This window comes from Myodes glareolus, chromosome 6 (genome assembly GCF_982192425.1).
Source record: "Myodes glareolus chromosome 6, mMyoGla1.1, whole genome shotgun sequence".
NCBI lineage: Eukaryota > Metazoa > Chordata > Mammalia > Rodentia > Cricetidae > Myodes > Myodes glareolus.
In genome coordinates this window covers 8945925-9062082 of record NC_142031.1, presented here as the reverse complement: position 1 = coordinate 9062082, position 116158 = coordinate 8945925, and the positions used below count along the sequence as shown (strand labels likewise).

The 116158-nt window shown below is 50.2% G+C and overlaps 4 protein-coding genes across 8 annotated transcripts; 1 reads left to right on the top strand and 3 right to left on the bottom strand.

Moving 5' to 3' along the window:
- Positions 1 to 14477: 14477 nt before the first annotated feature.
- Positions 14478 to 23167, bottom strand: Miip (migration and invasion inhibitory protein). 3 transcript variants are annotated; one of them, XM_085690300.2, is made up of 12 exons: positions 23025 to 23167; positions 22284 to 22440; positions 21837 to 21862; positions 21067 to 21266; positions 20461 to 20808; positions 19982 to 20066; positions 17870 to 17978; positions 17736 to 17788; positions 17271 to 17400; positions 17058 to 17154; positions 16278 to 16412; positions 14478 to 16038 (listed from the first exon to the last, which is right to left on the bottom strand). In XM_085690300.2, exons 4-12 carry the CDS (start codon positions 21187 to 21189, stop codon positions 15967 to 15969), a joined length of 1152 nt encoding a protein of 383 aa, XP_085546426.2. In that variant the 5' UTR covers positions 21190 to 21266; positions 21837 to 21862; positions 22284 to 22440; positions 23025 to 23167; the 3' UTR covers positions 14478 to 15966. The 3 variants fall into 3 exon arrangements, with proteins under 3 accessions (XP_085546426.2, XP_048317262.3, XP_048317270.3); XM_048461305.3 differs by lacking the exon at positions 21837 to 21862; XM_048461313.3 differs by lacking the exons at positions 21837 to 21862; positions 22284 to 22440 and having other exon boundaries at positions 23025 to 23162.
- Positions 23168 to 30230: 7063 nt separating this feature from the next.
- Positions 30231 to 58639, bottom strand: Mfn2 (mitofusin 2). Of its 3 annotated transcripts, XM_048461345.3 has the most exons (20): positions 58423 to 58639; positions 57111 to 57250; positions 56662 to 56739; positions 51986 to 52164; positions 47864 to 47999; positions 44316 to 44478; positions 43261 to 43385; positions 41730 to 41838; positions 41522 to 41629; positions 40545 to 40698; positions 39810 to 39877; positions 39554 to 39675; positions 38632 to 38758; positions 38212 to 38316; positions 38010 to 38112; positions 37216 to 37436; positions 35953 to 36108; positions 34659 to 34855; positions 33410 to 33544; positions 30231 to 32072 (listed from the first exon to the last, which is right to left on the bottom strand). In XM_048461345.3, the coding sequence occupies exons 4-20, from the start codon at positions 52158 to 52160 to the stop codon at positions 32003 to 32005; spliced, it is 2274 nt and encodes a 757-aa protein (XP_048317302.1). In that variant the 5' UTR covers positions 52161 to 52164; positions 56662 to 56739; positions 57111 to 57250; positions 58423 to 58639; the 3' UTR covers positions 30231 to 32002. The 3 variants fall into 3 exon arrangements, with proteins under 3 accessions (XP_048317302.1, XP_048317293.1, XP_048317312.1); XM_048461336.3 differs by lacking the exon at positions 56662 to 56739; XM_048461355.3 differs by lacking the exons at positions 56662 to 56739; positions 58423 to 58639 and adding an exon at positions 57379 to 57515.
- A 3712-nt stretch (positions 58640 to 62351) lies between these two features.
- On the bottom strand, positions 62352 to 96522 carry Plod1 (procollagen-lysine,2-oxoglutarate 5-dioxygenase 1). The gene is made up of 19 exons (XM_087906893.1): positions 96364 to 96522; positions 90104 to 90195; positions 89043 to 89176; positions 88407 to 88570; positions 86789 to 86895; positions 85630 to 85693; positions 84199 to 84296; positions 83158 to 83259; positions 82496 to 82627; positions 79372 to 79493; positions 77090 to 77194; positions 76706 to 76831; positions 75879 to 76020; positions 74248 to 74361; positions 73567 to 73632; positions 72892 to 72996; positions 71419 to 71565; positions 68785 to 68910; positions 62352 to 63177 (listed from the first exon to the last, which is right to left on the bottom strand). Exons 1-19 carry the CDS (start codon positions 96437 to 96439, stop codon positions 63022 to 63024), a joined length of 2178 nt encoding a protein of 725 aa, XP_087763019.1. The 5' UTR covers positions 96440 to 96522; the 3' UTR covers positions 62352 to 63021.
- A 4766-nt stretch (positions 96523 to 101288) lies between these two features.
- On the top strand, positions 101289 to 107562 carry Kiaa2013 (KIAA2013 ortholog). The gene is made up of 3 exons (XM_048417795.3): positions 101289 to 102448; positions 105164 to 106017; positions 107313 to 107562. Exons 1-3 carry the CDS (start codon positions 101416 to 101418, stop codon positions 107328 to 107330), a joined length of 1905 nt encoding a protein of 634 aa, XP_048273752.2. The 5' UTR covers positions 101289 to 101415; the 3' UTR covers positions 107331 to 107562.
- Positions 107563 to 116158: the final 8596 nt, after the last annotated feature.

Here is a 116158-nt window from a genome sequence, read left to right as displayed (position 1 = left end):
AAATAATCACACAGAAACTATATTATTTAAATCATTGCTTGGCCAATCACTTAAGCATATTATTAGCTAGCTCTTATATCTTTGGTTAACCCATTTCTGTTAATCTGTGAATCGCCACGTGGCTGTGACTTACTGGCAAGGTTTCGGCATGTCAGTCTCCAGCAGCAGCTACATGGCTTCTCACTGACTCTGCCTACTCTCTCTATGTAGACATCTTTTCCAGCCTGGCTACATTCTGTTAAACCACTGGCCAAAAGCAGCCTCTTTCTTAACCAATAAAAGCAACACATATACAGAAGGACTTTCCACACCAAGGATCTCTTGAGGGTTTCAGGAATTGACTCAAGTCCTCAGGCTTCATGACAAGTGCCTTCACCTGGTGAGCCATCTGTGTGTCCCTCAGACTTGTATACTGTAAGTAGGTCAATGATGGATGTGATGCAGCAAGTCTGTAATCCTTGTATTTAGAAGGCTCAGGCGGGAGGATTGCTTTGAGTTTAAAGCCAACTTGAGCTACATAATATATTCTAGTCTAACCTGGCCACAGTGTAAGACCCTCTCTCAAAAATACAAGCAAACAAGCAAACAAGCAAACAAAACCAGGTGGTGTAGCAGCATACTACCTTTAACCACAGCACTGGGAGGCAGAGGCAGACAGATCTCTGGGTTCGAGCCCAGCCTGGTCTACAGAGCAAGTTTCAGGACAGCAGGGACTACACAGAGAAATCCTGTCTCTAAAAACAGAAAAAAGAAAGATGGAGGGGCTGGAGAGATGGCTCAGTGGTTAAGAGCACTGCCTGCTCTTCCAGAGGTCTTGAGTTCAATTCCCAGCAACCACATGGTGACTCACAATATCTGTAATGAGATCTGGTGCCCTCTTCTGGTCTGGTGGCATACATGCAGATAGAACACTGTATACATAATAAATAAATAAATCTTTTAAAAAAATAAAAAAAAAGAAAGATGGAAACAGGAGGATCAAAAATACTGAAGCTGGGGCTGGAGAGAAGGCTCAGAGGTTAAGAGCACTGGTTACTTTTCCAGAAGTCCTGAGTTCAATTCCCAGCACCCACATGGTGGCTCACAACCATCTGTAATGAGGTCTGGTCCCCTTTTCTACACGTGCCGGCAGATATGCTGGCAGAATACTATATACATAATAAATAAATCTTTAAAAACAAACAAAAAAACTGAGACTGGTGGTTGGAGAAATGGCTCAGCAGTTAAGAACACTTGTTTCTATTGCAGAGGACCTAGGTTGGTTCCAAGCACCTACACAGTGGCTCACAACCATCCATAACTCCAGTCCCAGGGGATCTGACATTCTTTTCTGACTTCTGTGGGCACCAGGCACACCCATGGTACACGTACTTGTGAGTAGGCAAAACACTCATACACATAAAATAAAATAAATAAATCTATTTTGTGGGGGAGAAAGGGACAGGCTTTCTCTGTGTAGCTTTGGAGCCTGTCCTGGAACTAGCTCTTGTAGACCAGACTGACCTCGAACTCACAGAGATCCGCCTGCCTCTGCCTCCTGAGTGCTAGGATTAAAGGTGTGTACTACTACAACCTGGCTTATTATTTTTAATTATCCCTGCTACATGACTTAAATTCACTCATTCAAAACTGTAAGTATGGCCAGTGTAAATCATACTTGTGACTGTAGATGTAAACAGGTGGCCCTAACTGTGACCAAGGACAGGTGCCCTAGGAAGCTTGATAGAAGGATGTGAGATCTGCTATTGGGAATCCCTGGAGGGGGGCTGCTGAGCAGACCAGGGAGGACCCAAACTGCTCAAAGAGTAAAACCCAGAGGGAGCTAAGACGAGTCTGACCCTCGGAGCCATCACCCTTGCTGTTACTGCCCCAGGCGGGAGGTACTCAGAGAGGAAAGACCCGTCCACCCATGAGTGATTCTGTCAGAAAATTTCTTGGAGATTTCCCCAGTCAATACCAATAAACAGCCAAGCCTGCCTCCTTTACAAACAGAAGGACCACTCTAGCCTGAGGCTCCTAGCCACAAAATCCTGGAGATCTGGGGAAACCGGGGTGTTAACCCACTCAGGCGTCCACTGGATCTGAATCTCGTGACATCACCTCTAGGGACAAGAACAGCTGAGAAAAACCCATCAGTCATAACTCCCAACAACTCATTGTGTTTTGGGTTGGCATCAGAAGGCATCTCAGGGCCCCCCAGGAAGCAGAGATGGGAGACTCCATTCTATAAACTTTCCCCCACCTGACTGACCCAGATCCTGAGGGACAGCAGCAGCCCCTCGGCCACCAGCAGCTTCTCCCGAAGACCACCATCAGGGAACAAGAACCTGAGGCCAGAGATTCAGGCTCTACTAAGGAAAGAGGCACCAGCAGCCCCAGGGCCCACCCAGCGGCGGTTGCGACCTACTGGGGTCCCTCGTCTCTCAACTGGGGTCCCTCGTCTCTCAGTACTCATCATCCAGATGCCAGAGGCAGAGACTAGGGATGGAGTCCAGTTGGTAAAGGTGGGAAGTCCCAGGTTGCCCCTAGGTGGGTCATCACAGCTTTGGGGAGAAAGAGCTGGAGGTAGGTCCTCTACAACTACAAAGGAAGTTCAAGACTGGACAAGAATACATAAGGTCCTGTGTCAAAGCAAAACCAAAAGCCTGGTGCAGCTTCTCTGCCCTTGACAGGGACACAGTGTGTCCAAGGAGCCATGGTAAAAAGAATTTTAAAAAATGGTGGCATGTGCCAGAGCAAAGGGGCACACGGGTATGAGGTGGTCAGAACACTAGGGGAACAAATGAGGTAGGGAATGTCCTAGAGTGGGTGAAGTCCAGGGCTTGATGGCTTTATCACATCACGTGATCAGAAAGACTTCCCTGAGAAAGTGGCTTCTCGAAGTAGGAGAGAGAAGGAGCCCTGCAGACAGAGATGGCCAGATGCAGCCAGTGCAAAGGCCCTGAGGTAGGAGGGGGTTACCCCTGAGACTAGGGGGGTGAGGGACGGGAGAAGAGGAGAGGTCTGATAAGGGGCAGAGGGTGGATGGGATTCTATACCTGCTGAGAGGCCACTATGGTGTGTGTCTCTCCCCAGGCAGGCACTTGAGGTCTGCTGTTGGGGAAGGGCACATAGGAGCTCTCTACTTCATCAAGGTAAAGGAAATGGAGGCTCCCACCAGGCAGGAGCAGTGAGGAGAGAAGGAACCAAATTCTAGACCAAGTTTGGGGTAAAACTGAGGCAGTTTGCTGATGACTGGATATGAGCAAGAAGCAAGAAGGAAGGCAGTGAGCAGAGGCTGGACCAGTATGCCTTAGAGCTGGGAAAAGGTGACAGTCCTGAAAGTGGCCAGTTCTGACTATGGGGTCACTCAGTGATCAGGGACAGCTTCTCCTAAGAGAGAACTCTTCCTGAGACCTAAATAAAGGAAGAGGAAGAAAGGGATGTTGGGCAGATCTTAAGAAGGCTTTAGGGGGACTTCCAACAGCCCCAGGAGACCCCAGTGTTGAAGACAAAGGGAGTGAGCCCCAGAGGAGGTCAGAAGTGGGCAAAGCCAGTCCAGGCTGCTGACTCAGCTCTGAGAAGGGAAGGGGCTCGGACCGCGAGCAACCCAATCAGATCGAGAACTGCTGGGTGAGAAATAGCGCCAGCTGAGTCATCTCAAGCCTGCTGCTTCAAGCCTGCCTCGCAGCTCACTGGGCCTTCATGCTACTACCTAGGAGAGGGCCCCTCATCTCCAAATGACCAGGTCAGCCCCTTGGGGCCCCTGTGTGGGGAGTGCCCCACTCCTCGGGTTCAGGTTGTGGGACAGCTTTTCTTTGCCTCAGCTGGTCCCCATGGCCTTCCCCGGGACTCAGATGAAAACAAACAGCAACAGAGACTCAGTTTGTGTCATAAAAGTCGATATGTGATTGGAAGTGTCCAGGCGTGTGAAAGAGAAAAGGGAACAGCTCTCGTGGTCCAAGCTGCTGAAGGAGCTGTTTGTGATGCTTCTCTACCGTGCTGGAAAACCTGCATTCACAACCCCTGCATTGCATAGAACCCAGGGAGGCAGCATAAACCTATAATCCTAACATTTATGGAAGTAGAGTCAGGAAGATCAGAAGTTCAAGGTTATCCCCAGTTAGACAGCAAGTGTGAAGTCAGCCTGGGCTACTTGAGAAGTCATAGAAAAAATGGGAGTAGGCAAGCATGGTGTTGGTGGACATCTTTAATCCCAGCTCTGGGAGGTAGAGGCAGGTAGACCCCTGTGAGTTCAAGGTCAGACTGGTATATATAGGGAGTTCCAGGACAGCCAAGGCTAAACAATGAGACCCTGTTTCAAAATAAAAAAATAAAAATAAATAAATAAATAAAAGCCATGCCTGCAATCCCAGGTCTGGGGTGGAAGAGGGACATTATCCCAGAACTTCATTTGTAGACCAGACTGGCCTTGAATTTACAGAAATCCCCTTTCCTCTGCCTCTGCTGGGTTAGAGGTGTGCATCACTGTGCCAAGTTTGTTCTCCCCAGTGATTTTCTGTGAGAGCTCTTTGAGCCTGCACAGAACTTAACCCTGGGGATGCTGGATGGATACCCAAGGCGGGAGCCCCTAGTCACACGGGGGTCCACTGGCAAGCCTACCCAGTCACTGCACCATTGCTCCCTGACTGGCTTCCAACATGCTACGTCGGAAGAGGAGAACCTTGAACTTCTGACCGCCACCTCCTAAAAGCTGAGATCACAGTTTAGATTACACAGTGCCACGGCCAGAATGTGCTAGGCAGGCCCTTTGCCGACTGAGCCACATCTCACTGCCTTGGGACAGCAACCCTCAGAGGCAGGGAAGGTCTTCCTGTGCTGGGCAGTGTATAGATGAGGATGGATCTCTGGGTCCCAGGGCCGTTTCCCGGACAGACAATAATAATTAATTTACTTGTTAATTTACTGAGTAGTTGTTATGTGCGTACCAGCCACTGTAGCGAAAGCTGACCCACCACTCCCAATCTGAAAATTCAAACTCCAGAACATCCCCAAATTCAAAATTCTTCAAGTGCCGATATTATGCTATAAGGTGGAAAATTCTGTCCCTGGCCTTATGCAATGCTTGGTCTTCACTGTCATCTGGACTGGGTTCAGAGTCACCTGGAAAATACACCACTGGATGTGTCTGTGAGGATGTTTCCTCAGAACCTTAGCTGAGGAAGGAAGACACACCCTGAATGTGGGCGACACCATTCTATGGGCTGGGATCCTTGACTCAATCAAAAGACGTGAGCATCCATCTCTGCTTCTGCACTGCAGACACAATGTGACCGTCCACTTCATGTTCCCGTCACCAGGCCTTCCTCGTGTGGAGCTGTGTCCCTCTGAAGCCAGGAGCTCAAAACAAAGCCTTCCTTCCTTAAGCTGCGTTGGTCAGGTTTGTTCTAATTTATTTGGGTGTATGAGTGTATGGGCCCAAGTGTGGAGGTAACCTCGGTACTCGCTCTCTCCTTCCGCGGTGCCATGGGTCAGAGCTCAAGTCATCGGACTCGTGCGGCAAGCGCATTTACCCAAAGAGCCATCTCGCTGGCTTTTGTGTCAGGCATTTTTGTTTTTTCATAGCTGCATGCATGAACTGTGTGTGTGGATTTGTGCCTCACACACAAGATGTTTCATACAATATGTATATTGCATACATATTGTATGCAAATATTTAAAAATCCTGAAATCTAAACTAGTTCTAGCTTCAAGCATTCCAGATCGGGGACGGTGGACCTGAAATAGCTTCCACTGGTTTGTCAGGGCTAGGACAAAACACCAGAGACCAGAACACTCACTCAACAGAAAGCTAACCGCTCCTAGTCCTAGGGGCTGAAGGCCAAGGTCAGGCCTTGGTGGTCTGGCTTTCCTGAGGGTTTCTGACCTTGACTTGTGGACAGCTACCCTCTCACACAGGTTCCTCCACAGCCTCTTTGTGCATGCCCCTTGCTGAAGTCCCTGTTTTAAACGGCAGCCATCCTTCTGAAGTGGGGCCCCACCTTACCTTGCTCACCTTCCTAAAGGCTTTCCCTCCAGATAAAGTCATGTGATGAGGTGTCTAGAGCTTGAACCCACAAGTTGGGGTTTCGGGGCACACTTTCGTCCATGCTCACTTCTCTGCTCCACACCACACAAAGTGGGCATTACAGAAGGTGTTTTGTAGATCAGGTGCTGAGTTAAGGAGGCTGGAGAGATGGCTCCGTGGTAAAGAGCACTTGTTGCTCTCCAAAGGACCTGAATTTGATTCTCAGCACTCACATTGGGCAGTTCACAACTGCCTGTAAGTCCAACTAGCCACAGAGGGAACCTATACACACACATCACACACACTACATATACCTACATAGACATATACACATAAATAAAAATTTAAAAATGTTTTTAAAAAGATACTGAGTTGAGGCAGGCATGACGATGTACATTTTTAATTCCAGTGCTCAGGAGATGGAGGCTTGAGGATCTCTGCAAGTTTGAGGCCAGCCAGAGCTACACAGTTAGAACCTATCTCAAAAGAAAAAAAAATACCGAGTTTAGAGGTGACTTGCTCAAAGTCATATCAGAAAAAAGACAACCTAGGGGTGTAATCCAGGGGTAGAGTGCTTGCCTAGCACATATGAGGCCCTGAGTTCAATTCCCAGCAATGGAAGGAGGAGAGAAAGGGAAACAGAAGAACGGCAAAGATGAGGAAGAGAAGGATGGGGAAGGAAATAGGTCAACTGGTTCCAAGCATCCCACACAGCTGCAGGAAGAGTGTGTAAGCACCAACAGGAAGAGCCCCAAATCTGATGGTGGGGGATGGAGTGTGCAGGTGGCAATAGCCCTGGGGACCCCCAAACAACCCACCAGTGTTCCCAGCTAGCTCATACCATAACTCTGAGCCAGCTCTTCTCGGATGTCCCTCAGCAGGCCAAGATGAGGAGATTTGAATGACATACTTAACGGGGTCTGTCCCCACACCCCTCCCTCATGACATCATTTCTGGTCTTCCTGTCTCCTTCCTCTCTACCTTCCAACTCTCAAACTGCTGGGCTGGCCAGCAGGGAAGTCCTGGGCCTCTCCCAGCCCTAATGGACTCAGCGAAGAAGCAGGTGATGGCCTGACAGCTTGGGGTTTGAGCACCAGCCACGGATCTGTCAAAACCACATCAGAGAGACCGAAAACGGCCCCCTGCAGTCAGAATGAAAAGTGAGACCAAGAGAAACCGAGTTCGAGGCCTCAGCTACGGAGAAGCCCAACGATGGCTTCTGTGAACGACACGCAGCCCCAAGGCTGTTAAATGACTCAGCTCTGGGGCCGTGGCGATGAGCGTGGTGCCTCCTGCAGCACGTGTGTGCGCGCGCCTGCTTGTGTACGTGTGCTGGGGCATGTGTGGGTACGGGAATAGGAGGGAGGGTGCATGTAATTAAAAAAAAAAACCCACAGCGCTCTTCTTCTTGGGAATTAGAGAAAGTTTATTCTGGAGCCATTTCAAGTGGTCACGGCTTGGGAACACAGACTTAGGTGACCCTAATTCCACATTCCAAAGTGAAAGCAGTCTCATGAAGCTTTTTATAGCTTCACAGAACAAAGAAAGTCATAAATCAAGGCAAGTCTAAAATACACTGGTGAGTATTTACACTGTGGGGGGAGGGTTCAGTGAGATGGGGAAAGCTTTCCCATAGGTCCAAGATACTAGCTGAGCTTTTGGGTTGGTGGAAGCTAGTTGTCTGCTAAATTGATAGATTCTAAAAGATTTTTATCTACCAGGCACAGGATGCTGCGTGGGCACGGAATGACTGTACCAGAGGGCTAGAACTAGTCCAGGATAAACTAGCCTTTGGCCTTGCATTGTTCCACAGAACTGCAGGTCTAATCAATGGGTCTCTGCAGACACGGCTTCTTCCCAGTTTTCACCCACATAAGGGTGTTGTGGGAAGCCGAGATTACAGGTATATATATGCCACCATTTGTAGTGCCTGTCACTCAAAGGGACATCCAGGGTTAGATGTGAGCCCTCCCTAATAGGACTAGCTTGTCTTTTCTGTTGCTTTGTTTTTTGAGACAGGGTTTCTCTGTGTCGCTTTGGTGCCTTTCCTGGAACTAGCTCTTGTAGACCAGGTTGGCCTCGAACTCACAGAGATCCACCTGCCTCTGCTTCCTGAGTGCTGGGATTAAAGGTATGCACCACCACCACCTGACCAGGACTATCTTATCTTAAGACACCTGCAGCAGACCCAGGAAGATTTGTCTTCCACACAGGGTCACATTCTGAGGTCCCAGGTGGACATACATTTTGGGGGCCACTACTGAGCCTCCTTCAGAGACTCAGAATGTGGTGAACTCTCCCTGTGTCAATGACCATGAGACCTTTGAGAAGTAGAGGCTGGGGACAGTCCACACCCGGAGACCCCACCCTAGGAGTCTTAGCCCAGCAGGGCAGGAAGACCTAGTGAGCCCACCCAGCCTGGGTCAGGAGACCGTGGAGAAAAGACCAATGTGGTGACCCAAAGGCTATCAGGAGTCCATATGGCCAGGCAGGGACCTTAAACGCCTGCATCTCACCAGCCACATCCTCCGTCCTCCAAACATCCCATGCAGGTAGCACTGGAACCCCACTGGGCAGACAAGGAAGCAGTGTCTTGGCTTTTTTACCACCCAATGGTAAGGGTGGACACTGAGCCCCAGAGCCCCACCACCCATAGCTAGCCCTCAGGCTCAGGGTTAGAGAGAGTCCTGACTTGCTCAAGGGTGAGGGTGGACACTGAGCTCCAGATAGAGCTCTACCACCCACAGCTACCCATGAGCCCATGAGAACAGAAGGCTTGGGACCTGCTTCCTCTCTCTCTGTGGTGGACTGAAACCTCCCAGGAGGTGGAGTTGGCAAGTGTCGCCAGTAATACTGATGGCACAGACACATGGATAAACACAGGAAAAACTCATCGAAAGAGAAACATGAGCTGGAAGTGCCCCAGGGCTAGCCTGAAGTCCTCCTCCAGAGTTTGAGCCGGGATCCCTGGGTCTTTTTTATGGGACATTTGCATGGTATGCATAGACATATGTTCTTGACACTTAGCCAGCAGCCGGAAGGCTCCCAAACCTGCAGGCCAACAGCCTCTCAGGTGTCAATCTTCAGACTTTTCCTCAGCTAGACTATTCCCTGTTCACCTAACTCAACAGTGAGGACCCCACAGACACACCAGATCTTAGACCTGGAAAATCCTTCAGGTCTTTGCTTATTTTCCTCCACAGGCTGAGATTCTGATAGCTCCCCAACCCGGCCCAGCAGACACAAGGATTCTCAACATGGGAGCAGGTGCCTGTCCCAACAGTAGGTGCTGGCAAAACCATGCAGTTTCTGCGTGCGGTCTCCGGGGCTACTGGGTCTGGGAAGAAGAGCCTGTCACTGACAGTACCAGACCAGAAGGGGCCTGAAACTCCGTGGTCGGGAAGGACTGAGATCTGTGCCACGATGGGATGTTTATATCTGACTGCCGATCAGAAGGTCTTAGGTTCAGTTCTCGGCTGGCTCACCAACACTTTTACAGAAATTAACGGGGCCAAAGCCTGGACCAGGCAGCCCTAATAAGTCAGATTTGGTCACCTTTTCTCAGTAGTTGATTTTAAAACATAATGAAAAGCAGAAAAAGGGAAATTTATTCCATGTGATCACACTGGGAAGAACATAGAAATTCAGTGACACCTCCCCAACCCCAAGTTCATCTTCTGGGTCCTGACATGAGGTTTAGGATCAAAGCAGGAGGCGCGAGCTGTGTAGGCCTAGGCCGTCCTGGCCAGGGTGTAGTCTCACCAGCACTGTCCCGTTTCTCTTCTTCCTCTTCCTCCTCTCTCTTCTTCTTCCTCCTTCTTCCTCTTTTTTGATTTTTGCTCTATTTTGGAGACGGGGTTTCTCTGTGTAGTCCTTGCTGTCCTGGAACTAGCTCTGTAGACCAGGCTGGCCTCGAACTCAGTGGTCTGCCGGCCTCTGCCTCCCAGAGCTGGAATGAAAGGTGTGTGCCACCACGCCCAGCTGAACTGGCCTGTCCTTTTGAATCCTATCTTTCCTTCAGGGTGGTCTGACAAGTCAGAACTGTGTGATTAGGCTTTCAGCTCTCAGGAGGAGCAGCCTTTCCTTCCCCCGGCATGAGATTCCTGGGCAATCCCAGTTTCTTGAGCCTTTTGCTTTAACAGTGTGAAAGTCAAAGAATAGCCTTGTTCCTGCCGGGCTGGCTCCATCTCAACCTAAACCACTGCAGGAACCCTGCCACTGTGGACCCAACCTCGAGCCACTCTCATTGGCCACATGAGTCTGGATTTCACCTTTTGGTTTTCTGCGCACCTCAGCTGTCCTAGACAGTCACCCTCAGTCCTCAGGTGCTAGTCACAGGGAAAGCCCTGGCCACACAGAGCCCTTCTTCCTCTCTGTGGACAGAGCTCGGAGTCCAAAAGTGGTAAGGAATGAAAAAAAAAAATCGATGGTGCATGCCTTAATCCCAGCACTCAGGAAGCAGAAGCAAGGGGATCTCTGTGAGTTCAAGGCCAGCCTGGTCTACAAAGCGAGATCCAGGACAGCTAGGACTGTTACAGAGAAACCCTGTCTCAAAAAAAACCAAACAAACAAACAAAAAGTTAAAAAAGAGAGAAAGAAAAGGCCATGTGAAGAAATGCAGGGGAGAGGGGGAAGCAGGTGCAGCAGCCAAGAGGCCAAAAGTACAAAAGGGGTGGTCACCAAAATGTCAGGGTACAGGCAGGTGTGCCAGCCATACCCTATAACAGGTTGGGACTGAGGGATGCTGGGAGAACCTGGTAGCCAGATTCACTTTGATGAGTTAAACAGGCACCTTAGCTGTTTGTCCTGACTTTGAGACCAAGGGTAAGAAGGTGCATCCCTGTGTGTTCTTAGATCCCTGTGTGTTCTTCATCCCCAGGGCTGAGGATCAGGAGAGCTGATTCGGATGATACTGATGTAACAACAGGCTGGAGCGGAGAGCAGCAAGGCTGAGGAGAGCCTTAATGTCTTCCTAGGTGCAAACACCCCCTACCTACCACAGACCAACTTACAACCTTCCATGTGACCACAGTGCTTTCACAGGAATACCGCAGAAGTCATCCACACCTTGATCATGTCTTGACTCTTCCGTGCACTGGTGCTACATGGCCAGATCTTCTTTCTTGATGCTGGAGGGAGACCCCAGCTCAGATCCTAGCCATGAGACCATGAGGGTGAACCATCTAGACACCACATGGGGTAATATCTGCAGCACCCTGGATGGCTGTATTGTCCCCTTCGTCACACTTTTATAAGCGATGAAAGCCAGCTCAAGAGGTCACACAATATACATAAGGTCGCGATACTGGGAGGTGGTGTTTCTGAAGCCATACTCCACTCTCCCCATTTGGGCTGAAATGCTCAGAGCAAGCCAAGAGCAAGGCCAAGGAAGACCTTGGGCTGGACCAAAATGTGAATTTCAAGATCAGAACAGCATAGAATATTTGTTTTAGAAGTAAATAATCTTGTATTTCACACTACATACACACTCAGAAGGGACAGGGGTAAAAACTGAAGAAATCTGGTGAAATCTGCTGTAATCCCAGCACTGGATAGGTAGAGGAAGGAGGATTGGGACCCCCAGGCCAATGCTGGGGGCTGGAGAGATGGCTCAGAGGTTAAGAGCACTGGGTGCTCTTTTCAGAGGACCCTGGTTCAATTCCCAGCACCCACATAGCAGTTCACAGCTGCCTGTAACTTCAGTTCCAAGGGATCGGATATCCTCACACAGACATACACGCAGGTAAAACACCAATGCACATAAAAAATAAAGAATCAAAGCCAGTGCTTGGTTTATCAAAAAAAGAAAAAAATGGTTAAACAAAATGTGGAAAGGCCACATAATGGAATAGTATTCAATCTTCAAAAATGAAAGACATTCTGAAGGCAAAAGAAAAGCATGTTATGGGCTCCCTACTATATTACCCAGCCTACCACCCGTGGTGGTACACTTAATAAACGTACTTTCTTCCAACAAAATAAAATTACTGAGGCAATTCTGACACATTACAACATGGAAGACACTTAAAGACATTACACACAGTGGCATAAACCAGGCAACAAGGGCAGCTGTTGGTTGGTTCCGGTGATCTGAAGTCTCTAGACTAGTCAAAGTCAAAGATTCAGGAAGAATGATGGCCGCCAGCAGCAAGAGGAGACAGACATTAGGAGCTCCAGTTTAGAGGGGAGTTTCCCAAAGGAGGTGAGGGAAGTTGAGCAAGGATTCTTACGCTCACAAGACGGCCAGAGCAAGCCTGGTGACCTGAGCTTCATCCCCAGGGCTGAGGATCAGGAGAGCTGACTCCCTGGAGTCTTCTCTGGGCTCCACTCAGGCACTTTAGCATGTGCATGCCTCACGATAACAGATCCCTCCAGGGGACAGCTTGTCCTTTCAGGGTCTAAGCAGACCACCCCCCCCCATGGGTTTTACCTGTCCTAAACAACCTGTCTACAATGTAAGTCATCATTTATTTTTTTTCTACTGTGAAAGTTAATAATGAGAAGACATATTATGTGAAAAAAAACATTTTAATATCCCTTTATCTTTATTTCACATGTTTGAGGGTTTTGCCTCCATGTTTGTGTGCTCACTGGACGAATAGGCCAGAAGAGGGCGCTGGATTCCCCAGCACCAGAATTAGGAGTGGTTGTGAGTCACATGTCGGTGCTGGGCCTGAACTCAGTTCCTCTGCAAGAGCTGCCAGCACTCTTAACCACTGAGCTCTCTCCAGCGTCTTAAGTAACAGGTATGGCATTGTATACAAATAAATAAAAAAAATTAAAAAATAAATGAAATAAACCTTTACGTTAAATCAGGGAGTTGGGGCATTAACTTGTTACTGCAGCATGACCTGACCCACCCTGACTAACACATGAGACAGGAAAAACATTTTCACAGCTTCACAAACACGAGTCACAGAACAACACAATCCTCTGAGAAACTTAAAAAAAAAAAAACAAAAAACTCCACATGCTTAGAAAGGCAAGATGGTACACACCTGCATTCTTAGACCCAGGAGCTAAGGCCTGAGGATTGCTTGACTTTGAATATAGTGATATTTCATTTGTATTTTAATAAATAAAGCTTTCCTGAAGATCTGAGAGTAAAACAGCTGCACTTATCAGTTACACAGACCAGGCAGTGGTGACTCACACCTTTAATCCCAGTAGCCACATTAGTTTGCCATAGAAACCAGACAGTAGCGGTGCATGCCTTTAATCCCAATACTAGAGAGGAATATAAAACAGGAGGAGACAGCTCTCAGACACAGTCTCATTCTGAGATTCCTGGAGGCAGGATCGTCATTTTGGACTGAGGTAGAAGTAAGAGCCAATGGCTGGCTGCATTGCTTTTCTGGTCTTCAGGTTGAACCCCAATTTCTGTCTCTGGGTTTTTATTAATTGTGCTACATTTGAAGCCATTCAGGCTGTCTTGATCTCAAAATACACACACAGACACACACATGCCTCTGAATGGTTCAAGTTCCCATTTGCTTAGTTTTGTTCTATAAATCTGGCATAAAAAAAAAAAAGGTTTCTTACAAGTACGGGCGTTTGGCCTGCAAGTACATCCGTGTTCCACGTGCATGCCTGATGCCTGCAAAGGCCAGAAGTCATCGGGTTTCCTAGAACTGACGTTTCAGAAAGTTTTAAGACACCATGTGGGTGCTGGGAATTGAACCTGGGACCTCCCATACTAACTGCTGAGCCATTTCCCCAGACTGAAACTGGAACTAAAAAAAAAAAAAAAAAAAAAAAAAAAAAAAAAAAAAAGATTACGTGTGTGTGCTCACATGTGCAAAAGTATCTACAGAGGCTAGAGAGGGGTGTTGGGTCTCCTGCAGCTGGAGTCACAGGAACCAGAGTGCCATCCAATGCCAGTCCTCTGATAGAGCAGTGTGTTAGTTACTGTTTCACTGGTTCGGTAAAACACCACGACCAAGACAACTTACAGAGGAAGGGTTTATTTGGGCTTATGGTTAGAGTTCATAGTGACGGAGATAGTACGGTAACATGACAGTTGGAGATAGAAGCTGAGAGCTGAAGGCTTGTATCTAGAACCACGAACAGGACACACGGAGAACACACTCAGAACAGTGAGTCTTTAAACTCCCGAGCCCACCTCCAGTGAGATACTTCCTCCAACAAAGCCACACCCCCTAAGCCTATGGAAATCCGACCACCAGTACAGAGCAAACATTCACATGCCAGAGAATCATCTCATTCAAAAACAAATACTATGTGCTTTTTTTTTTAAATATTTATTCATTTATTATGCATTCAATATCTGCCTACATGTGTGCCTGCAGGCCAGAGAGGGCACCAGATCTCATTACAGATGGTTGTCAGCCACCATATGGTTGCTGGGAATTGAACTCAAGACCTTTAGAAGAGCAGGCAATGCTCTTAACCACTGAGCCATCTCTCCAGCCCCCATACTATGTGCTTTCAAGTGGAAACCATCACTCAGTTCCAAAGCTGAAAATTTTTATTTTAAAGATTTTATTTATTCTGTATACAGTGTTCTGTCTGCACATATGCCTGAGCACCAGAAGAGGGCACCACATCTTATTATAGATGGCTGTGTGCCACCACGTGGTTGTTGGGAATTGAACTCAGGATCTATTGACCTCTGAGCTAACTCTCCAGCCCACAAGGCTGAAATGTAATATTACACAACCCAAAGCACACAAGGGATGGGAGAAACAGGATCCCATTCCCTAACACCTCCCAACTCTATTCTGATGTGCTGCCTGATAAACTATCAGTTTCTCAATTTATCCTTCCTAGGTCGTTTCTAGAACTGGGCCCAGAAAAGGGCATGGAGATGCCAGGGACCTCAAGAGAGCCCTTCTGCTCAGATCAAGGACAGAGCTCATGTATTCGATATGAGACACATTTTTAGTGAGTCTGTGTGTGTGTGTGTGAATGTGTGTGTGTGTGTATGTATGTGTGTGTGTATGTGTGTGTGTGTGTGTATGTGTGTGTGTATGCGTGTGTGTGTGTGTGTGTGTGTGTGTGGATGCAGGTGTACACATGCCATGGTGTGCATAAAAAAGTCAGAAGACCACACTGGGTGTTATCTATACCTTCCATCGTGAGGTAGGGAGTTTCTTTGTTGCTTTTCCAATGTGTATGCCAGGCTAGCTGGCCCATGAGCCTCAGGAATTCCTCTCTCTTCACCTCTCATCCCCCCATAGGATTACAGACACTCAGTACATATCTGACTTTCACATGGGTCCTGGGGATTTGAACTCAGGTCCTCAAATTTATATAACAAGAATTCTTACCCACTGAGCCATCTCCCCAGGCCTGAGGTACTGTAACACTGACCTTGGTTCTAGCCTGCCTTGGGGAACCACCCCATTTATCTGGTAGGCGGCCTCTATCAAAAGCTAGAAGCCCGAGTAGGGCCCAGTGGCACATGCCTATAATCCTAATACTCAGGAGTTGGAGGTAGGAGGATTGGAGCCGTTCAAGGTAATCCTTGGATTGTGAGTTCCAGGCCAGCCTAGGCAATGTGAGACTCTATGGCAAAAAATATACAAAAAAGAAGCCACACTCCAAGTAATGGGTGCTCACTGGGTGCTCGCCTCCAGGTAGCCAAAGTCTCCCTTAGGCAAAGTGAAGCCAGTTGTGACCAAGACACCTGGACATCAAGGGGACCAGCAGGAAAGACAGCTATGTGGGGACGGGAAGTATAGGGCCCTGAGTTTTATTTGCATACTACCGACAGAGTCTCCGCCCCCTCCACCCTTGAGTTCCTACCCCAGGAGGAGGGAGGATGGGCCAGCACCAGGCCTGGACCCTCCCATCTCAACAGCACAACCACTTCCGGCTTGTCAGGTTTCAGCCTCATTGTAGGGGCGTCCATCCATCTCTCAGGTGCTGCCTCCTCAGGGGAGGTTGATGGCACTGGTAGAATACTGTTCCCTTCCAGTGGTCAGTCTGCAGGGCTTCTAGTGGGCGGGACGGAGCTGGGAAACCTGAGGCTCTGACCAGACTGGTGGTGGGACCTGCACTGGCAAGGCCTGGAAGGTGAACGGGGAGGTGTTAGCAGGGGTCACCGGGGATAGGTCGGGCCCAGGCTTAGCCTCAATTCCTCCTGCACCTTGGAGTGAGGGCCACCTTCCTGAGTAGACTCGGGCAGGTGGGAAAGAGTGCCAAAGTTGAGGGGGGCAAAGTTTTCAGGGTCCGAGCCCCCACCTTGATAGGATCTGTACTACCTGGACCCCCCTCACCCCAGGTCGGGACACACCCTGGACCCTACCAGGCGGGATGGGCTGGTGGCTGACAGATGTCGGCCCTGCGCTCCACAGGAGACAGAGGACCAGAGGTCAAGACTCTTGGGGACACAGCTTTTCTCAGGCTTTGGAGGGAGGATATCCCAGCCCAGCAGACAGTGCTGTGGAGAGAAAAGGTTAAAGGCATCTGCCGTCCACAACCATGAGAAAGACCCCTGAGGACCCAGGTATATTTACCCATTGGTTACCAGTCCCTATTGACCTGGCCACTGTCCACCCCAATCCTCCCCAAGATGGACAGGTGGATGTGGGTATTAATGGAGTCCTTTCCACACTGGCCCTGAACATCTAAGCTGCATGACTTCACTAAACCATCCTCATGACCCCAACATCAAAGATGTTCCCTTTCTACCAGTTTGTAGGGGAGCCAAAGGGTCTTTCCCCTCTTCTCTTCCCCCAATCACAGCTACCCTGTCCTTCGCCCAGTGTGAGCAGGACGCCCTTTGACTTCCATCCTGACTAGGAAATGGGATATATGATAGAAACACAAAGGTCTGGGCTCAAACCCATCTCCCCAGCCAGCTCCACTCTGCCTCTGTGACCTACGTGGGGGTGGGGTAAGACAGTGAATAGTGCCCCTGTAGACACCCATCTTAGACACCATGTGGGGGACAGGTGACACACCAGCCCAGGTGAAGCCAGAGACCCGCTACCATGCAAGAGCCTTGGAGCAAGCTCTCTTCAGGGCTAGTTCAGGATCCTGCCCACATATGCCCGCCTCTAGGATCTTCGGGCAGGCGGCTTACCCGAGGCAGAGCCAGGGTGTCAGAGGCATCAAAGCTTTTCCGTCTATGAATTCGGTAGCGGTGTGGAGGGTCCAGGATGGACAAGGGGATGCTCACCCTGTGCAAGAGGCACAGCATCAAGATCAGCAGAAGCCACGTTCGGTACCCTACCCTGGTTTGGTACCCTACTGTCCAGTGGGACCTCCAGGGAATTTCAGTGCTCTCAACACTCACCTGACTTGCGCAGGCTCCACCAGACTCTCAGGTCCCTGTTGGTCCCGGGGTATCCCACATAGGCGGCAAGGGGTACCTGGGTCCACTGGCACAGGGAACAGGCGCCGGTTGACACGGTAACAGTACACACCTGCGAGACCCATGATAAACCACAATTGCCCCTAAGCCGGGGAATTTGGCGAGGGCCTCTGGCTGTTCCTCGACACACAAACCATACCATCCACTGAGGAGTCGTTCTATGCCACTTTTTCCCCAGCCCCTTTCCTCCCGAAGTCTTGGGTCCACACTCAGGGGACTCGAGAGCTGTACCCTGCTATCTGAAAGCTGCCGGAGGGAGGCGGTTACAAAGGGCAGGACCTAAGCCAGTCAAAGTCCCAGGCCAGAATGGATCCCACACTGCTCAGACACCAGGCTGCCCTCCCCGAGTGGCCAGCTCAGAGTACCCCGGTGGAAGTGCTCACTCACACTGGTGGCTCTCTTCCACACCACTGCTCTCCTGCAGGCCTGGGAACACAGCCCTGGCGGGGAGAAGAGAAGATGAGTGACCAAGTCCCCTAACTACCCTCCACCCTCCACCCTCGTCACACACCCCCGCTTACTCAGGGGAGTCGCAGACACAATCCTCTCTGTTGGCTTCTCGGAACCTCTGAAGCATGGAGAAGAAGGCCTCAGGTTCGCTGGTGACCGGAGAACTAGTGTCCAGGGACCCTGGGGTGGACAAGGCACCGGTGAGGGAGGCAGGGCTAATGGGCTGGGGCCCCACCTCGCCCCTAGGACTCTCCACTCACTGTGACGGCCAGCTCTGTTTGAGCACCCGTCTGCCCTGACATAGTCAGCCACCCACAGACAACTCTCTCACAGAGTCCTTAACAGAAGCCACACACCTATTTTAGTCTAGAGACAGGAACTGTGGAGCCCTGGCTGGCCTGGAACTTCATATATAGACCAGGCTGGTCTTGAACTCAGAGAGTGGACTGCCTCCGCCTCTTGAGTGTTAGGATTAAAAATGTACTCCTCCATGTCCTGCATACTGTTACTTTAGAGACAAGATCTCATGTAGCCCAGGCTGGCCTTCAACTCAACACTTTTGCCTCCACCTCCCAGTGCAGAGATTACAGGCATGCACCTGGCTGACATTTTTTTCCTTTTTTAAGATTTATTTATTATGTATACAGTGTTCTGCCTGCATGTTTGTCTGCACAACAGAGGAAGGCACCAGATCCCATTATAGTAGGTTGTGAGCCACCATGTGGTTGCTGGGAATTGAACTCAGGACCTCTGGAAGAGCAGAGGTCTTCTTAACCTCTGAACCATCTCTCCAGCCCCTGCTTACATTCTTATTACATTCTTATTAGCTGGGAAGAACAGGAAGCTAGACAAGGTTCCCACTCTGAGGAGGTGATATTCTAAAGGGACAAAGGACTAATTAGTCACCAAGGAACTCAGAGAAGTGATAATGAATGTTGCCGGGAATTTGGAGGCCAGAGCCAGGCGGTTGAGCACCACAGGACAGGAGGCTGCAAGCGAGGTCTGAGAAGGTGACCAGAGCAGAGGCCAAGGAGGTCACACGGGCCAATCAAAAGGATAGCCCAGTCAGTGAAGAACACAGGTGCTTGGCGTGTGTGAGGAACTCAGGAGGGACAGGACAATGGAGGGAGAGGAGGGAGGGGTAAAGACGGGAGTCTGAGATGCTTTGGGAACAAGGAGCATCAAAATCCAGTCAGCCATGTTTTTATAGGACACAGGAAAGCAGGGGCCATTAAAAGGAGGCCGTGGGTTCGAGAAACGTCCTAAGGAAGAGACTGTATTAATGGTCAGGACATGAAACATGTAATGGGAGGCAGGTTGAGGCTGGGCCCGAGGTCACAGTCTGACTTCTTAGGTTCACCGAGCTGCCACTTACAGAGATGGGAGGGAGAACCGCTGCCTTCATCCTCAGGTGGCAGAGACCGAGGGATCTCTGTGAGTTCAAGGACAACCTGTTCTATATAGATAGCTAGTTCCAGGACTACCAGGACTATGTAGAGACCCTATCTTCAAAAAAAAAAAGTGTGTGTGTGTGTGTGTGTGTGTGTGTATGCGTGTATGTGTGTATGTATGTGTGTACTTAAGATAGGGCTGGAGAGATGGTTCGACAGTGAAGAGCACTGGCTGTGCCAGGCGGTGGTGGCGCACTACTTTGATCCCAGGTCACCCTGGTCTACAGAGTTTTAGGACAGCCAAGACTACACAGAGAAACGCTGTCTTGGAAAACAAACAAAATACAGCAAACAAATGAGCACTGGCTGCTCTTGCAGGGATTCAGTTCCCACCTCCCACACTGTGGCTCACAACCATCTATAGCTCCAATTCCAGGTTCTGATGTCCGCTTCTGGCCTCTACAGGTACCAGGCATGCACATGATACACATACATACATACATACAGGCAAACACACACACAAATTAATAGTTAAAATTAAAAACAAAAAGCTAAAATGGCAAAATTTATGTGGCATGCATTTTAGCGCTCAGCTGACATCAATGAGGCGGAAGAGGCTGGAGGGGGGACAGGAGCCCCGAGTGCCAGGAGAGGAGCAGTAGAGAGATGTTTCCACTAGGGTTGGGCAGGGGGCTGACCTCTATAAATGCTCAAACATCGAGCAGCCCTGATTCACTCATTCATTCAGCTCATGGGTATCCAGACTACGATTAGCCCAACCCCGCCCCTCACCTGCAATCCAATCATAGCCCAGGTATGGCCGAAAGCGCCAGCTGCTCTCAGGCATTGCAGACTCTTGGGAGAAGGTCACTTTGGGCTGAAGAAGTAGACAAGAAGGGCACGGGCTAGATCGGTAGGCCTGGCCCAGAGGAGGCCCTGTTTGGGGAACAATGCACTGGGTCTTGACTTAGACTCCAGGTTGGCGCCAACCTCAGCTGGGGAGCTCAGAAACGAGAAGGTAAGTTTGGTCCCACTTTGGGTGTGGCTTTGAACAAGCCTGGACTCCAAGCCTCAGTCCTCCCACCTGTCCAATGGGGTTGCCTCCTTCTTCCAAAAGGGCAAAGAAGTACTGGCAATAACTGGACACACCTTACTGGGTCTCCTAGAGGCCTCACCCCCTACCGGGGAGGCTTGTCCAGGAACAATCTGTCAGACAGGAAGGGAAACCGAGCCTCAAAGCTCCCCAAGATTTCCACGCACTCCTGAGTTACCTTAGATGGCTTGCTTGGTCGTGACAGCATGGACTGTGGAACCTGTGTCTTGCGAGGTCCCAGACCTTTTGGTGGCCCCTTCAGACCTTCAGTGGCTAGCAAGGGTACTGAGGGGGGCCGCCGTTTATCCTGGGGCTCCCGGTGTTGGCATGTGGCAGATGGTAAAGAGTCCACCCTGTAGCTGTCCTTGCCATGCCAGGACATATCAGATGTGCCTCCTCGATGACTGTCCAGTGGGTCCCACTCCTGTCTTTTGTCCTGCGAGCTTGGGGCCACCGAGGAGCTGGAGGAACTCTCTTGGGATTGTGGCATCTCTAAGTTGCCGCTGCTGCTATAGTCCAGGTTTGACTGCAAGAAACAGGTCAGGTTACCCAAGTAGCAGTCTGGCCAGTGCCCAGCCACTCAGCTTCACTCTGGACTCATAAGGCTTCATTCTGCTGTGGCCTCTGGGTGTCCCAGCCCAGTCCCTTCCTCCCAAGGCCTCAGTTTTGCAACATCAGTGAAATGGGTGCATTGGATAAGGCTGACCCCGGAAGCTTGGGCATAGTCACAGGGGGTAGGCAGTCTTTTCCTCACCACCTGGGCATTACCAAGGGGATCACCCACCTCTGACGCTGCTCTGGCCACTGACCGACACATGGCATCGTGCCCAGCCCACAGCTGCTTCAGCAGCTCCAGGCTGAGCAGCCGAAGCTGAATGGAGTCTTTAGTCTCTGCCATCTGGGACATGGGTCTCAGTTTTTCACAGCTTGTCACTGGCTCTGGGCTGGACGATACTCACAGGAGGGGCTCAGGCTAGGTTCTACCTGAAGTCAAAGCACCAATGACAAAAGATGAGGAAGGGAACCTGCCACACAGGCCTGAATTCAAACCATCACTAGGACTCTCCCTTACTCTGCAGCCTCACCCTGGTTACTTAATCTCTCTGTGCCTCTTGTCCTAACCTGATAAACATGGCAGCATAGAGTTACCCTACCATGCCGTCACTAGGGCTACACAGGACAGTGCATGTTAAATGCTCAGTACAGTACTCAGTAAATGTCCAGCAGTACTAAACCAGCCAGAATGACTGGCAGGTCTCCAGCATTCTTAATTCCCACCTGCTTTGCGTGCCAACTGTGCTATTTCTTCCCCCCAAAGACCACATCTCAGAGTGCTATGAAAGGCTCTTTTTGAACGATTATGGACAACAGGAAAATGCTCGCCTGCTAAGAGACTAAAACTCCCATTGGGCCTTCCTTAGTTATCTGATCCCTGGGCCTGAGAGATGGCTCAGTGGGTAAGGGTTGCTTATGGCCAAGCTTGACAACCTGGGTTCAGTTTTCAGGGTGTACACGGTGGAAGGAGAGAGCTGACTCCATGAGTTGGCTTCTTACCTCCATATATGTATCATGGCATGCGCCTGCCCATATAAACAAAAAAAAAAATGGTTTTAAAATTAATCTCATTCCTAGCCGGGCAGTTGTGGCGCACGCCTTTAATCCCAGCACTCGGGAGGCAGGGGCAGGCGGATCTCTGTGAGTTCGAGGCTGGCCTGGGCTACAAGAGCGAGTTCTAGGACAGGCTCCAAAGCCACAGAGAAACCCTGTCTCAAAAAAACAAACAAACAAAAAATTAACTCATTCCTTTATCATACAGAAAGAGACTAGTACAGAGTGCTAATTCAAAGCTTAAGAACTTATGATATCAGGGGCTGGCACTGAGCCCAGGACCTGCAGCATTAAGCTTGTTCTCTGACACAAAGCTGCCCCCAGTCATTTTTCTCTTTTTGCTCGTGTACCCCAAGGTCACTTAGCTAGTGTCAAAGCAGGGTTTGAACTAACCTGTAGGTTCCGGGTTGTTGTGTAGCAGCTACTCCCCCTAACATCCATGCATCTCCCTCTTGGTGGGAGGTGAGAGTCTCCTCAGAAAGTTGCAAGATTTTAAGGTTGCTTTAAACAGTGGCTAGGGACAGATACCCGGACTGGAGCCACCTGCAAGCTGTACGGGGTGAATCAGAACCCACGATGGGTGTGTTTGTCAGCGGTGCAGCTGCCTGTCTTTGGGTCCATAAGTTCCCGAAGTGACCCCAATACACTCATTGGTTCACCCATGAGTGAACCAGCTACACCTGGATGGAATCATTTCTTTGCTCTCTTGGCTGTGTTCTGGAGCAAACAGACCTCTGTTGACTCGCGACTAAGGGTCTGCGCTTGGGGAAGCCTGGCCCTGACAGGGTTGGTAGGTTCCTGGGAAACCTCCCCCCTTCTCCAGCCAGCTTTGGTCCTTCAGAGGTCCAGCTCAGGAACACCTCCTTTGCTTCTGGAAGGGATGTCTGCGATGTAGGGATGGGCTTCCCACTTTTAGAACCACAGGTCCAGACTCCTTCACCAGCACCAGAACTTTTACTCCGGGTTGGGTCAGAATCCCTGCTCTGTCCCAGCCCTGCCGCCCCCACACACTCCTGGGGACTCGGGTCTCCATGCAGTCTGCAGTGGGGAGCAGAGCAGACCCCAGCCTCTCGCTCCCGCTCACCCAGGCAGTGTGCACATCGGACCTGGAAAAGGCGCTTGCCCCTTCTCTACCTGGTCTGGCCGGGTGTAGGCACATCTCTCTGGTCCCAAGATCAGGGGCCGCTAAGGACAAAAGTACTCGGACGCCCTCCACGGGGAAGCCGACGTCCCTAGCAGCCCGGGGCTCCGCCTCCTCTGGGTGGGGCCTCCGATGGTTGCCCTAATTGGGTAAAGCTGGGGCGGGGCCTCCGCCAGCTGTTCTCATTGGCCAATTGGTGGGGCAGACGTCAGACAAACGTTAGTTCGCATCCGGAAGCGGCAGTTTCAATTTGGGGGTGGGGCTAAATGCCCCTCATTGCTGATTTGTTGGCTGAAAATGTCAAGTCTGCCAACTTTAATTTTACTGAATGGAAATTACCGGAACTACAGGTTCCGATTGGTCAGTGTGGCCCGGCTACGTGATTTCCGGATGATTGTGGAGCTGTAACTGACTGCGGATGGGCGGGACGAGTGGCGAGGGCAACGCATTCCATCTTTCAAGCTTTTTTTTTTTTTTTTTTTTTTTCTCTCAAGAGAAAGTCTTTTGAAGCCTAGGCTTGCTTCGGACTAAGGGCTCCTCTCGGTTGGTGGGGGAGGGTGGATTTACAGGCGTGCTCTATTAGGCCTGCTTTCTTAAACACTTCAAGTCTCTGTGAGGTGCCTACTTTGTGTCTGAGGCCCTGGAAGGCAAAGATTTCAGAGTAGGGACAGAGGGAGAGAAGTCACTGGCAAAATTATAATATAGATACCAAAAATCTGGTCTTGTAAAATATGACCCAAAACTCCCAGAACTCGGGAGGCAGAGGCAGGCGGATCTCTGAGTTTGCGGTGAGGCAAGTTCCAGGACAGCCAGAGATACCCAGAGAAACCCTATCTCAAAAGAAAAGAAAGAAAGACTTAAGACAAAATTTAATGTAGCTCAGACTGGCCTCGAACTCGCTATGTCATGAGGATGGTCTTAGGTTGACTCCTTTCTACTTCTTGAGCCTCTACCTCCTCTAATACTGGAATTACAGCCTATTCCAGCATACAGAGTGTGGGACTGAACCCAGAGCTCTACGTACGGAAGTGTGCCTTACTGTTTTTAATAGCACTGTGTTTTAAACGCCCCTGGCTGTTAGCCATTCTCCTTTCTCCCTGTCACAGAGTCAGAAGGCCAGCCTGCCCCAGGAAAAGGTCTAGACTGGAGGGCACTTGAAATAAGCATCCTGGAGGCTGGTAGTGGTGGCACACATGCCACCTTTAATCCCAGCACTTGGGAGGCAGAGGCAGGTGAATCTCTGTGAGTTCCAGGACAGGACATGCTCCAAAGCTACATAGAGAAACTCTGCCTCGAAAAACCTAAATAAATAAATAAATAGAAAAAGAAAAAAAAGGAAGCATCCTGGAATTTAGCGTAAGGGGCCTGCTTTGCTCTCACTGTCTTCATTCAATAGCACAATTTACTGGTATTGCAAGTGCCTGACAATTCTGTGCTAGCTCTTGGCGGGGAGAGAGGGTGCATGTAGCAGAGATAATGTGCCCTGCAAGAGCATTGCAACCAACACGATGCCATGGCTGTGCTGGTGCACACCTTCAATCCCAGCACTCAGCAGGCAAGGACTCAAGACCAGCCCGGTCTACATAATGAGCTCCGGGGCTGCATAGTGAGATCCTGTCTCAAAACAAAGACAGAATTTGTCATGTTAAAGGCCAACCTGGTCTACAGAGAGAGTTCCAGGACAGCCAGGGCTACACAGAGAGACCCTGTCTTGAAAAATAAAAAAATAAAATAAAAAAGGTTTTCTCTTTTGACCAGGTAGGATCTGGGGTTCAAACGCAGCTCATTAGGCTTGGAGGCAAATGCCTTCACCTGCTGAGCTATCTCTAGCCCCTACATCCAGAATTTTTAAGCGTTTCGACACTTAAAACTGATAAAACAACAGATATTTCATTAAAAAAAAAAAAGATGAACTCGTAAAAAGGAAGGGGAAAGGAGAGAAAAATAAAGCTCTGAAGGGTAAGTTTGGAGTCCCCTAGGCTGGAGAAACCCGGGTCACTCTCTGGGGATCCATGGACAGAGGACTGACAGGTGGGGCAGTGGCTGGTCTTACGGAGAGCCGCCCTCGATGTGAGCGGTACCTTTTCAACTGGCGACCAAGACAAGTCAAAGGGGAAAACTGCTTTGCCACCGTTGCCTGCCTTCTCCGATCTCTTTGACCTTTCAATGTGGACGTCACACCGACAATTCCCTAGGGTGCTTTTAGAACACACACACACCTTCTCTGTGTACAGAACCTAACACTGGGAGCCACGGCTGCTCAGTTGCATGACATAGCAGAAACAGAGTTAGGTAGAAATTAAGCAGTAGCCAAGCGCTGATGGTTTGACTCCTACGGCCCCTACAGCAGTGGCCTCCACCTGTGAATAGCAAGACACCGACTGATTAAGGAGTTTATATCAGAAGGATTCCCTGCATGCCTGGGGACCTAGAAGACAGAAATGATTTTTGCTTTCTCACTTTCTCTCTCTCTGTTTCTCTCTCTTCCTTTTAACCTAAATTCTAGACCAGGGATGGGTTACCTTCCTGGGAGGTCCCTGAAGCCCCACAAACTATAAAGATGATTGCCACTGGTCAGTTGCATGCTGGAACTAGATTGTAAGATCCTATTACTGAAGACATCACATGCTTTGCACTAGGACATAAAAGAGTCAAGCTGAGACTAAGCTGAAAACCCCTCCCTGCTGGCTACTGTGGGAAGGAAAATTGCCCATACCTCTACTCAGCCATGGACCCTACGTGTTCACGTCATCAGCACTGCAGGCAGCCAGCCGTGCCTGCTTGTGTAACTGTGGCCTGAGAGGTGACTCTGCAACCAGCTGTCTTCCAATTGGATTTAAGGCCTGCTCCATGGGGGAGGGACCGATATTTGGCACTGGAAGCCAGCAATGAAAAACAACACAAATCAACTAGCCAACCCTGTGGCTGGGAAGATCACAGATCCCAGCAGGGAAGTACTGCTCTTAAGTGGCATGATGTACCTATCCGATGCCTTCTTAATGTTCATACTTACACAGTAGATTATTGCTGCTGTCAGCCTTGCTGAGGGGAGCTTCCTTTTCGCTGCTGAGGAAACCAGTAACTGATCAAAATGCTGAGAATTCAGTGACTGTTGCTATGTTGTAGTGGCCCAATGCTCAGGCTTAAATGGAAGAACATCAGATATCTTATCACCCACTCCAGCGCTCAGGGAACATTGCAGAAGAGGGAGCCGAAGGAACGTAAGAGCTGGAAGGAGGGTAAAGGATTATGGAATTTGTATGACATGGCTGTTGCCATCTTGAAAGCAGAATCGCTGATTGCTTGTGTGGCACCTTTACAAGAGGTGGAGCCCACTAATATTCCCTCACAGAAGGGGAAGGCATGTGAGGCAGCTGAACTGCAGGGGACCGGGAGACTTCAGTGGCATAGCTTCCTACAAGATATTCATGTTCCTGTAAGCCCAGTTAAACTCACTGCTTCACCAAGCTGGACTCAAGAGGAATGGTCTCGCTGGTCCATCTGAGACCAGTGCTTTCTCCTGTCTGAAAAGACTTCCCGGAAAACGGCATGCTATTGTTATTGGCTTTTTCTAGAAAGTAAGCATGATGTAAGGACGTTGGATGTCAAGTTAGTAAGTAGTGGGCCTGTGATGATTGGAACCGGTTGTCACCTTGACTGAATAAGGGGACACCCAGGATTGGAGATGTTTTCGGAGAGGACTGACATGGAGGGCCCCACCCTCGTGGTGGGCAGCACCTTCCAAACTGCAGCCTAGATGGAAAACATTGTGCGAGAAACAGTACCAGGAAAAACTGTTCCGAGTGCTTCTGTTGTCACTGCTGCCACCACCTGCTTCCATGGTGGCTACGGATATCATCCTCTGGCTTTGTGGGCCTTTCAACATGGATCTGATACCAGACACTGTACAGGAAGCTTCCAGGCTATCAGGACTGGTTCAGACTGCTGCGCTTCCTTCCTTGGAGCAGCTACCAGATTCTCAGCCTCTCCAGCATACACATGACCACTTTGGGCCATCCAGCTCCATTGTATAAGCCAGGCTAATCAATCCCCTCTTATAACACATGTGCACATTCTGTTGCTTCTGTCCCTCTAGAGAACCCTAATACAAATGCTCAACGTAACACTATCACTGAGGCCTGCCAAACCTGCCATGCACACCCCTGTCCATCACGGGCACTTCTAGCACCAGCTCCCATCCGAGTGTGGCTTCTTCTCTTTGCCTGGGATCCACTCACGAGACACATATAGACTAAAATCACAAGATATCAACACATATACATTCAGCCAGGCAGTGGCGGTGCACACCTTTAATCCTAGCACTTGGGAGGCATAGGCAGGTGGATCTCTGTGAGTTTGAGGCCATCCTAGTCTACAGAGTGAATTCTAGGATAGCCTCCAAAGCTACAGAGAAACCCTGTCTCAAACAAACAAACAAACAAACAAACAAAAAAGGACTTGTTGGACTGCAGAAAGTCAATAATCCTAGCACTAGAGTGGCTGAGGCAGAATTTTAAGGTTGAGAAGAACTTGTGCTACACAGAGACCTTGTCTCAAAAATCTGGTGGGGCCTGGGAGATGGCGCAGCAGGCAAACCTCTTTAGCTGTGAAACACGCGGACTCTGGGCCCAATCAGTAGAAGCCATATAAAAGCCAGATGTGGCACACCTCTGAAACCCTAGCACCCTTATGGTAAGTAAGATTGGGGGAGGGGAGTAGGTGGAGACAGAAAGGCCTGTAAGCCCTCTGACCAGCCTTCATGTTTGGAAGCAAACAAGAGACATCCTGTCTCAAGGTGGGAGGGTAAGAACAGACTTGGAACGCTGTCCTGTGACCTCCTTATGCATGGTATGGCGCATCAATGTGTGGGCACGCATAGTTTCAAGAGAGGTGTGTGTGCTGTGGATGTAGATGGCAGAGTGCTTGTCTATAGTGTGCAGATCCCTGGGCTTGATCCCCAGCATGCACAAACAGAGCCTGGAAGAACACCTTTAATCCTAGCACTCAGAAGGCAGAGGCAGGAGGATCTCTGTGGGTTCAAGGGTGGCTTGTCTTCATAGTGAACTCCAGGCTAACAAGGCCACATAATGAGAAAGAAAAAAACAAAACAAAACAAAACAAAAGGGGTGGAGAGATGGCTCAGCATTGACAACTTTGCTGTACAATCATGACAGCTGGTTTTTGTATCCCAGAATCTACACAGCAACCCTAACACACACACACCAGCTTTAGAAGTAAATTTAAAAAATACGCATGTACAGGTGGTAGTGTTTCCAAGTCTGCCCCTTCCTGCCACTCCCGTTCTAAGCACCCTAGTTGAGGGTACTTTCATGCCCTCCCAGCATACTACTGTCATTGCCTCGCTGGTCTCTTTGCTTCCATCCCCAGCCACGTCTGACTGACTCCACAGGGTCCATCAAAGGCCCCTACTGAGATGTAGTCAGCTCTGACTACTAGTCCTTTCTTGCCTCAGGAAAACAAAGCAGCCCATTCTGCCCCGGATCCCGCTTTCTTTCCTCTCTCCCTTAGAGCCTACCCGGATCTCCCAGGACTCCGTTCCCCAGACTGTGCCCAGGTGTTACCTCAGTTAAGTCTCCTCCAACCACATCATCCTTATACCCTTGCACACCTTCCTCACACACTTACCTTCTGACCTCTTGTCTTCTAAGTGATCTTGGCTCTTATCCAGACATGCTCTGTAAAGGTACGAGTTCTGGGAATCAAACCTAGAGCCTCCTGCATGCTGGGCAAGTCAATGGCAGGTCCACCCCTACACACACCCCCAGGATTTCTGTGTAGCCCTGGTTACAAGCTGTCTTGGAACTTGCTCTGTAGGCCAAGCTGGCCTAGAACTCACAGAGATCCACCTGCCCCAGTGCTGGGATTAAAGGCGTGCACCACCACTACCCAGCTTTCTTTGTCATTTAAGACAGAGTCTCTGTACAGCGTGGCTGGCCTGAAACTTTGCTCTCTGGGAGAGGGGTTAGTCTCTCCAGCACCCTGTCACTGGGCAGATGAAGCAGGGATGAGTCTGGCCTCACCTGAGAATAACTGAGTCAGGTCTAGAAAACCATTCCTTGTGAGCTACCACCCAACGGGTCAGCAGCAGCAGCTTGCTAATGACAGAACCCTCCCCCCAAACCCACACATGCACACTTGGTCAACGCTTTGTTTCATATACATGTGTACTAGATCATGGTGTTTCTAGAGGGAGGGGAGAGTAAAGGGCACACTGGAAAGCTGATAGGCTTGGGGAAAATAAGTGTTGGGCTCAAAAGTCAGCTTCCCCCTCCCCTCCCTCCCCTCCCCCATCAGTCCGAGCCACTAGGACATCCTCACTAGTCTTATTTCTCTGAACTTCAGTTTCCACAAAGGGGCTGCACAAGCCGGATTCTCAGCATTCACATTATGTCCTAGAACTGCGGCCGCCCACAGGCTTCCAGGAGCTTTTGAGCTCCCCAGAGTCCTGGACGGCTATTGTGTGAACACTAGAGCAGCCCCTGAGATGACTATTCTAGAACACATGCATATCCTGTGATACACACCAGGTAAACTGCAGCTCAGGAAGAACAGCAGTGCTTGGACACAAGGGGGTGGGGGGGATGGGTCTGAAGAACCAGGCAAGAACTTGGGCCTCCATCCTGGAGGGGTTCTGGATGCCTGGGGTGTGGCACACGCTCAACTCCAAGTGCAAAGGTCATAAGGGTAGGAGAGGGGCTGGGGGGCATTAATCTGTCGCTGTGGTGAGGTCAGGGTCTCAGAGATTCAGACAGAAAGTGACGGATTGGTTACAGTATGGTGTCATGGACTCGATGACCCCTCGAGTTTGTGGTCTGAGAATCTGGAAGGTTGTAGTTACCATCAGCTGAGCTCAAGAGTTTTTGAGACAGACAAGTGGGTGGGTAGGGGTGGGACCTCAGTCAAGAGGACACATGTAGACGGGTAAGGAGAAGCCACCAATGGCCTTTTCCACTCCCAAGGGCCCTTCTAACAAGAAAGGTCACAGCCAAGTTCTCAGAAGGCAGACTGGGGTGGCCCGCTGAGTCACTGATGTTTTACATGAAGCCTGAGTGTGTGGTGTTACAGAGAATTGAGTACAGGAATCGCTCTGGATCTGCTGGCCCTCAGAGGCTGGCGTGTCCCTTCCTCTCAGACCAGCCCACAGACTTTGCGGGCCACTGCCAGGCAGAGAGTTCACACAGGGTCACAACTGGGGCTTTATTTTAGTTTCCAATACATCAACAGAGATACAGGTAACTCAGGCAGGTGCATCACCTCGAATATACCAGAAGCAAACTCACTGTGTCAGGAGCCTGTCGCGCCCCAGCAAAGATTACACAACAGTTAGCAGCAAGAAATTAAAGTGCTCTGCTAAACGTCTCAGGTGCAGTCTCTCCCTGATGGTATAGTGGAATTTTTACTTATGTAAGTTCAAAATTTCATTCAGTACTCAGGGGCTACACTGAAAAAGAGTTTATTCTATTTCCCCCCCAAAAAAAGAATACAATATTTGTTGGGATCATGTGACACTGATTTGTCCTGACCCACTGTGAGGTGACCCCATCTGTCCAGCCTGGTAATACACTCACTTCTTCCCATTACATGCTGACCTGGATCAAGACCATCACTATCCCAGCAAACAGGGTAGGCTGAGGGGCAAGTGAGCACATGGCCATGGGCAGCCAACCAGCAGGACCTTGTCCCCAGGGGAGCTCCTGGCTGTGGGCTTCTGGGAGGGGATGCAGCCCAATGGTTTATCTCTAAGACATTCTCTACCTGGTCTACAAGGCTTTATTAACCCGAAACTGTTTTTTTCAGACAATCCACCTGGGTGACTGGAATCTTCCCCACTTTGACCAGTAACAGTTTCACCCCTCAACAATGGGAAGCTCAGAGTCAACAGGAGGCTAAGCAAGCAGCAGGGGGTTCAGGAGTAGAACAGGAGGCTTGAGGGTCAGGGCAGTAGGAAAATGGCAGCCTGGCTTCTCATGCTGTTTTGTGGCCAGCTGCAGGCATTGGCACAGGGTACAGTCTAGAGAATGGTGGCCACGGGAGCTCGCAGCAAGGCAGAGATGAGCTGAAATTAGGGAGGTGGGCTCACAGACTTGTGCGCCCCTCAGTGCTAGGTCAGGTCGAGAGGGATCTCTCCTGTACCTACCTTCTCCAGCCACCCCAGGGAGCCCCACATCCACCATTCCTCCTACTACATCCTTTAACCACCTGGACCACACTAGCTCTCACTAATAAACCAGGACCAATGGGCCAAGAGCTGACATCAGAGCAAGGGCCTCAATGGCAAGAAGAGAGGCAAGCCCATCTCATCCTGTCGGACATCAGCACCACATCTGATACCCTAATCCACACGCCTTCTCCCGAGCACTCCCTCTGCTCTGCCTGGCAGAGGTCCCCAGCCTCCCATACGAGCTGCCTGAGTCTAAAGCCCAGGGTGTGCTGAGTCTGGCCATCAAGCACAACTGAGAGACTGCAAGTGGGGAAAAGCGCTAAAGCTGAGACCAAACACAGGATACAAGTCCTTCTGGGACAAACGTGGCCCTTCCAGAACTGCCCTGAATTCTTTCGGGGAGTCCGGTCACCCCCACGTTGTCTTTCTCTAGGTGTGCTTGCTTGGGCTGGAGCAGGTAGGAGTGTCTGCCTGATGCCTGTGAGGGCTCCCCTCAGTATTCTGCAGGGTGCTACCCTGAGGAAGACCTTCTCAAATGCAGCGAACGTCAACCAGGTGAACATGCTGAGCAGACACGGACACACGTGACTCCCCGTGCCGAGCTGTCCCATCCTTGTCAGTCTCCTTTAGGGTGTGCACCGGGGTCTCCTGCAGGGGTCGGGTAACTGGTGTGGAGGCTCAAACAGTACAGGACAGTGGGTTCTTTCCTTCTCTCTGCAGTGGCCAAGGACTGGAGCCCATGGGAGGTGCGGCCCTGCCTCTCTCTGCGCAGGCCGCCCCCGCTGTCCACTATCTGCTCGGCTGCAGGTACTGGTGTGTGAACATGTTGAGTTCACTGTCCAACCAGCCAGCTTTATTCCTGTGAAGACAAGACTGCTTTGTACAGACAGCAGACTGAACCGGTCACACTAGCCTGTCTGAACCGTCACTTAATCCTTCAATAGCACAGTTTCCCACTTTGTAGATGAGGAAAAGGACAGAGTCCGGCTTTTAAGAAAGAGGTGAACTGAGAATCTCTTAAGCCGCCCAGGCTGGCCTGAACTCAGTCTCAGCTGTGAACTCCTCCTGCCTCAGCCTCCCATGTGCTCTGATTATAGGAGTCAATCACCACGGCTGGTTTGGGGTTTTGCTGCAACCCAGATTCCCCAAACCTCTGCAGGTCAGCTTTCCTGATTGGCAGTTGAAGGTTTGGGTGCTAGCTCAGCCTATCTTTGCGGCCACCAGCAGCAGTAGACATTGTCCCGAGAGCCAGAGCGGGTGAGTGGTGTGTCCCTGGTGGTGGGCAGGTGCACAGGCCAGACACTGACCTGCTGGGGCTAGAGCTGAATGAAACCTTCTGAGTACCTCTCTGTCCTCTTTGGGCCTGACATCAGAGGTGGGGGCAGGATATGCAAGTCCCCATGTGCTAATGTTATCACAGCCTGAGCAGGCCAAGGACCACAGTACTTCTACCTTTAGATGTGGCTGTCATGAAATTATAGTCTCATCTCACAGATGAAAGCCACAAGACAGAGGAAAGCTGAGGAGGGAGTGCAGGGCCAGCACCCAGAACCTGGCTCCTCCAACTGATCCTTCTCCCAGCAAATGTCACAGTTCTACAGAGGCCACCAGTCCTGTTCCTGTGCAGAGACCTGGTGCTAGGCACTCCTGCTCCTGGGCTCAGAGAGGAACTAAGTATGACAGACATGGTAGCAGACCTCACAGGGCAAGAAGAATCAAAGTGCAGCCCACCTGCACCCCAACCTTCCATGGGCACCAACTTTCCTATTAGGAAGTGGAACTGAGGTGGGCATGGGGGCACACATCTTTAATCCCAGCACTAGGGAGGCAGAGGTAGGTGGATCTCAGTGAATTTGAGACCAGCCTCATTTACTGTCAAGTTCCAGGCCAGCCAGGCTACAAAAACTGTCTGAGACAGTCTGTGCCAAGCACTGAGACCCTGCAGTTCAGATGAGGGCGACCCATGAGTTGCAACATCACAGCACTGTCTTGTTTCCTGGGTCACTACCCCATCTGCAAACACCTTGAGGACAGTGACACTGTGTGTTAAGCCTCCAGCACCAGTGCCATCTTGTACTCAGAGCCTGGCAAACATCTCACGAGAGCTAACTCCCCGAGGAGCACCTGGGGTCCATACTGGAGACAGCAGATGCAGACAAGCCCCAACTCCCCCAGCATGGCCACTAGGCCACTCACCTGAGCAGTTTGGCTTTGCTCTGAAGTGATTCCAGAGCCTCGACTTTCTTGTTCATGGCAGCAATTTCCTGCTCCAGATTATCCCGGGTGATGTCAACTTGCTGGCACAGATGAGCAAAGGTCCCAGACAGTTCCCTGAGGGGACAGAGATGGGATCAACTGGGAAGATGGCTTGGACAGGATTCTACTGGTGGCCAAATCCACCCAGAACAGAGCAGCTGAGTCCACCCACACCCGCTCTGGCCTGAAGTCCTGCTTTTGGGATCCTTCCCAGCTCTGCCGTAACAGCTCCCGATACCCACGTCAAAGACAGTGGGCATCACCTCAGGAACACATCAGTTCAGGGGTGAAGCTAAGGGGACACAAGAGGCCAGGGTTCTCACTCTGATGCTCATCACCAAGTCTCAGCATCCTCTCGTTCATGTACGTGTGTGAAATGGTAGGGATGAAAGCCAGGCTTTCATGCATGCAAGGCAAACTCTCTACCAACAAAGCTATATCCCTAGCCCTATCAGTTCACACCAATAAAACATCTAGCTCACAGCTACAAAGCCAGTGCAAAAAGAGTCTGCATGCCACAGTTTGAGGGCAATCAAAGCATGGTGGCTCAAGTCTGCAATCCCAGGACTCAGAAGGTTGAAGCCAGAAGATTACCCAGAGTTTGGGATTAGGCAGTGCAGGGTAGTAAACTGCCTTCTCCATGCTTATGACCTACTGAGGCACTGCAACCAGGCTTTGATTTAGGATCCCACAGCCCATGCCCTTCAAGGTAACCTTTAATATTTATTTATTTACTTAAGAGAAAGGGTATTATGTAGTCCAAGATGGCCTCAAACTCTCCCCCTATAGCCAAGGATGAGCCTCCTGCCTCCAGCTCCTGAGTGCTGGGATTATAGGTGTAAGACATCATGCCTGGTCTATATGTCACTGGGGATCAAGCCCAGGGCTTCATGCATGCTAGGCAAGCACTCTGCCAACTGAGCTCCATCTCCAGTCCCACACTGACCTTTAAAACCTATGAAGCCTGTCACTGGTTCCTTCATTTTTCCATTCCTTCCCCTCTTGGGGCACTGGAGGCCGACTGACCTCAGCCTTGGACCCCTCTGTCATCGCTGGACACAAAGCCAGCACTATACAAAGTCCTGGGGCCCATGATGCTGAGACCCAGGGGCTCTTGGGTCAAGCTCAAAGAGAGGTGGGGAGAGCCCGCTAATTAGGGTGTCCTTCCTCAGGTCCCTGGGTTACTCACTGCTGGACTTGGTGGCTGCAGTTAGAGCCAGTATAACTGATAATGAGCTGCAGCTTTTCACTGGCGTACTCCACAAACTGGCGCTTGAAGGCCCTCTCCTTAGCTTTGGTGGTCCAGGTTAGCCGCTCATAGACATAGAGGAGGCCGTACAGTCCAAAGGAGAGAGCAATGAGTCTCCAGCCCACTGCCTTCCACACCTGTAGGGATGCATCATGGTCAATCTGGAGTGAGGTCTCTGCGGCTCTACTGGGGCTAAGAAACCAAGCACTGTCTCCAGCTGAAGTCGGGACTGGCGTGGCCATGGGTGATAACTTAGGGTGAGAGTCACTGTCCTGATCTAGTGAGGAATTGCTTTAAGTTCTGGGGATGGAATGTAGGGCCTGGCACACGGTGGACAAGCTTCTCTCCTGCTGCGCTTCAGCCCCAAACCTGAGAAACAGGCTTTGTAAGAGAAACATGGGTAATCCAGAGCAACAGCTTGTTCTGGGGGCAACAAGAGGCAGAGTCTGGAGTCGCTCCTCACAGCCCTCTGAAGAGAGTGGACTTTCATCCTGGCTACATGAACTTGGGCCAGTTTACTGACAAGCTTTTTCATTGACTAAGGAGGTATGTGAAGTAAATTTAACCCACAGATTGTATAGCTAGGCAAACAAAATGCTGTAAGATCTATAAAAGGTCTGTAAAGGGTCAGAGCTGTAGGTCATGACCCTCTCCTAGGCCACTATCTATGGAAAGAGCCACAGGATGCAACTCTTAGTCTGAGGGGAGGCCCTCAGCTGATCTGCCTTCTACTACGTGTTGGAAAAGCAACTCCGGACAGTGTCTGTGACAGTCACCCTTTGCCACCACTCTGCCTCTTCACAGTCTACAAGGGCATGAGAGCTTTCCAATACCCCCAAGGAGATCTCAGATGTGAGGGACGGTGGCTGAAAAGGGTCTTGAGGCAGAACAAGGTGAGCCCCACAGAAACAGAGGGGCTGCCCTCAGGGCTTGAGTCAGACAGAGTCACATATCCAGAAGCAAGAGATGAAGGTCAAGGACCAGGTAGGCCTCCTGCTTAACCTTTAATTGTTCTCTATTCTCTACTTGTTATGGAAGAAGAGGCCTGTGTCAGATGGGGAGGCTTCAAACTAGCAGTGGATTTCTGCAAGCTACAGAACATCCTGTGGGAAGACCCTGTTAGCTGTGTGATGTCTCTGAGGGACAACTGTATGTGAAAGCCCCCCCTCCAGGGTAGAAAACACTCACTGAGCCCCAGCCTCCTCCCCTCCCCTTCAAGCCAAGTGTCACTGACCACTCCTCCAACCACGAGAATGCCCATGGAGGTTCTGGATGTCAGAGAGGCCAGGCCGGTAACCATGGAGACCATAAGCTCCTCCTGCGTGAGGGAGCCCTGCGGCAAGGGGGGCATACTGGGGTTGGCAGGTGTTAGAGGGATAGGCCGCTGAACCTGATGAGAGACGACAAAGGATGAGAAGGATGTTGCAAATCTGTCGTTCAAGCACACCCTCCATGACCCTCAAGACTAGATGAGGTAGGGTAGAGACCGAGCAGCTCTTCGACTCCCAAGAGGCTGAAGAGGGAAAATGAGCTTTGTATGCACCACAGTAGGATATCTGCTTCCTAAGAGCCCTGCTAGCCCAAGGCGAGCACCGTGGCATGCCACAGGATGCAAGCCCTGGCCACTGAGCTTCTGCCAGCACAGAATTAAAACATTTGTGTGAGTGTGTGCATGCGTGTGAGTGTGCGTATGTGTACACACATGCATGTGCATCTGAGTGTGTGGGTTTGTGTCAAACGTCCTCCTCCGGGGCTTTCTGCCTTTAGACTGTTCTCTCAGTGACTGGACGCTTCCTGTTTCAGTCAAGCTGAGATGCCAGCTTTGGAGGAAGAGTAAGTGCTTGCATCCAATGAGCCTTCTCCTCAGTGCCTAATGCACTTCTTATTCTAAAATTTAAAGTCGTGATGTGTATTTTTTTATTAAAAACTTTATTTAACTGTATGTGTATGAATGTTTTGTTTGCATGTATGTCTGTGCACTACACGTGTGTCTGGTGTGCATGGAGGTCAAGGGCACTGGATGCCTTGGAACTAGAGTTAGAGGTGGTTGTGAACCATCATTAGGTGCAGGGAAGAGAACCTGCATCCTCTGCAAGAGCAGCTAGCACTCTAAACTGCTGAGCCACCTCTCTAGTTCCTAATGTATTTTTATTCTAAAATATTTCTAATTGTTCTTATAAATTTTAAGGTGGTGGTTTACAGGTAAGAATTAAAATTCTTTCCCCTCTGTGGTGTCAAGGATCAAATGCAAAGCTTCCTGTACGCATACAAGGCACACATTTCCCCACCGAGCTATGTCCCCAGCCTCCAAGTTTTGAAGAGCACACACTAAGACATGCACTAGAAACCCCCTGCATTTGTAATCAGGACAGACCAAGTTGACAACAGTAGCAATGCTGACCAGTGACTGAATGGCACACAGTCATGGCTGTCTGCCTTAGGGACCCCTGGTGGCAGGGTGATTTCCCATGATGCCCTGGGGAAGGCAGCTTCTTGCCTGATCACTGTAGCCCATCAAGGCCCGGCGGCTGTTCTTAGGGCCCAGGAACCTGTTCACCAGCATTGTCCATCCAAGGGAGAAGTGGAACTCGATGTCCTCCTGAAAGTCAGCACACAGCTTGTCACAGTTCAGGTCATAGCTGAGGGAGAAGCACTGGCGAGGGACCAGCATGTCTATCTGATTCCGTGCAGACACAGGCAGAAGGGGCTTCAAGCCATCTGTCAGGGATGCAAGCAGAGAGAGTTTGCATCAGTGCAGGCCTGTGCCACACCAGGGCCCAACTTCAGGCACAGAGTCCACACCAGCTGCTAGGGTTGCTGCAGCTCTGCAGAAACTACACCCAGGTGGTCAGCTGATGGGACTGGCTGACAGGTCACCTTCCCAAACCTGCCAGCAGTCAAGCCAAAGTTTCAGCTTGTGTATTGTCCCATACGGCAATCCAAGTTCACAGAGAATGAATTTAGGACACCACAGGTAGTGGGTTAAATCACCACCAAAGATAACCGATAAGGAAAGGCCATCCTAGTTGACTGATTATTTTGATTATGTGTATGTATTTGCGTGTCTGTGAGACTATATGCTCATGGGTACAGGTGCATATGGAGGTCAGGGGCACAGGACCTGGGAAGATCTGAAGTTCAGGCGGTTGTGGTCCTCCTGACATGGGTTCTGGGAAACAAACTCAGGTCCTCTGCCAGAGCTGTACACACTTTGAACACACCGAGCTATCTCTCCAGCTTCATCTTTGATACAGCAGCTCCACTGACCCCAAGGTCCCCTGTGACACTAACCTATCATGTCTTGCTGCATAGTCTGTAGGGAGCTGGTGATGGCCGTGGAGCAGCGGTCAGACAAGTTCCGGCCCAGGCCTTCCTCTATATGGCGGTGCAGTTCCTGCCTCCAGAAAAGAGAGGGTGAGAAGAAGCACGACCAAGACCGGCAGCTAACTGTCGCTCCCACTCAGGGACCCTCAGACGGACCAGCTTCACTCACATTCTTATAAACCTTGAGGACAACTGGGGATGGGTGGAAGTCCATCTGGTACTCATCAACCAGCACGGAGAGGCGTCTGATTTCTTCAGCCATGGCTGTGGACACCTGCAGCCAAGAGAGGGTGCTGTTAGCATCAAGAGGACTGCGCTTTGCTTTGGTGGGAGGGGCTGCAGTGGACTGCACGCCTGTCCCCACACCAAGCAGCTTCCTCATCTCCTCTTGATTTGAAGTTTCAGAGGTGGAAGAAAATGGGCAACCAAAATGGCCCTGGACGGAGGCCCAGGGGAAATTGTTCTTCAGTCAGGGCCACAGAAAGCCGAGGAAGCCCCTGGGATGAGATATCCTCGGCATTTGCTGCCACGGAACTTGACTTTGACTCGGAGCCCCAATCTCCATTCAGAACTTTCTCTTCCTTCTCACCTGCCTTTCTACTTCCTCGGTAATCTGCTTAATTCTCAGTTTATAGTCTTGAGCCAGGAGCTCCAGTTGCTTGTCGATGAATCTCAGCCGGTCTTGCCGCTCTTCTCGCATCTCCAGACAGTAAATCCTGAAAGCAAAGAGCACTTCTCAGAAACCTATGTCCCCACATGACAAAGCAGGGACGCCAAGGGAAGCTGGGAAGCTTACGGCAGCCACATCTCTCCTGCCTGGCCAGGGTGTCTGAGGCAGGCAGAAGACAGCCCCTCATCCCTCAGGCTTCCTTTAGGGAGAGAGGTGGTGACAGAGGAGAGAGGTGGCTAAAGAGGGGAGGGTAAGAAACAGTTCTGCTAACTAATAAGGGAGGGGGTAATGTGTGGCAAGTCAGCAAGATGGCTTTGTGGATTAAATGTTTGCTATGCAAGCCAGACGACTTGAATTCACTCCCTAGAATCCAGATAAGGTGCAAGGAGAGATATGATTCCACAAAGTTGTCCTCTGACTTCTACATGTGAGCTGTTACATAGACACACACTCTATAACAACAGTATGAAAAAATTTTTTTTTCTGAGACAGCCCTGGCTGTCATGGAACTTACTTTTGGCCTCAAATTCACAGAGATTGGCTTGCCTCTGCCTTTTGAGTGCTGGGATTAAAGGCATGCGTCACCACTGCCCAGCTCTATTTAACTTTTTTTTTTTTTTTAAATTTTTCAAAACAGGGTTTCTCTATAGCTTTGGGAGTTTGTCCCGGAACCAGCTCTTGTAGACCAGTCTATTTAACTTTTAATGTGGTCTGGGTGTGAGCCCATGGACTCAGCTCAACATTAACACTCTGATCTTAGATGTATCTTTTAGCTGCCCAAAGCAAAATACACAGAAGCGTAATTTCCCAGCACTCCCTCTGCTTAGAATTGGGCTCTCACCGCTGCTCCTGGGCGGCAATGTGCAGGGAATCCATGATGAGACGAACGGCCTCTGCAATCTGCTTAGCCCGCACTGTGTGTTGCTCAAATTTGGTCTTTACTGCAGACTGGGAAATGCATTCCTGGAACAGACAGAGGCACTGAGGGAGGTGGTGCCAACACCTCCAAGGACTAGGCTGTGGCTTTCATAGCCAGGGACAGGGCTAGAGAGAACCTGGAAGGACAGAATCACTATATACCAGAATCAGAGACGTACCTCAAATCGCCTCTCAAAATTCTGAAATTCAAACATCCTCACTTGAAATCCTTCTGCAAGAGCGCCCCCTAGGAGAATGGCAGTGTTAGTGAGGAAACGGGAGAAATCCCTTCTCTAGGTTACTTTCTTTTTAAAATTTTAACTTTATTTTACGTGCACTGGTATGAAGGTGTCAGATCTCCTGGAACTGGGGTTACAGACAATTGTGAGCTGCCATGTGGGTGCTGAGAATTGAACCCATCCTCAGGAAGAGCAGCCAGTACTTCTTAACCATTAAGCCATCTCTCCAACCCCTCTAGGTTACTTTTCTAACCCTGTGGCCAAAATCACTTGACAAAAAGCAACTTAAGGGAGGAAAGCAAGCTTCCCCTGGCTCCCAGTCTGCGGGGAAACAATCGAACATGGCAGCAGCAACTTGAGGTTGCCTGCCCAGACCTCACAGGGCAAAGAAACAAGGAATGCTGGTGCTTTCTCCTTTACACTCAGTCTGGGACCCAGCCCATGGGATGCTGCAGCTCACATTAAGGGTGAGTCATTCCCCTCAGGGACTCCTCTTTGGAAATGCCCTCAAAGACAGGCCCAGGGGCGTCTCCTAGTTGATTCTAAGGAACAAGGACCTCCCTCCAGGCTCTGCGCACCACCTCGCTGCCAGACCAAGTGCCACCAACAGACCCAGTAAGAGACTCAACATTTCAAATATCCATAAAAAAGGAGGCCGTCGGCTCTCATGGTTACCTCCTTCTGGCATGCCCTGGGCTTTCTGGACCCTGGCACTGAGCACCTCCTTGGCAGATACGAAGAAGATCCTGTCCCCAGCCTGAGCTCGATCCACCACGCCCAGCTCGTCCACCAGAAAGCTGGTGCAGCGTTCCATGTGCTGCCGCCGCACCTGGGTCACACAGACAGCTGTGTGTGAGCAGGGCAGGAGTGGGGAACCCGATCCACACGGCTCAACAAGCAAAAGGGATGTCACCCACCACCTCTGCTCTAGAACTATGAGCCTCCCTAGTTCCTCTCTGGGTGCTTGAGACACAGAACAGGTCCTAGAGTACCTCAGGTCAAAGTCTGCCTAACGCTTTTCTTTGGTGTCCCAGAAAGAAAGGAGACTAAACCTGGCTCTATACGGACAAGTCAAGTGTTCCAGGACCTTGACTTATCAAACAACAAGCACCCCTAGAGAGTCTCAGTTCCCAGGCAGAACTTAAAGGGGTTAAGAACCTCCACAGACTCCCAGCAAGCGTCCCACTCCCTCAGGTGTGGAGACAGAACCACAACGAAAGCTCTGTGACGAGCCTCGGCAGCATCTGGACTCACAAATCCCTTTTATTTCACACAAAATCAGAGTTGGGGGCTGTCCTAGAAAACACCTATTTTCATTCTCTTTAAGCTTCTTTCCCAAATGCCTTCCTAAAGTCTCTTTCTACATGTACTGAGCTTTTCTTGAACCAAACAGGTACTGGCCCAAATGAAAAGAAAAACAAAAATGAAAATGAACATGGCAGGGATGCTCTTTCACCCCAAGAGAAATCAAGGAAAAGAGAGAAAGTGAACGGATAGGAGAAGGGAATGACTACCGCCACCAGTGACTACATGGGTGATCTTGGGCAATGACTTGATAACGAGATCTGAGGCTGCCTGGGGGACATAAGCAGATCGCAGTGGCTAGTGTTCACGGCTCACGGCAGTCTCTAAACCGCCAGAGAGACACCCACCTCCTCCATGTACTCAGGCTCCGAGGCAGAGGCGTCCCAGCGGTTGTTCAGGATGAAGATGTTGGGCCGGGAGAGACGCTCGCTCACTTTGTGGAAGAACTGTTTCTCCTAAACAAGGGAGGACCTTGGTGGAGGAGGGGTCCTGCCAGTCAAGGCCCCACTAGCTGTCCTGCCCAGCAGGCCCAGGGACAAGGTGGAAAAGAGTTACCGTCTGCATCAGCGTGGACTCTGAGTTGGCCACCAGCACAAACACATCAGCATCCAGGCAAAACTTATCAATCCAGCTGTCCAGCTCCGTAGTGACATCGATCCCAGGGCTGGTGGGGACAGGTGTAAATCAGTATGGTCAGGAGCAGGGCCTGGGTCCAGTGTGAACAGCCCTGGGACTGACAAGGCAGTCGGGCGAAGGAGAGGAAAGAGGGAGGCAAGTCCACCCTCTCCAGGGAGCTTTACTTCCCTTTCCCTGACCTTCTGGATCACTGAGGAATTTGCAGTTCGTTGTTTTTTGTTGTTGTTGTTATTGTTGTTGTTTTGGTTTTTTTTTGGTTTTTCGAGACAGGGTTTCTCTGTGGCTTTGAAGCCTGTCCTGGAACTAGCTCTTGTAGACCAGGCTGGCCTCGAACTCAGAGATCCGCCTGCCTCTGCCTCCCGAGTGCTGGGATGAAAGGCTTGCGCTACCACCTCCCCCTCCCGGCATCACAGTTTTTTAGCACCTATCCTCCCCCACCTTTTTGTTTGTTTGTTCTTGGTTTTGTTTTTTGAGACAGGGTTTCTCCGTGTAGTCCTGGCTGCCCTGGAACTTGCTCTGCAGAGTGCTGGGATTAAAGGCATGTGCTATTACCACCAGACAGCACCTGTTACTTTTATAAAAACATAAGAACTTGTAGTTTTTAGTTCTCTAACTGAAACCAAATTCAAGTTTTGAATTTTCCTTTTTAAAATTGAGATAGGCATGTAGCAGAGACTGACCTTGAACTCCTGGTCCTCCTGCCTTCATCTCTCTAGATATGTGATTAAAGGCATGCACTACCATGCCCAACTTCCAAGTTTGCATTTGAGTCCAGGTCAAGGCCATACAAAGTATTGTATTTTTTGGTGTAGGAGTAACGTGTCCAAAATGCAGGGCGAAGTATTCCTTCAAAAGGAATAAAATGACCATATATGCTACCCAACACACACACTAACTGTTCTGGAATCACCAGCCTTCCCAAAGCCAATGTCCTGAGGATTGCTAAAGACCCACTCTGCCAATGGCATTTTAGACAGAGGCAAGTGAAATGATTAAACAGGTCCTAAGTTGTACCAGGCTACAGTCTATAGAATTGTGTTTTGGTGTTCCAGAAGGAAAGGAACTAAGGGAGCAAGGAGCCTATTTAAATCTGTTGCACAAATCTTCCAAGGACTGTTTTATAGAGCAAGCGCCTCTGAAGCCAGAACCAGCTTGAACTGGCAGAACCCAAACAGTGACTGGCATGTAGAGCCTCCCCCGTTTTTCAGCGCCACTATCTCTCCAACAGCCCACTCCTAGGACATCTGCAGGGCACTGATGCCAGTGAGCATGATAACCAACCAGGCCCTGGAAGAAATCCAAGGGGCAGAAAGATTTGGCTGAGCTCTCTGAAAGGCTCCAGTACTTAAAACAGAGCAAAGAGAGGGCATAGGGACCTTCAACATGAATCACGCAGAAATGAAGAGCTGGTACCCTCAGACTGGGCTGCTAGGAGTCTCTCCCCTCTCACCTGTCCATCAGCACGAGGTCATCCTTCAGAAGTGGACACTTGGAGTTGGGCCACATCACACTCACCAGGCTGCCTGCATGCAGCTGCTCGTCCTGATGGAGGGCATGTGCCAGCTGGTTCACAGTCTGACAGTGGAGGAAGGAAATAAATATCAGGTCAAGAAGTATCAGCTGGGAGATCTGTGCCACCTACTACAACACAGCAGTCTGGGATGGCTGACCTACTGGCTAGCCCCTTTCCTTTAAAAAAAAAAAAAAGATTCAAGCGTACTGGTTGTTCTTCCAGAGAACCTGGGTTCATTTCCCAGCACCTACATGGCAGTTCAGAACTGTACCCAGTTTCCAGTTTCAGGGGATCTGAAGCCCTCCTAGATAGACTGCGTGCACCAGACACCTCTGTGGTACACAGACATACGAGTAGGCAGACACTTATACACATAAAATAAGGAAATGTTTAAAAGGTTCATTAATTTTTATCTATGTGCATGTACGTAGGTGTCCACAAAGGCCAGAAAAGGGCGTTGGATGCCCTGGAGCTGGAGTTACAGGATAATGTGTGAGGCACCTGACAGTGCTGGGAAGTGAACTCGTGTCCTCTGAAAGAGCAGCAAGCACTCTTCACAGGGACCGTCTCTCAAATATCACCCTGAAGCTCAATTTATTCTGCAAGGATTAATCCCCTATGAATCAAAATGCATACCTGGCTCCAAGCAGAGCACAGATGCCTCTCAGAAAGTGAGAACACAGCGGCTGCTGGCTGGGCATGAGAATCCCAGAGCACACTCAGGAACCACACCCTGCTGGCAAGCCCAGGAGGAACATATGTGCTCTCCTCCCTGCTCAGTGCACAGCCAGCCGGCTCAGCCTCTCACCCTCAACAAGCCGGGCCTTGTTCCTGGTGCCCCACTTTCCCGACCTCCCAAACACTCTCACAATCCCCCACAAAGCTCACGAGCATGGAGGTGGGTGAGCCCTGCGACACTGATGTGCTAGCTGCTCTGTGTCCGCACTGCACCCACCGGCACCCACAGCAGAGAGCTGGCTGGCCAGACCCACCTTGACGCTCTTCTTCTCTTCCGAGCCCTCAGTGAGGAGGAAGGCCTCGTGGCCATCTGTGCCCTCCACCCGCAGGAAGCAATTGGTGGTGTGGCCAATCCCAGATGGCAGAACTTTGTCCCAGAGCATGGCATTGATCACAGTGCTCTTCCCATTGCTCGTCCTAGGAGAAACAACAGTGAGGCCATGAACAATACAGTCTGGGCTGTCACACTGTAGTGCCCAGCCTGGGCTGAAGAGTCTTCTTATTCTCTGCCATGTCAACGGCACCCAGGTAGCACTGAAAGGAGGGCTCCGTGTCTGTTAAAATGGCAGGCAAACATCCCTCAGCCTGAACCTGTTATGTGCTCAGCACTTCAGAGCAGCTTGCAGGCAGCTGGTGCAGCAGGGCCTGGTACAGACGTGTGACGTCTCACAGTCCAGCACCACTCAATAAGTAAGCACTGATGGAAACTGTCTTCAAAGTAAATCATGCTCTCCCCTAAACCGTGGGTCCTGTCCCCAGGGTTGTCATCCTGTCCAAATGATCCCATGTCCTTGCTTCCCAACACTGGACCTGCTGTGTGGCTATTTTCCTATCATGCTTCTCCTCCCACATGAAGCTCCACTTCTCAGGCCCAGCAGTGCCAGGCAAAAGGGAGGATTCCTTTAGTGTTCTATTTAGCACGCCCCTTTCTACATTCTGCTTCTTGTAAACAGCTCCATTTGCACACTTGCCTACTCCAGAATTTAGTGGGGAACACTCTCTCTCATTCTGCATGGCAATCCCCAGCAGCGCACAGCTTCCAAGGCCACCATCTCCATGTGCCCAGTGACACAGACAGACACGAGCACCCAGGTGAGGGCCAGGCCACACCTTCCAGGAAAGGATGAAGAAACAACAGGCCCGAGAAGCTGAGGGCACACTTGAGATCACAAGTAATCAAGGACAGAACTTGAGACACAGTGTTCACTCTACACTACCATTGTGTGCCAAGCACCAGTTAGTTTATCTAGGACCTTTAACCTAAGTAGAACTGTAGTTCTGTTTTTGACAGACTGGCGTCAAACTCCAAATGAAGGATGACCTTGAATCCATCCCATCCCCTCCACTCCAGAGTGCTGGTATTGTAGGTGTGAGTGCCATCATGCTGGGCCCCAGGGCTTCACATACATAGCAGGCAAGCACTTAGCAAACGAGACACACCTGTCTCAGGTGTCAATTGTTTTTAGTGCCTGATCCTCCTTATTATACTTGAAACTCTAAAAACAAAGGGGAAAGCTTCACAGCACAGCGGTGACTAGGTTATGACCCCATGGACAGGAAAAAGCCTATGTAGTCGATTAGACTACGCCAAATAAAGGACTGGACACCAAAGGATATAACTGTCAGAGTGAAAAGGTGCCCTGCAGAATGACTAAGATCTACAAATATACAGAATGTATTTAAAGGGCTGGAGAAATGGCTCTGTGCAGTGGCTCTCAACCTTCCTAACTGTGACCCCTTTAATACAGTTAGTTCCTCATGTTGTAGTCACCCCCAACCATAAAGTATTTTTGTTGCTACTTCATAACTGCAATTTTCTAGTTATTAATCATAACATAAATATGGGTTGTCTGACCCTTAAAAGGGTCACAACCCACAGATTGAGAACCACTGGCTCAGTGGTTAAGTGTGAGCACTTCTCTTGCAGAGGACCTGGGGTCAGTTCTCAGCAACTCTCAACCGTCTACTCCAGCTCCAGTGGGATCTAGTGCCACTGACTGGCACTGAGACCGGTACCAAGTGAACATACCCATGAGCATAACAGAAAATAAACGAGTCTTTAAAGTATTTAAAAGCTCCTACAACGCAGCAATAACCGAAAGAACAACCTAACTAAGGAATAGATATAGATACCTAAAAGGCCAATCAGCACAGGAAAAGCAGCTCAGCACCACTAACATTAAGGAAATACAAATCAAACCACACTGAGAGCCCAATATGAAGGGTCCAGCACTGAGGCTGGGGTAGGATCACCTGAGCCCAGAAGTTAAAAACCAGTTTGGACATCACAGTAAGGCCCCTATCTCCAAAAACCAAACCAAACAAAAATAAATAAAAACAAAGAACCCCACATCAGACTGTTACTCCCCACTCAGAGGCATGGCCGCTATCAAAACACAGAACACTGTTGACAAGGGTGTGCAGAACTACCCGTGTGCACTGCTGGGGGACTATACAATCAATGTATAGCTGCTGAAGAAAACACTAGTGAGAGCTAGCGAGCTTCAGAGCAGAATGACAGGATTCACCAGCAATTCCACTTCTGTGGACAAACCCAAAGAACCAGAAGGGACCAGAAATGACATCTACACACATGTGCACACAGTGACATTATCTAACAGTCAAAAAGCCAAAACAACCCAAACGTTCATAGAGATGAACAAATAAAATGTCACATGCACATGAAATGGAATATTCAGCCTTATATGGAAAGGAGCTGGGCTGGGGACATTCCCAGAACCCATGTAGAAGCCAGGGAGGTGTGGCAGCAATCCCAGCTCTCTAATCCCTGGGGCAAGCTGGTTACCTTGACAAGCTTAGAAGTGGTCAACTTCGGTTTTAGTGAGAACCTGGCTCAATAAAGTAGAGTGACTGAGAAAAACACACAATCTCCAACACCCTCACACACACATACACGCACGCACGCACGCACACCTGCACACAGAACAAGTCCTGATGCATGCTACGACATGGACAACGGTGAGGACGCTGTGCTGAGATAAGTCAGTCACTGAATGACAAACACTGCTGCACGTGGTGGCGCCACAGCAGGGCTATATGGACAAACCCTATCTCAAACAAACAACCTCTGAAAACTCCCGTGTGATTCCATGTATATGGTGTCTAGAGCAGTAACTTCATCAATTCCAAGCTTCCTGGCTAGGATTAAGTATAGTCAAATCCCAGCACTGGGAGGCTCAGGCAGGATGAGGCCAGAATAATGGCTGCCAAGGGCTGGGGAGTGTGGGGATCAGGAAGTCACTATTTACTAGGAGCGACTTTCGCTCTACCAGATGAAAAGCTCTGGGGACTAGCTGTAGAGCATCGTTGCCATCTTCCCAGGGACACACTCTCTGATGGCTCACCCAGGAGCTGGGCACAGCTCAGTGACAGACACAGCTCAGCATGTGTGAGGCCCTAGTTCCATCTCCATCCATAAAGATTTTTGTTAAGAATCACAATTTAAAAATTAAGAAGGGTTGGTGAGATGGCTCAGTGGGGAAAGATGCTTACTGCTAGTCCAGCAGCTTGAGTTTGATCCCCAGGATTCATAAGACAGAAGGAGAGAACTGAGTCCCATAAGCTATCTTGACCTTCTTCATATATGCAGTTTTGTGCACATCCCCCATCAAATAAATAAAATTGTAATAAAAAAAAATAAAAGCAGTGTTCCCTTAAAAAACAATCATAAAGAGCATATGAACTCAGGGCACACCACTGCTCCCCAGTGGAGAGGACCTCTCCCTCACCTGTATCCATCCCCACCCCAACCACCGGCCAGGGAGGGCTTCGAAGTACTCACCGGCCGAAAAAAGCCACCTTCATGTGCCGCCTGGCCAGTACCTCGCTGATACCCCTGACTTTGGACAGATACCCTTTGACGTCCAGGACCTGCTCTTCTGTAGTAACTGGGTCCAGTTCTGCATTCCTGTGGGTGTCTGGAGGGAGGATGACAGTGGGTCAGTGTGTGGTCAGATCTCCAGAGTGATGGCCTCCCTCATGCTGAGGCCTCGCTCTCCAACACAAGATCACCTCTGTTGACTCTCGGCTCTGCCACCACATGAAAGTTCCAGACTCCCTACTATAGTCCTACTGTGTGGCAGCTATGAACAGACTGGGGAGGAAGACTGACAAGGCTCCTCCATGCTGTTTGTGCTCCAACTAATAAAGCTTGCCTGAAGATCAGAGTACGGCGCTAGCCACACTAGTTAGCCATAGAGGCCAGGCAGTGGTGGTGCACACCTTTAATGCCAGCACTGGGGAGACAGTTCAAGACCACTTGGGCAACACAAAATTGATCCTGTCTAAAAAAGAAACAGAACCAAGCGGTGGTGGCTCACACCTTTAATCCCAGCTCTAGGGAGGTGGAATAGGGAAGTGATCTGGTTGAGCAGAGAGAGGAATATACGGCAGAAGGAGACAGGAGCTTAGGAATCAATCTCAAGTTTTGTAGAGAAAGCATTCAGTCTGAGGACTTGTAGGGACAGGACACCCCATTCAATCTGAGGAGTTCACAGAGGTAAGAATTAGTGGCTGGCTCCTCTGCTTCTCTGATCTTTCAGCTTTTACCCCCTAATATCTGACTCTGAGTTTTTATTATTAAGACCAATTAGAATTCATGCTTCAATAAGAACAGCAGCATCTTCTTCCCTAAGGGTCTAAAAATGAAATGAATTCAATGCGAAGTGCTGGGTGAGTACCTGAACACTTGACTCTTTACTTGTACATGATGGAAGGGGTTTTATGCGTCACAAGTACATGTGAGGTCAGAGGACAACTTTTCGGAATCAGTTCTCTCCTTCACCTCCACCTAGGTTCCGAGATCCTAATCCTAGGCTTGCTCGGCAAGTGCCTTTACCTGCTGAGCCATCTCTCCAGCCCCATCAGTCATAGTACTCCTTGACAAATGCTTACAGAATCCTCACATGCCAGGCACTGTTAGAGTCACTTTTTTAAAAGTTAACTTTCATTTTTTAGCATGAGTGGCGCCCATGTGCCACAATGTGCATGTGGAGCTCTGAGGACAACTCACAGGACTCTTTTCTCTTCCACCACGTAGGTCCCAGGGATAGATTTCAGGTGGTCAGGGAGGAGACAAGAACCTCTACTCACCAAGCCATCCCGCCAGCCCTCTAGTCAGTTTTCAAATATGGTCTCATTTAATCTCTGTTATGCACACAATACACCATTTGAAGCAAGCAATCTGGCTCTGGAGTATAGGACCTCTCCACTCCATGTCACATTGAGAGGTCCTTCCTGACCTGGGCCTAACTGGCCACACAGCCTCTTGTGCTGCCAGCCCCCACTTTGTGTGTGTGTGTGTGTGTGTGTGTGTGTGTGTGTGTGTGGTTTTTTTGAGATAGGGTTTCTCTGAGTAACACAGTCCTGACTGTCCTAACATCTGCTCTGTAGACCAGACTGGTCTTGAACTCAGAGGTCCACCTGCCTCTGCTGGGATTAAAGGCATGTGCCACCACACCTGGCCTTGCCAGTCCCTACTTTTAACTTCACCACACCACCTCCCCAAACTCACCAGACTCTTCTCCCTCTAGGCTTGGCTTGCTGCTACCCACCCTAATTCAACTGATGTTCTGAAGAACAGCACCCTGTTATGAAGTAATGTGGCTCATGTCCACTTGGTCTCAGGTCTAGCATGGACAGTACAGGCCCAGGAAGCCTTCCCAGGCACACTGCCACCTGAGCAGATCCCTGTCTATGCATTCACAGCAAGCTGTACTTCTTCTCCCTGACGTAACTGGCTAGCTCAGCTGTCTGCATTATCTACCATGTGATGGCTGGACCAGCAGGTGCACCATCACTCGCTGAGTAAATGAATGCCTAGAGGATTGTGTTGCTTCCCCCAGAGCCCTTGACAGGCAGGTGGATTAAAAATAAAAATCACTACAGAAAATGGAACTGAGCAAGAACCAGCCTCACCCATCCACCGCAAAGTGCTTCAGCTATCTGGCAAGAAGGGTGTTTGGGCCTGCAGCAAATTACCAGCCTGGCAGGTCCCAGTCCCAAGAACACTCCCCAAAGCATCTGGAGTATGAAAAGTGGCACATCAGAGACTACCTAGTGAGTTTTCCCTCTGATTAGTGCCATGAAAGGAAGTGACCCAGCCAACATGCCACCTCTGTTCCAGCAGTCACCCCACCCCAGATGCAGCAACATTCCTCCCTTATATGGGCACATGGGCATGACCTTTGCAAAGCCTCATAGGAGGAAGCTGGCTCTCAGGCACACGGCCTCATTGAACAAGCGTCTGCAGGCTGACTAGCTCTAACTGTTTGCCTGGGTGAAGCCTCCTCCCCCTAACCAGAACAATCCCAAACACAGCTCCAGCACTCGCCTCTTTCCTTCTATGTGATCAACAAACAAGGGCCTGAGAGTCTCACTAAAAGACACAGCAAACAGCTGTGAAAGGACACCTTCCCGAAACACCTGCCTGTCCACGACATCACGTGAGACAATGACTCAGGGCACAGAGGGCAGTGGGCTCTGGGAAGGCAGCAGCCTGGCCACCACCTCTGCATACCTAGGCTCAGGGAAGGCAGAGCAGAGCTACTAATAAATAAACAGGTCGTATTTTGCAATCATTTCAGCCTCAATTCAGAGTCAAACCTGACGATTCAGGGTACCCAGGGAACATTCCTTCCTTAAGCCCCATGCACAGGGCAGGGCACGGAGAGGTTAACAAAACTGGACATGGTCCTTTTCTTTAATGGGGGCTTGCCCGTGTGAGACAATGAGCAGGCTGGAGAGACAGTCTACCTGAACTGAGGTGCACCCCTACACCACTGGACCTGAGCTAGGGGTGCACTCCTGCACCACTGGACCCGAACTAGGGGTGCAGCCCTGCACCACTGGGTCTGCTAGGTTCTGCAGGTAAACCTGAAGATTCTTAGTCTCACATGAATCCCTCTTTCACACACAAGGAAACCAAGGACAGAGAAGACTCAGGACCTGAGTCTCCACAAACAAGCTCCAGACCTGTAGCTGGGCACCCTTTAGAGGGAGCCTGATATATAGTGGCTGGAACTGCCCGCACAGAGAAGGGCACAGGGAAGCAGCCCTCCGCTGACAGAGGCTCTGCTCAAATTAGTAACTGGAGAAAAGACGCAGTGACATGAGTTTCCTACTTGTACTTCTATTGCCAATCTAAAAATATCAACTAGGGCACCCTGTCCGGAATAATCAACACACAACAGTGTTTGGTGCTATGGCAGCCAGACAGGCCAAATAAAACACATGGGTTGTGGCATGAGAGACACCTGGGTAAAGCTAGCTCAGTCACTCTAAAGTGTCAACGCTCAAACCTTAATCTACTTGCCTTTTGGTTTTTCTGTTTGGTGGGTTTAGTAGACAAGGTTTCACAAAGCTAAAGCTGACCTCAAACTCACCAGCAGCTAAGACCTTAAACTCTCACTCCTCCCACTGAGGTCTTCCAGATTATAGGCACGCACCATACACCTATGCATGTGCTGGAGATGCCAGCCAGGCTCTACCAACAGAGCAATCACCACACCACACCTCCCACCTGCTTGCCTTTTTGATCGGGATAAGATTCACCTTGGGAGTGCGTGGTGGCACATGCTTTTAGTCCTAGCACTTGAGAGGCAGAGACAGGTGGATTTCTGAGTTTAAGGCCAACCTAGTCTACAGAGTTCCAAGACAGCCAGGGCTAGAGAAACTGTCACCAAAACAAACAAACAAACTCCTTCAAATGAAACGTGTAATTCCGAACTCAATAGTTCATACCTAATGTTCCTGACACTCATGATCCATAGGAATCCAAGCGGAGCACAGGTAAGGGCAATGATACATTTGGGCTTAAGTTTCCCTAAAGTAGGCCTGTTTGGAACCCCCAAATCCTGCTACTCAAATTTCTCACAGAGCCTGGCTGAGCAGGGGCCCAGCTCACCTTCAAGGAAGCTGGCACTCTCTTGGATGTAGGCCCCCAGCTGCTCAAAAATGCCATTGATCTTTTTCTTGGCAGTAACGAAGTGCTTGAGCGGGGAAGCATTCACCTCAGCCATGTGTCGCTTATCCTTCTTGACCGTGACAATGGAGTTGCATCGAGAGAAGAGCAGGGACATCTCGCTGAAAGAGAGCCAAGACTGTATGAGTATAATGTTAGGCCATGCTGTTGGGGAGCAGGGGTGGGAGGAGAACTGAGACCACCAAGAATATGGATGCTCTGTACTCACTCAAGGGAAGCAAGGTCCCAACATCTTAAAGAGGATGGGAATTCTCAGTTCACTTGGGCCCATGTCCGTCACACTGTGTAGGTTCACAAATGCCTGGTTGCAGAGCCCTGAGTTCAGGCTTGACTCTGGCAATCCCTGCCTTGCCTGTTCAACACTGACTAGTACCTCAGAGAGAGGGGAGGGATCTTGGGGTCACACAATCTCACATACAGGAATCCTCAGAAGGAGAAGTGGTAGGAACTGGACCTATCTCCTCAACACCATCAATCTAAAAGTGCATCAGACAGTGAGAGCAAAGTGCAATCAAGGTCAGGGTCAGCCACCCCTTCCATGGCCACTTTGTGGTCCAGGAACAGTGGTCCTCACTCCTAGCGTGGTTTGTTAGTCTGCTTGCTTTTGAAGTAGAGACAAAGACCAGTGAACCTCAAGAGGGAAAAATCTACTTCTAAGACTAAAAAAACAAAAGAAAAAGGCATGTCCTGGGGCAGGCATGGAAGCACAGGCCTGTGGCTCCAGCGGTTGGGAGTTTAAGGCCAAGTATGACCACACACTGAGTTTCAGGTCAGCTGGCCTACAGGAGACCCTGTCTCAATAAACAAGCAATGACAACAAAAGACTATCACTTTCTCCTTTGGTTGTATATTTACAGAAGCCTATCTGGAAAAGAAAGGTAAAAGCCTACACTGTCGTGTGCCAGCACCGGGCATTCTGTTCTCTGCTAGTCTAGCTTGTCTTTTCTCGGTTCCACAGAAGCCATGGTACTGCACAACAAAGTCCTATTGGGTTTTGGTCAAAAAAAAAACAAAAAAACCCAAAAACATATACTAGTGTCTCCAGGTGTGGCTGGCCCCCAAGTGGAATCCTGGAAGGTCCTACTTGAAGAGTTCCAACCGTGGAGAGAACTATGTCCCCAGCAGAGTCCACAGATCCCGGGGCATGAAAAGAAAAAGGCCCTCTCAGGCTGAGGGGACCATGTGCAGCTCTGTGGGTCTAGTCCCCATCATTCTGGGCATGGTCATCTACCCGTGGTGCCTGCCACCAAGCCTCCACCCCATCAGCACTTGCTCATGAGTGAGTACACAAGATAACCCAACAATGGGTCCAAAGCTGCAACACGAGGTCCTGAGCAGGAAGAGCAGCCAGAAAAAGCACAAAAGTCTAAATGCTAAAACTGGGTCTTTGAAAAAGGCCACCCTGATGGCTGGCAACAACAACAACAACAAAAAAAAACAGGTACAGAGATGGGGACGAACCTATGCTGCCCAATCAACAAACCACTGGGCATGTTACAGATTCTGTAAGACGCAGGGGAAGTGAGCACACTGTTGTTTCCCCCTTTCCCCTTCTTCCTTCACGTGGTAGGGTGTGTATGGTGTGTGGTGATGGTGTCTGTATGTATGGTGTGTGGTAGGGGTGTGTGTATGGTGTATGGTGTGTGATGGTGGTGGTCTGTGTGTATTGTATGTGGTGTGTGTGTGTATGGCGTGTGGTGGTGTCTGTGTGTATGGTGTGTGGTGGGGTGGGGTGTGTATGGTGTGTGTGGGGGTGTGTGTATGGTGTGTGGTGGGGGTGGGATGTGTATGGTGTGTGTGGGGGTGTGTGTATGGTGTGTGGTGGTGTCTGTGTGTATGGTGTGTGGTGGGGTGGGGTGTGTATGGTGTGTGGTGGTGGTGGGGTGTGTATGGTGTGTGGTGGTGGTGGGGTGTGTATGGTGTGTGGTGGTGGTGGGGTGTGTATGGTGTGTGGTGGTAGTGGTGGGGAGATAGGGTCTCATGGAGATCTTGAACTTCTCATCTTTCTGTTCTCTCTCAAGTACTACAATTATGGGCATGTACCACCACACCCAGCTTCTGAGACATTCTTTCTCAACTAGAAAAGACAACAAAGCTCAGAGAATGGGCACTGGAAATAAAATAATTCAACAATGCAAAGGAAGAGTGCCCTGAAGTCGGGTGGGGTGGGCAAAAGGAGAGCAAGGAAGGGAAGAGTGTAGGATGGGGTGAGGTTGCCCATGACAGAGATTCTGAAATCCACAACATAAAAGGCCCTGTGTTCTTCCTGCATAGATCCAAGCCAGTCATTTCTCTCTGGGTCCCTGGTTTCTTCACATCCCACAATAAGATATGGTGTAAGTTGTAAGACGACTAAAGATGATGGCACAAGCAACCTGTCCAGCACAGTCGGGGCTAAAGGTAGTATGTCTACAGCCAGATCACAAGACTCGCCCCATGGCCACCAGCAATCCAGCCTAGGATGCTGGGAGCAAAGCGGGTGAGTAACCCTACCAGCACATCCTGTACTCCCCCACCCGCTACCATGGAAATGGAGTAAACAGGTCAGCTGGAAGAGATAAGTAGTGCCCAGCCCACGAGTGACTTGCTTGAAGGAAGAAAGTTGTTTGATAACAGCTGGGCTTTTAGAAGTGGGTGCTTTCAAGATGCTGGTCATTGTCTTTAAGCTCAAAGAATATAAACCAAGAGCTGTTAGTGTTCAGTAAATGCAAGACTCAAGGGCATGCACACTAGTAAAGCCAAAGGCTGGGTGTTCAGCTGGCCAGGAGCTGCTCTGACCTCACACCTGCAGCTATGCACTGTAGTCCTGCAGAAACCTACCGCAGCTGGAGCCAAGCTCGAATTTCTCTGGCTCTGCTAATTTCCATGTGGAGTGTCTGCATCTGACCTTGCTTTCTCTAGAAACCACTCTCTCCTATTCATTTGCATACTCTTACTTTCCTCCTAGACATAACTCTAAGTCACCCACACGCAGAGGACACAACCTTACTAGATTTTCAGTTTGAATTGTTCTTACAATCATGCTGTGTCTCTACCTAGGTGCTGAGCTTCTACAAAGCCAGTCTTTGACAGCATAGCACCCTCCCCATTTCCACCTCCCTCATCCACAACTGTGAGAGGCACAGGCTGCATTAGTAACAGCACTGAGGGAAACAAGCTAAAACCTTCCATCCCTAAACAGCCAAATCCACTTTTTCCTGAAAAGCAGTTTCTAGCTAAGTTTGGAGCTCTGCCCATCAAGAGAGACAAATGAATTATTTCCGATTCTGAAATTTAATCCAAAGAGCAGACTGCACATATCCATGTGCTCAAAAGGACTAAATTTGTGAAATAAACACACAAAGCCCCCAAAGAACCCTGATTATCTGGGGCTCTGCCTTCAGTGAGGTGGTGGGAGGAGGCTGAGTTCCTGTCTCTCTTCTGGAAAGTCCTGATAGGCCTCACCTTATCACAGGGTTCGCTGTAGGCATGTGGGGCTTGTCCCCAACGTACAACTGAGCCAGAGGGTCCAGTTCCAACATAAGTTACACTAAATATGCTAAATGGCACACTCTGAGCTTTTGTGACAACCTCAAAGTGCTTCCAGTTTTGGAGTACTTAAAGCAGCATTTCCCAAAGAGTGATCCCTAGAACTCTAGTTGTACCCATGGTCCATGCAAAAAAAAGTTCCACATGGACATCAATGTGTAAAACACTATCCAGTCAAACCATTTCTGTGCACATGAATGTGGCAAAGACCTGGGAAGGAAGGCAGACTTCAATATAGTGTCACTGCAATTAATTGGCATCAAGCAATTTAAGCAATTTATTCAACGAAGACACTGTTTGTTTGTTTTCTCTGTGTAACAGGCCTGGCTGTCCTGGAACTCACTTTGTAGTTGCAGACCAGGCTGGCCTTGAACTCACTAAGATCCACCTGCCCCCCCCCCTGCCTCCAGAGGGCTGGGATTAAGGGTGTGCGCAGCCACCCAGCAAAACAAAGACAGAGGTATTCCTAGCACGTGGGAGGTGGAGGCAGGAGAAATCACACCAGTTCAACACTGGCGTGAAGAGACAAAAGTTCTTGCTGCCACACCTAACAACCTAAATCCAATCCTCTGAGCCTACACGGTAGGAAGAACAAATTCCCACAAGTTGTTCTCTGACCTCCACATGTGCACTGGGATGCACAAGCACACAAAATAAATAAATCTGGAAAAAAGAAAAAAACAACTTAAGGTCATCCTCAGTTAATCAGGGTATGCAAGGTAGTCTGTTCACTTGAGCCTGCCTTTCTCAAAAGAAAGGAGGGGGTGGGGCAAGAAGAAACTTCTAACAGGCTTTAAAATTCGAAGGCTCACACTTCAGGGAAAGGCTCATTCTGACAGACTTCTCCTACCCCAGAAGTTGCAAGAGCACAGTAATAACATACTAACTTAAGATCAGAAACAAACCCGATTCTAAACAGAAGTCAGTATTAGCACTTGAAGGCCATCAGAAGCTTTGCCTCGACCCAGGCTATTAGTGGAGGAGTATTAGGTGTTCGCACAGAAGCAGCAAAATTCAGTGCAAGGTGTGTGGATCCCAGGTGTGGTCCTGAATCCACATCACCTCCTTACCCAGTTTTATGTGCAGCAACTCCTAGTAGAGAAAATAAAATGGTCCAGAGATGGTCTGCTGGCACAACACAGGAGAAGCTGAGAAATTGAAACAAAAGAGTACCCAGGGTAAAAAAGACAGAGCAGACTCCCAGAGCCATGATTAGGAGCCAGCCTCTGCCAAGCAGAGACAGAGAAGAGCCAGCACCAGGACAGACAAACAAGGGAAAGAGACTAATTCTTCAGGGACCTCAGGAGAGATAGGTCCTGGCCATGTTTTGAACTGTCAACTAGTGAAATCCCATGGAAGCAGAAAGGAGAAACAGTAGTTTCTTCCAACAGAAGTCGGAAGCCACCAACTCTGTGCTCCAGGATTCCACCCAAGAGACCTGCCACCCGAGAGCCAGGGGAACACACTCTTTTGCTCTCAATCCAGATCCACAGTGCCCAGAACCACAGCCTACACTTACTTTTTAGCTGGTAAGAGACCTTTACAGGGTGGACATCGTGGACATGGCTGGAGTCAAGAAGATGAAAAGAACTTGAGGTCTCCTCTGTGTTGATTCAGGTCCAGGTTGGCTACTGATGGTGTTGACTCCACCTGTCCCAGCTTTTGGAAAGGAAAAAAGAGAGGTCAATAGGCAACCGGGAAGGAAAAAAAACCCCACCTGATGTGCAAAACACATCTGATCAGGAGTCAAAGCCAAACTAACTCATCCCTGAGGGAAGCTTACTCACTGAGGTACTTCAGAAGCAGGTGAGGAAGTGTGGAGGGGAAGGGGGAAGATGACGGCAAGAGACACAAAGCACAGGCATGCACAAACACAGTCCTAGCACGTGCTAGTGCTAATGCACAAACACATTCTTAGCCGTGCTAGTGCGAGGTGCCAATGAAGTCCCCGCAAAGGCACATCCAGAGGAGGGTGGAGGGAGGAGGGAGCTAAACCAGGACAAGGCCTGGCCTTGAGGACTGCAAAACTGTGGAAGGGGAGAGGAAAGGAGGAGGAGACCCGACTAAAAGCCAGTGTACCCCAGCTGCTGTAAAGTAACCCCTTCCATCCTCAAGTCTATGGAATAAACTTGGGCTTAGAGTACTGGGAAGATGTATACAATCAAAGAGTGGTCAAGCTAGAGACCAAGATACACTAACTGTGACTTCAAAGCTTGTTTTCCAACACAAGAAAAGAAGGGGACCATCAAGAGTCCTTTTCTGGAAGGAGGGAGAGAAGATTGGAAACAGGGTAGGGAGTATTACAAGAGATGGAGACCGGCAGCTTTGCCTTTCTACATCCACACAGCTATCTTTTTCAGTATTCTCTGAGGCCTTCAGTGTGCTAGGTGCTAGGGTCAGGGACGGATAAGAATAGCTCCAATCCTCGAGGGTCTTAACGGGGCAATGAGAAGTCATACAAGTAAAAGGACCTCCACCATAAATGGCGTAGGCAGTGAACTGGGTCCTAGAAAAAAAAATGCTCGCAAAAAGAAAACAGAAAAGTATTGGATGAAAACTGGAAAAGGAATGTGACCACAGGGCTGGGAAGACCAGGGTGCCGGGAGCTTCGAGGAGCCCACCTCCCAGCCCTGGGTCCTGCGGCCCGCCCCCTCCTCAGAGCCGAGGAGGGCTCGACGGCGAGGCCGCAGCAGGGGAACGCCCGTGTGACCCGAGCCTGAGTCTGAGCCCAAGCCCGAGTCCCAGGGCCCCAGCGTCCTAAACTGGGCCGCTCAGGACTCTCCCGGCGGGGGACCTGCCGTTCCACCACCCCGGCGCGCTCGCCCTCTCACCTTCACCTTCCCGGCCTCGCGGCGGCCATCACACCCACGACGTCACTAGCCGGTGCCACACCGAGAGAAGAGGAAGGGGAGGGGGCTGCGCTCGTCACTCGCTCCGACGCAGCCCAGATGAGCCGATGGCCTAGGAGCTCAGTCACTCCATCCCTACCACTCCTATGCGACAGCGTTCAGAGACTCCGAGCTTCAAAAGGAGCCTCCGCGTGCCTGGTAACCGTCCCGCGTCCTATGCAGATGACGTAATTTTGGGTGGGGCTCCCCATGCATCATGGGAATTGTAGTTCGGATCAACGCCGGGCGGGGCGGGGTAGGGCGGAGCCTCGAACTGTCAAGCGTGAGGGTGGGGGTAGCGGGGACGACGACGACGACGACGACGACAAGGGTGTGTATTAGAGGTTTGTGTGTGTTGTCATTCGTTGCTCCAGAACTTGACCCTGCCAGCTTTGAAATCCAGACTTGCATTTCACAATCTGAGAGAAGCGTCTTCAAAGGGAACAGACCGTTAGGGTGAAGTAATTGTCCTTCAGTCGCCTTTGAGGCAGTCAAAACAGCAGCCACCGCGCAGGCACCTACTAGGCGCGGGTCACTGAGCTGGGTATCTAATATACATTTTTTAAATTTTCACAGTAGTTCCTTGACACTCAGGGCATGATTATCCATCCTCACTGGGCCAGTATTTTGTGCTAGGAACTAGAATACAGCAGACGACTGCAAGCTGGAAGGGCTCCAAGCCTGGGTTTTGTAACATCACCTACAAGTGCTACCAAGGCCCTGAAACGCAGCTACTGCAAACTGAGGGATGCCACGATGCTAAATATGAAAAAAAAATGCAAGCTACCTCATATTTTTATATTGATAACATGGTAAAGCTTTGGAGAAACTGGACTAAATGAAATACATTATTCTAATTAAATTCACTTCTCTTTTTACTTCTAGAAGTACAGCTGATAGTGGAGGTCACAAAATGACTCCGTGGGGTAAAGTTGGCTGCTACCTTCACACAAGCACCACACATGATAATTAAGTATGGCCAGAGCCTAGAGAGATAGCTCTTACAGAGGGCCAGACTCTCATGTCAGCTCACAACCATCTGTGACTACAATTCAGGGATCCAATGTCCTCTTTTGTCCTCCATGGGCAACAGGCACATGTGTGACATACTTTCATACAGTTTCCTGCAGGCAGGAACTCATACACATTAACTAAAATTGACAAACAAAATCTTTAAAAGCGTGTAAGACGGCTAATTGAATATTTTGAATTACCCAAGTGGCCTGTACTCGCAGTGGGTACTTTACTTGTTTGTTTTGAAGCAGGGTTCCCACTCTGTGGTCCTAACTAGCCTTGATTGGATGACCGTCCTGCTCCACTTCCCTAGGGCTAAGGCTGTAGTCATTCACCACCACACCTAGCTCTCATGGTATGTTTTCTACAGATTGGCACTGCCCTACAGCCAGGGTAGTCATGCCACAAACAGCTTTAGAGGTAAGTCAGCACTGCAGTTATGAGTCTCCAGAGAGGTGAGTCAGGGGAAGCTATAAGTCACTGCCCACAGGGCAGCCTCCTGTCTGTGAAGTCTGAATCTGGACTAGACAGTCACACACAGTCCTTGCCTTAGGGCACAGTGCACACTGAGGTCCCAGCTGTGCTGAGTTGTCTCCTGTGGAGGGCCGCAACCACATTCTCCATTGCTTCAAGGGACAAAGGTAGAGATTGACCTCTGTGACCTCAAGGTGTGGTGGTACACGCCTTTAGTCCTGATGCCTGGGAGGCAGAGGCAGATTGACCTCTGTGACCTCAAGGTGTGGTAGTACACGCCTTTGGTCCCAATGCCTGGGAGGCAGAGACAGGCAGATCTCTGTGAGTTCAAGGTGTTGTAGCACACGCCTTTAATCCCAGCACATGTGCTTGGTAACTTACTACTGCTGCGTCCCTGCCTACTTCTGAGGCATCATCTGGGATAATGGGCAGCGGACCAATCCAAGAGTGACACGTCAGAAGCGAGGACTGTTTCCTTTATAAGGGCTGGGTTCCCCTCATTCTGGGTCTCCGCCATGTAAGTTTATGCTCTCCCTCTCAAGTCGCATTAAAGCTTTGCTGCAGAAGGATCCTAAGTGCCCCGCGTCGTTCTTGCTAGCGAGACGGTAGCGCGGGACAGTCTCCCACACCGTCCCCAGCCTCCCTAGGGAATTCTCTGAGCACAGAGCTGTGAACTCCATTTCCTTTCCTTTTGGCAGAATCTTAACTGGACAGAGGCCAGAAAGACCTCGCCTAATATCTCTCCTGTCCTGTAATCCCCCTGCAAGCATTGGCCTAGGCCCTAATCCCATCCTAGACCACAGAAAGAACTTTTGAGCCCATTCCCAGGCTTCTAATTTTCACCTGAGCTTCTCTGAACCAGAACTCCAAGCCATGAGGCCTTCCTTCAGCCCCTCAAAGTTCTTCCAGTACTGCTGCCTGCTACCAGATAGGGGTTCGGGGAGAGCTGGTGCTCGGGGAGAGCTGGGGCTCAACTGTAGGAAGCCTTTCTTATGTCATTTTTTACTATTTTGATTTTTTCCATGGCGCATGTGAATTACATTTGTGACCAGAAAAATGGTCACTGTTAGTTAAAAACAGCCCTAGAAAGGACATGGTGATTCATGTCTGTTATCCCAGCACTCCAGATGCCGAGGTAAGATTATACGTATTGGGAAGCTCCGCCCAGCCCCATTCCTCCTATTTCAGACCCTGCCCCTTATACTTTGAGTCTGTCTGTGGGAGTCAGATTGTGAACTTGACCCAAGCTAGAATCACCTGAGCAGAGGAAATCTCAGGTGAGAAAGTACCTAAGACTGGTCAGTAGGACCAGTAAGCAGCACTCCTCCGTAGCCTCTGCCTTAATCCTTGCCTCCAGGCTCCTGCCCTGACTTCCTTCAGTGATGGAGTGTGACTTGAAAATTACAAGCTGAAACAAACCCTTTCCGCTCCAAGCTGCCTTTCACAACTGTTTTTATTACAGCAACAGAAACGTAAGACACTGTGCATGGCCTTCACTTGTTGCAAACCTCATTCTGAGAAAGTTCCATTCGTGGCATTTGGGGGTATGGCTGCTGGGGACTCATCAGGATTAGATGAGATCATGAGGGTGCATGGCCTGAGTGGAAGGGAAATCCGAAGTAGCCTCACCCTCTGTCTGGTCGTGTGATGTTCCACCAGGGCTCAACTCGCTGAAGTGCAGAACATGTAAACTTCTGCACTTTGGTTTAGTTACTGTTTTGTTACTGTTCGTTTGTTTGTTTTGTTTGAGATGGGGTCTCTATGTAGCCCAGGCTAGCTTGAAACTTTCCATCCTCCTACCTCTGCCTCCCAGTGCTGGGATTCTATATGTGCACCATTATACCCAATGTGAGATTTGCGGGGAGGGAAGTTGGAGACAGGGTTTCTCTGTGTAACAGTCCTGGCTGTCCTGAAACTTGCTTTGTAGACCAGGCTAACTTCGAACTCATGGAGGTCCACCTGCCTCTGCCTCCAGAGTGCTGAGATTAAAGGCATGCACCACCATCACCCGGCTAGACGTTAGATCTTATTAGCAAATGCCCTAAAGCCAGACCAGTGTGCCCAGGGTGTGGTTGGGGCCGCCCAAAGTTCTGTTCTTGATTTCATAATCACAGCTGCAGAAGGGCTGGCAAAAACCACAGTGGCACTGACAGGTAATGCAGCCCTTGACAATGAGACAGTATGTGCCAGCCAGTACCCAGTTCCTAGTAGAAACTTTCAGAATACATAGATGCACCCTGGAGGCCACGCGGCACTGGGTTTGGGGAACAGGAGTCACACGGTCTGCTAGAAGCCCGACCCACTGCCAGGGGCTCTTCCAACCCTCCCTGCAGATGTCTGCCAGTCACATTCACACTGGCCCACCCCACACATCGCTCATACAATGGTTTCAACAACATTTAATAGAACTCTCATCTCTGTCCCTGTCTCCAGAGGCATCAGGACAGGGTGACCTGGTACAGTGTGGACATATCACGCCTCTCCCGCAAGCACGGTCAGTAGAGAACCACGTTGTGGCACAGATGTCTTTCCTGTCCCTCTGGGAGGATTTCTGAGTCACAGTCTCAAAAGAGACAACTGTTGGCTCTGCTGATCCAAACCTGGAAGGGAGGGCTTCAACGGTCTTAGGTCCAGGGGTAGAGTTGGGGGTAGGTATTCCCAGATCTTGGTGGTACTGAAACCTGAAACAGAATCCTAGCGGGTAGATCTTGCAGAGGTATTCTGGGCACAGCTTTTGACTCAATAGTTTCTCAGGCAGCTCCAGCAGAAGTCTGACTCCAGAGAGTTAGAGGAAGGAGGAAGGCTGGGAACTCCAGGAAGATGAACATTACCACCGTCTCCTGGGACTGGTGGGAGCACCATGGGCAGCCCCAGTCTTGGAGGGGCGCCCCATCTCTGGTCTGCGCCCGATCTTTCTGACTGGCAGCTTCAAGAGCAATAGGAATTCAGGAATCGGAGATTGGACTGGGCTCCTTGGGACCCAGAGGTCCCGAGGGCTGCTGGGCAGTGGTTGTCAATGAAGAGAAAGGTCTAACAGAAGCAGGTCCTGGTCAGTTAAGGATCAACAAAGGACACAGCAATATAGCGAGTGCCCTTGGTGGTGGGAAGCCCTTCGTGGTAGTGTGTGAGCCGCCCAGGGTGCATGAGGGCCCAGCCCTTCCTTGGGGCTCTCACAGAGCAGTTGTAGCGCAGAAATCGGCAGCCTCCACCCTGAAAGAGAGAAAGCATCAGTGAGTTGTTTCTGCATTCTCAACCCGTTTCCCCATAGCTCCCTGTCCTCTCTTCTATCCCAGCCAAGGAGCCTGCCAGCACGGTCTGGGATGCCTTGTGGAGTGACAGTCATCAGCTGTCTGAGAAAGGCACTAGAAGCAGAGGCCGACCTCGGAGTCTGGCCACCCTGGGCAAAGGTCACCTCCTTTCTTCACCCTTTACCAAGCTTATGATTCCCCTAAGCGTCAAGATCCGCTTCTATAGAGAGCTGACAGGAATAAATAAAAGTATACACAGAGAGTTTGGTTTAGCCAGATGTGGTAGGGCCTGGAATCCCAGCGCTCAAAAGATGGAGGCGGCAGAATCAGGAATTCAGGGCCTGCCTTAGCCAATCGGGGATACGTGAGACCTTGTCTAAAATAAAAACCAAACATAACATGTACATACATGCATTCATACATATAGTTTAGTACTGCTTGGGGGTATGGCTTAGCAGGAGAGCACTTGCCTAGGATACAAGACCCCCTGGGTGCCTTTGGCTCATGGCCAAATTGCTCATTCCTAGAACTACAGATGCCTTGTAGCCCTTGACTGTCCTGGGTAATCCTGGCCTCTAGTCATATCAGACATCAGTAACAACCTCAGGGTCTGACACTTCACAATGTCTTCAGGCACTGCTAATGCTCCCCAGGGGTCAAAACCGCCCCTCATTGAGAACTCACGGCTCAGGGCTATATTGCTTCACTGTTAACTTGTTTGGTTTGTCTTTTTAGAAGCCGAGGTCTCTCTATATAGGCCTGGCTGTCCTGGAGCTCACTGTATAGACCAGGTTGTATAGTCTGCCTCCCAAGTGCTGCTACGCCACACATAACGTCCCACTGGCCAGTGTTTGAAAACCAGTGTGACAGAGCAAACTGATGCAGAGGTTCTGTGAGGCCCTGACCTTGCAAACTCCATTTTAAAGAAGGGGCTTCATCTTGAGCCACATAATGAGCTGGGAGGGGGGAGGGGGAGAGCAGATCTCAGCTCCAGAAATGCACTGTGAAAGTAGAAATCTGAACAGATGCCCTAAAAATGGCCAATTAAGAAGATAGGGAGCAGGGCCATAAAATTTAATGAGGTCCAGATGTTCCTAGGGGGCATCCTGTCCTTGAAGACATCTTGTCAATTATTAATGGACCTTTTTTAGGGTTTTCGCACCCCAAAACTGGCCAATGGGTTCAGAAACTACCTTATCCGATGTACTCCTCTGGTGCGGGAGAATTATCTGTATTCTGTCAATCATATTTTAATAAAACGCTGATTGGCCAGGCAGGCAGTATAGGCGGGAAAGCCAGACAGGAAGTAGGGGTGGAGCAAAGAGACTGGGAGTATTCTGAAAACAGAAGCTCTCTCTCAGCTACTCCTGCACAGACCACCGAAGAGGCAACATGTAAGCTGTCACACTGAGAAAGGTACTGAGCCCATGTGGCTAACATAGATCAGAATAATGGGTTAAGATAATTTATAAGAGTTAACAAGAAGCCTGACCTAATGAGCCAATCAGCTTTATAACTTATAGAGATCTCTGTGTGGTTGATTTTCCTTGGGGTATGCCAGCTCTGGGGTACCGGGCGGGACGGAAACCCCAACAAGCTGGCCCTCATGTTACATATGGCGCCCAGACGTGGATAGGTGAGTCCACGGAAGGCCTGGGAGAGTTTGGGAAAGAGTAGAGTGGGGTATGTTTTCTTGGTGGCAGCAGTTTTTCGGTTCTGCTCTGCTTGCTAGAGGCGGGCAAGTGCTCTCATCTAGGAGAGGCTTCTTGACTCAGCCTTGGCTGCAAAACCTTGCAGCTCATTGGGAGGTCCTGCCACGAAACACTTGGATGCTGTTGGTGGAGAGCTGAGCGCATGCTTTTCGGTCGTAGCAGGAAAAAAGCCGTGCTGTTTTGAAGTGCCGGCTTTCTGGGCTGTCCTGCCAGGGCAAACTCTGACTCTTTCAGGCAGGCAGTCCAACTGAGTGTGGTCTGTGAGCAGGATGATGCTGCTTGCTTGCTAGCAAAAACCTTGAAACGCCATAGAGTTGTGGCAGTGAACACAGCTCTGGCTGGTATCTCAGCCAGGGGGCTGAAAGCTAAGAAATGGGATGGATCTAGCTGTCAAAGCCATGGCTCTCCGTATTGCTTAGTAAATTAAAGGCTCATGTAGTCAGAAAAAGAGAGATACAGTAAAGAGAGATTCAAAGAGGAAGAAAACCTCTAAATGGTTTACAATGTGTATATGCAGGCTAAAAGTTAAAGTTCTTAAAGTTAAAAGGAAAGAAAGAGAGTAGTTGGGTGTGGTGGTACACACCTTTAATCCCAATGCCTGGGAGGCAGAGACAGATCTCTGTGAGTTCAAGGTGTGGTAGCATACACCTTTAATCCCAGCACTGGGGAGGCAGAGACAGGAGGATCTCTGTGAGTTCAAAGACAGCCTGGTCTACAGTGTTATTCCAGGACAAAGATATACAAAGATCCTGTCTCAAAAAGTAAAAGTAAAAATAAAAGAAATAGAGGTTAAAATAAAGCCACATAAAGATGGAAAATGCACAGAGTATCTTCATACTGTATGCTATTATGCTCTCTTTAAATTGTTTGATTGCTGAGGAAGGAGCAACAACTGCTAAAAGACTATTGTTTATAAATACTGCTGAACTAACCCAAGGTAGGTATTTTGAAAATACTTTGGCTTCAAAACTGAAGTCAAAAGGTATGTTACTTTGGAGAAGAGATTTTGCTTTTGTTTCCACAGAAAACGAGAGACTCTGGATTTATTCAGAGTTAAGAATAATCACCTTTGACCAAGGGAGGCCACCTGAAAAATCTCCGATAGGAACAGATGGCCCAGATGACAGAGTTCTACATCCAAAACTGATCCAAGACTACTGCCTGAGATGATCGAGACTCACAGGATACTCCAGTCATGACTTGATTATAACTCTAAATTTTCTTTAGGTCCCCTTAAGACTATCAGCGCCCCCAACCAGCAGGAAGTAGCCTGAAATACTACGCCCACATTCCCAACAAATGGATTATGGGTATTTTCCTTTGTTTAAAAAAAAAAAGAGGGAAATGGTGCGGGAGAATTATCTGTATTCTGTCAATCATATTTTAATAAAACGCTGATTGGCCAGGCAGGCAGTATAGGCGGGAAAGCCAGACAGGAAGTAGGGGTGGAGCAAAGAGACTGGGAGTATTCTGAAAACAGAAGCTCTCTCTCAGCTACTCCTGCACAGACCACCGAAGAGGCAACATGTAAGCTGTCACACTGAGAAAGGTACTGAGCCCATGTGGCTAACATAGATCAGAATAATGGGTTAAGATAATTTATAAGAGTTAACAAGAAGCCTGACCTAATGAGCCAATCAGCTTTATAACTTATAGAGATCTCTGTGTGGTTGATTTTCCTTGGGGTATGCCAGCTCTGGGGTACCGGGCGGGACGGAAACCCCAACAAGCTGGCCCTCATGTTACACTCCTCACCCAATCCCGAGACAACAGGACTCCAACCCCACTGATTACAGCATTTCCCCTTTAAAAGTTTGCCCCTTCCCTGGGTTCGGGCTGCACTTTCCTCACCCACTGCATTGGCATGGTGGAGGTGGAGTACACACTTGAGTATGAATATGAATATTATTAAAAACCTTCATGTGCTTTGCATCAGAAATCCAGCTCCGTGAATTCATTTGGGGACCAGAAACTTGGGCATAACAGTTCCTCCATCTTAAATTCTCACTGAGGTCATTCCAGGTTTAACTAGGATGTGATCCCCTTGGAGAATCCCATGGAAAATTACTCAACTCTCAAACTGCTTAGTGTGTGAAGTTTCCTGTAGCTGCCACGAGAGATGGCAGGATGCGGCTTCTGAAGCCTTAAAACAAACAAAAAACAACCAAGTTCTCATACTGGGCATGGTGTCATATGGAAGACAGAGACAGGAGGATCTCTGAGTTTAAGGCCAGAATGGTCTACAGAGTTAGTTCCAGGACAGCCAGGACTACACAGGGAAACTCTGTCTTGGGAAAAAAACAAAACAAAACAAAAAAATAAACAAACAAACAAAAAAAAACAGGTGGCTGGAGAGATGGTTCAGTGGTTAAGAGCATTGCCTGCTCTTCCAAAGGTCCTGAGTTCAATTCTCAGCAACCACATGGTGGTGCTCAGCCATCTGTAATGAGGTCTGGTGCCCTCTTCTGGCCTGCAGGCATACATCCAGACAGAATATTGTATACATAATAAATAAATAAGTAGATTTTTTAAAATATTTATTTATTTATTATGTATACAATATTTTGTCTGTGTGTCTGTCTGCAGGCCAGAAGAGGGCATCAGATATCAGTTCAGATGGTTGTGAGCCACCATGTGGTTGCTGGGAATTGAACTCAGGACCCTTGGAAGAGCAGGCAATGCTCTTAACCTCTGAGCCATCTCTCCAGCCCCCAAATAAGTAGATTTTAAAAGAAAAGAAAAAAAAAAACAAATCAAACCAAACCAAAACACAGCCATGTTCTGGACACTCAGAGCTACTACAACACTGTGTAGTCCCAGTCAGCTGAAATAAAGACTCCCAGTTAGCTACAAACTGTCTGATTGGTCACCTCTGGTGAGCTCCCTGTAATGACAGCTGTTTTGGTTTTGAAGACAAGAGTTTCATGTAGCCCAGGTTGACCTCAAATTTGCTTTGTAGCTGAGAACACCCTTGAATTTCGATCCTGCTGCCTCCATCTCCTAAGTGCTGAGACAACAGGTGTGACCGCCACATCTGGTTTTATGCAGTTTGGGGGTGAACCCAGAGATTTGTACATGGTAGGCAATCACTCTATGCACAGACCCACAGCTCCAGTCCCAACACAGCTGTTTTCATGGGTGCCCTTCACAGTGCCCCATCCAAAAGAACTAAAAACACGGTTGTAGCTGGGCTTGACAGTGCACACCACTCAGTAACCAGCACTGAGGAGGCAGAGTCTGCAAGTTTAAGTCCAGCCAAAGCTATGAAGTAAGACCCTCTTGCAAAACTTTTTTTTTTTAATTGCATAAGGAATGGACAGAGGCCTAAGCTAGCTCACGAACTGGCCCTATGCGGAGGCCTAACTGAGGCCCTCAGAATGGCCTTCCTTGATCTCAATGCCTTCTTGGTTTCCACAGCTTTCTTTCAGCCACAGGTTTGTGCCCCACACCAAGGTTAATAGTCCCCACACCCCCCAGAGAAGCCTTCTTCCTTCTCAAAGAGAACCCCAGACTCCTTGACCAATTTCTGTCACTCACTGAGTATTTATCGGGGTTTCTTATAAGCCCATTACCGGGGTCCCCTCTCTTGTTCTCACACCTCATATGAAAACAGAAGGAAACAGGGAAGTCAAGAAACCTGTTACAGGACACAGGGATAAGTGAGGGAGAAGGAGGGGTGCAGAACCACCCCCAGACCCTCTGGAGCTTGTGTTCCGGCCCTGCTGAGCTGTGCCTTGATCCCACTCTTCCAGGAAGCCCTCCCCACATACCTGGACCATTTTCCTCTCATCCCCTGGACTCTTTGCTCGCCTGGCCCCTCCCTCTGCCTGCCTCTGAGCCCCGAGGCCCTGGCTTACCTCATAATCTTCCCCAACCCTGTTCAGGGCTATATTGACGGTGAAGGTAGAGGCATCGTGGTGAGGCATCAAGGAAGGTTGCTCATCGGGCTTATAGCGGACAACGAAGGCTAGATCAAACTGGGCCTGTGACAGGGCAGGGGCCAGGAAAACCTGGATCAGTCAAGAGAGGCTGTGGAGGACCAGGGAGAGGCAGAACGGGTGCAGCGAGTGTCCACATAATCTGCTACGCTGTTCGCTCTCAGAACGTAGGGCTACTTAATACCAGTCCTCCAGTGCCCGCAACAGCAGCTGGCACGTAAGAGTCTCAGGAAGAATGGACGGAAAGACGGAGGGAGGGAGGGGTAGGGATGGGAAGAGAGGAAGAAAAGGAAGGCAGATGAGAACAGGAACGAATCCAATCCTGTTTTCCCTTTCTGGCCACTACAGAGATTGATGCTTCCTGAGAATAAGCCCAGCTACATGAGAGAAGGTGTGCTCTTCCAGAGGGCCCAGGTTACATTCCCAGTACCCACATACTGACTCACAACCATGAGTGATTCAGTAACTCCAGCCCAGTCCCAGGGAACCTGACAACCTCCTCTCCCTGATGTGGGAGAATTGTCTGTATTCTGTCAATCATATTTTAATAAAACGCTGATTGGCCAGGCAGGCAGTATAGGCAGGAAAACCAGACAGTAAGTAGAGGTGATACAATGAGAACAGGAGAATTCTGGGAAGCAGGGAGATTCCTCTGCCACTCCTGCGCAGACCACTGGAGAGGAAACATGTAAGCTGCCCAGCTGGAAAAGGTACTGAGCCATTATGGCTAACATAGATAATGATAATGGAGTAATGTAAGTTATAAGAACTAATAAGTAGCCTGACCTAATGGGCCAATCAGCTTTATAACTTATAGAGATCTCTGTGTGATTGATTTTCTTTGGGACTTGCCAGCTGTGGGGTACCGGGTGGGACAGATACCCCAACAAGCCGGCCCCTCATACTACATCTCCCCTCCTCAGGGCACTGCACACTGTGGTGAGCAGACACATGGGTGAGCACCACACTCATACATATAAAGTTAAAAGGAAAAGAAAAAAAAAAGAAAGAAAATTAAAAAAATGCAAGCATGCCTATATGAGGCAGGATAATTGCTTCAAATTCGAGGTCAGCCTGGGTTCTACGTAGCAAATTCTAGCCAAGCCTAGGCTATACAGAAAGACCCTACCTTGAAAGGTCAAAAAAAGAGGGGGCGTAGGGTATAGCTCAGTTGGTGGAGGGCTTGGTGACATGTATGAAGACAGACTTATAAATGATGCCACTAGAGAGACAGCAGGGGATGGAATGGGCTTGCAGCCAGCTGAACGGTTTCTCTGCTGAACTACTGGGAGGACGAAGGCAAGGTTTAAATATACAGAGAGCAGGGCTGGAGACACGGCTCAGGGGTTAAGAGCACTTGCAGAGAATCCAGGATCAGTTCCCAGCACCCACATGGTGGCTCACAGCGATCTATAACTCCAGTTCCAGAGGACCCAACACCTTCTTTTGGCCCCTTCGAGTACCCACATGCAAATACACACAGCTACATATACTTAAAAATAAATTTTAACAGCACTCGGGAGGCAGAGACAGGCGGATCTCTGAGATGGAGGCCAGCCTGGTCTACAGAGCAAGTTCCAGAACAGGCTCCAAAGCTACAGAGAAACCCTGTCTCGAAAAACCAATAATAATGATGATGATGATGATGATAATAATAATAATAATAATAACAGATTTAAAAAGCAAAAAGTTGAATAAATCTACATACAAGCAAATACAGGTGTAGAATGCTGAACCAGGTGGTGCATGTCTACAATTCAAGTTACTTGGGAAGCTGAGGCAGGAGACTCCAAAGTCCTAGCCCTGTCTGGGCTACAAAGTGAGTTCAAGGTTATCTTGAGCAAGTTAGTGGGACCTTGTCTCCAATTAAAGAGGAAAAAGGAGAACCAGAGTTTAGGCCTGGTGGTTCACATCTGTAATCCAGGCTCTTGGGATCCAAACAAGGTGATCATCTACAATTTCAAGGCCAGCCTGCTCTGCCTAGAGACCCTGTCTCAAAAGACCTATTTCGGGGCTGGAGAGATGGCTCAGTAGTTAAGAGCACCGACTGCTCTTCCAGAGTATCTGGGTTCAATTCCCAGCACCCACATGGCAGCTCACAGCTGTCTGAAGATCCAGTTTCAAGGGATCTGACACCTTCATACCAACGCACATAAAATAAAAAAAAAAATTTAAATAAACCATAAAAAATAATTTTTAAAAAAGACCTATTTCTCGATAAGAAAACAGCAACAAAAATAGAGAGTTGGTGATAAAATGACTGTCTAGCCATGTCAAGTCCCATGTTCAACCTCCAGTACCAATAAATAAATGACATAGCAAGGAGTCACAAGAGGCGGTCAGAGCCTAGGGCAGCATGCTGGACCATAGGTGCCTCTCATGGCCCTACCCAGGCTAAGGGTTCCCCCACACACCACATCCCCCTCCATACCTCACCGAATGATGTGGAGATATTACTCTTTCCTGGGAACCAAAACGTCTAGCCGCTCCCTAAGGCTGGAACTGTGCCCAGCATCCCCCATCCTGCCCACCCCCCCCCCCCGGCAGACCCACCCTGGTGTAGTAGCCAGGGTAGAGCTTCTCCGTCATGGGCGCGATGTACTCCACCAGGAACTTGTGCCACTCCCGCTCGAAGGTGATCTGGTTCATGTGGATGTCGATAGTGGGGACGTTTTCATAGCCGCCCTGGATGCGGTTGTCCTGGAAACGACCACGGAGAGTGAACCCAAGATGGCACCCGGACTCCCATGCTCAGATACCCTGGCTCTGACTCATTTCTCCCCTTGACTTTGGCACAAGATGGGTCAAAGGGGAGGGGTTGCAGATGCTACTCAAGTCCCAATCTGTTGACTTTGGGTTCATCAACAGGGAGGTCATCCTGGTTGGTCAGATCTAAGCCGTGAGCTTTTTAAAGGAGATTCCTGGGCAGACAAGTCATGGTGCCTGCTGGCCTTGGAGAGCCCAGCGGTTCCAACGTCTCCAGCTTTAGGGAACTGGCGAGCTCCAACAACACCATGAGCTGATAATGAGAAGCCAATCCAGAGATAAAGAACAGCTCCAGCAGACCCCTAGTCTGCAGGTTTGTGAGACCCCCAGCAAAGGACTGGATAAGGCACACCTGGATCCTGACCCTCGGAAACCAGGAGACAACGAATGAGTGGTTGGGGGCTTTGTCTTGGTGCTGAGAACTGAACCCAGAATCTTGCAACACTGGGGAGGTGTTCTGCTATTGAACTACACGGTGTTTTAAGTCTCTTAGAAATGGCATAGAAACTGGAGGGGGGAGACGATGTGGGAGTGTAGGTGGGGGGAACAGGATGGGGGACGGGAACCATTCACTGAAGCTCTGGGGTCCATGGACTGTGCCTGTTTTCCCAGACACCAAAATACTTAGGTTAGGCAGGTAACCAGAAGCACAGTAGGGTCAGAGATCAGTAAGAGGCACACAGTAGGGTCAGAGATTAGTCAATTGGATGCACACAGTAGGGTCAGAGATCAGTCAATTGGAGGCACACAGTAGGGTCAGAGATCAGTCAATTGGAGGCACACAGTAGGGTCAGAGATCAGTCAATTGGAAGCACGGATATAGGAACTCATGTATCTTTAAAGGTAATACCGAAAGGTCCCAAGTTCTGTAGGCCAGGGACTCCTGAGAACAAATGTTCACCACGCCACTTGCATCAGGTGTCTAATGAACTTGGACCTGGTACCCAGTGCCCTTCGTCCCTGTTGGCTCATTTCTCCCCATTTCACATGCTTGCCTGGGGCAGGAAGCTGAAGCATTACAAATAACAAGGCAGGAAATAAAAACCCTGAACCTCACTTTAAGGCAACTCAAAGCCACACAACTGGCACTGTTTGCTTGGGGACCAACACTCCAAGTTTCTAACTCATGTGTTCTTGCCTGCTTGCACCCTGAAAGTAAAGAGCCCTGGGCAGACCGGCTAGGTAACCAGAAGAAGCGCCCAGAAGGGCATCCTGGGTGAAGGCAGGCTCCCACAGCCTCGCAGGTGTCCACGGCACTACCTTGTTATCGCCCAGAGACCACTGGCCATAGTGCTCCATCTCCTCCACCAGCTCATCACAGGCCGCCTCCGTGAAGATGGGGAACCAGTAGACATCCGGACAAGGCTAGAAAGAGGGGGGACTCTATCACAGGCGTCCAGAGTGACAGCGCCTCCTCAAACTGTGGGATACCCCGTGGAGTCCTGGTCAGTCTCCCGCAGCCCACTCTGAGTGTCCCCAAGGAGTGAGGGCTCGGTGGATGCTGGTTAGACCGATCAAGGGAGATCAGACGAGACTTTCCAGACGAGGTTACAGCCACAGCTACCATCAGCATGGGAGAATGCACACCGAGGGCAGAGACTACAGACGTGAGAGGACGGAGCCCCCATCCCTCATTCTAGGCTCAGAGGCAGATTTGGGGCTGATCCCTCCTCCACTTCCTTGAGCGCCTGATCCTGCCTCCATCTCCTGAATTCTGATATCACAGGCCTAGACTACCATACCCAGCAGTTCCGTCCTTCTTGTCAAAGCGTCTACAGACCCCAGCTGCCAAGTGCTGCTGGGGAAAGAGGCCAACCCATCGCAGGCATTGCCGGCATGGCAGACCGAAAGGTGCCCCTCTTCCCTCTCCGCCCCCATTCAAGCTCCACCCCCGTGTACTCCCAGAGCAGCAAGTGTGGGATGTGAGCCCCTTACCGTCTCCACCAGCTTCCCCGCCAGAGCCTTGGTGTAATTCTCATGGATGTACTTCTCTTTCCAATCCTGTGGAAAATGGAGAATGCAACAAGGAGCGGGGGTCCCACGCCTGGCCCGAGTCAGCTGTGGTCACGTTAAGCTTAAGCATGTGACATTCCCCCGACAGTCTTCAGCCTTCAGGACCCTCAAAACCTGATTAGGTACGAACTCAAGAGAGGCAGGTGGGTTATCACTGGTGCCTGCTGGGTGTGGGCGTGAGGTCTGGATATACAGGATCTCACATTTGCACCGATATGCACATTTGTGGGTCTGGATGTGTCTGTGTACAGGCGTGTACAAATGCCCTTGTGAGTGACAAACCCCGTCATTTAGGTATACTGTCACATGCTGTCACAACTGCTAATTCCTCTGATCATTGAGGCAGCCTCAGGGGTAAGCCAAACAAGGGAAGACCAATGTTAGAAACCAGATAAGTGAGGCCCAAAGGTTAAAAAGCCTCAAATAAGTCACAACTCTCTGCTCCACTAGATGGCGCTGTGTCTAAGGTTCCCGCTATACTAGAGACCTGGAGGTGAACGGGGGACATGTGGAAAACAGGTCATGCAGGGGTCTCTGGCCACCAGATTAATGAAATGGAGTCTCTCTGACTTCCAGCCCAAGTCCCACCCACCCAGGTCTCACCTCAGGGTTGCTGAAAACCTCCCAGAGATCATTATGCAGGTGGGTGGTCTGGTAGTTATCCAGAGACAGCAGATGGCCAAAGGTATGGCGGTTGGTCAGGAACATGAACACCTCCTACGGAGAGCAGACAGCTGGAAAAGCCTTTCCACCCTGCACACCCTGCACACCCCAGGGAGGGGCAGTGAGCGCTCCACCACCAGGTTCAGGCAGAACAGTGAGTCTCCCAGCACCCAGCACAGCCCCGCCCCCGGGGGGCAATCAGAGAAGGCTTCCTGGAGGACTGAATATAAAAGAAAAGGATTCGCTTGTCCTTTCTTGTTTGCAGCACTGGGGACCTAGAGCCTCAAGCCTGCAGTGCAAGAGCACTGCCAAGGGCTGTGATCCTGACAGGTTGGTCACAGGGAAAAACCTAACCAGGCTGTCACATTAAAACAAATGCATCAGGCCTGGAGAGATGACTCAGTGGATAAAAGCCTGACAGCCCGAGTATGATCCCTGGGACCCGTGTAAAGGTGGAGAGAAAAAACTGACTCCATGAAGATTCCTCATCGTCACATGCATACTGTGGGACATATGTGTACACATGTGTGCATGCGCATGTACACACACACACACACACACACACACACACACACACAAAACAATGGGAAAAAGTTCCACCTTACTAAGTGAGACACTCAGTTTGATCCCAACATTAGAAAATAAATTTACCGTGGGAATCAGGTGTCACGACACACGCTTATCCCAGCACTTAGGGAACAGAAGCAGGAGGATCAGGAGTTCAAAGCCAGTATGATCCTATTTCAAAACAATATACAAAGCCAGGTGGTGGTAGCGCACGCCTTTAATCCCAGCATTCGGGAGACAGAGGCAGGCAGATCTCTGAGTTTGAGGCCAGCCTGGTCTACAGAGAGAGTTCCAGAATAGCCAGGACTACACAGAGAAACCCTGTCTTGAAAATCAAAAAACAAGGGCTGGAGAGATGGCTCAGAGGGTAAGAGCATTGCTTGCTCTTCCAAGTTCCTGAGTTCAATTCCCAGCAACCATATAGTGGCTCACAACCATCTGTAATGAGGTCTGGTGCCCTCTTCTGGCCTGCAGGCATACATGAAAGGAATGCTGTATACATAATAAATAAATAAATATTTTAAAAAAAAAGAAAAAAGAAAATCAAAAAACAAAACAAAACAACAACAACAGAAAAAAAATACACACACCAAAACCATGAAAATGATGTGACAGTCTCTTGGACAAACTTCTCAGGCTACACTGAGGCACGGAGTTTAGTCTACTTTAGGCTGTATCAAAATTATATATAAACTGGATATGGCGGCACACATCTGTAATCCCAGAATTTGGGAGACTGAGGCAGGAGGATCAGGAGTTCAGGTCTATTACAGGTTAAAGGTTCTATCTTGAAACATCAACAAAACAAACAAAAGAGACACGGACAGTGCAACAACCGGCCCCTGATCCCTGCAGACTTGAGGGACAGCCTCACACCCAGTGCCCAGAGGGCCCTGCTGGCCCCTCAGTAGCTCCTGGGCCTACGGTGATGAGCCAGCCCAGTGTGCTGGTCAAGGCTGGAGGACACACCCCTGGAACCAGGACCTCCCAAGAGCCCCACTGACCTGCTGCCGGACGTTGGCACAAAAACTCATGTCGGCATCCAGCTTGCTGTAGTGGAACAGGTCTGCGTGCTTCAGCTCGGCCCGCAGGGCACTGCCCTTGATCAGGTAGACGTTTGAGATGTAAGGCACGTTCCAGACACCGCTGCAGGAGAGAAGAAATGACAGGGTCACAGTCTAGCAGGAAGGCTCACAGCCTGGGAGCCTGGAGCCCGGAAGAAAAGGTTCTATCAAAAATATAAATAACCTGGTGTGGACACACACATCTATACTCCCAGAACTTGTGGCCGGGGGCGGGCGTTCATCTGAGGGTGCTAATCTGGATTTTTCTGTTTTTATTTTATTTCACATACATGCATATGTGTGTGTATGTGTGTGTGTGTGTGTGTGTGTGTGTGTGTGTGTGTTTGAGTTACAGGGCATGAGAGGAGATCAGAGAACAACTTTTGGGAGCTAATTCTCTTCTTCCACCATGTGTGTCTCTGGGACCAAACTCAGGTTGTCAAACTTGGCAACAGGTGCTCTTACTCACTGAGCCATCTTGCCAGAGCTAATCTGTCTTTTTCACTTTGTTTTGTTTCAGTGCTGGGGACCAAACCCAGGGTCTTGCAAACTTTCTACTCCTGAGTCAAATCCTAAACTCAACAGCGCTAATCTCCTCTTCCCATCCTGGGTATGGGAGCCTACAATAACGTTTAGGACTTCTGTGTGTCTGACTCTGGCCCTCTTTGCTTGAGGTTCAGTAGCGACTTGAGGGCAACCACAACAGGAATGCAGGGGGAGGAGGCACCACAAACCCAGGAGAAGAGATGAAGGTAACGGGTACTCACACACGCCGCCCCTGCACAATGTCCACGTAGTCCTCAGAGCGGGCGTAGTAGCCATCTGCACTCAGTGCCCCCCAGAAATTAGACCAGAGCCTCCCATGGCGGGTCATGAGCGGCGCGAGGACATTCCTGAGTAGGGGACAGACCATACTAAGGATGGGGAAGGGGAGGGTCCAGCAACCTGGGATTTGCATCCTGGGATCTCTAGACTTGTCACTGGGACAAGGCAGGCCCGGCTCATCAGAAACCTCATTCCTCCTATGCTAGGGACAGATTCAGGAAGGAGCCATTCTATCAGCCTTGGAGTTGTCAGGCTGGGAGGCCCAGGAAGATGGGAAGAAAGCCAAGGGTCTGCCACTTTGCTCGGGGGTCCACCCACAGTCTTACTTGTTTTGCTCAATCAGGAGCCGCAGGGTGTCCGGCTCAGTCAGGGCCACATCAGCATCCACGCTGAAGTAGTAGGTGCAAGTCTGGTCCTGGCGGCACAGGTCTCTGTGAGAGGAAAAGGGGTGAAGGCGAGAGGAAGGGAGAGGTCATCACGACATCTCAGGCTGGTCCCAGAGCTTCCCCAGAAGATACCACATCTGTCATTATAGTTTGGCAAAGGACCTTAGATATTTTAACTCATGCAAACACAGATGCTGCCTGAGACCTCAAAGGTCCCCCACAACTTCAATACCCAAATCCCAGGCTTCTTAGCTCTCGGATCAATGACTTGGCCGTGGCAAAGGTTTGATCTGGGGGAAGCGCAGCTCACCAGATGGGGCTCAACCAACCCTGCCTGTCTTGAGAACAGCTGGGCAACTAGTACCGATGGAAGCTGGGGGAATTCATCAGTGGCAGAGTGCTTGCTGGCACAGATGAGGTCCTGGGTTTATTGACAGCACCCCACAAATAATAAGCTGGGTGGTGGTGGTGCACACCTTTAATTCCAGCACTCAGGAGGCAGAAGCAGGCGGATCTCTGAGTATGAGGCCAACCTGGTCTATAGAGTGAGTTCCAGGGCAGCCAGGGCTACACTGAGAAATCCTTTCTTGTATACTCACTCCAAATAATATAATAATAATAATTTTTTAAAAACACGCAGCTGGGTGTGAAATGCACACCTGTATCACAGCACTGGGACAAGAGAGTCTGAAGTTTAAGGTCAGCTTTGTATACACAGTGAGCTCAAGGCCAGAATGGGCTACGTGGGGTCCTGCCTCAAAATGTCAAAAACCTCCTAAAAATGTACCTTTTGTGTCAGGCGTGGTAGTGCATGCCTTTAATCTCAGCACTCAGGAGGGAGGCAGAAGCAGGCACATCTCTGTGAGTTCAAAGCCAGCCTGGTCTACAAAGTGAGTTCCAGGACAGCCAGAGATATACAGAGAAACCCTGTCTCGAAAAAACAAAAACAAAAAAAAAGTCCCTTTTGTTCAACTAGTCAGAAAATGACAGTTCCTGACCCGAAGCTCCCCGCTGCCAGTTTTGTTCCACACAGAAGCTAAGAATTGCCCTCTGTTCTTAAATCACTAGGAAAGGGGGAAAAAAAAAACATCAAAAGAAAATTATGCTTTCCTGTGAGGAAGCCAAACTTCAGTATCCCAAAATAAAATCTTTCTGGAACACAATCTCACTCATTCATTATACATGAGTGGCCATCTTTATGTTACAAGGGCAGACAGCTCAGCAAGGGCGATGGAGCCCACCTACCTGACTGGCAGAGCTGAGAGCTATCCAGTTATTTTAGGGATGTCTGCCAGCCACAGATTAAGACAGAGGAATTCTTTTTTTGTTTGTTCGTTTTTTGGTTTTCGAGACAGAGTTTCTCTGTGTAGCCCTGGCTGTCCTGGAACTCACTCTATAAACCATGCTAGCCTCAAATTTAGAGTTCCACCTGCCTCTGCTGGTATTAAAGGTGTGCACAACCAACACCCAGCGAGACGGGGGAAGTTTTAATCTTTGGAAACAGCCACGTAGCCCAAGATGGCCTTAGGCCATCTATGTAACAAAGAGACAACCTTGAACTCTTGACCCTCTGGCCTGAGATTTCAGGTGTGTGCTACAAGGGTCAGTTTATGTGGAGCTGAGGACCAAACACGTGCTAGGCAATCACTCTACCAATTGAGCTCCATCCCCATCCCTCGACATGGCTTCTTGTATCTTTGTTTGGGGGCTGGTTTATTATTAGCGTGTGAGTACACCACAGCATGCATGCAAGGGTCAGAGGGTGACTCTGAGTCGGATCTATCCTCCCGCAGTCTGGTGGTTGGCCTCTGAAGAGTCGTGTTTTTTTATTTGCTTGTTTTTGAGACCAGGTTTCCCTCTATGTATCCCTGGAGCTTGCACTGTAGGCCAGACTGGCCTCAAACTCAAGAGCTCCACCTGCCTCTGCCTCCTGAGTACTGGAGTCATTGTATTTCTAATGTCTCGGCCAGCCCTGATCTGCTTCTAGCCCTCCAGTCTTTCTCCTTTCCCTAATTTGCGTCCTAAGTCCACATGACACTGTCCAGGAGCCCCCAAGTTGTCCTGACAGAGTCTAGTTCATTTCACAGGAAAGCCCTGGAACCCAGACAGGAACAGAACTATGCTGGAGACCACAGAGCCTTCTGAATATCCATCCCGCTGCTCCCAATGCCACGGCCCATCCGCCACCACCATCCACGAAGAGACTCCTATGCCTGACTCACGCGCCCATGTTCCTGGCGTCGGCGTTGGCCATGCGCATCTCAGGACCCACCAGCTTCACGGACTGGTACTCACTGCCATGCTCCGCCAGGAACCTCTCTACCTCGAGCTTGTGGTGCTGTTCCTGAAGGTGGGAAGGCGAGGAGCAGATGAGGGTCAGGTCCCGGGAAACAGCAGCCCGGTCGCTCGCCGGAGCGAGCTCTGGCACAGATGCTGTCTCTGGCACACTCCTGCCACCTGCATCTCTGAAGGGACTCTAGCCAGCCCAAGCATGACAAACACGACTCTGGCAGGCTTTGACCTTCTCCCCAGTTCTCTCTGCCTTGCTAAAAACCCTTAGATTACATTCCTAAACCTATTCCCTTATCTGGCCACTTCCTCCTCCTGAGTCTGACTGCCAATATCCAGCTACCAAGGTATTGAAGTGCAGCAATCAAAAGCCCCTTTGGCTCACCTAATTAACATGCCCATTAAAATGAAACACCTCATCATAACACAGGGCTTCCCCCTTTACCTTTATAAGCTGTCACTGGCCTATGAGCCACATCTGTCTCCTCTCTATCCAGAGGCAGTCCTTTGTCCCCCTCCAAGACAAACACCCAGTCCTTTTTCCCTTGTTCACTTTCCCCTTCTCCCTCATCCTGTATCTCTGTCTTTGTCCCTTATCCCCGCCTTCTGTCCCTCTGGGGCAAATAAATCTCCTTTGTGCTAAGAACTTGCTCTTGGGGTGTCCTGAGCCAGTTCCATTCCCTTCAATCTGTCAGGTGCCCTTTTCTGGTGATCCCTTCACGCTCATCTTCCCTGGCCAGGCCTCGCCCCACAGGTCTCTTTCCAGCTCTGTCATCATGATAGCTCCTCCTCCCAAGGACCCTACATCCAGAAGATGTTTGGGATGTGGTGTTAACTCATGTACCGGGAGATGGGAATGCATATACAACAGTCTGCATCTGCCCCACCTGTCCCCACCCCCTGGACATGGAAAGAACAGGATTTTTAGTTCTAAACCTAAGAGGGACGCCCCAGCTACTGACACTGTGGTGCCACATCATCATCTACAAATGGCATCCAGGGATGCATGTGGCCTGATCTATCACAGGTTAGAGTCAACCGGTAGACCAACATCAGCTCTGCTCTGAAGAGCTTATGACCGACAACAGGGCCCTGCTTCTGTCTCTGCTTTAGGGAAAGCTGTCTCCTCCCTCAGGTCACTGGGATCAGGCAGTAAGTCAGAGCCAGCACACAGCAGGTCCTCATGTGTGTGACTATTCTCTTTCTACCCACAGTGGCAGTTCACGTTCACGCAGGGAAGCTGTGAGCCACATGAGGGCAGATCCCACTGCCTAAATGTCTGTAGGGCCTGCTGTGCACAGGAGGTGAATGTGAGGAAGCCAGGCAGGGAGCCAAGCTGAGTGGGAGACTGTGGGTCCCTGGGATGGGACATCTTGTTGCAGCTGGACAGTATACAGGGGAGACACAGACAAGACAGCCAAGTGGGACTCAGAGCCGACAAAGGGCCCCATAGACTGGGTAAGATCTGGCCAAAGACACAGCAAAGCAGAGGAGGCCAGGTTTTTCCTAGCCAGGAGAGTGCTGAACCACCAGGCCTGCTTCCCACAGAGCTCAGGGCTCAGGGCTTGTACCCATTTTCCCTGAAGGAGCTAAAGCAATAGAAACCAACTTGACTTTCACCAGATCAAACCTGCAAGCATTAAGGAGACAGGAGACAAAAATGACAAAAGTCAAGGTGTGGTGGGTTGAACAAGAATGGCCCCTACAGGCTCAGATGCTTGAATACTTGGCCCTGGTTGGTGGAACTGTTTGGGAAGGATCAGGAGGTGTGGCTTTGTTGGAGGAGGTGTGTCACTGGGGGTGGGCTTTGAGGTTTCAAAAGCTTTCTGCCATCCCTAATGCGCTCTCTCTCTCTCTCTCTCTCTCTCTCTCTCTCTCTCTCTCTCTCCTTCCTGCTCATGATTCTAGATGTGAGCTCTTGACTGTTCCTGCCACCACGCCTTTGATCCACTATCGTGGATGCTAATCTTCTGGAACCATAAGCCCAATCACAGTTTCTTTTATAAATTGCTTTGATCATGGTTTTTGTCAAGCAGATAGGTAATTAAGACACAAGGGTGTCACTGTGTGCTGCTTGTGAGAGGGGCAGCCCTTTTCCTGACTGGTATGGATAAAACCTAGGGATTTGGGATTGGAGAGACTGACTGTTCAGTCACTAAGAGTGCTTTCTGAGTCTGAGCATGGTGGTGCACACCTTTAATCCCAGCATGGGGGAGGCAGAGGCAGATAGATCTCTGAGTTCGAGGCCAGGCTGATCTACACAGTAAGTTCCAAGACAGCCATGGCTGCACAGAGAGCCCCTGCCTCAAAAAAAAAAAAACAAAACAAAAACAAAAAACAAAAAAAAACAAAAACAAAAACAAAAAAAAACCCACCAAAATAGGTAGATAGACAGACAGACAGACAGACAAATAGTGAGTGCTTGCTGCTCTTCCAGAAGACCTGAGCTTGGGTCCCAGCACCCACGTCAGACAGCTCACAGCCATCTGCAATCCAGCTTCAGGGAATCCAACACCCTCATCTGGCCTCCATGGGTACCTACACTGATGTGAACACGCACACATAATTTTAAAAATTAAAATATTTGGAACCCAGAGTCCACACACACACTGGGCAAGTATACGATAGCTAAGTTACACCCTTAACACTTTATGAAATTTTGTTATGGGAGAGGGACAGGCTGGCCTCTAACTGCAAACCTCACACCTCGGCCTCCTCAGTAGCTAGGCAGTTCCTCCCACCCCTTACTCTTCTATGCACTCCACAGGTCAACTTGTTTAACCCCTGCAACAGTTCAGTGCGATTACCTCAATTCCAACCTCGATCTCACAAGTAAGGAAAGAGGAGCAGAGAGTTTAAGGCTGGTGCCCCAGTCACACAGCCAAGGACCACTGCTGGGATTTAAGCACAGGTCTGACCCAGGCAGCCTAGTGATCTGGGGACACAGCCCACTGGCCACTTCCATTCAGTCCAGACTCGGTGGGATCCTCAGAAGTCTTAGGCCAGCTCACAAGGCTGGGCCCTTGAGTCAAGCCCCACACACCACCTTCGACTCACGTGGTTGTGAATGAAGAGTCGAATCTGTTTCTGGGGGTATCGCAAGCGCAGCAGCCGCAAGAAAAACAGGGACAGGAATGGCGTGGGCTGCTCAATGAACACACCGACCAGGACAGTGGGCAGAGCTTCATCCTGCAGAGGGAAGGACGGAAGAGGAGTCAAGAAGGGTCTCGCCACTGTCTGCCACCAAGTCCTGACTGCAGCCCAAGGAAACCTGAGGTGGAGGCCCATGGCCTCAGTAAGCTAGATGCTTGAGTTGCACAGCATCAATGCAGGCCATGCAGGTGTGGGGCTGGCAGGACACATGGTGAGGCCTGCCTAGAGCCAGTTCCCAGGCTCTAACAAGGACCAGTGGAGAGCATGATACCAGATCCTGGCTGGTGTGGTGCTCAAGCTAAGCCATAAAGGGCGACAAATGCTCACAGCATAGGAAGAGGCTAGGGGAGGATAAGGGGCTAGCGAGAAGAAAACAGACTCGGACATCCGGAAGGAAGCTGGAGCCTGCGTGGTCTGGAGGAGCTTCCTGGAGGAGGCACTTGGGTGGCCCCAGAGACAGAGAATAACCTCTTTACCTCTCGCCAATGCGCCACTCCGCTTGGGGTCACCTCCCCTTCTCCCCACCTCGTGGGACTGTTCTCAACTCAACCCAGGCCTGGACTCACCCTAATGCCCTTGAGGCTACGTAGGCCCTCATCGCACACGGTGCAGCCTGTCTCGAAGGTCCAGAATCGAGGAATGTAGTTGCCCAGGTAGTTCAGCTGCAGCTGGTGGAAGTCAAATGCAGTAGTGAGGGCCCAGTCAGCCACACCCCCAAACTAGCCAATTCCCTCTCCTCTCTGTCTGCCATCTTTCAGGGTCTTGGGGTGGGGGGTGCTCCATCACCCAGAAGAGCACCTGGCTGCTGGAGCTTACAGAAACGCAGATTCCTAGGGACTGGGCCTCACAGGATTTCAGGTTGGGCAGAACCAAGACAAGCTTTTTTTTTTTAACTTGGTGGGGGGCAGGGGTGGGCAGAGTCTCAGGTAGTACAGGCTGGCCTTGAACTCACCAGGTAGCCAAGAATAATTTTAAATTCCTGATCCTCCTGCCTCTACCTCCTAAATTCAGAGATTATAGGTGTGCACTACCATGCCTGCCTTATGTGGTCCCTGGTGACCAATTCCAGATCCTCAGGCAGGCTAGGGGCAAGCCCTCTACCAGCTGAGTAACACCTCCAGCCCAAGATCTGCATTTTCCCTCGGGGTCTCTTTCCTCTCCCGCCCACAGGCTTCTAAGGCTGGTGACTGACCACCAGTCCTCCAGGACCACTTAACTAAGGTCTGCTGTCCCCAGCCACCATCTGCCCCAACCTCTTCCACAATGCCACGAATGCAGCAACTCTATTTGTGGCAGACTGGTCTCCAGTGCAGGTATCCAATACATGTTCATTCAGTGAATAAGTGACTGCCATATTGGACCAGCATAAGATGATTCTGGAACCTTCCTCAAGACCTAGATGGGGACAGCGGCCTCTTACGGATCCTATGATTCAGCAGGGATGGACAAGTCACCATGGTCACCACAGTGGAGAAACAGAACACCAGGCCAAGCTTGTATCAGAGGACCCCAAACAGTGGCACTAGCCCCAGGGCGCAGTCACAAGAGAAGCAGAATTGGGACTCTGGCTTCCTCCCACGCCCCCCCACGGTTGGACCCCTCCCTACCTTGGTGGGCCCATTGCCATGGATAACCACCGGAAGTGTGTCATAGGCCAGATTCCGAGCTCGCACGTGGCCCATTTCAAACTTGAGTACGACTTCATCTGGGGATTAGAAAACAGACCCACACAGTGGCAGAGGGGCCAGGGCTGGGGACTCACAGGCTGTGGCTCTGCGAAGTCACGTCACCCGTTTTTCGGGACAGGGGACAGGGTTTCTCTTTGTAGCTCTGGCTGTCCTGGAATTAGCTCTGTAGACCAGGCTGTAGACCAGGCCTCAACCTCACAGAGATCCACCTGCCTCTGCCTCACGAGTGCTGGGATTAAAGGTGTACACCATCAGTCTCCCCATTTTAAATTCCTTCTTTTTGAAGATTTCTTTTTATTTGCGTGTGTGTGTGTGTGTGTGTGTGTGTGTGTGTGTGTGATGCCCAAGGAGGCCAGACAGCCAGCGCTACAGGTGGTTGTGAGCCTGACATGGGTACTGGGAACTGAACTCCCATCTCTTGGAAGATTTCCTGGCCACTTTAAAAATTACATTTAGCCAGGCATGATGGCCCGTGCCTTTAATCCTAGCAGGCAGATCTCTGAGTTCAGGGCCTGTTTGGCCTGAAGAGTGAGTTCTAAGACAACAAGGGCTACACAAAGAAACCCTGTCTCAAAACAAAAAGAAAAGCTGTATTGATTAATTTAGTGTTGGGGGTGTACATGTGGAGGTAAGAGAACAACTTGCCAAGGTCGGTTCTCTCTTTCAACCATGTGGGTTCTGGGGCTCCAACTCGGGTCTTCAGGCTTGGCAGCAAGCGCCTTTACCCACTGAGCCCTCTCACCAGCCTTAAAATCCCTTCTTCGTGGGGTAAATGTGCGGTTGGCAAACATTCACACAGAGGCATGGAAGGAACACAGGGGCAACAGCGACCCCTGTCTTTTGTGTGGTGGGTGACCCATTAGAGCCACGAGTGGGATGGAGGAGGAGCAGCAAAGACTAGAACATCCCAGCTTCAGACACAGGGGCAGTACTGAGAGCGGTGTGTATGATATATGTGGTCAATTAGGAAGACCTATAGCAGAGCAAAGTCATCTCCAGCCTTGGGTCCAAGGAGAAGGGGTCCCTTGTACTGGCACGGCATGCAAGGTGGGGCCGAGGGCCAGCTGCCTGTGGTGGCTATCCCTGCAGTCTCCTAAGCTGAACAGCTGTCCTCCTCCCTCCTTCTGAGAGACACAACTTTGCCCCCATGACATCTGGAGGGTCTCTGGGATCCGGGCAGAAGGCTGACATGGGCTCAGTGCAATGGCCGAGCAGGAGCCACTTGGTTTTTCCTCTCTGGTTCCAGCCCTGCCAGGAATCCTCAAGTCCTTCCACCTAAGCCCCACTTCCTCCTCAGGTTTCACCCCCTTCCCTTGCAGGCCCCACCCCCTTGCCAGTGCTACAGCTCACCCAAGGCTCCATCCAGGTTCTGGAAGATTCGGCAGCGGTGGTCCAGGCTGATATTGATTTGCTCCTGCAGGAAGGAGGGCCTGAGCTGCAGCAGGGACAGGCCCCAGCCAAGACCAGGTCCCCAGCACACCCAGCATCGGGATCCTGTCCCCCACACTGGCTCAGCCTGCTACATCCTGGCTCTACTCAGAGAGCCAGGAAATCTCAAGGCCGGAAAGAAGCTAAGGAAGCAGCTGGTTCAGCCATAAAAACGACAGCTATGTGACAGCACACGCTAAGGCGTGATGTTCCTATGTGTCAGTCTCCAGTCCTGAGCTCCTATGCATGTGCATGAATCTGATCATCACAACATTCCTGAGAGAAATGCTAACGGTATGTTTTTTTACTCCATAATACATTAATTTTTGGTTTCTGAGACAGGATCATAGAATGTTCAGGCTGGTTTTGAGTTACGTAGCCGAGGTGGCCTCAAATTCACAATCCTCCAGTCTCCCACACGCTGAGATTACAGAAACACCACCAGGTATAGCTTTTTAAAAAAATGTTTTATTTTTTTCTTATGTATATGCGTGTTTTGCCTGCATGTATATGTAAGTGTGCTACGTGCATGTGCCCACAGAAACCAAGAGGGCAGCAGATCCCTGGAACTAGAACTACAGACAATTTTGAGCCACCACGTGGGTGCCAGGAACAGAAGCCTGGTCCTCTGCCAACAGCAGCAAGTGTTTTTAACCACTAAGCCATCTCTCCAGCCACATACATTTACTTACTTTGCACATGTTTATGTTTGTGTGACCGTATGTGCCGTACTGCATGTATGGAGGCCAGAGGACAATTTGCGGAAGTTTGTTTTCTACCATGTGGGTCCGGGAGACTAAACTAAGTCACTATGCTTGGCAATAAGCATCTTTACCCACTGACCACGACACAGGCCCTTGGCTTTGCTTTAACCCACCCAACCACACTGCACCCATCACTCTAGAACTGTAAGCAATGACCATATTATATAAAAGCCCCCAAGTCTATGACAGTTTGTCACAACAGCCCAAATGGACAGAGGCACTAACCCAGTGGCTCGGACCCCAAAGGACTGTCCTCAGTTCAGCGTGGCTAGCGTGATCCAGGGTCAGGAGTCCCCAGCCCACCTACCACCTCTTACCCTCTTCTCTGGGTCCAAGAAGATCTTGGTGTAAAAGAGCTGGTCACTGTCCTGGCCCTCCCACTCGGCCACCAGTTTGCTGAGGTTGGGGGCATAGCCAATGAAACCTGCGGTGGTAGAGGGGACAGAGACAGACATTTAGCCTCCAGCCCCTGGGCTAGTTTCCTCCCCTCCCATTCACCTCCCACCGTAAACCTTCCTTCTTCACTTCTGGCTGAGGGGGAGGTGGGATACACGCTAGCTAAAGCCACCAGCTAAGCTTTCCCAAGATCAACGGAACCCACTGAATTGCACCCACTTAGTGCTAGGCCCCGAGACAGCAGATCTGCAAGAATCCAAGCTTGGAACACCTTTATATAGTCATCTGAGCAACTTAGATCGGAGAAGGGGGAGGCTGGGAAAATGACACAGAGCACTCCAGGGTCTGAGCCTTGACAAGCAGGGGAAGCCCAGAGGAACTCCTGGATAAGCTGAGGGCTGCACAAACAAGAAAGGGAAGAAACATGACCTGACCCCTGGGCTAGGCAACTTCCCTATCCCCGCCCCCGACCATGGCATGTTAGCTCTCTGGGTCAGTGAGACCTTCTGGTAGGGTCTGTGGTTCTACTCTCTGAAAGGACGAGAAAGGGCTGAGGGCTGAAGTGCCAGAGGGGTTACCAGACAAAGACAGAGGGCCAGGCTCAGCACCAGGAGAGGAGGAGGCCCAGAGGGCAGTGGGTGTGCGTCTGAATAGATATAGAGGTTTTTAGTTGTTTTTAAGAAAAGATCTCACATAGCTCTGGCCGGCTTTGCCCTCGTTAACTAACCAAGGAGGACCTTATGATCCTCCTGCCACCATCTCTCCAATTCCAGGAGTGCAGGAGTGTGGCACCGTATCACCTGTGCAGTGCTGGCCATGGAAGCCAGGGTTTCGAGCATGCTGGGCAAGCGTTCTACCAACTGAGCTACACCCCCCAGCCCTGTTTCTTGTTTTTAACTTTTTACACATTTATGCGTGTGTGTGAGAGAAAGTATGTGCACACGAGTTGTGTGTCAAGTGTGTGTGGTGTAAGTGTGTGTGTGTGTGTGTGTCTAAGTCAGAGAACCACTTGCAGAAGCTGCTGCTCTCCCTCCAACGTGTGAATTTTTTAAAATATTTATTTATGCATGTTTTATGTGCATGATGCTCTGTCTTCACGCCCACCAGAAGAGGGCGCCATATCTCGTTACAGATGCTTGTGAGCCACCATGTGGTTGTTGGGAATTGAACTCAGGACCGCTGGAAAAGCAGCCAGTGCCCTTAACTGCTCAGTCATCTCTCCAGCCCCCATCATGTGGACTCTAAGGAACAAACCAGATTGTCAGGCTTGATGGTGAGAAGCTATGGCCACTGAGAAATTTCATTAGTCCTGCCCTTTTTTTTTTTTTTTTTTTTTTTTTTTTTTTGACTCAGGTCTCGTGTAGCCCATGCTGGGCTACTGGACTCAGTAGTGACTCCAGTTTCTCCAGCACAGCTGGATGGCTTCAACAAATCGAGGATGCCATCCCTCAGAGACTCTCTTTGAGACTGTGCATTTGGAACCCACGACCCACAGCAACGTCAGGTACTGGACCCCATGCCCTGCACAGAGCCTCTTACCTCCAGAGCCCAGGAACCGCTTGCCGTCAGAGACCACCGGATACTTGGCCTCCAATCTCCGGTCGGGGTAGATGAGTTCCTCAGCTGAGAAGACCACCCGGCTCTTGGCCTGCTGGAATTTCTTTAGGAGTTCTCGAGGCCCCGAGGCAAACACCACATCGTAACTGTGGCCAAAGAGGGAAGAAACGGAAGCAGGTCCAGAGAGGGATAGCACAGAAGGATCCAGGGACCAGGAGCCCCTCACATCCTGCACCCGCTCCCATCTGGGAGACGGAGCTGCATGCCCCCACCTCCCTCAGTCTGCCACATTTCCATGCCCAAGCTGAGCAGAGGCAATCCCCATAATCCATGCCCTTGTCGTATTCGAAGGTGGCTCATCCGTATCTCCGGCAGTTCACACGTCCCATCTTTTCACCAAGAGAGCATTGGCCTACATCAGAGAGACTTTTCCTGGGGTCTCCCAACCTTAGATAAGCTTAGCTGGAGGGAGACTTCCTTACGTGTGATGTCCAGGTCTTATTTTGGACTCCCTGCCCCCAACACACTCACACACACTCACACACACACACACACACACACACACACACACACACACTGCACTCCAGGCACCCAAACAGGAATTCCCAGCACACTCACCTGTCAGTGAAGAGAATAACCAGGTCCTCTTTGTCTGCGTGCTTTTCCAGCGCTTTCTTCAGCAGCCGGACCTTCTGTCCTCCCCCTGCCGATGGCCCGCTGTCCACGCTCCAGTCCTCCCCCAAGCCCAGTGCCTGCAGAGAGAGGTCCCCAGCTCTCGGTAGAGGAATATTCCTCCATCAGTTTGGGCAGTAGACTTCTTTGCCTCCTTTCAACCCAATCAATGTAGGGAAACCATACCAGGTGATGCCCAGCGGTGGTCATGTGACCAGGGATAACCAATCACTACTTCCCACTCCTCTGCCCCTCCCACAGCTAGAGCTTTGAGTGTGTAACCCAAACGTGGGTCTGTTGTATTAAAGCTATGATCGGCTAAAGTTCAAACATTGGGGTGCAGAAGTCTGGGGCTAGAGTTCCTTAGCACAGTGGAGAGAGCTTGTCTCTGGAGATAGAACAACGAAGCTCTTGGCTGCTTGGGACCCTGGATCCAGCCACGCCTGAAGCAGCACTCCGCATCATCACGACCCATGGCAGCTGACACACTTCTTTCAGGGTGTATGCCACGATGAAGCCTGCATCGAGTATCTCTCTGTCCCCAGCGCCCAGCACCATGACTGGCAGAGAAGTACTCGGAATGAACCGCCGAGGGGAGGGCTAACTCCCTGCAGGGCTGGGCCCCATGAACTGCCCACAGGCATGGCAGACAAGCATGTCTCTTTGTAATAGTGTACATACTCCAGAGGTCTTCAGACCACATCCACTCCTAAATGCCCCAGGGGATTGTGGGGATGATGGTTCCTAGGTCCTGCCATCCACGCTAGTCTTCCAAAAAAGGCCTCCCTATGCTACCATCCAGAGCTACTCCGCATCTCTCTCTCACCTCCTAGAATCTGCTCACACTCTGTCCCTCATCATCCTAACCTATGCTCCTCCCGGCACCTGAGTGTGCTCCAAGGGGAAGGAGAAGCCCTAGCCCCTGGATCCCCCCCCCCTCTCACACACACACACACACACACACACACACACACACACAGTCTCCACCCTACCTAGGAAGCCCTCACCTGAATCTTGTAGTTGAAGAACTGGGCTGAACGCTTGAAGCGGCGGAAGCCCTCGGTCTCTTTTGTGGCCACAGTGAGGACCAAAAGGTTGTCTGTAGACAGAGAAGGACACGGTGAGCTGAATGAGGGCACAGGAGCGTCTTGACCAGTGGCCTTCCTCACCACACCACCACAGACAAGGGCTCGGGCTGTGCCAAGGGCCATCCAGGGGGTTAAGAACAGAGCTGGGGCATAACCCTCCTTTGCCTACTCCCCGGGCTCCTTGGCTATGGAAACTGACAAACGTATCGGGCAGCACCCAGGGGAGAGGGTGTCTGCACCCTGGTTTATGAAACCAAGTCTCTGGCTTCAGAGGGTGCAGGCACCACTTGGGGTGTGTGTGTGGGGGGAAGATGCCCTGAGTGCTGTCTGTGGGGGGATCTCTGGCCAGTGCTAGGCATCAGAGAGGAGATGGCCACCTGTTCTCAATGCGGACAGTGAGCGTTGACATACTCACTCTGGTCTTCCCCCAATCTGTGAGGGTGACTCTCTCAGTGCCATGCCTCCTGTTCAGACTGCCTGGGGCGGAAACTGACTTGAAATCCCATCAGCCGTCCATGTCTGCGGTACGATTTTTCCTCCGCCTCCCTCCCTCTCATTTTGAAAAGGGGGTCTCGTGTATCCCAGCCCCATATCTGGCTCCACAGGTAACAAAGCTGCCCTTGAACGTCTCTACTGATCTTCCTGCCCCCACTCCTAAATGCTGAGGGTGCAGGCATGTACTACCACACTCAACAAGCCTGACTTTGTTAACACTTCCTAACAAGGGGCCTCTCCCTGCTCTGCAGTGTGACTTCATCTCTGCGGCAGAACGTGCTAGAAGCAGCTCCCAAGACATCGTCTGTGGGTGGGAGCCCCCCAGAAGCCCCCCTAGACCCCACTGGGAGGCTGTGATGCCTGAGAAGAGTGAGTCCCTGGCCTTATGCAGTAAGGTCAATGAAGTCCCTGCCTTTCAGGGCTGCTAGACATTTGGCACACTGAGGGAAGTCAGTGGGGCTGACCAGCGAGGGGAATGTCTTGCCCAGCCGTCATGGCTCTGTGCAGCCAGAGGTGGCCCCATTCTTTGGTTTGTGTGGGCTCTTCAGCCTGAGTCTTGCTGCTGGCTTCTGTCCTTGCCAGGAATCCCAGGGCCAGTCATCACCCCCGCCCCCCTTCCCACTAACAACCCCTGTGAGTCCCACTCAGACTTCTGCCCTTGGAGGTTGGGGGACAGGTGCGCTATTCATTGGTTGTTATGGCTCCGTTGCATCCAGGATTCCCATTTACCTAGGTGACCAAAATACTGTCATTGTTGTCGTGGTCCCATAGTGATATTTCAGCTGCATTTTAATAAATAAAGCTTATTTGAATATCAGAGAGCAAAACAGCCACACTGGTCAGTCATACAGACCAGGCAGTGGTGACACACATCTCTCATCCCAGAAGCCACACTAGTTCGCCATGGGCAGGTGGTAGTGGTTGGTGCACGCCTTGAATCCCAGCCCTAGAGAGGAATATAAGATGGGAGGAGACAGCTCTCACACACAGTCTCATTCTGAGATTCCTGGAGGCAGGATCGCCATTTTGAAAGAAGCAGAGGTAAGAGACAGTGGCTGGCTGCTTTGCTTTTCTGATCCTCAGGTTGAACCCCAATATCTGTCTCTGGGTTTTTATTATTTGTGCCATTACCCATCCCCCAGAAGAAAAACAAAACAAAACAAACTCAAAAACCTAGCCAGGCCAGCGGCAGGCAGGTAAATCCTTCCCGTTCCCCTACCACTAGACAGCAGGAGTTAGAGCCGAGAGAACAAAGGGACCAGCTCTTCCAAGCTGGCTGAGGTTACACAGGCAGGAGGCTGTCCCTAGCAAGGGATCAATGCCATAGGACCAAGAAGGGATCGGCAGAACCCAGGAGTGTGGGCCTGGGCAGGAGCAGACAATGCCATGAACAATTGTGGAGGAGTAACCTCCCCACTTGACCCACTTGGGGGTTCAGAGAAGAAAGCTGCTGTTCCCATGAGGGGAAGGGGTGCCTCCAGCTCTGGCCTGGATGGTCAAGTCTCCCTGAAAGTGAGAACTGATCACCAATTCTGAGACCCCCTTGCCAGAAGGGGGGCAGGAAGAGTGTCAGGCCAGCATGCGTGCGCGTGTGTGCATGCGTGCGTGCGCGTGTGTGCATGCGTGTGTGTGTGTGTGTGTGTGATTTTGCATTCTCCAAGGGTGTGTGTGTGTGTGTGTGTGACTCTGGATTCTCCAAGGGCGTGTGCGTGCATGTGTGTGCATGTGTGTGCGCATGTGTGTGTGTGTGATTCTGGATTCTCCAAGGGCTTGTGTGTATGTGCGTGCATGTGTGTGCATGTGTGTGCTTCTGGATTCTCCAAGGGTGTGTGTGCGTGTGTGTGTGTGCATGTGTGTGATTCTGGATTCTCCAAGGGTGTGTGTCTGTGTGCGTTTCTGGATTCTCCAAGGGTGGGCGTGTGTGTGTGCGTGTGTGTGTGCATGTGTGTGATTCTGGATTCTCCAAGGGTGTGTGTCTGTGTGCGTTTCTGGATTCTCCAAGGGTGGGCGTGTGTGTGTGTGTGTGCACGCGCGCACGCGTGTATATGTGTGTGATTCTGGATTCTCCAAGGGAGGAGGCAGAGACAGGGGAGCAGAAGAGGAGACTGGTCACCAAGTCTTCCATTCCCAAGGCCCTGCTTCCAAACAACACTAAGCAATAACGGCTGACCTTAAGCCGGCAAGATGGTTCAGCAGGTAAAAGTGCTCGGCACCCAGTCAGAAGACCTGAGCGTGATCCCTAGAAGCGACACGGTGGACAGAGAGAACTGACTCAGACCCCTGCACGCTGTCCTCTAACCTCAACACAACCTCATTTGTGTCCACACAAATGAGTAAACGCAGAAGAGAGAGAGAGAGACAGAGACAGGCAGGGAGAGAAGAAAACACCATCTCTTCACCTGAGGAAACTAGTTGATGGGGCTAAAGGGGAGGCCCCTGGCTTCCCAGACCTTCCCCGTGCCTCCCAGGAAGCCTCCTCTCCACTCCATTGACCTGTCCTCAACTCACTCCTCTCCCCGGCCCCACCTCCTCCAGGAAGCCCTCCTTCATTTCTCTCCTGAACCTGGTTGGTCCAGTACCCGTACAAACCCAATCCTCTTCCCTGGGGCTGCAGCTTCTTCCTTGGCCTCCCTCTCTCATACCAAAGCAGAGCATACTGTTTCAGGAGCAACAGGACAAGCCAATTTGAGTAAGAGTGGCCGTCAACTGAGTCCTTCTACGAAGCCACATGCTGCCAGAGGCAAGCTATCCAGTACCCCATGAGGCCTTGCGCCTGCAGCACACATCTGTAATTCTGGCTTGAAGGAGATGGGAGGAGAAGCCAAAGCTCAGGGTCACCCATCACTATATCCCAGTTCAAGGCCAGCATGGACTAAATGAGATTCTATCTCAAAAGCAAAGACGCACCCTATAAGGGCAGTGACACTTTTATCATCCCTCTACAGATGGAGAAACTGAGGCACAGAGAAGCTACAGATATGCCTAAGGTCACAGGTGTTTCACCTGGGAGTGAAACAAACAAACTGGCTAGTATTTTTGTTTGAGACAGGGTCTCATTGTGTAGCACTGGTTGATCTGAAACTTACTGTATAGACCAGGCTGACCTTGAACTCAGAGAGATCTGCCTGCCTCTGTCTCCAAAGTGACAGGATTAAAAGCATTTTCCATCATGCCTGGATGCTTTTAGCTTTGAACACTGGATCTCACTAAGTGGCCTAGCCTGGCCTCAAACTCACAGTCCTCCCGCCTCTGCCTCCCAAGGGCTGTGATCCCAGGACTGCACCACTTAGCCTGGCCTCAAACTCACAATCCCCCAGCCTCTGCCTCCCAAGGGCTGTGATCCCAGGACTGCACCACTTAGCCTGGCCTCAAACTCGCAATCCCCCAGCCTCAGCCTCCCAAGGGCTGTGATTATAGGACTGCTTCGCCACGCAGAGATCACAGCCACATGCTTTTTGTTGTGGTTTTGAGGCAGGATCTCTTCGTACATCCTTGACTGTCCAGAAACTCACTCCGTAGACCAAGATGGTCTGGAATTCACAGAGATCCACCTGCCTCTGCCCCTGGAGTGCAGGGATGGACGATGTGTGCCACCACGCCCAGCCACATCCACACTCTTAACCGGCCACGGCATCCAGCATGGTAGAACACACTGAAGATAGAATTCAGAATTACTGGGGCTTCTCCAGGCTTCTCCAGGCTCCTCCAGGGCAGGTATCCTCTCCAGTCCATTATCAGGCACCTGAGAGCTCTGGGCCACCCAACCAGTGTCAACACAGGGCTTAGGTCGCACCAGGATATCACTCCTGCTTCCTTGCTTGCTGTGTATGCTCAACAGCCACCAGGGCCACATGGGCCTGGCACCCTATAAGCTTAGCCTTTCCACCTGCTGCCCAAAGTCCAGCAGCCATTTCCCCAGATGGACAAACTGTGACCCAGGTCTTCAGAGATGAGAGAGAGACGGCAGAGCAGGGTGACGAGGACAGACGGCTCAGCAAATGCCTCAGTTTCCTCATCTGCACCGTTGGATCAGGGCACCTGGAGCCCAGTCACCAGCAGGGTCGTCTGACATCCTAGAGGGCAGCCGAGGTTCTAACGGGGATGGGCTGGAGTAGAAGGGCAGGCTGCGGCAGCAGGAGAAAGTCAGATAGTGGAGGTGGGTGGGGGTGGCCGACTGCAGGGCTCCAGGCTCCTGCTAGGGAGTGGATCACCAGCTGAACCCCGGGGTCGGACTTCCCCATCAGATATTCTCTTATCGGTCTCCCTCTCTCTCCCCTGATGGATTAGACCCTCCAGGAAAACTAGCTGCTCCGAGCCCAGAGCGTAAATGCCCAGTGCCTTGACTTTAAGGGGACTCAGGAACTGGCCTCCATCTCTCAGGATCTCTAGGAACGAGGTATTGCCGTTCTGCTCTGAGGTCGTGAACACTAAGATTCTCAGAGACTGTATGTCATCAACGTTACCAGTGGGAGGCGTGTGACCCTGTGTGTAATTTAGCACAGAATCGGCAGGCATGCAAAAATCTCTGGTTCCCAGCATATGAGTCTCAAAGTTAGGGCCCTTTCTCTGTTTCTCTCTCCTCTCTCTCTCTCTCTCTCTCTCTCTCTCTCTCTCTCTCTCTCTCTCTCTCTCTCTCTCTCTCTGTCAGTGTCTCAAGCAGCCTAGACTGACTTAAACTCTTTATGTAGCTGAGGATGACCTTCTGACGATTCCGCCTCAACCTCCCTGAGTACTGGGTTATAGGCACGCATAACCATGCTCAGTCTGGCTGTGCTGGGGACCAAATCCTGGGCTGCAGGCATGCTAGCTTCTCCAACCCACCCAGATTCCTTTAACTATCCTCCACCCACCATGTCAAGGCCACCTCCCAGGGTCTTCCAGCAGGATGGGCAGAGCAGAACAGGATGCCCTGGAGAATGTGGACAGTTTGTGTCTTTGTTTGTCTGGGGGGTTCAATTTGACCTCCTGGCTTTGGGGGCGGGGGAATCTCAAGGACTCAGAGAACAGTGCTAGGGGGCTAGGGTCCAACAAGGGGTGGGAGGTCAGGAACACCCACTCAGGATAGTGGGACCCAGTTAGGAACCCAGTAGCCCTTGGAGAAGCAGAATGAGCACTTGTCCAGGAGTCTGGCCGACCTGGGATCAAACTCTCTCAGCTGCAAGCCCCTCCCTCACCCTAAAGATAACGAGAGCTCAAGGCTGGGCTCTGGAAGCAGACACGTCCAGAGAAGGGGAAAGAAGCCATTTTCAATGCCCACAAGCTGTGTGGCCTTGGGGGAAACCAATCAACTCTGGAGCCTCAGTTTGTGAAGCTCGAAAATGGGGACGATATAAGGAAACACTCCCAGAGTAGCAAAGGCACTTAACTGGTGAGGCCAGGATGCAGTAGGTCCTGGACGAGCAACAGGAGCCTTGCTACTTATTATGGGAATTATCACGGGCTCCTCTGTGCTCTGAATGGGGTGGAGAATGGGGAGGTGTATCTCGGCTGCCTCCTCTCCTGCCCGCTGCACAAACGTGGGAATCGTGGCCCCATGAGAGGAAGTGATCTGTCGGAGTCACCCGCGGGCAAGTGGACAGATGACCGCAACCCAGCTCCCCCGCCCGCCCTTCTTCCCCAGGTCGCCTGGACACTCGGGTCCTCGGCAAGGCTGCCCGGCACCGCTCCCCACACCGCGCCCTCACCCTCCAGTTTGGCGTCGTCCTTCGCGTGGGCCAGAAGGAGCCAGGCCAGCGGGGCCAGGAGCAGCAGGGGCCGCATAGCCGGGTCTGGGTACGATCCGCCTGCACTGAGACTCGAGCTGAACTGGAAACTTCGCGACTGGGCCGGCGGGCGCTGCCACGCACTGGGCCCGCCCCGGGGGCGGTGTCGCGCACTCCTCCGCCCGCCCCGGGGAAGGGTTTTCTCGCTAAGGCGCTCAGGTCCTCCAGACGTGGGGCAGGTTATTGTGGTCCCTGGGTCCTGTCGCCGGCCGGTCCATGCTCTCCCAACTCTCTCTCTATCTCTCTCCAAGGGATGCAACGCTACTCAGAGGAAGAAATGGGCTAGGAGGACGAGGATTTGATGTCTGGAAGAGTGGGACTTAATATTCACTGGGCTCTGCACGGAGATGGTGGCATCTGTAGGGCACCTCAGAGTTAGCTCTTAGAGATTTCATTTTCTTAATGCTTTCACCAGACTCCAGAAGTGAGGATTTGAGCCTGGGGTGGACACAGGTGTTGACACCTTTGCTGAAACCATAGAAAGGCTAGTCCCGGCTCCCAAAAGGGAATCACTTAATTCGCCTTTCTGCCCCAAGGGGGAAGTCTGAAAAGAGTAAAGAAAATTTTTGCTGCAAATGTTAACTGTGGTATGGATGTGTGAGTGGATGGATGGATGGATGGGTGGGTGGGTGGGTGGAGTGAAAATTTTCAAGGCATTTTCACAGACAACCAAAGTAAAAATTCATCAAACATTTCCAGAGCAAGGGCTCCTAGTCCAGATGTCAGCCATGCACATCCACATCTGGACCAAATCCTGCCCAGCTGTGGAAGAGAGCTCAAACAGGGACCCTGGAGCCTGCTTCACTCAGATTAAACTCTAGGGCAGAGTTGTGGGGAAGGCGCTTGAGGGAGTCAGGGAGCTGGGGAGCGGAGATCTTTCACGGGTGCTGCTGTATCAGCAAGGAAACATGAATCTTCAGGATTTTAAGTGGGAAAGGCTGTCTCTTCCGTAAGACTCACTAGTTAAAATCAGATTCTTCTCGTGGACAGGTAAAACAATGCTGGCTGGGGTAGGGTGAGATATGCCTAAATCCTAGTACCCAGGAGGTAGAGGGAGGAGAACCAAAGCCAGCCTCAGCCGCACAGCCATACTCTGTCAGAGGAAAACGAAAACGTCATGGCTCCCAGCATGCAGGAGGTGGAAGCAGGATCAGGAGTTCAAGGCCTGCTCAGCCATATAGCTAGTTGAGGCCAGCGTGAACTGTGTGAGACCCTATCAAAACAACCCGTCCCCCCAAAAAAGAAAATTACAGACAAATATTTGCAATGATTATTTCTAGGTTGTGGTACAGAAATGTATATAATTTACACAGCATTGCAATGTCATATTATTTCTGGATAGTTCTTGTTTTCTTTTTCCTTTCCTTTCCTTCTTGAGAAAGATGTACCATATTTGTACAGTTGAGGACCATGTGCCCTTCGGGAAGATGAGAACAGGCCGGAAAACTGCCGAGGCTTGCTATACAGAGGTTGTCTCCCTCACACAGTAGAAGTGAGACCCAGGGCTACCCAGCAGCAAGCTCAAGGTCACAAGCTAGAGGAAGAGGCCTCGGCAGAATCTACAACATTTACTTCCTTGCTGGGACCCAGGGTTGAGAGCTGCTGCAGCTGGGGATAGGACTTGGTGCCAAGCATTCACCGGCTGTTTTGGACTCAGAAGACTGCAGACTGAGATTCCAGACCCTTAGAAGAGGAAAAGCAAGGACGAAGGAAGGAAGGAACAGTCAACCTGTGTTGGCTGGCTCTTTTTTTTCTCCGTGCGCACAGGAGTGGGAGGGGGCTTAGTTTGTTTTTAGACAAGGTTTCTCTGTGTACTCTGTGTAGCCCTGGCTGTTCTGGAACTCACTCTGTAGACCTGGCTGGCCTGGAACTCCGAGACCCGCTTCTTCTGCCTCCTGAGTGCTGGGATTAAGGAGTGTGCTATCACTGCCCAGCCAAGCTGGTCATTTTTAATGCTCTCACTTCATGCTCATAACTGCCTTTCTAGTCAGGCGGTTTGCTTCTGTTGGCAAAATGAGAAACTGAGGCTCAGAGAAGTATCTGCTTGGCATCACACACTTGATGCTGGGCCACAGTAAGGAAACACCAGACAGTTCCCAGAGTCCAAGGAGACGCTCAACAGTGATATACCCCAGACAGGAAATGTTCCTGAGCCGTCTCCAGAGTCTGACTTAGATGAGGGATCGGTTTTAGACACTGCCTGCCTCTTCAGGAAGAAGAATTCACTCTTACAGAACTTTGTTTCACTCTCTTGGTATCTGCTTCCTGTTTGTTTCACCAAATCCCTAGAACTTGAACCTGGTCCAAGCATCGTCCAGGATGGCCTGTCTCTTTAAGCAGAGGTGGTGGCTGCTGTCCAGATGTTGCTTCTAATATTTCTAGTACGTGCTATGCGTGCTTTTGACTGTTAAAGGCACAGGATGCCACTTTATTAGGAAGGTGCTGGACAACTGCAGGATGGGGGCAGGTAGGTGTGTGTGTGTGTGTGTGTCTCCCCAATTTCCTTTGCTGGTCTGGGGAGGAGCCACAGCTTCAGTGGGATGACCACACTTTGAGGTGTTTGATGGGCTGTCATTTCCCACTGGAATTAGCCCCAACAGAACACTAGAATTTTCTCAGCTTCTTAAGTAAAACAAATAACAGGCAAATAAAGATTTCATTTATGCTACAATTTCTGGCTAAGAAAAAGAATACATATATTTATCTGTAAGCAGAGAGACTGAATGGAGAATGTCCTAGAAACAAGTACGTTGCACCAGGACTGGAGCCTCAGAAGGGAAAATGATTCTAAGCTAAATATCGAATACTTCTTATGAGCCAGGCAAGTGTGTTAAAGCTTCAAGCACTTGCCCATCTTAAGTCTCAGAACAAGCCTACTTTATAGTATAATACCTATTTTATAGGTAGTGATACTGAGGCCCATGGAGGTTAGTTGATTTGCTAGCAGGAGTCAGGTCAAGAGTAGAACCCATCATGTTCCCATGGCCTTGCTATGGCTATGTGGCTGACTCCTGCCTCTGAGGACTCCCATGACCATGTCTTGGGGTATTTGAAGATGACAAGGAGTTAGGAACCCGTGTAATAAATAAGCCTTTGGCTTAGAAATCTGTCTTGATGAACTGCTTCCCAAGAAACACGCACAGAAGTAGGCCAAGACATACTTCGATTACACCAGTGTTTGAAGCAAAAATACTCACGGGCTGGGATGGTGGCTCAGCAGAGGACCTGAATTTGATCTCCAGTACTCATTGAAAGCTAAGCTCAGTGGTGGGCACTGGAATTCCAGCACAAGGAGGTAGAGACCGGAGGCTGTCTGGGGCTTGCAGGCCAGGAGGTCTAGCAGAATCAATGAGCTCTAGGCTTAGTAACTCTGTTTCAAAAAGCAGGATGGAGGGTAGGCAAGATGGCCCAATAGGTAAAGGTGCTCGCTTCAAAAGCCTGGCAACCTAAATGCGACTCCTGGAACTCATGTAAAGAACTGGCCTCCCAGAACTGTTCTCAGACCTCATGTAGTACGCATATCCAAACACACACATATCATCCTCACCTGCATGCACGTGCACGTGTGTGCGCCCGTGCACACACACGCACACTAATGTTATCTTTTCTGAAAATTAAAAATGGGTTGGAGGGATGGTTCGGCGGGTAAGAGGCTTGCACCCCACATCAAGCAGCTCACAAGCGCCTGTAACTCCAACTTCAGGGATCCCACACCACCTTCCAACTTGGACACACCACACTGCGCATGTGCAGGTCAGAAGCCAACTTGAAGGAGTCAGTTCTCTTTTTCCGCCATGTGGGTCCTTGGTACAGAACTCAGCTCATCACACTTGGTGGCCATTTGCACGCCTTTAATCCTTGCATCTAAGAAAAGAGGAGTATCCCTTGGGCCCAGGAGTTGTTTGAACACTAGAGAGAGCCTGTCTCAAAGATAAATAAGCAAAAATAGTTAAATGCGATCAAAACAGGATGAGCACTCTTCCAATGGGACACTGGCTCACAAATTCAGCAGTTTTTGTCTGCTTAGCCCGCTAGAAGTCACATCAAATGACTGTTGTCAGCTGCGAATCTGCAACTGACTGTCTGGGTCTGGACTGACCAGAATCCAAAGTGGAAACAATTGCCCATTGGCGTCTGTCGTCTGTCAGAGTGTCCTGCTGACTTTTTTTCCCCCCCAGATGGATGCTGCCGGCCTTGATAAAGGATGAGATCTTAATGTTTTGTGTTATTTAATGAGTTACTCAGGATTGACATCAAGAAAACGAGTCGGTGTGCTCAAGAGACAGGCAATCCTGGGCTGGATTTATGTCTCACTCTGGTGTATTCTCAGCCAGGCAGATTTGAAAATTTAAAAATGTTGACAAAATATTTCCTAGGAAATTAATTTTCCCTGACTACTCTTCCCCTCCCCGCTTCCTTCCCGCCTCCCTCCATTTCCTTTATTCCTCCCCGTCTCCTCTCCTCCTTTTCTTACTTCCATTTACCCCTATGCTTTTTCTTCATCCAGAAATAGTTTTACAGAAACAGTACGTTTTTATTTTTTAACTTTAGGGCTGTTGAAACCATCAGTAGCAAACGAGGCGCAACACATGTTAGGTTTGGCTTGCACTGTGATTTTCTTTTCTTATTCTCTTTCATTTTTTTTTTTTTTAAACGGGATATTTGGACGCCTGCCCACCCCTAAGCTCTCCAAATGCCTTCCCTTTCCCCCACCCCGCCCCGAGCCTTGACCACGCCCCCAGAGACTCCACCTCTCCTCCAAATCCCGCCCCCGGCCGCTTTTCCTTCTGTCGCAAAAGACTCGGCGACGCTTTACGGCTGGCTGCGTTTGACGGCTGGGACGCAACCTAGAAGAAGGAGGAAGCGGTGGCGGTAGCTGCCGGGGCGCCTGTGGCGGGTGTTGAGGTGGGCGCGGCGACGCGGGCCAGTGAGTGAGCGGCGGCGGCCGGGCGGGTGGGCTGGGCGGCGGGCCCGATGTGGCTGCAGCAGCGCCTGAAGGGGCTGCCAGGGCTGCTGTCGAGCAGCTGGGCCCGCCGCCTCCTCTGCCTGCTCGGCCTCCTGCTGCTGCTCCTGTGGTTCGGGAGCTCCGGAGCGCGGAGGGCGGCGGGCGGCCTGCGCTTGCCGTCCTGGTCCCGCAGCGAGCCGGGCGCCGCGGAGCCGTCCGCCTGCCTGGAGGCGGCCACCCGCGCGTGGCGCGGCCTGCGTGATCGCGGCGAGGCCGTGCCGCTGGGCCCCGGGGTGCCAGCCCTGGTTGCCAACGGTTTTCTGGCTCTGGACGCCGCCTCCAATCGGCTGTGGGTGACGCCCGGGGAGCGGGAGCCTGCAGTGGCGCCGGACTTCGTGCCCTTCCTGCAGCTGCGCCCTCTGAATGTGCTGGCTGAGGCTGGAGAGGCGGTGCTGCTGCTGCGGGAAGGTCTGCTGCGCCGAGTGCGCTGTCTGCAGCTGGGGACCCCAGGCTCGGGCCCTGCTGCTGGGGTCGCCGGACCCGCCTCGGCCTCCGGGCTCTCCGCGGGGTCGGGCCGTGACTGCGTGCTACTGCAGGAGGACTTCCTGGCACACCGAGGCCGACCCCATGTCTATCTGCAGCGCATCCAGCTCAACAATCCCACGGAGCGTGTGGCCGCGTTGCAGACTGTGGGGCCCACCGCCGGCCCCCTTGCCAAGTCCTTCACCAGCACTCTGGAGAAGGTCGGGGATCATCAGTTTCTTCTCTACTCGGGCCACTCCTCGCTCACTCCATCGGGGCCAGTGCACATTGTAGTCGTGGCCTCTAAGAAGTTAGTAAACCGGCTCCAGGTGGCTCCCAAGACCCAGCTGGATGAGACGGTGCTGTGGGTGGTGCATGTCTCTGGTCCCATCCACTCCCAGGTGCTCAAAAGCAAAGGAACCAAGGAGCTCAAGGCACTGCAGGACTTGGCAAGGAAGGAAATGCTGGAGCTGTTGGAGATGCCGGCCTCGGAGCTGCTTCAGGATCACCAGCACCTCTGGGCCCAGCTGTTCAGCCCAGGTGAGGCCTTGGTGGGGGCGCAGTGCAGTCTCCACTGGCACTAGTGTCCCTGCGGTCCACTTTAGAGACATTCCCCATGCCCGGCAAGCGCTCACATCGAGGGTTGGGACTTGGGCTTGATGTGAAAGAGTTGAATCGCTCTTCTTGACTGCTTTGAAGCTGTATGACCTCCTTTCTGTGGTCTTAGCTTTCTGAGTAAAACAGTAAATGTTACGGGCTTTTAATGAAGATCTGAATGTTAAGGTTCACTTTTGTTGTCGGTTCTAGACCTTGAGGTCTGACATGAGCAGGTGGAGGGTTTTGTTTTGTGTGGGAACCCCCCCCCCAAGACACTCTGTTTGGGCCCCCACAACCTGCCTGAACGTGGCCTCAGCTTCTGACCTTTGAACTTTATCTTGACATTGTGGCTGCAGCTATTACCAGAATGCTGGAGGCTTCTTCCAGCTGGCTGGAGTGTGCGTACTAAATGAAAACTTTTTTCTTCCTTCCTTCCTTTTTTTTTTTTAAGTCTTTTATTTGTGAATTTTTTTGCAAATGAAACCTTTTACTGTCAACTGTTAAAGAAAATGCAATCCTAGGAACTGTTAAAGAAAATGCAATCCTAGGCACTCAGGAGGCAGAGGCAGGTGGACCTCTGAGTTCTAGGCCAGCCTGGTCAACAGAGCAAGTCCCAGGACAGTCAGAGCTACATAGAGGATCCCCCAACCCCAATATTGCTATCCCTAGTTCTGAGTTTTGGTTTCCAGGGTTACCAGTATCAGCACCCATGTGTAAGGTTGTGCAGAAAGCGTTTAGTTCATTCAACAGGTGCTTTTGCGGTAGCCTGTTGGACAAGTGAGCAAACGAGTTCTTGTTTGCACAGAGTTTGCCTGGGTCAGGAGGAAGACAGGACGGAACAGAACGTTTTAAGTAAGAACTCCTAGACTGGAAAGTGCTGTGGGTGTGGAGGAGAGTGAGTAGCTGGTGGGAGTCGAGTGTGGGCTGGAAGGACTGGGAGGGCTGCTCAGCTTCCCTGACGTGGAACCAGAGTTAGGCCCGGTCATGTGACAGGGAAGTGGGCATTCAGCCTGGAAACTGCCCAAAGCAGGAGCAGGTTAAGCCTGGTGATGAGCAGGAGCAGGTGACATGAGCTTGAAGCCGTGAGGAAGGACAGAGGTCTGGTTCTGAGATGGAAGGGTGGGGTTGTCAGAGTATAGACTGACAGGGCATGGATGCAGGTAAACGGTTCCTGGGGACCCTGGGGGAAGGAAGAGGCCCCTGGGTTGTCACATGGAGATGGAAGTGGTGGACCTTGATATTTTGGGAGGTAGGACTGTTGGGCTATGGTTTGGCTATGGGAAGAGAGATCTGGTGAATAACTCTCCCTGATGTGTGGTTATGAGCAGTTGCTTGGAGATAACTAGGGGAAGCTTTGGTTGGGGGTGAAAGTTCATATCTGATCAGTTGTGCCTGTCAGATATCCAGGTGGAGACGCTGAGGGTTTGGTCAGCCCTGTGAGTCTAGAATCATTTAAATCGGAGCCACTGTACTAAACCAGATTAAGGTACTTTCAATCTACAGTCTTGGCACTCAGACTGTGAAGGAGGACAAGTTCAAGGCTAGCCTGTGCTACATAGAGAGACTCTGCCTCCAAAAGAAAAAAATAAAATAAAATATTAAAGTAGCTATAAGAGGAATTAAAGAAACACCTCAGTGGGTAAGAGCACTTGCTGCTCTTTCAGAGGACCTGGGTTTAATTCCCAGCATCCACATGGCAGCTCACAATGGACTTTATTTAACTCCAGTTTCAAGTGTTCAGGGTCATCTTCTGGCCTCCAAGGGCTCTGCATATAAATTAAGCAGACATACATGCATATATGCATACATACAATAATTTTTTGCGTGGGTTTAGTTTTCGAAACAGGGTTTCTCTATGTAACCATCCTGGCTGTCCTGGAACTCACTTTGTAGACAAAGCTGGCCTCAAACCCACTGAGATCTGCCTGCCTCTGCCTCCCAAGTGCTGGGATTAAAGGTGTGTACCACCACTGCCCGGCAATAATTTTTTTAAGCTATAGTTACCAGAGAGTGGTAGAAGAACCAACTAGTATTGGCTAGGACACAAATGATATCTAGTTGGGGGTTCTAGACCATAGGGTTGAGAAGACCTGACCCATGTATGTTGTTTTCAGCTTTGACAGGAGGTCCCACAGACCCTAGTTGGTTATGTTAGATGCCCTGTTACTTACCTCTGTTAATCGCTGTCACAAAAGCAGCTTACTGAAGAAAGTTTATTTTGGCTTGTAGTTCAAAGAGGCGCAGCCCATCATAGTGGGAAAGGCATGGTAGCAGGATCGGGAGGTGACCAGTCACAGTCACACAGCATCTGCAAGTCAGGAAACAGGGAGAGATTTATGCTGGTACTCAGCTTGCTGTTTCCTGAACCCCAGCCCATGGTATAGGACCCCCGACATATAAGGTGGATCTTCCCACTTCAATCTAATGTAAAAACTCTTCCATAGATGTGCCCAGAAGTTTGTTTCTGTGGTAATTCCAAACCCCACCAAGTTGAGTGAAGATTTGCCATCTCAGGAAGTCAGGATGGCTCTACCATACCCAGGGCACCAAACTGTTATCCTTTATTACTGGACCCGAAGCTCCACCTTCTGTAGCCCTGATCTTCTTTGCCTCCAACCAGGCCTTCTTCCCTAACGTGCAGCCTTTTTGGTGTTTCAGGTGTGGAAATGAAGAAGATCACAGATGCCCACACGCCGTCTGGCCTGACCGTGAACCTGACACTGTACTACATGCTTTCCTGCTCACCAGCCCCACTGCTCAGCCCTTCTCTGAGCCACAGGGAACGAGACCAGATGGAGGCAACACTCAACTATGAAGACCATTGTTTCAGTGGCCATGCCACCATGCATGCTGAGAACCTGTGGCCAGGCCAGCTCTCCTCGGTGCAGCAGATCCTGCAGCTGGCTGACCTGTGGAAGCTGACCCTCCAGAAGCGAGGCTGCAAGGGGCTGGTGAAGGTTGGCGCTCCGGGCATCCTACAAGGCATGGTGCTCAGCTTCGGCGGGCTACAGTTCACAGAAAACCACCTGCAGTTCCAGGCCGACCCTGAGGTGCTCCACAACAGCTATGCGCTGCATGGAATACGTTATAAGAACGACCACATCAACCTGGCCGTGCTGGTGGATGCTGAGGGCAAGCCCTACCTGCACGTGTCTGTGGAGTCCCGAGGCCAACCTGTCAAGATCTACGCCTGTGAGGCAGGCTGCCTCCATGACCCTGTGGAACTGACCTCAGAGCCTGGAGGCCACACCTTCTCCGTCATGGTGACACAGCCCATCACACCCCTGCTGTACATCTCCACCGACCTCACACACCTGCAGGACCTGCGACACACGCTGCACCTTAAGGCCATCCTGGCCCACGATGAGCACATGGCCCAGCAAGATCCCGGCCTGCCCTTCCTCTTCTGGTTCAGTGTGGCCTCCCTCATCACCCTCTTCCACCTCTTCCTCTTCAAACTCATCTATAATGAGTACTGTGGGCCTGGAGCCAAGCCCCTCTTCAGGAGCAAGGTAAGCTCCCTCTACTCCTAGAGCCCCACACTCCTGCCATTCTCTGTTGTGACAGCCTAGGCAGTGCCCACAGCTCTCAATATGAGAGAGGAGTCCGTTTTGGTAGCAAGCTAGTTATGATAGTGTACTCCTGTTATCCCAGCATTGAAGACGCTAAAGCAGGAAGGTTGTCAGTTTGACACCAACATGAGCTACATGGCAAAACAAAACAAAAATCAAAAACCCACTGCTCTGAGGTCAGGCTCTCAGTGTGGTCTGGGTGCTGCAGTCATCTTTTTTTTTTCTTTTTTTTAATATTTATTTATTTATTTATTTATTTATTATGTATACAATATTCTGTCTGCATATATGCCTGCAGGCCAGAAGAGGGCACCAGACCCCATTACAGATGGTTGTGAGCCACCATGTGGTTGCCGGGAATTGAACTCAGGACCTTTGGAAGAGCAGTGCTCTTAACCCCTGAGCCATCTCTCCAGCCTCTGCTGCAGTCATCTTGATAGCCCACAGCAGCAGGAGAGCCACGCCCTCCCTGCCCCTCTTCTCCTCCCAAGCCATAGGAGACCAGGCAGTGGATCTGGGCCCAGCATTTGGGAAGCCCTGATCCCATGCAGGAGATGGGCCAGTCTCTGCCACCAGGAAACTGGCATCTGGTTTAAGGCCAGGCTTGCAGGAAAAGCAGTGCTTGACCTTCAGGGCAAGGCAGCAGATGGAGTCATATCTGAGTTCCTCACTATAGGGAGCAGTGTGGAGAAGGCCTTCCCAGTAGCCAGTTTGGCCAGCTGTGTGATAGAAAAGATGGGTTCTGTGGCATCTGGGGTCAGCACACTCTTTCCCCTACTGGCCACTGGCCTCCTGTCCTTGTTTTTGCTTGGCATGTATGTTCTTATATGTTCAACATACAATTGAGAAGACAAACTGCCTCCCTGAGGAACTGTCCATGCCAGAGAAAGCCCCTGCCAACATGCCACATCAACCCAAGGAGGTTCTTGGGCCGCTACATAGTAATTCTAGCCTGGCCCTGGGCTGGGAACTGTCTGTTTGGTTGAATCTGAGACATTGTCCCTGTGGTCTGTTCCCCTGCCAATGTGTATATTTGTCTATTTTGAGATGGCTTCATGTAGCCTAGACTGGCCTTGAACTTGCTATGCAGTAGAAGCTGACTTGAACTCTTCTGCCTCTACTTCCCAAGTGCTGGAATCAGTGGTGTGCCCCGCCATGCTTGGCTTTCCCCAGCAGCTTCTGTAACTGGGCTGTGGGTTGGTGCTGAATCGTGACCTTCTTGTTTCATTGAGCAGGAAGATCCCAGTGTCTGAGTGAACCTCGAGCCCTGCTCTCGGCCACCGTTTGCACAAGACACCCAGCACTGAGCATCCTGCTGCTGCATGAACAGGGAGCCTTTGGAAGCACCAACCCTTTGTGCCTTGTGGGGGACAGTGACTCAGAAGCGCTTATGGGTACAAGAGTTTGCACTGGAGGGGAAAGAGGGCCGAGGACTTGTGTAAGTTTTCCAGTCAATAAAACAACCCCGTAGGGAGAATACTTGAAGTTGAGCGCACTCCTTCCACTTCCCCCTTGTCTTTTATCCCAGGAAATAGCTCCTCTGTAAAGACTGCTGAGGAAAATCGTGTTCTTTTCCTAATTTAATGTGTTCTTTCTTGAATGGATTTCTAATTTATTTTTGTTGAAGTTTTGCTGGATGGCTTTTCATCCACCTTAGATCAGGGGACTGTTGGTGGCAACAACGGATCCCTGCCACTTCATCGGCACCCAGAGGCCCCACACAGTCTGGAGGTGGGGCCTGAGCTCCAGGCGGCCACCCTACCTGGGGAAGGTGTGCTTCCCCTGTCCTCCGCTGGTTTGCACATTGCCTCTTTCTTAACTTGAGCCAGTGGGATCTGTCCTTTTGTACTTTGGGTCCCTGGGAAAGGTGTTTAACTTTCTAGTGATGGATGGTTGTTGGCTTTTGAAATACCAAAGCTTTTTTGTTCTTTTTTAAATAAATATCTTTTAAACTTCCATGACTGGTTTGTGTGTGGTTGAACCCTTGGACACTTTCATCACACCCTCCCCCATCACTAGATTTTTGGGGTGGTTTTCAGTGCTGTACCCCGCCTCAACTAGCTGTTTTCTCATGTGACTTTTGGCTGTGCTGCTGCAGGACCAAAGCATCTTCCCTGCTGTGGTGCAGGCTCCTCCTCCCTTACCCATCCTCAGGGTCTGGACCCTCCCTCCCAGGGTTTTCTAGCAGAGGAAAGAGTGTGGCAAACAGTGGTGAGCTTTCTGTTTGTTGTGGGGAGAGAGAGTTGGCTACTCCTGGAATGAGAGGGGGACAGAATGGGGACAGCCGCCCTCTGCTGGGGGCTGTCATCCTTGGGGTTTAGTGGTTTCCCTGGCTTCCCTGACTTTGACTCACCAGAAAGCCTGGCTTGCTTGCCAAGGACCCATGTGTCTGTGCCACCACAGCTGCTCGAGAGTAAGCAAGAGGAAAGGGCTGTGATGTGGGCAGCCCTGGTTTTTACTGCTTCAGTCCACAGCACTGGGAGGTGCAGAGACATGGATATGGGCCAGCTCGCCTCTTCCAGAGAGGAGTGCCATTTATGGCGTGACAAGCCCTGCAGTTCTAGTAAAGGGGAAGCTGCTAATAGCTAGGTGCACTTTGCAGGCCTTGAATCCCAGCCTTTAGAAAGTAATGGCAGGAACCCAGGAGTTGAAGGTCACTCCTGACTACATAGTTTGAAGCCAGCCCTGCAAACCTCATATCTTGAGTTCAATCCTGCAATGGATAGAGAGAACCAACACTCTAATGTTATCCTCTGATCTCTACTTATGTACCGTGAACATGTGAACTATTACATACACATAATACAAATGTTAAACTGGCTTCAAATTAAACTAGTACCTGTAAATTACAGGTCTCGTTTACAAACTCTTCTTTCAGGTATGGAGGCATATACCTGTAATTGCAGCACCGTGAGAATACAGAGGCAGGAGGATTGAAGCAAGTTTGAAGCCAACCTCTGCTACATAATAAGTACCAGAAAGTACCAGGCCAGCCAGGGCTATAGAGCAAGATACTCTCAATGTCCCTACACCCAAAGCCCTTCACTATCTGTGTTAGGTATTTTATATCAGTGTGGCTTCATGTGGGAGGAGCTTGCTGGGGGGTTAAGATCTCAAATGCAAACCAGGTATAGTAGTGTACACCTGTAGTCCTGGTACTGTGGACAGTAGTTCAAGACCAGTGAACTACATAGCAAGATGGTCTTTGTATCTATTGCAGCCTGGTGTACATAGCGAGTTCCAGGACAGCCAGGACTATATAGAAAGATGCTGTTTCAAACAACAAGAGCCCCCAATTTCAGAGATGAGGAATTAGGCCCCAGAGAGCAAACATGCAAGTCTATGCAACTTTCTAGTGTCAGACTGGAAGCAAATTGATTGAGGCTTTCTCTCGGACCTTCCTTCCCACAGCACCCCCAGTGGCTTCTGTGGGACGGTTGGCATGGTGTCTGCAGGGTACCTCTGACATGTTACTAAAGGAGCCATCCCACTGAAGGGTCTCTAGGTTTGGGCTTTTTTAGTGTGTGTGTATGAGAGAGAGAGAGACCGAGAGATAGAGATGGGGAGGACACAGTGTCCTTAATCTGTGCAGGTGCATGCAGAGGCCAGAAGAGGGCACTGGATGCCCTCTCCATCACTCCTTGTTTCAGTGTCTCTTCCTAAACCTGGAGCTTGCATCTCAGGGAGGCTAGAAGCCAGCAAGTCCGTCTCTGCTGTCCTCAGAGCTGGGGTTACCTGTGGCTTCATAGCAAACACCCAATTGTTACATCGGTGCTGGGGATCCAAACTCAAGTCCTCATACTTGCATGCAAGTGCTTTGCCCAGTGACCCTTTCCTTGGACCTTTTTGTTTGTTTGGTTGTTGTTTTTTTTTGAGACAGGTTTCATGTAGGCCAGCCCGGCCTTGGGTATGGTATGTAGCTAAGCATGACTTGGGACTTCCCTGCTTCCACCTCCCAAGTGCTGAGACGGTAGGCATGTGCCACTATGCCTAGTGTAGCTTGTGACTTTTAATATTTTTTCATTATTTTTAATTATATGTATATTTCTGTGTGTAGATATATGTACCTGTAAGTACATGTGTCCTGAAGCTGGAGTTACTGCAATTGTTACTTAGCTTTTGTAGATGCTGGGAATCAAACCTGGGTCCTTTGCAAAAGCAGTATATGCTTTCAACTGCTGAGTTGTCTTCTCTAGTCTGTGAGTTTTGTCTTTTCTTTCTTTTTAAATTTTTTAATTTTTGTTTTTATTTTATGTGCACTGGTGTTCTGTCATGGGTGTCAAGTCCCCTGGAACTAGAATTACAGACAGATGTGAGCTGCCATGTGGGTGCTGGGAGTTGAACCCAGGTCCTCTAGAAGAGCAATCAATGCTCTTAACCGCTGAGCCATCTCTCCAGCCCTCCTTCTACTCTTGATAATCCTCCTGCCTCAGCCTTCCAAGTGCTGATTATAGACATGAGCCACTATGCCTGAGTTTCCCAGGAGTCTCTCTCAGCATTAATTATAAAATGCACAACTTATCCAGGTGTCTAAGGCCGACTCTGACTCCTGTCGTTCCCATGATGTATTCTCTGTCCATTTGCCTTCCATCTCTGCTGCAGTGTTGCTGGCTCCTCACACACAACCCGGTCCTTCCCAACAGCTGGAAAATGGAAAGGATTCACCCACAGTATGGCTTCTTGTACCCCATCCCTCACTCCACAGGCTACCTTTGATCCTTGTCATTGCTGTAGCACAGGTGCAATAACCCCACAGCACCTGTTTGGGGAACTCTCATTTTCAGGTAGAACTTTGAAGCCCTGCGAGGGTAACACTACTTGGGGGCGACAGTTCACCCTTGAGAAATGTTGCAATGTGTTGTCCTGTTTCTGGGGTGCACAGTTAGTGTCTCTTTCTCTCTCTCCCTCCTCCCCTCTCTTTTTTTCTTAAAGAAACTGCTTTATCCTTTTCTACATTTATTTGTGTGTATGTGTGTAGTATCCACAGCACACGTGTGAAAGTCAGAACAGCTTGTAGTTCCCTCGGTTCCCTCCTCTCACTGTGCAGGTCTCTAACCTCCTTGGAGGGTCAGAGTGGCTCACCAGAGGAGAATAAGACCTCGAGTTGGCACCTAAGTGTGCCCATCCAGGGTAGGAATGGTGTGAGTACACTGTCAGATCCAGGGAAGGTTCAGGTACAAGGGAACAGAAATAGCCACCAATCTGGAGTTGACAAGCCAGAAGCTGGGGTTTGCCTCCTCCACCATCGACCTCAGAGGGGGAGGGTTGGCTCTGGGGTCCCAGTCCAGGGCTGTGACAGGAGAGATGTTAATCACCTCTGTCTTGATCACTGTCATAGTTTTAGTCAGTCTTCACAGTTCCCTCTAAAACCAAAGGAGAGCAACTCCACCCCCAATCCCACTGCAAAAGACTGAGACCAAAGTTCACAGAGAGGTGGGTGAAAGCCTGGGCTGGCTTGGAGGCAAGCGCTTCCTAGCAGGCTCCTGTTAATGATCACCTTGCCTTTCCTGAGAAGCACTATAAACCCTGACTCCTAGATGCCCCCAGGAGCCACAGGAATCAGCTTGACCACTGGGATGACAGCAAACAGGACTGGCAAGCAGGTGGGAGAAGAGGCTGTGGCTTCCCAGAATGAAACCTGAGGTCACTAGGCTGCGTTCCCAGGGAGCTGTGTTTAGAGTGGGCCATAAGTCCCATTTGGGCTATGTAATTAGGTGACCTCATACCTATGACCTCAAATGGTGAGTTAAGCTTTCATATTGTACATCCCCATGTAAACGGACAGTGCTCGTTTGTTTCCTGGCCACCCAGACCCGAATAATCACACAGAAACTATATTAATTACAACACTGTTTGGCCAATAGCTTAGGTGTATTCCTAGCTAGCTCTTATATCTTAAATTAACCCATTTCTAATAATCTGTGTATCACCATGAGGCTGTGGCCAACCGGTAAGTTTCCAGTGTCCGTCTTCTTTGGTAGCTACATGGTGTCTCCCTGACCCTGCCTACTCTCTCTATATTCTGTTCAGATTTCCTGCCTGGCTTTACACTGCTAAGCCCTTGGCCGAAATAGCTTTATTCATCAACCAATAAAAGCAACACATATACAAAAGGACATCACACATCATCTTCACCTGTAAAAATGGACCTAATAGTATCTTCCCACTTCATAGAATGGCTGGGAAGTGTCGATAAATAAATGACTATGGAGGGCTGTGTATGCTCTGTAAATATGTCCATTATAACAAACCATGGGGACAGGTCAGCCCTTCTTTACCCAAAAGCCAAGGACAGAACTCAGGGGTTCTGTGAACTTTCTGAAAACCATCTTTTGTTTTATTTATTAACTTCAAAATGAAATTTAACATTTCCTCCTTTTCTTTATTTTATTACTACTTTTATTTTTGAGACAGGATATCATGTATCCTAGGTTGGCGACAAACTCACTATGTAGCAAAAGGTGAGCTTGAAGTAAACAATTACTTTATTATTTTTATTTTATGTATATGCCTGTGGAGCTGAGTATATGTTTGAGCACCACAGGCATGCAGGTACCTGCAGAGACCAGAAGAGGATGTTGGGTCCCCTGGCACTGGAGTTAACAGGCAGTTAGAGGCAACCCAGAGCTCAGTCCAAAGGGGATCAAGAAATCCAAAGAGCTTCTTGTGTGTTAGACAAGCACTCTGCCAACTGAGCTACATCCTTAGCCCTAAATGGGAGTATTTTCGTTGTTGTTGTTTGATATTTCTTCTTTGTTTGATTTCTCTCTCTCCCGTTCTGTGGTGGTTTGAGTGAGACTGACCCCCATAGGCTCAGATGTTTGAATACAAAGTCTCTGACTGGTGGCATTGTTTGGTTGGGTTTAGAAGGAAGTATGTCACTGGGGGTAGTCTTTGAGAACTTAAGGCCTCACCTTGCTCCCTGTTCACTCTTTGCTTCATGCTTGAAGTTTGAGATGTGAGCCCCCAGCTACTGCTCAAGCCACCAGGTCTAGCTGCCACGATTCCCTGTTGTAAAGAGGGGCCCCTTTTGGTCCCAACTGCCTGGCTAGCTTACACTCTAAATAACCACACAGAAACTGTATTAATTAAAACACTGCCTGGCCATTAGCTCTAACTTCTCATTGGCTAACTCTTACATATTAGTTTAACCCATCTCCATTAATCTGTGTATCGCCACGTGGCAGTGGCTTATGGGGGATTCTAATCAGTGTCCATCTCAGGCGGAGGATCCATGGCTTCTCTCACTCTGCCCTTCTTCCTCCCAGCATATAGTTCTGTCTTCTCCGCCTACCCAAGTTCTGCCCTATCAGGCCCAAAGCAGTTTTTTTATTCATTAACCAATGAAAGCAACACATGAACAGAAGAACCTCGTATACCAATTTCCTGCCATGACATGTTTTTATCCCAATAGAAAAGTAACTGGCTGATTCCTTCCCCAGTATACAACTATACAACCTTCCCTACACAGGGTTTCCCGTTGACGGGGGCGGGGGGGCGGGGGGACCACATCATCCACAACGAACACAACTCTCCATGCAGTTCTGTAGTCACAGGGCTAAACGCTAGCCAATGGTATTTATTAGACGCTCGCTTCCTCTTGTTTTCTGTATTTTCCTCTCTTTTGAGTTTTAAAAACTGCTTTATTTTTATGTGGCGTGTGTGTGAGCATGGAGACCAGAAGAGGGTGTTGGATCCCCTGGATCTGAAGTTGCAGGCAGCTGAAAGCCACCTGACGTGGGTGCTGGGAACCAAACCCCAGCCCTCAGAAGGTGCTCTCAACCGCTAAGCTAGTTCTCCGGCCTCGGAAACTATGTCCTGAGAGCTAGTGGCTTCTGCTTTTCCTTAGACAACTCTAAAATGGATTTTTTTTTTAAGAGCTGTGAATTTGAGGTCAGCCTAGCAAAACAAACAAAGCAAAGCAAAAACAGCCTCTGATGTGTACTCAAAGAAACACCCATTTGCACTAGAGACAATTTTATGGGCAGAAAGCAGTGTTTGAACATGCAAGTACCAAGGTTTGAGGGTGGAGATTCTGAGCCACTGAAACAAATCCTGCCAAGAGGAAGCTTCCTGTAAGGCATGGGTGTCTCAGACCTGGGAGCTGAGCATGTCGTGAACAATAGTTTTCAGTACCGCGGACAGAACCTGATCTCCCACCCAGGGCGTCCTCCAAACAGTCCTCATCTGGAACATGCTGGACATGCTCTGCCAGTAGGCCACATGCATAACCTCAGACACCATATATGAAAAAACTATGCCGGGCTCATAAGCCCCAACAGGGAACTGTTGAGATGGTCACTGGCTACACACCAGCCAGTGTAGCTCCCAGAGAGAAGCATCTCAAAGGCTCTTGGGTTCTCTGTGACCCTGGATTATCCTGATTTCTTTTCTATGTAGGATGAGGGTCACTAACTACCCAATAAGGCTCATTTATTCATCGAATCCAGAAATACATCCCTAATGTTGACTTCATTCTGACCCCTGAAGGATCTCCACTCTCAGGAGTGGATAGCTTGTGCTTCCTCTTCTTCAAAGGTGAAGGGACTAGAACATTCTGGCTCCCTGAGAGTAGGCACTCCAGAATCCAAAGGATACCCTGGGATGTTGTAGGTGACCAGTCCAAGCCCAGACTCTGTCCTTTCCAGAGCACCCAGTGTTTGGTTATCAAGTCAAGATAGGTGATCAGGAACGCCCTAGAGGAAGGGTTAGAAGTTGCCACCGTGAAATGGGCTGAAATGGAGAGGTGTAGAAGCTGCCTTTGACACTGAGGAAAAGAAGCAAGCGTCCCCACATTAATGTAAGACACATCCCAACCTTGGGCTGTAGGCAGGAAGGGGTGGTACCACTTATAGGCACCACAGTTCTAGTAAGAGGACCCCAGTTCAATGTGGCTCAAGCAGAAAAGAGGACAATTTAGCCCCTGCTCCTGAAAAATGCTATGCAACTCCACGTGTGGCTGAATCCAGGGTCTCAAATGCTGTCATTGGGAGCGCATATCCCTCTCCATCCCAGGGGTATACCTTACACTTTAAAAGTCCCTCCACCACAGAAGAAATGGCTTCCGGGGAGTCTGGGGTCCCACACATCCCAGAGGAAGTCAGAGAGTATCTCATGCTGTGGTGTGGAGGGGACCACACACTTAAACCACAGAGACGGGACCTGGGACAGGAGCTAGGCTCCTTGGAGGAAAAGCAAAGTGCAGTTTTCTTTGTTAATGATTTATTTTATGTGTATGAGTGTTTTGCCTGCATGTATATCTGTGCACTGCATGCATGCCTGGTAGCTGCAGAGCCCAGAAAAGGGTATCAGAAACTGGGACTGGGGTTATGGATGGTTGTAAGGCATAATGTGGATGCAGGGAATTGAACCCAAGTCTTCTGTATGACAGAAGACCCCTGTCGTATGAAGTGAGGGAGCTGTACTGGCAGTTCAGGTACTAGGTAGGGTATGTTTGTTAGTTTAGTTTAGTTTCATCAGTTTTGTTAACCAAACTAACTTGGCACAACCTAGACTCACTTAGGAAACGAGTCTCGGTGAGGAACTGTTGTGATCAGGTTGGTCTGTAGGGGCCAGTTTTTTGTTTTTATTTGTTTGTTTGTTTTTTAGATAGGGCTTCTCTGTGTAGCCTTAGCTGTCCTGGAAATCACTTTGTAGACCAGGCTGGCCTCGAACTCACAGAGATCTACCTGCCTCTGCCTCTCGAGTGCTGGGATTGAAAGTGTGCCACCACCGCCTGGTTGAAGGGAACTGTCTTGACTGCCTTTACTGATGTGGGAGGATGGAGCTTGAAAGTAGGCAACATCATTCCCTGGTGTGAGGCGCTGGATTGCACACTAAGCATGCCTGCTTCCTTGTCTCTCTGCTCCTCACTGTGCACCTGATGGGACTGGCTGGTTTCCCTTCCTTGACTTCCCGTAACGACGGGCTGCAGGCTGGAACTGTCAGCGAAGATGAGCTCTTCTGCCCCCCTTATCACAGCAACAGAAACGGAGCTAGGACACAGGGCCCCCTGCATGCTGGGCAAACGCTGCCATCTGAGCTATAGCTTCAGCCACTAATAGTTTTTATAATAAATTCT

Bases quoted from the DNA above. Each gene is read 5' to 3' on its own strand.
- Miip (XM_085690300.2), bottom strand. From the start codon at position 21,189: ATGTCCCAGATGGCAGAGACTAAAGACTCCATTCAGCTTCGGCTGCTC. The intron at 20,809-21,066 runs GTGGGTGATCCC...TGTTTCTTGCAG, and splicing joins TGGCCAGAGCAGCGTCAGAG to TCAAACCTGGACTATAGCAG. The intron at 17,789-17,869 runs GTAAGCGGGGGT...TCTCCCCGCCAG, and splicing joins TGTGTCTGCGACTCCCCTGA to GGCTGTGTTCCCAGGCCTGC.
- Mfn2 (XM_048461345.3), bottom strand. From the start codon at position 52,160: ATGTCCCTGCTCTTCTCTCGATGCAACTCCATTGTCACGGTCAAGAAG. The intron at 48,000-51,985 runs GTGAGCTGGGCC...TCCTCCCTCCAG, and splicing joins GAGTGCCAGCTTCCTTGAAG to ACACCCACAGGAATGCAGAA. The intron at 34,856-35,952 runs GTCAGTGACACT...GCATCCCTACAG, and splicing joins TTCTCGTGGTTGGAGGAGTG to GTGTGGAAGGCAGTGGGCTG.
- Plod1 (XM_087906893.1), bottom strand. From the start codon at position 96,439: ATGCGGCCCCTGCTGCTCCTGGCCCCGCTGGCCTGGCTCCTTCTGGCC. The intron at 76,021-76,705 runs GTGAGTACCCGT...TCTCTCCTGCAG, and splicing joins ATTGTGCAGGGGCGGCGTGT to CGGTGTCTGGAACGTGCCTT. The intron at 74,362-75,878 runs GTCAGTGGGGCT...TGCTCTCCGTAG, and splicing joins GTGCCAACGTCCGGCAGCAG to GAGGTGTTCATGTTCCTGAC.
- Kiaa2013 (XM_048417795.3), top strand. From the start codon at position 101,416: ATGTGGCTGCAGCAGCGCCTGAAGGGGCTGCCAGGGCTGCTGTCGAGC. The intron at 102,449-105,163 runs GTGAGGCCTTGG...TTGGTGTTTCAG, and splicing joins GGCCCAGCTGTTCAGCCCAG to GTGTGGAAATGAAGAAGATC.